At 40.7% G+C, this 134,172-nt stretch overlaps 2 protein-coding genes across 2 annotated transcripts in view; one reads left to right on the top strand and one right to left on the bottom strand.

Annotated features, from left to right (window-relative positions):
• The window catches only part of HEY1 (hes related family bHLH transcription factor with YRPW motif 1), a 3,573-nt gene extending 1,951 nt beyond the window's left edge, over positions 1 to 1,622 (top strand). Inside the window, exon 5 of the mRNA XM_039549949.1 lies at positions 1 to 1,622. This exon is cut by the window's left edge and continues 209 nt beyond it. Coding sequence (XP_039405883.1) covers positions 1 to 375 — 375 coding nt within the window. The 3' untranslated portion in view covers positions 376 to 1,622.
• A 25,575-nt stretch (positions 1,623 to 27,197) lies between these two features.
• STMN2 (stathmin 2) lies at positions 27,198 to 65,519 on the bottom strand. The gene is made up of 6 exons (XM_010405060.2): positions 65,501 to 65,519; positions 65,319 to 65,383; positions 40,553 to 40,648; positions 39,748 to 39,920; positions 29,751 to 29,942; positions 27,198 to 27,443 (listed from the first exon to the last, which is right to left on the bottom strand). The coding sequence occupies exons 2-6, from the start codon at positions 65,335 to 65,337 to the stop codon at positions 27,384 to 27,386; spliced, it is 540 nt and encodes a 179-aa protein (XP_010403362.1). The 5' UTR covers positions 65,338 to 65,383; positions 65,501 to 65,519; the 3' UTR covers positions 27,198 to 27,383.
• Between the last annotated feature and the right edge of the window lie 68,653 nt (positions 65,520 to 134,172).

Below are 134,172 nucleotides of genomic sequence, written 5' to 3'. Positions count from 1 at the left end.
GGCAGTGCCTTTGGACATCACCCTCACATACCTCACCCGTTGCTGCTGGCTCAAAATGGGCATGGTAATACCAGCACTACAGCATCTTCCACAGAACCACATCACCAGACCAGAATTGCTGCCCCACATGCTGAAACTTCCTCACTCAGAGTGCCCCCAAATGGCAGCGTTGGACCAGTGCTCCCTGTGGTCACATCAACTACCAAACTGTCTCCTCCTCTCCTCTCCTCCATGGCATCTCTGTCTGCGTTCCCCTTCTCATTTGGCTCCTTTCATCTGCTGTCTCCCAACGTGCTGAGCCCATCTGCACCAACACAGTCAGCAACGCTCAGCAAACCGTACAGACCCTGGGGGACTGAGATTGGCGCCTTCTAAGAGCTGACTCTTTAGCAAGGGTGGGAAAGCCTATAAACCTAGCTGAGCTGGGTTATGCCACCCTTAAAGTTGAAGTTCTTAGTAACTGGGACACAGGTACAGCTTCACCTTAACTAAGTTTGTCTAAAAACTGTCTCATTGGATTTTTCTTTTTGTTTTCTACATTTTTGTATTAACAGATTGGGGTTTTTTTAATAGTTGCTGAAGTTGTCCAAAAATAAAATTACAATAGTGGTTTGTTAACACTTGTGTTAGATCTCTGCTGAGCATTTAAGTCACTTTTGTAAACAGTTTGTTTCAAATGTTTCATTTTTCCTGAGTACATCAGACTGGCTTTTTATGAAAAGATACCACCTATTATTGTTAGCCATGGCCTAGTTTTGTTATTAATTTTTCCAAGACCATTCTTCTCAGCATTTACAAGCTGTGTTTTTGTTAGTATTTTGACACTGAGATGTTCTATAAAGAATTACACTTTTTGTAAACTATATTTGAGTCTTATATTTCTGAGCAAAGCGTTGACAAATCAGATGGACCTGCTTGACCAGCTTTATCTAAAAGCCCAATTTCTCTTTCTTCTGAAGCTGTTTGGTATATTTGGCAATCTTATTCTAGTCCCTAGTAGACATATACTCACTTCTCAGAACCACTACACCATTTTTTCCACCAAAAGGAGCAGTATGAGAGGGGAGGGTGCAAAAGTCAAATTGCACGCTGTATTGGTGGTGGGTTTAGGTGCTGGGGAAGTTATGGGAATTAAAGTTGTCACCTGCAGTGATCTCCCAGCCGGATCTGGTCACAGGCATCTTCATTTCATAGGGCCAGATCCTGCTTTGAGTTACACTGGAGTAATTGTTCTGCTAGCCTGAATTCTTGGGTATCTGAGGTCAGACTCTTCTCTGTGAGCTTCAAATTTTCAGCTGAAACTATTGATGCTGATATTTAACTAGCCAATGGAATGGTACAGTGGGAACCTGTTCAGTGCACAGCCTTGTTGCTTAACAGATGCATCCTAACCAGGTGATTTTTTATTGTGTTTTAGGTGCAGTTCAGTGCCACTACTCATTTTGCAAGGGTTCTGCTGTGTTCTTGTGTGCCTGAGAGTGTGTGCATGTACATATATTTTGCTTGATTTCATGAGAATCTTAATCTGAACAGGTTTATCGAGTGAGTTCCACTGGAAGGGGTTTGCTCTTGTATCTGTGTTGTGGCTAAATAAAGGAGAAAGAACAAAGTATTTTAAATTACATGCTTGTCTGATATGTATCAGTGGAGAATTTTGTGCCTGTGGGTGTCACAAGAGATGTCAAACAATTGCTACTCAGTCCTGCTGTGGGCATTTGTATTTACTCTTTTCTCAGGTATTATGGCATATGTAGCTATGCTAGCTGAGCACATGAAGAACCACAGTGCCTTGGAGTAACAGTCAAGGGAAGGAAAATGTAGGATTTCTTTTGCACATCACTTTTATGTGCCTGGCAGTGTGTAGGCAGGTAGTGAAGATACCAGGGTTTCTGCTAAAGTGGAGGTTAAAGCTACACTGCACTTGAATATTCTTAGTTATTTGTATTAAAAAGTGATCATCTTTACAAATATGAAGTCCTTTTCTGTCTAACTCACAAAATTGTTGTCTGTCCTATAGGTCTGGAATGAAGTTTTGTATGTTACAGTGAGGTTCAGATCCCATTCAGTCCATTAGTGCAGAATCTACCCCAGGTCTCCAACTGATCCTCTATTTGTTACTGACTGGTACCACCAGTGTCTAACACCTTTGCTTGAAATAAAAACCTGTCAGGGTTACAGGTAGATAGGTTTTCTTCCAATCCTGATTTTAGTCTGTCCTGCCTGCAAATCTCTACCTGCAGAATGTCTGGAAGTACTTCACCTCTTCCCTGCACATTTGAATTTATAGTACACTTGTTTTGGTAAATGGCACATCCTTGTCTGGATCTTTCTGCCAGAATAGCAGAAAGAACTCGGCCCTGTGGGAGACGAGAGCTTTGTTTAAAGAGGGGCTCTCAGGCCAATTAAGGAGTGGCATTGATGAGAGACTTTCTCGGAAGAAGGATTGCTGTGAGGCTGGAAAGAGCGGGAGAGCATTCAAGTGCATAACCTTGTTTTACCTTCCTTCTGAGGCTGTAGGAGACCACTGCTAGAAATGAAATGCAAAACACTGTGGGAGCTAGAGATACATAGGTGTTATTAAGAAGAGATTATAGAGCATAGTATTTCATGTAGAAACCTGAAATAAGAGGCTGTAAAATTCCAAATCCAGCTTCCTTTCACAGTGTGTATTGTCTCCTGTTTAATTATGCTCTGCCCTGTCCCTAACAGGTTTTTATAGCAAATTAACAACTCCTACCTAGAAGATTGCTATAGTGCATGCAACTATTCTTTAGATCTTTTAATAAATGGCAATGCTTCTCAGCCTTTTAATGGTTATTTCATTGACATTCAAATGACTTTGCCTTCCTCTAAATAGCTGGCTCTTTTGTGTAGAAAGACCCCTATAATCATTTTTGTCCCACTGTCCTACCCTTGAATGGACTTCAGAAGCAGAGTGCAATAAAAGTTTCACTGCTGGTGTTTGTCTCTATATCCACTGTCTTCTCTTTCTATTACCAATGACCACGGTATTAATGAAAAGTACTAATTTTTATTCAACTTTCACAGTAATTCTATATGAATTTTTAGGGGCTCAAAAATCTACTGATTGTTATCGTAGAAAGATATGAATGAATTATAGGAACTCACAAAAACTAGTAATTCAAATGGGAAAAGCATGGCCCAGAAGCTAAAACACCAGAGTTGTAAGTCCAGGGCTGCTGCTAACTTTGTAAATCTGTCTTGGCAATCACTTAATGTATATCTGTTTTGCCAGCAGTGAAACAGGTATGGCAGTACTTGGTCTCCTTTCCTCAAGAGGCAGTGGTAGTTGGAAATTTTCTATATGAGTGATAAATGCTGTTATTTCTCAAAAACTACAGTTCTGAGACATACTGCTATTTTTCTTTCCTGTGGGATGCTAGGTTTCTAAAGACAAACTGAGAAAGGCAAAATAAGCTTGCTTCTCTAGGCAGTAGATATCTCCGGAGTCCAAAACATTTACTTGTTTACCCTATTGCAAAAGAGCAATTCAGGAGCACAAGCTTAACCAGAGGGATGCTAGAAAAGAAAGGAAATGCATATATGTCTTGATCCCATGACCCCCCAACCACCATCAATTCCTTTGGATGAAATGTGTCCATCTGGAAATCCTCAGGCTAAAGCTTTGGGTAGGATGTAAGATGATGTGGTACTTCATATAAGCTAATATTATCTTCCTTTATTAAGGAAGCTGGATTTGAGCACAGAACAAATTTAAAAGGCTGGTAAATGCTGCACAAAACCAGATACAAACCTCTGGAAATCCATTCTGTGATTTGGCATAAAGGAATAGCTGATGGAAGTGACATTTTTTAGCTTTTGGAAAGAAGCTGTCAGTAGTTCTTAAGACACTTTCTGTTCAGCGCCCCAGTCTTAACACTAGTAGCGTGACAGAGTTTATTAGGATCATGCTGAAAACCCCATGAATCCTGCCTATTGCTCTCTTCACTCACACATCAGCATGTGAGTCCCCAGGTGACAGGAGCCTTCCTAGACTATTGCATAGTGGTGGGAAGTCTGCCAGGTTTTTTTTTTCCAAGCAATTCAAATAAGCCCAAGTGAACACAGATAAACTGAAATCCTTCTTCCTGTTTTATATTGTGTGCATACTCTCAAATGTTTATTGCCAGAAACTCTCAGTTTGGATTGCAACACACTCTAAATGGAGCTGGAATTCTCTAGTGAATAATGTAGAGGTCATGGGCTTTGTGCTGGAAGGCAACAAAAATTATGCACAAAGCCCTTTTCTGAGGCCTTACATGAAAGGATGCAGAGATGGATTGTGGTATTTGTGACTCAGTACACTAAGGCACGAATATGTTCATGTGTTAACCAGCCTACCTGACCTCGTAGGATCTGTGTGTGCTTTGCCTGTAACTGGATGACTCTCTCTCCACTTGCCCAACTTATAAATAAAAATTAGAACAGTCCCTTTCTTCTGGAGCCAGAAGATGTGGGCATTGACTCATGCTTGCAATATAGTAGCGTGTCTGCAGTCATAAATGTTGAAATGGCAATGCCTAGTAAGATACAGATACTTGAAGGTGTCTTTTGGGACTCTGAAATGTTCATTTGGTGAAGGCTTTTATTAAGGAAGTGCTTGGGTATTTTATATTGTTCTCTCTTATTCCACCTAGTCCGGTGAAATTTTTTGTCTAGCAAATTCTACTGATTATTCATGCAGCTTGAAGGAGTGGACCAAACTGCCTTGCTCTGACCTGTGCTGTGTGCAGTCTGCCCAAGCCTTCCCAGCAAAGTTCATAGACAGAGGTTCTCTTCCAGCTGATTTTTATTTTTTTCCTTAATAAATCATGTAACACAGCTTTATAATGCAGGAGAGGCTTATCTAAGTGCTCAGGACAGCTGAGCAGGGGGGGCATTCTGCCCTGCCTATAGACCCCCTAACTGCATTACATTTGGACCTTTTCAGAATCTTTTACCAGGCTGCTCATTTCAGGTGAAGCCTCCTGGCAAGGAAGGGGGGGAATAGCCGGAACCAGTTCTGCACACCTCCTGCTCGTTGGGGCAGCCTCAGTACAAGGAGGACTTTGCAGACCACGGTTTTCTCTCTGCACTGAAGAGACTTCTTGGAGTTTTCCAGGTGGCTTCTCCAAGGTAAGCTGTAAAATCTGGGCACAAACATTAGTAACAGGTTAAACAGGTATGTACATTTCTCTGTTTTACTCTGCTTTCACAGAAGAAAGGATGTTGGGAGTAGGAAAGCTGGTGAAGCAGCTCTGAGAGAGAATGGCAGGAGAAGGAAGGAAGGCTGATCTGTAGGATCAGAGGAAAATTGAGGCTGTGAACAGATGCATGAAGAGATGCATTGTTTGCATTGCCTGTGGCAAAGATACGGAAGTACCTGACGTCTGATGAAAAAATAAGCTGCATGCCAGTAGGTAGAGGATTTAGAGAGGGGAAGATAGTACTCAGTATTCATAATTTTTCTCAGTATGAGCAACTGACAAAGAGTGAGGCACATTATTTAAAACCAATAAGGTGCTGAAACAATGCATGTGCATGTCTTCATCGAATTTGATGGGTCATCCCACTGGCTAGGGAGAAACCTGGGCTAGATGGACTATCAGTGACTGTAAGAATGCATTATAGCGTGGTTTACTGACTGAATTTGTACAATCTGGTCAAGGAGGAATAATAATAAAACAATAAGGAGGAAGGAATCAAAGCATGAGAGAGGGCTTGATCCAAGTTGACAGAGAATTTGAGACATCAGAATAGCTGATAAGAGCACCTAATGACTGGCAGCCTCTTCCACAAACCCCTCAGCCTTCATCAGTGGTTACCACCTAGCTGCTAGTGCAGCCACTTAGCTCCTGGGTTTTGGTATGGTGTTTCTCACCATGGATTAGCCATCTAAGTAGGTATGAGGTCTCCTTCAACATTACTTGAGTAGGGCAGGTGCTTGTTCTGCCCAGTAGTGGAAAATGAGTGAAGGTGAGTATGGAGCCTCCTTCTGAGTCAAGGGATATCAGGTAGAGAGAGCACAGAATTTCTTTCATATTATATATCTGCTGTAGATAGTGGTGGTAATGACTGGGTAATCTTCTCATTGTCATCAAGCCTGCCTTTAAAAGCAGAGGCCATTTCAGAGGCTGGATTTCAATAGCAAAAGATGAAATGAGAAGAATGGTCATTTGTTGCTGTTCAGCGATGGTTATGTGAAAGTTTGTGGGATTGGATAGCGGTTAAAAATGCAGCAAAGGGAACTGAAGTGTGTGCTGTAGGAACTCTTTTACATGCTGCACAGCAGGTATATCTGTTTTTTACTTCATCAGGAAAACATTGATGTGATTGAACAATGTTCCCTGTATAATGTAGATGCCTAACTGTCTGTAGATTGCCCCTTTGAATTTCTCTGGGATTCATTGCGTCTTCTGTTAGGAGGAAATTATCAACAACAAGAGGAAATCCTGTACTAGTACTGAATAGTCCTTATTTTAAAGGTACTTCCCTTCTTGTGGGAATTGTATATAATCAGAACAACACTCCATAAAACAGATGAATTATTTTAGAAGGAGACAGGTCAGCCTTTTATTTAAAAGGTCTGACGTTATTGTACATAAGAAAATCAATTGTTAGAGTGGATGACATTCTTCCACTAGCTGCCTGTGCTTCCCAAAGGTGGGGCAAAGTTTAAGGCATTGGTAACAGGAAGCCTGGGCTCCTTAGAGACTTTCATGTTTTCTGGAGCACGCAATGACAGAATGACTCCTTTTCTTCCCCAAAATAGCAGCAGGAATAAGAATGATTAAATTTTACCCTGTTAAGGATTGGAATAGGTAAAGATGCGAATGGTGCAAATACCTGTGGGCCAACACCAAATATCCACTAAGTTGGTGTGGGCAGGGGAAGGTGCATTAGTCAGCATTGTGCTGTAAATGCTGTGCAAGCAGGAAAAGAAGCTCTTCTGAAGACAAACCTTTCCAATAGGTTTCCAAAATCTGACTCTCCATACTTCAGTTCAGATTACAACACAGACCTTTCCCACCACATAAACCAGTATGGGCTGAGCAAGGGGCAGGTGCAGTTCCCACATGAAGCCAGGGGCTGAACTACCACGTGGCTACAAATACGTCCTGGGATTTGGGGCACCAAATCAACCAAGCACACTGAGAGGTGTGACTGCAGATGTGAAGCTAAATGGCTGTCATTCCCTCACCTGCTAAATCCATGTTTCAAAGGAGGCAGTTGAAATCCCATGTACTCTCCTCAACCAGCCATGAAGCTGTTAGAGCCCTGAATGAGTAAAATACTCCATGAAAGAAACTAAAGCAAAATATGTTGTGGGGCTCTAGAAGTCTTTGGGTTGTTGCTGGCTTTGATAAAGTTTGTCTAATTTTTCTCTCCTCCCTGGGAGGTAAGAAGGCTTCCTGCTTCTTCATGGTGCTGACAGAGGTTTGCAGGACCCTTTACACAGCCCCCTCAGACCCGACCTCATCCTGCCAGGAAACAGACTGAAGGCTTATTTTCTGCCCCTGCAGCACAGCAACATCCCAGTCTGAAAGCACAGCCTCAATGGCAGGGCTGGCTGAGAGCCACAGCGGCCCAAGACTGGGAATTCCCATGGTCTGCCCCCAGGGACAAAGCTGAAGGAGTGACACGTCAGGTTTCCGGGTAGAAAAATCACTGTGCTTTTTTTTTTTTTTAAACTGCATCAATATCCTCATAATGTGCTAGCCAGACAGTCTGACTTTATGCATTTTTTAAATAAAGAGGGAGCAATAATGAAATTATTCTTTAGCTTTCATTTTGGCTGTATACTTTTTAATGGCAAAAAAAGGTTCAAAATCCCCATCTTATTGCCAGGTCTTCTCCTAGGAAGTGCAGCCTTCTCTCCATACTATTTTCACTGCCTTTCATGAGATAGATACTCAGTCTGTACCAAACAGTTGCTGAGAAAGCTGTGATTCAAGCTTTATATAATGCAATACTTTTTATACCAGAGTCTATTGGGAAACAGCCTGTTCGACTCAGCTATCTGCATTGCATTAACTTTTATAACCTAAAACTCCCATCAGAAAGGAGATTTTTATGAGATTGCATTTGACACATCCCCACAAATGTTCCCTTAACAACTATGTCTGACTGACTGAAAAAGGCTAGAGAAGACTTTGCCAGGGGCTAGCGCCACCTCAGATTTAATTTTTGGCGACAGTGTCTGCTCCTCACTCATTTGCACTGTTGCAACGCTGCTGTTAATCCTGTGGGACAAGGGAGATGATGAAGATAATTCTGTACACCGAACTTGTACGCAGCACCTGGCCTGACTTTGCTCCCAGATTGCCGAAGTTGCAGAATGAAGCGTAGTCCAGGGGAGTGGGTAAGGCATCGGGGAAAAGTGGAGATTTATGTTGAAGCCTGATTCTGAGGAGGAGGTTTTTATTAATAAGATCCCCATCCCTATCCCCAGGGATTTTCAGTCTCAACAGTACTCCATCTGCCTATCCCCAAAGTTAGGTGATATTTGCAGTGTACTGTGGAGGTGTAGTACTATATCCTGGGTAAGAAGTTGGGACTCAAAGCTGAAAATCAAATAGTTGAGCTGCTTGGCAGAGGTGTTTCGAACTGGATTGAGTTTTTTCTTCAGGACTTCTGCAGCAGTTCTGGATTCAAAGCTGCTCTTGATTTTCTGGAAGCCCCAGAGGGTCAATAGTTCTTCACATCAGCCTGAGTTACTTCCCATGTCAGAGTTTCAGCACAGTGAACATTTAGGAAGCCTTTTTCTAGTCTCTTACAGCACTTGAGAAAATGGAAGCAAAAAAAAAAAAAAAAAAAGAATCCAGTTCCCACTTTACCCATAACTCTAGGACTGTATTTTCCACTCCAAAGTCTCCTAACACATTCAGCTATTTCAGCAACAACCCAACCCCTTCACTACACCCTGAAGAAAGGAAATCCAGCCAATGTTTGGAATGAAACAGGTTTTGCAGGCAAAATTAATACTTCCCTTAGATGTGTTTTTGTTGTGTTTGACTTCAAACCTCAACACGGTATTTCTAACACAGTCTTTTGTGTGTAATGTACTAGGTCTTAAATAAATTATTTGAAGTCATGGCTTCACTTATGATGTCTCAAATCCTCATGTGTATGGTTTATCAGTAGGGTTGAAGGATTTGCTACTCAGACGCCTTCAACAGGGAGTGATAAGAGGTGACACATACAGGTTATCTTTATGTGGACCAGATCTAGATAGGAGTGGGTTTAAGGGGAGAAAAAGATCCACTTGAGGGCTCTGTGTGATCATAGAGCATGCATAGCTGAAGACTCTGTTGGCATGGCACAGATTGCCATTGTGGCACTGGATCATGGTAGGGACATGGCGTGGTGCAAGCTGGGATCCCAGTGGAAGATCTGCAGTAATAAAAATGTCTAGGATGTGAAAACTGGCATTTAGAGTGCAGCTTTGGGAGGAGTTAAAGGCATGAAAGGAAACTTGTTGGGACTGTGGGAAGAGGTGGGGGTTGAGAAAAGGGTTTCATGTGTGGAAGGAGAGGACAGTCTCCTCAATCCTCCTCAGTTGCCAGACGTGTCATGGCGGTTTCCAGCCCTGTGTGACGTATCAGTTGCTTGGACACGAGATAGGATCGCCATCAGATAACGCTGAACCTTTATTCTGACTGAAGTTGCCTCTGTTCATTAAATGAATGCAATTACCTGGATGAGAAGCTGACAATAAAACATCACTCCTTTTGCCTACACATGGCTCAGTTGCTTAAAATGGCCAATCTCTAACTTGGAGTGATGGCAGGGATGTATTCAAGGAATGAACAAGGAGCCCTTATAACCATTGGGCAAGTGGTCTTCACATGATGATGTCAGGGAAAAAAAAATGGCAATTAGAACTTGTTAGGACTTGTTTTGCAATCCTTTGTAAGGAGAGAAAGGCTAAATCTCCTTAGAGCGGGTAGGAAAACTCTTTTCTGGAGAACATATGAAAATAGGTCACTTGTGTCTTTTCTTAGGGAGCGTACAGAAAACACAGATTAGTGTCTCTGGAACAATTTTGGCTTATGCTCTGGTTTTCAGAAGAGGAGGAGGGCTGTGAGGCAGCAGAGTGATTGCTGTATTCAGTGGCATGGCCCATGGGCGGTGGTGTTTGGGGAGGGGGTGTCGCCTGCACAATAGCGATGGGGCTGTTCGGGAAACGCTTTCATACAATTTTATGAGAGAGAGAAAATAGATGCCTGTAGAAATAACTTTTACAACTCTGTTGATTTAAAAGAGAATGAGAGTGCAATGAGGGTGCTTTTGTCCCAGCAAAGAACTTTATAGTATGTATTGTCCTGATGTCTCTGGCTTTCTACAGGTTGGGGTGCAATGGGCTGATTCTCCTGGGTTTTCCTTCTTCTCCCTCTGAGGCCAGCAACTGTGTCAGGGCTCAGCTGTAACATTTATGGCGTAAGGGAAAGAAGATTTCTTTAAAAAACCAAAACAAACCAAAAAAACTTTGCAGAGACTTGGTACTCTGGGTAATAATTACAAGTTTCACCCTGCTGTCTTCAGGGGGATGAGATCACAGTTGCAGTCCGAGATTGCTGTTTCTTCCTGGAACATGTGGGATAAAGTCTGACGTGGTCAAAATGGACAAATAATGAATTCAGTGCCACTGAGCACTGAGATATCCCTTACAGTAAATAATCTAGTGTCAGAAAATATCTTTCTGTTCTGGAGCTGTACTGGTACCTCTATGGAGCAAAAGCATTGCACTACTGCAAATGCCTATTCCAGATGACAGGTTGTGGTTAAGCCCTGGTGAAATAGTCACTATTCATAAGTTTGAATTAAGTGTTATTAAAAAATGAGAAAATAGTGAAATGCGTTGGGCACACTGAACTGTCAGAGTCCTGCAGGCTCACAGACAAGCACACCTAAAAAATAACAGCAGTTTCAGGCAACACTGCAAATCCTCCCTCCTGGCCCCTGAACTTCCTCCTTTACTCTTGGAGATAACCCAGCCTGCACATCACATGCAAAGGATGACACAGTGTGACAACACGCATGCCTGTATGGTGTCCAGATGAGCAGGGAAGGACCAGTGTTAGCGGTTTTTCTCCTAACAGATGTTTTTTTCTGGACAAATTGTTGAAGAAGTGAGATAAGGTTCAAACCATGTACACTGCTAGTCCCAAAACCGAACCAGGTCACTTTGACTTTTAAGAGGCAGTGATGCCTTGACAAGAGAGGAAACCTGATGGCAAAGCACACTGGTGCTGGCCAGAGGGTTTGCATCTGTGATGCCTCTCATATCACTAAGACGCCAGAAAGAAACCCCAGGCTTCTGGGAGGGAATGTTTGCCATCTGCTTCCCTCTGTTGACTGAGTTATTGAAGTACACTAAACTTGGGTACACTGAAGGCAAACTTCACAGACAATAAAGTGGGGTGGAAAGGCAGACAATAGGCTGGATTCCTGGCATTCATGAGCTGCTGGAACTTTGCTCACAATACTGCAACGGCTCAGGATTGGCCCACGCTGCTCTTAGTTTAAGCAGCCCGTTTTATATAAAACCATGCTCTCAAAATGAAAAGACATTCTTTATGTGTACACACTTTCAAAGGTGCATCGCCCTCCTCATGTCTAAATAATAACACCCCCAACCTAAACTTTTCTTGTTTGACAGATCAAGTTGTCTTTCTTGTTTGACAGCTCAAGCTGTCAGTCATTGCTGGCACTTGGCCTACAGTCAGGGAGGAAAATGAAGCAGTTTTCTTGTTCTAATGCTGTTTTTAAAACAACAGCTTTGTATTAGTCACCACAGCTACCAAATGCGGGCAGCGGTTCAGGAGAGCTTTCCAAGAGTATTACTTTCTGCTACTGAAATGTTGGTAAACTCACATTGGCTGTAAGACACAGTTCCCAGTCCTTCATTGGGTGCTATGGAAATGTAGTGTGCATTATAGAGAGATACTTTTATTAAACCCTAACAGCTCATTTGCACCGGAGTCAAACTGCATAATATCTATCATCCTGTCCTGCTGTGCCTTGACCACAGAGTATACATTTCCCTCATCTGGGAAGGGAGAAATGGCAGCAGTGACTCATGGGTGACACTTATGTCATTTGACATGAATACCATTTCCACTGGAGACTTGCAAGACCCTGGCTTTCAGTTTCTTTTGTTTTCTGACTACTTCTCTGGCATCCTCCTACATGACATTGTGTTTGACAATGCTAAGAAGGGATGCTCAGTTGGTATAAGACTCACACAATTTATTTTCTGCTGACAGAAGCATGCTATTCAAAGGGGCTTCAGCTCTCCATAAAGCACCCCCGAATTTGAACAGATTTATGTTTGCACTGTTTGCCTGAGATGCAGTGCACAACAGCATATCTGTGTTCAGAAACAAACTTCACCTGTGGCAAAGACACCTTCAAGGGCTTGACACAATCCTCCTCCGGGTGTACAGGTAACTTTGAGGGCTCCCCTGAGCTGGTTGGAAGAACACTCTAAGCTCTGCATTATCTCCTGAGAAGTAAGCTGAAGTGACAAATCACCTGCTGGACACTTTTTCTCAGCTCACCCTGTGCTGAGATGCTGCTGCCTGGGACAGAGCTTAGAAATACTGTGGACCTCTTTTAAGAGATTAAATCACTGAAAGCTTTTTGGCAACAAGATGTGATCATCTGCCCATCTGCAGAATGTATTGGCTGGCCACCACCTGGTAGTTGTCAAAAATAGCCATGGGATCTCCTGAATGTGCCAAGGAATGCTGCTACTCTTTCTTGGTGGCCTGTGATCAGAGGCATGAGCTGATGCTTTGCTTGGCTCTGCCCAGCAGATAGATGTTTCAGGACTCTGGTTTTAGCTGTCGTCACCAGGCATCATTTGTTGTTGTCTTTATTTCAGGCCTGCTCTGGTACATAACAGCTATGAGTGGATTTGCTCAAAGGTCAGCCTTCTTTCAACACTAGGATGAACCAGATTCTTTCCTCATTTAGCTCCTACACTGTGCTTTGCTCACTTGGAGTATCCTGCCAGAATCTTAAATAATCCTAAATTATGTGGGATCACTGCTGACCTCTCCTACTCCTAGCAGCTTGTTGTGGTTCCCTTAAATGTTCTGGCTGATGGAACATTGGGAGCATGTAGAGTTAAATCAAGTGAGCATAAATGTTCTATGATTTACATCTTTCTCCAAAAGGGCTGATAAAGAAACTCCTCTTTGGGGTGGGTGAAAATAGATAGAAGTAATCTCTGCAATTATCTTCACAGATGCCTAACTACAACGTATACAACTTGTCCTTGACTTTATGTTTAGCATTTGACATGAAGGGAGAATTACATAGGATGCACAGGGCCGTGGCCTGCCTTGCTGCTGTGAAGATAGGTTGGTTTGTGTCTGGGAGTTATGGTAAAGCAAGCAAACTTCTCCATGCAGTTTTTTTTCACTGCCAACATGAGCCCAGTGTTGCCTGCAACCATCACACGAGGGCTTTCTCTTAACACATGCCACTGCTTAGGTACTTGGAAAGTACCTAAGCAGTGGCATGTGTTAGAGTCTGCTGCTGTTTTTATGCCTTGAACCAACCCTTCTATTCTGATAGCTTCATTAACAGCACAACAAGGATTGATAAACTCATAAAAGCTCTTCCTAGCAAACAGGAAGGTAGGAGGAAGGTAGCTCACCCAGAAAGTTCATCCATGTGAGAGAATGGAGAGATGTAGTTCCTGAGCTGAGTCACTCATGAAGTCACAGGTATTTAACCAGATCAGGTGGGTTTTTTTTTGTTTGTTTGTTTGTTTGTTTGTTTGTTTTTTTTTTTTTGTTGGCAGCCAAGGACAGTATTTCATTTACTGACACTGCTTTTTTCTTTCTCTTTGCAGTCAGATACAGGTACTGCTTGGATACATGTGATGAATGAAAGAGTGATTGCCACAGTTCCACATCAACAACAATGTACTTCCTGTTTTAGGCACAGTTATGCTGTGGTATCTAGATAAAAAGAGGATATCGTCTGAAGGGTCATGGTATGCGTATTTTTTTATTCACTCAAGTGACTCTAAATCCTTCCTTTTTGCAATGACTCACCTTTTCAACTATGGGATTTTGAGTGACCTTTTCAGTGCCTGATTCAACATTAACTGACACCCTGGAACAAATTTCTGTTTGTATTAGTGAATATTCACATCAGCCATGCAAAAATCAAATGAACAACCACATCTCTTAAGTGGTATTTTTTTTTACTATGAGGTTTACAGTTAATTTTAAACTTTGTGGTTTTTAAAGTGTGATCAAAATGCAAAAGTGCAACTTCATAACCAAAAAGATTTTACTTTGAGGATGTATTTATTGTGGCTGTTACATCACCATCCATTTTACTTTAGAATAATAAAAACTGAGATATTTTTTCACCACCACAAATCCATTCAATATTCTCTTAGGTATGAAAACACGAATGATCAAAACCGATTAAATGCTAATGTAAACAAAAAAATTTGCAGCACTTACTAGTGGTGTCCAGTTAAAGAATTCTATGTATGTTCAGAATGCCACATATATGTTCAGAATTTAAGCATAGTATAGCATAGAATAAAATAGAACGGACAATTTCAGCTGGAAAGGACCTATAGTGATCATCTAATCCTGATCACTCAGGGCTGACCAAAAGCTAAGGCATATTTTTTTAAGGGCATTGTCCAAATGCCTCTTATATGCTGAAAGGTCAGAGCATTGACCACCTCCCTATGAAATCTGTTCCAATGGCTGACCACCCTCTTGGTAAAGAAATGCTACCCAATGCCCAGTCAAAGCTACCTCTGTTATCCATTCTCTTTTAAGAATCCATAGAAGTGGTTCTGGTTTAAGTAAATTAAGTAAATCGGATTGTGATTAATGGGAAAGAAAGGGAAAGAAACTTATCCACAAGTAATTTTGCAGATCCACATCTGGTTTTGAGAGGCAAAGTTAATTCTTCACAAAGTAGAACACTTCTTCAGTTTGACAAGTACTGGATTCTGTGCAATTCCTTGTGTGTGACTTAAACAGGTTTCCATAGGTCACTGTTTCAAGAAGTGCACATGAATTGATGAGGTCCAAACACCAAAAATGATGTGTTACCTTGTGTTTGTTACTTTATTCCCTCTTTCAAATCCCAAAGAATGACCTGCATTTGCCATGAAACACTTCTACTGGCATTTGGGTTATCTTATGTCACGATGGACAAAATATATATCATGGGGTAAGCTAAAACATATTTTAGAAACTCTTTGCCTTCTCTTTTATGTTTATTTCTCTACCGTGGCCTCTGAGACCTCTTTTGCCAGAAAATATTAAGCAGTTTGTAGCAAGGGGGGAATGTCCATCCTGAAATATTCATTAGCACTCAAGAAGTTCGTGGATTCCCATTCTCTCATTCTCATATGATTGCTGTGCCAAATGAAACCCAGTGCCATACACAGGCTTACTCAGAGGACGAGTAGCTTCTAAGGGTACCCAGGGCAGTTGTCTGGGCACTTGGGTCATGAGAGAAGCCCACTTAACTAAGGTAGGTAGCATGTGAGTCATCTGCGAGTGAGAAGGCAAAATAAGAGAAGCTTTAATTTCTGCTTTGAGTTGCCTTGGATTTAATAACATTTATAGGAACATTATATGTGCTTCCAGCAACTTTCCACAGGCCGTTTAAAATCTGTTACTGGTGGTTCAGTATTTGCAGCTGCCTGAATGCAGGACATTTTCACCAGCACCATGTACTGTATCTGGCTGGCTTTTGATAAGAATGTGAAAATAATTTATGATTCCATATGGAGTTGTTGATGTGTTTTAGATTGCATTATTTTAGGGACATATCATAGCCAACACCTATGAAGAGATGTAGATAATTTTCCACTACCAAGCTGACTGGTACCCTTCCTATTGAAAGTGCCATATTTGTAATGCCAAAGTGGATTCCTCATATTTAAATGTAATAAAATATCTGCAGTTACTGACAGGGTTACCTCTGTTGATGTGAGCAGCTACCTCATGCAATGCCATAACTACCATGAATATTCGTATTTTCACCCACATACCCACCTGATTTTGTCTTCTTAAAGCCTCTTGCTTTATTTATGACCATCTCTAGGCTTTTTCTCAGAAATAGCCATCAGAATGGTAACATTCATGAGTCTTACCTAGTTCTGAGAAAACTGTGAAGTTGTTGTGACACTTCTCTAGGCATTTTAATATCTCAAATGTATAGTCTTTCTTTAAGACCAGTTGCTGAATAAAACTGCAACTCTATCTACTTGCAGCTATATTTTCAGCCAGTTCTTGTCTGGCCAAGTGTAATGGAGATAATTTTGTATTTAATTTCTATTTGCTTTCTTTTAAGACCACTGTGAACATAGTGGTCATTTGGAGACTAATACTGTCTTCACAGTGATGCAAAGATGCAAAGTCATATTTGTTGGGGAAGATGAAACAGGAAAGCCTTATAAATATGATTGCCTGACAAAAGATTTTGGGAATATGAAAACTACAGGCGACATCGAAATGAAAGCCACTTTTGAAATACCAAGTCTTAGTTACTGAATAACTGGAAAACAATGGTATGGCCGACTGAAGGTAATCCCCTCTTGATTGAACAATACCCTCTGCTTGCAAGCGGTCCAAGGGTCAGAGCAGACCCTACTAGCTCAGCAGAAGGGGTCCAAAGAGTAGTTTTTTAGAAGTTAAGATGTAACACTCTATGGTAATATAAGAACTCTTATAGGCTGTATGTAAATGCCATAGGATTTGTATCTTGTATTAGATTGGTTAGTGACAATTAGAATATTCAGTACAGAAGATGATTTATTGTATTGCAACCAGAACTTCAGTCACTCTCACTCTCACTCTTACACACTCTTACTCTCTCTTCACACACACTTCTTCACTCTCATTCCTCTCGGTCTCTCTCTCTCTTACCCGCTTACTCTCTTGCTCTCTTGGGCCTGCTCAGAGCTGCCAGCTCTAAGCACTCTAAGCAGTGCCCCTGTATCCACGCCCTTTGCAATAAACCACATGTTCCAAGATCTGACTATAGAGATCTCTCATCCCCGTCCGTCCTGATCGTCCGAACCACCCCGCTGTCCTACACATATTTTAAACCTTTTTCTTAGTGAGATAATATGCATTGTGCAAAAGCTTTTCTGTGGTTTCAGTCAACTATATCTTCTACTACAAGGCTAGCGAGAAGAAAACAAATCATTGTTAACACCAAAATAATGAATAAATCACTGAGCAGAATAAGGAGAAAGATAATTTTTTCCTATGTTACACAAACCAAGAAAGATTAAGTTTATGGGTATAGCCATGCCAGGATTCAATATCGAAGTAATTGTGTTTGATTTCCACTGCAGGGAGAGAAAGTGCAATACCCCTTTCCACAGAAATCAAGATGCTGCTTAGAAAACCGTGTGTTTCTGTTTTAATCATTCATTTTTGCTTACAACCCAGACCTGCACATCATCCTAGGCTGGACATAGGACTTTGGAGCTCCAAAATGCAGGCAGAGTTCTTCAGGAAGCTGGAATACTTGGCTGAGTTCTTGCTTTTGTCCTGCCTGTAAGTCTATTGGAAAATAGTCTGAAATGTGATGGGAAAAAGGAGATATACAGGCTAACACCTATGTGTTCCACCCCCCTGGGAAGAAATTATCTTCAGTTTAGAAACCTCTTTCCTTTCTTTGCCTGGAGAATCCACAGAAGACTGCAGCTAAAATGGTATCTGACTGCATAGTGGTCCCCCTGTGCTACAGTACAAGAGGAAGGAGCAATTCCCTTTCAGTGCAGGGAATTTTTCTCCTCTAAACTCAGAAAGATCTAATTTCTCTCAGAAAGGAGAAAAATGGGGAGATGACAAAGCAGTCCCTATTTTTTATAGGTCCAAATATAAAGAGGGGATTTTTTTTTTTTTTACAGTATTAAAACATAGAAAATATTCCAGTTTTCCATAAAATCTGTGACAGGGCTCCATGCTTGCAGCAGTAAGCAGTAGCACCTCTGGGTGAGCTGTGCTGGCAGTGAGCTGGAGCCTGTGTAGCTGTGCTTCAGCAGCCAAGTGCTTGCTCCCAGCGTGCTGGGGCTCCCAGCTTGGCTGGGGAAGATACTGTTTGCAAGCTGGCTGAGCTCAGCCGGCTCTGAGCCCGGGCCAGGAGCGTAGGGCTGTTTGAATACACCCTCGCACATGTGCTGCAAGGTGCCTGCGGCAATGCAAAGGACTCGGTGCAGCCAGGACCTCTTGCTGCATCTGGGAGCATCAAACATGGGACGGCACGGAGGCCAATCGGTGCGAGCAGCCCATGCCCAGGAAATGATCCCAGCTCCCGACAGCAGGCTGCCTGGTGGGAATGTGGGACTCCCCAGCCCTGCCTGGGATCTGCCAGGCACAGCAGCAGCTAGCGCTGGCCAAAAGAGAGCCTGTCAATACTGTAAACTCTGCATGTTCCAGAGCTCTGCAAGATGTCCAGTTTTGCCTTCAGCTTTGATGTGGAGAAAGTATACACCTTGGATAAGCATAAAAAGAATGGGAAATAATGTGGAAGAATCTCTCTAATTTCAACGTTGTAAATTCCAGCTGGGTTTGCCGATGAGCTGTATCAAAGCTGTGGAGGCACCCTCTCTAGAGAGCAGAAATACCTGCGTGCCTTCAAAAACTCATCAGGAATCCTTTCACAGGAAACAATTAATGTTTTAAAAGCTAGTCCAAGCACCTGATTATTGTGTAAAACATGAGGGTAAAAATGCACTGAGAAATGCAGAAGTAGCATAATTTCTACAGTTAGCTCCAATATGAAGCCAACAGGTGGCCGGAGGAGAAGCAGATAATGCCCAGTGCTGATGACCTGCTGTGAGTTGGGGAGCACAGGGCTGTCAGAGACTGAAAATAGTTCATGCCTCAAACATTGATATAAAGTTTTGCTCATTATAAAGAAGCTACAACCAAAGAAGCGTCCCTGAAGAGCGGGACTTTGAACTGGAAGTCAAACTGCTGGTTAGATAAAGGAAAATGCATTGTTCAGTCATCTCAGGCTGAGGGAAAGGTATGCATCCACAAACGGCCAAAGCCACCAGCTGCAGCTATCCCCGGCTGAGTTTGGGGTGGGGGGAGAGCACAGCTCACAGAAGCCAGGTTTACACAGACTCCCCCAGACGAGAGGGGAGGAGGAGGTTTTGGGTGCATGGTGCAACCTCTGGTGAGAGGCAATAAACACCCATCCTCCGTTACACAAACTGGCCCAGCTGTGGAACCCCCAGCCCCACAGGGCACATCCACGGGACTTTCCCGTGAGAGGCTTGGCCCCACAGAGCTGCACGTGGTGCAACAGACCCAGAGTCTGCTGTGAGAGACTGACCCCACCCCAGGGGGCCATGGCCGGACATGCCCACCCAGCCTGAGCATGTACACCCATGGGATTCTATGCTTTTTCAGGGGACCTACACCACCAGGAGGAGCTGCTGAAGAGCATCGTCGAGGCACCAGTGGGACCCATGGAGCGGTGATATTCTTTTTATTCTGTCTCTGTCACTCTTTGTCTCCCCAACTATTTTCCATTTTCTTCTTTCTCCTTTTCTTTTATCTTTCTCTCACATTTACTGTACAATAAAACCCATATTATTGTCACTGGCATATAGTCTCATTTTCACCTTAACTGCAAATTCATTGGAGAGGAATTTCCAAAGAACCTTAATAAAATTGTATCATAACAAGGGCACACACCCATGCAGTGGTGTCAGTGCTGGAAAGCATCTTGGATGGGTTCGGAGTGCAGTTCCCAGGATGCCCTTGGACCCTCCCTGCTGTCCTGATTTTGGCTGGGATAGAGTTAATTTTCTTCCTAGTAGCTGGTACCAAGCTGTGTTTTGGATATCGGGTGAGAACAATGTTGATGATACACTGATGTTTTGCTGAGCAGTGCTTACTCTAAGTCAAGGACTTTTCAGCTTCTCACACCACACCACTTTGAGAAGGCTGGGGGGCACAAGGAGACAGGAGGGGACACAGCTGGACCAGCCGACCCCAACTGCCCAAAGGGATATTTCATACCTTACGACATCATGCTCAGTATATTAGCTTGGGAGCTGTCTGGGGCATTGGTCAGCGGGGGGTGAGCAATTGCATTGTGCAACACTTTTTTGGTATAGCCTTATTATTATTATTATTATTATTATTATTATTATTATTATTATTATTACTACCACCTTTCCATTTCCATTTCTGTCCTATAAAACTGTCAACTGTCAATTTTACTTTTGTCCCCCCAGTTCTCTCCCCCATCCCACTGCTGGGGGGAATGAGCCAGCAGCTGTGTTGTGTTCAGCTGCCTGCTGGATTAAACCACGACACCCGTGCATGGATCGCCTTCCCACAGCACCCCTCCTGAGATTCCAGGGATGGGGGGAACTCAGAGCAGAAGCGGCACCCCCCAGCTTCACCCTTGTTCTCCCAAAGCTTGGCTGCTGCTGCCAATTTGCTGCTGTGTCCCAGTGGCAGCCGTCAGCCTCCTCCTTCTCTGTATTTCCCAGAAGTCATCCTTCCCTAGAGCTCTGCCGCAGGCTGCGCCTGCACGGGCAGGCACCCAAGGTGATGCACCAGGCTGGGTGAGTCAGGCTCCCTCCAGCATTGGCAGGGTGTCCTAGGAGCACAGCACAAGGCAGACCGAGCTGGCCCTTCATGGGGAAATCCAAGGTCTGACAGAAACTGTTAACCTGAGCACACACTGTGCTTTGTGAGCAAGCAGCTGTGCTGCCTCCAAACTTACCCCTGGAGACAGAAGATGTGCACTTAGCCAGTGCTGCTCCCCAGTAATACCTGTGTCAGGAAAACACGCAATCTGTGCAACCAGCTCAAGGAGAGCTGTTCATATGCCACTGAACCCCACCATTTTTTCATCATTTGCAAACATCTGAGTGTAAAACACAGTGCAGGAAGGGATGTTCCAGTTTCTTCTGCTGTGAGCATCACCCTTTTTCAGCCTGCTTAAAATCCATCTGAAGAGCAGTGATGTTTTCCTGCTTGCATCCAGCACTCAGGAGAGCTGTTTCAGACTTGCTAGGAGTAGGAATCAGCCTCTAAGCTCCAGACTAACAGAACAGGTAACATTAACCTGTTTATTCATGTGGCTACCTTATCCTTTGGTTTCTTTCAAATGTCTGCCCAGTGCTGTATTTTTAAGGAAATATAGCAAAACCAATGAATTTTGCCCAAGGAAAAAGTGTTATCTTTTATGTTTTATTTAAACCCAAATCCATATTTTAGGGAAAATATAGAACATCAGTCTCCACAAAGCAGGATTTCAGGATTCTGCAGAGCTTGAAAAGCTCTTCAAAATAAAATTTCCCATCTGTAGCTGCCTATTAAATAAAAAGAGATTGCCATCTTCTGGTCAGAAGCAGTTGTACATGGGGATATTTGTCAACTTTTGCAACCATGTAGAAATTATTATCTAAACAACTTCTTGGAAAACAGCATCTTTTAAGAGTGAATGTTTTTAAAATTTATTTTGATAGGGTGAACCTAATTTTCAAAGTTTGTTTAAAAATCCATTGCAACTGTAAGAAATTTAAGTTGTAGCTTGGCTGTTCTCGACATCACATTTGTCTGGGCTGTATCTGGGATAATGCCTTTCATGTCTCCATCTTCAGGAATTGCCCAGGATTTTTCTTTTCTGTGACCCATTTTACCAAAGCCAAACTCTTACAGCAGGAAGACATTTTCCAGCAGCTACTTACTGCCGTCCAAAAGAAAGGGAGCATGGCATTATACTGTAGACTTGAAGCAGGCAAATGTTTCCCTAAGTAAATCATCAATTATATTCATTTCTATGGTCTTTGAATAGAAAAAGGAATCTCCATGAATTTGCCTGGAGGAAAACTAAAAGATCAGATGGCATCAGAGCTTCAGCATAGCACTGGAATTATGAATAGCTGGAGCACAACCATTTTACTGCACATTTACCCCCTAATCCATGGGGTAATCCAAGCATACTCTGGTTTCAGTTGCTCACAGAAGTATGGATAACACACACCCACACACACACCCACATATATAATGTAGGCTGGATTTTAGGTTCCTCTGTCTTGTGCCCTAGTTCCAAGTATTGGTGTGGGGGTGGAGAAAGAGTTCAGTGTTTTTCAAGGGAGACAGCTTCAAGGGTGACCATGCTCTCTCCTTCGCTGGGAGATGAAAACTACTTTTCAAATATGAGATTTGTTTCATAGTTAGTTTAGCCCCCAATCTGCTGACGGTTTCTGATTTAACTTCTTTTGCCCTTCCCTGTACTTCAGACATTGCTTTTATCATGTTCTCGGTCTTTCTTCTGAGCTGGCTGCTGTGCACCATCTGTTGCTTTCTAGACATATTTGAAGGTTCAGTAATGCCGAAATTACCATAGTCAGGAGTACTTCTGATCGTGGTGTTGCAATAATTGTAATTCTGGCTGCTCCATGTTCCACACAAAAATATCAGTCCTTTTTTTGGTCTTAGAGCTATCTGTGGTCATGCCACTCCTGTTACATTGGAGTTAAACCTGAAAATGTCCGGACCCAGGCTTCAGATTTCAAAGCCACCATCTACCTTATCCAAAACCCAGTATAAACTGCGCAGCAGATGGAATGGATATTCTTCAAAGGAAATCCTTGCAATCAGTCCCTGGTGTATTCAGAGATGCTCCCCTTTTAAAGTCTGACCACTGCATGGCAGTATTGCACCAGCATCACTGCGGCACCAGCCCTGAGGCACGGAGAAAGCTGTCTAAAATTATCTCATGATCACCCTGGTAATATCCCTTCTGCTGAGTGAACGTCTCCTCTTCCCACCGCTGGAATATGCTCGGAACCGGGAATGTGCTGCAGGATGGGTGTGGGGCCTGTCTCTTCCTGTGCAATCCTCGCTTCTCTCCAATCAAAGCCTGATGGGAGGGCTTCATTTGACATGATGGGATCTGGCAACAGCTGGATAAGAAAGATGCTCCTGCTGCCCTAACATCTCTCTCCTTCTGGGACATGAGAGAGAAGCACCTCTCTTCTCTGCATAGTTTAGGTGCTGGGAGTAAAACTCTCTCCTGTGCTGATCACAGAGCCCATCCCTCTGGCAGGGTTGCTGGGTGGCAGGCAGGCAGACAACTGTGTGTGTGTGTACAGTGCTGCTGTGCCATCAGTCACATGTTTGGGGATTCTGGAGTGAGGGAACAGGCAGACATTGCTATTTGGCTATAGAAGGGTTAGGATTTTCTTCCAGTCGTTCAAAAAGAAAGCAACAAAAACCTCTCTGTGTGACAAGAAGCAGGATAACAAAGGGGAAAGAAAAGGCATTGTTTTCAAGTTCGAAACTGGTGGTGGATTTAAACCCCATATCCAAGCCTCCTGACTTTGGAAATACTTGGGAGGTAGTAGTGGGGTCAGTCTCTTCTCCCAGGTAACAAGTGACTGTACAAGAGGAAACAGCCTAAAGTTGTCCCAAAGAAGGCTCAGATTGGACATTAGGAAGAAATTTTTCACAGAAAGGGTGATTAGATATTGGAATGGGCTACCTAGGGCGTCACCATCCCTGGATGTGTTTAAGGAAAGATTGGACATGGACTCAGTGCCATGGGCTAGTTAACGTGGTGGTGTTTGGTCATAGGTTGGACTTGATGGCCTTTTCCTGCCTAAATGATTCTGTGAACTGTGACTCTGGGATATTAGAAAAATTTTTTTCACCAACCAGGTTGTCAAGCATTGGAACTGAAGTGGCTGAGTCGCCATCCCTGGAGGTATTTAAAAGACATGTAGACGTGACACTTAGGGACATGGTTTAGTGGTGGAGTTGGCCAGTGCCAGGTCAATGATGCCAGGACCCAATGATCTTGAAGGTCTCTTCCAACCTAAACGATTCTAGGATTCTATGACTTGGTTTGAGCATAAATTTTGTGGCTTTGGTAGGGCCACGAGAATTGTGGCAGGTTTGAGCCATTCCTGTTTGACTGCTCAGGCAGTTACCTCGTGGCAGCTTTGGCACAAGTGATGAGTTAATGAGGAGAAAATTGAACCCTACACTCTCCTGGAGTGAGTTCTTGGAGCTGGGGAGGTCACAGGCCAGAAGTGCCTCTCTAAATGTGCTGTACAGCTCTGCCCTGCTTCTGAGCCATCATATAGCCCAGTGGGAGGAGGAAACATCTGTGTGGTACAATGCCAGCACTCCAGGCTCCTTCCCATCCTGCGGGAGGTTTCAGGCAGCCTATCGAAAACGGTCTGCAGTTCAGCAGCAGCTGCTCACAGCTCATGGCATGGACTTGGGCATCTACAGTAAATCAAAGAAGAAGGCAAATTTTTTTGATCTAAAAGCCCTGAGCACTCTGCTTCCCAATGAATTAAAAAAGCCCTGTCTTACCAAAATGGTAATACTTTAAAAAGCAGGTGTTTTATACTTATTTGTTATTACTTTCCAAGGAGATGCTTTGTCTGTAGCTCCACATGAAGACACTCGTGGCAAAAATACACTTTTGGTGGCACAAGCAGGGAGAAGCTAGAAAGGCAATACTAAAGCAAAATATAAGGAAATATAAGGGAACAGGAGTAGAAGAAGGAAATATAAGGGAACAGGAGTAGAAGAAGGAAATAATCATGCTGCAGGTCTCCAGATATTTCTTCTTGCTATCAGAGATTAAATAGGCAGTGTACTTGCAAACGAACTTTCAAAGTGAACTGTAGACCCTCCACTACTCAAAGAGCCAAGTGAGAAGGAGCAGAGCATGGGCTGTGACCTGTGGCAGCAGCGCTCCCACTGTCTGGTTCTTCACTCTTTTCCCTGCTGAGAAAAGCCTTGGTACCTGTTGAGAAGCATCTCCCAGGCAAAGCTCAGGTCTGTGAGAGGGTGAGCATGTGCTGGAGACCATCCCAGCAGGCACTTCGTGTGTGGACACCCTTGTTGGTGGGGGAAGAGAGTTGAACCCCATGGAAGTCAGGCAGGATGCCTCAGCAGAGATTTGTCCTTGGCTTCTTCTCTGAGCAACCATCGCCAGGAAGACAAACAGGAAACGGGCTGGAAGTACTACCAGAATTTGTTAAGTCAATGGACAGGGAAAACTTAAGTGGCTTGCCATTAGGGAATGAAATCCACAAGCCCTCAAACTAAGATCCTGGATCTTTAATTTAATCATAATAATGTACTTTTTACTGGGGCTTAAAGCAATATACAAACTTTGCAGGCTTGGCAACACTGAAGTTCATGTCGTCCAGACTCAACGTCTGCTATCTGGCTTCTCTGCCAGGTTTACTTCTGGTAATTTCATGAGAAAGATTTAGGCAAGAAAACCCAGCTGCCATAACAAGTTGGAGTACTCATTTCATTCTGTGCTACTGAGCTCACTGCACACAGATTTGAGCTCACAGCCTTTCTCCTGGTTCAACTTTTGCTGCTTTTTGACTGCAGGCCATCTCTTGGCTCCAAAATAAAATAGTCTGCTAAAATAAAAACTGACTGTTGCAGACGTGGAGCATAAGGTCCATCTCTCTGAAACATCTCTCTGATACCACTTTCATGACTCTAAATCAGAAAACTAAGCCTAGAGATATTACTTTATCATCTGTCCAGTTCAAAATGGGGTCTGATTCAATTTTACATCTCAGCTCTTCAGCTCAGAAGCAACCCAAGTGATTTTGTTCTTCAATAAATCCTATAAATTAGTACTTTCTACCCTAAAACCCAGTGTGTTAACACCCAGAATCCTGTTGTAGTTATTGATGTAAGCATCCAGAGCTACATTACTTACTTTTCTTTTCCCGAATTCCATTTTTTTCCCCCAATATTGAGTCAGGACTAAGGAGTGCCTGTGCATGTGTATACAGCTAGCTCCTTTTAATAAACTCAGTGCTAGAGATCACATTTACAGGCTCAGTTTATATGGTAATCTTTAAAAACAACCAGCCTAAGCACTGGAAAATGCATAGCAGGGGTTAGTCCATCTGAGCAGAGAAATAGGCTTGGTTTATTAACAAGTCTTGTTTAAGTCCCATTTCCATGCTTTTATGTCTACATTAGTTTTTCCCCTTACATGGGCACATGCCAGAGACGTAATGGAGCGAGAGAAGAAACAAGCCCTTTTTCAGTTCACAGAACCCCAATTCTTTATTAATCACAGCTTGCTCACAATGACATACAGGAAAATAGCACTAATGAAGAGTAGAATATGCAGGCAGCAACCTCCAGGGGGGTAGGGACAACTTCAAAACTGCAGCTATTTTGGGGATGATGTGTTAGGTTTGGTGATACTGTACTTGGCACAAGCACCCTGTCTAGTCATTCCTCCTGCTTCAGCCCTCTTAGTCCTAGATGTCTGTCACTAGGTAGGGTTGGCTAACACTGAAGAGTAGAGGTCATGATGAATGGAAGTCAGCAGTGTCATTAAAAAAAAGGTAACAACTGGCTCATGGGTTCCAGATGAAATATTCTGTAGCCTCTTGTACGATTACACATGTAACGTGGTAGCATCAGATAAGTATCATAGATCATGGCACCTACAGATAAAGCCACTTGATGCTATCTATTAGTTGCTCCATCAATAAATTTTCAAGTGGTGAATTAAGCTCACTTTACAATTAGCATTTGTATGGCTGTTTGGCATCATCCAGAATTTGTCATAGCTTGATGGTTACAATGTGCCTCTTAAATTTGTCTCAAACTGATCTTGCCTGATTTCATTCTGTTGCACAGCTGCTTTTGTTGCCTCTCACCTCAAAAAGCAGAAGCAACAAACACTCCACATGGTGATTCAACCTCAATTATACAGCACAGTACAGAGCCCTGCAGCATAAACTGCATTTGAAAAAACATTTTAAGAGCCTTTTGTCTTGGACAGCTGAATGTGAAGTCACGATACCTGTGATCTAGTCACTGTTTCAAGAAAGCTTATTGATGGCAAAGCAGTCTAGGTTATTAGGCAATGACTGGTCTCTAGCACCATAGAACTACTACTGACCTCATGGTGGGTTGGAATGAGAAGTCGCAGGGAATGGAATTAGACGTGAGGTGCTTCAAATGAACAGACCCAGCAAATTCAACTGAGTGGAAATAGACAACATCAGAAGCCTGTTACAGGACATGTAAGATTATGAAATAAGTTGCATAATGCAATAATTGTATTTTTTAACAAAAATGTAAGTATTTACAAAATAAGATCCAAGTTTTTTAAACATCAAGCAAATCATTCTGCAAAGAGACCGCATTGTTTTTGTTTTTATTTTTTTTTGTTTCTTTTTTAAAGTTTTTTATTGAGTTCTTGATTTTTACTTTTTTTTAAACCACGTCATACATTTCCCATACTGATATCGCATGATCCATAATAATATAGGCAGGGGGAGTTTACTAATGGTGGGGATGGGTCACATCCACCATTGCTTCTTTTCAGCCAGACAGTTCCACCTGGAGCTCCTTGTTTCTACGGACCTCTGCAGCATGCCTCTCCTGGAAAACATCAAGAAGGGAAAAATCAAACCTTTTTCTCATTCCACCTGCCCAGGGAGGTTCATGCTGACAACCTGTTCAGGTCATGCATTTGATGTTTGTTCAAAACTTGTTTCACAGCACAACCATCTTTAAAGGGAGCAACTCAGGAGAGCTGTCATCAACCAGACCAGCCTGAGGCACGTTTTGTGCTATCTTCTTCTGCTTTGGAGCTCAGTTTTTTATCTGACACGGCCTTATAATCCTCAGAACCTGACAGAGTTTCATTTTAAAGGGCCACATATAGAGGTGCTGCTTGAGCAGGTGCCACATACTCACACTTGCCCTTTGAATTCCTGGATATTAAACTGAAGAACTAATTGCCTGCACATTGTACGTTAGTTACTCTGTTATCTGTAGCATTTAGGAACCGTAACAAAGACCCAAGAACTTAGTTTCAACAAGACAGGTCAATCTGAAAGTCTCAAACATCTCCTTAGTCTGAGCACTGAAGCTACCTGTCCTCTTGATTCTTTCTCTGACTATGATGAAGAATACTGCCTATTATACTGACTGAACCTGTGAATTAGTCCTTGAAAGGTCTGCAATACTGAATGCTGGATTTTATAAGGGATTTGTTCCTTGGTGTTCCTATTAACAGCAGTATACAGAAGTTACGTCTGATTGCTGCAACTTCTAGACACCAATACCTTGGGGCACCCACAGTTCTGTGTAACTTGGGAAGACTTGGAACCAGATACCTCACTTCTTTTTCTGTATATTAAGGATTCACTTTTGATGTTGGCAAATGATGTTTGTTTTTGATGTTTTGGTGTTAGCAAAACTGTATTTTTAATTACGGGTCAGTACAAATGTTTCCAAGTGAGTTACTGTCATCTTTCCTCAGAAGTCTTTCTTGGGTTTCATGCATATATGCCATCGTGGAAACAGGGTTTAACAGTCTGTTAACATTAACCTAGGACAGAGATATGTGTCAGCTGTCCTTCCACTTCCTTCTGGACCTCGAGGGTAACTAATTAGCTTTTGCCTTTGTTTTCATAAGGCCTGGGGTATGTGCCTGCAAACTAAGCTAATGCAAAAATGTCACATAATCTGGGTGTAGTTCTTAAACCAAGAACAATCCTGTTTGCGTAGTTACTTGTAACATCATCCTTTGGATTCTGATGTTTCTTTCCTACTCTCCAAGACTTTTGTCTCCACCAAAAATGTAGAGGTGCTGTGCTTAAGAAGATCTCCTTGAAAACCTCTGAGAGCTATTTTCTTTAGCCAATTTACTAATATATTAGAAAGCTAATTATTGAGAGAAACAAGTGATCCCTTATGCAGAACTACTTAATTTCTTCTTAACACTTTTCAATCTTTATTTGCATGTTTCTCTCCCTTGTGTGGAAGGGTTTTTTTGGAGAAGGGCACACTTCATCCTGCATATGGGGTTTGTGATTCTCTGTTTCCTCTGGCTGTACCAAAGACCTCCATAGGAAAATTTACTCTCTTCCTTGCAAGACTTGGGGAAGGACAGACCTCTTTTGCTGTATATGAAAGAATTTTTTCCCATAATTTTTCATCTTTATCCTCTGAGAAACCAAGAACTACAGACATAGGGCAACTGTTTGATTTGGTCAGTGACTTTTCTTAGAAGCTGAAATCTAAACACAAGTGACCTTTCATTTGTTCACAGCACTTTCTAAAAGCTAGAAAGCCAACCTTTCTCTAGAGACAGTCCAGAAAAGGGCCATGAGGGTCAACAAGCATCTCTCAGTCTCTGCTATGAGGAAAGGCTGAGAGCGCTGGGACTGTTCAGTTTGGAGGCGGCTCAGGGGGATCTTACAAATGTCTATAAATACCCGAATGAAGGGAACACAGAGCCAGGATCTTTCCAGTGGTGCCCAGTGACATGACCAGGGGCAATGGGCAAAAACTAAAACCCAGGAGGTTCCCTCTGAACAGCAGGAACACTTTTTCATTGTGAGGTGACCGAGCACTGGCACAGGTTGCCCAGAGTGGAACTGGAGTCTACATCCTTAGAGACATTAAAAAGTCACCTGGACATGGTCCTGGGAAACTGGCTCTAGGTGCCCCTGCTTGAGCCTGGGGTTGGACCAGATGGTCTCCAGAGGGCCCTTCCAACCTCAACCATCCTGTGATGTCCTTTTTCAAAGTGAGTGGTGGTTTAGACAGGCATCAGTGGCTCTGACTTAAAAATTGCTCAAGTGTAGTAACTGAGATAAGGACTACACACAACATCTCTGCAAAATGTTGACTAGATTTTCCTCTCTAGTCTAAGGTGAGGAGTGATGGTGTGGTTACCTTCTCTTGGAGGCGTTCAATAAGAGCAGCTAAATTAGCTTCGCGGTTTTCTTTGATCTGTTCCATTTTCAGTATCAGCTTTTCCTCTGCCATTTTGCTGAAGTTATTGTTCTCCTCCAAAGCTTTTTGAAGCACTTCTCGCTCATGTTCTCTCTTCTCTGCCAGATGTTTCAGCACCTGAGCCTCCTGGGACTGGAAACAGAGAGACATAGCTGAGATGAAATACTCATGGAGCAAAGCACGTTGCCATGTTGCCGTGGAGCACAGCATGTTGCTACAGGGCAACAGTTCCCTGAGCACGGAAACTGTGTAAAGCCTGCTGCTTTTTTTTGCAAAGGTCACTTTGTGACTGAACCAGATTAGCCTCAATAACATAGGTTTAGAAGCACTGGCTAAATGTGGAGTACACGCCTGAGACAGCAGCACAGAAATGTCCAAATCATTTCTGTTAACAAGAAATGCTGTTGTGTTACTGCCCTGGGTCATCTGGATTACCACAGTGCTTGCTCAACCTCTGACAGCTGCAGTCTCTTAGCTACAGGCCTTTTATCTTTGGCGACAGGGACCTGGGATTGAAGAAATGTACAGAGTTAAAAGTGAGACTACTGATGCAGGACAGGGGCAATTTTCACCCAGTCCAGGCTGGACTCTTCTTTAATGTGCTTGAATAGTTAACAACAGGCTTGGAAGTTTGTTGACATGAAAGACACGCAGCATCAATTCAGACAATGTTTTTTCCCATTACACTTCTATTCGGATTAATCTCACTGATTAAGAAAGGAAAAAAAGGGTTGCATAGAAAAATGACAAAAATTTTTTGTTAGAAGTTTGTATTTTGCAAGGAAGATGAAAACTGCAAGTAGGAATTAAACAGATGCAGTCTATGCTCAATATTGTGTTGAGCAAATTCACTGCTCAGAAGCATAAGCTTTGTTATTTATTTTAAATCAAATTGCTAACAGGAAACCACTAATCCTAGGAAAGAAGCCAAAAAACTTGCAGCATTGGGCCCATTCTCCAGGCAAGTCTAGTTGAAAAGACAGTTATTTGGAAAGAATAAGCAACATCATACACTTTTGGATAAAACAAATGAGAGGCAGCATGAGAAGAAACAGAAAAACAGAATGAAATAGGGCTCCGGGAGGCTAAACGCGTATTTCGGTGTTCATCACAAGGCACTGTTGCCATTGTTATCCATAAAAATGAGTTAGTTTAAGGCCTAAATTAAGGGCTTTAACCATTAATTATAATTAGTGGTAATGAAACCTTTTAAATTCTATCATGTGGCTTTAAATGGACTGAAGAAGGCTGCAATTCTTTTATACGAGCAAGACCCAACTAGGAGAAAACAAACATTTTAATAAAAGTAAGATATGCAAAAAGCCAAATGCACTGATGAGGCAAATTAAGCAGATTCTAGAAAAGGCTGCAAAGGCCAGACAGAACATCTTTCAGCAAGATGTTGGAGTAAAACACATCTGGCCTTGAAAGGCTGTAATGGCTTGCTTGAGATCATAGGAGAGGGCCACTTCCATCCATCCTGACCACTTAATGCGTTTTCATCTCTGGCCTGGCCGCAGGTACAGGCTCATTCCTCAGACTGATCTCTGGAGCAACTGCTAGTAGGAACGGTCTCCTGAAAAGCCTGGTACCTCCCAGAGGCTCCTCCTGGATCTTCCCTTCATCAGAGCATATGCTGAGTAATAGAGCAAGCACTTTTTGTATGTCTGACTCTGTTGGGCCAGATGAAAGATGTTGCAAATGGGAACAAAACCCCTCGGACAGATGAAGCTGAAAGCAGAGGGATTTTCACTGGTGGAGTATGGAAGAAGGATAAGCCAAAGACAAGAAGAGCCAGGCAAAGAAGGAATTTTGTAGTGCAGTTAAAAAATCATAAAAGCCCCATAAGTTTAATAAAAATATCAAAAATTTTAATAACCATATTAAAAAAGTAGTTTATTTTGAAGCAAAATATTTCATTTCAGATACTTAGCATTTAACAGTTCTTAACTGTAGGTTATTTCAAAATGTAAAAAAGTTATTTTAAAAGATTTGATGCAATGTAAAACTGAAATAATTAAACACTTTCATCTCGCTTTCCCACTTGAGGACAAACCTGAGTGGCCCAGTTTGACCAGTGCTTGCGAAGTTATTCTGCATATTCTGTTTAATTTACTACTCAATGGCAATCTCTCATCTACTTGTGGAAAAGTTATAATCATTAAATTTTGTTTGCTGATATGAATTTTTTGAACCTTTTGCTTAAATGATCTAAAAGTAATGGATAATCTGAGAACATATTTCTCTTCCTGTTGTGAGTTTGAATAGGAAAGATGCTATTAGACTAATTTTAATGTCCTTTCCCATGAAACATTTAAGAAGTGGCTTGTTAATTTGAAAGGCTAACACTTCATGGTGTTTAAATATTCATAAATGATATGTTATAAAATCAGACTTTTTCAGATTTGGAAAACAGACATTTTCAATGACATAACCATGCACTAATAAAAAGTAAGATTTGGACTATGCATGTAAGAAGCATTTTTTAAAAGAGCATTTGCTTTCAATGGAGGTAGCAAAATGCCTTTGAGACTTTGGGGCACTTGCCCATTTTTCAGGATTTGTTTTCTTCAACACAAACCCTTTGCCTTCTGGAACTACTTTTTATCATAAATCCTGGAGAACAGTGAAAAATTAGAGTTTCATATCAAAGCACACACATTTCTGGATGCTATGCCGGCAGACAGTACACTCAAAAGTAATATGCCCACTAATCCATGATAATGAAGAAAATCCTTACACTCGAATTCAGTATTTACTGGATGCGCATTGCATTGGCACCAGTAAGAGACTGCTTGAAAGCTGAACCAGGCCTCAGGAACTGACTGAAGACCCCTAATGTGATTTTCCTTTACAATATGTCTTTAATGGCATATTGTAAGGAATTTTGAGTGAGGAAAATCACGGGTACCCAGGACTGGTTCAAAATAAAGGAACCCCCCTCCATGCCACAAAACACCCACAGGGTTGAGGCTCATTTAGGCTGATTTCCTTCTCTAGTGGTGTTGTACCCCAGCTGTCAGTCTGCCTGTTTCCCTGGTGTTCAGACCATTCTGAAATCCCCTTACGACAATTCTGGAAGGCAGCTGGTGTGTGTTCGTACTGGATTGTCAAATGATTTTCTGTTTCCAACCCATCTGGCAAAAGAACTTGGCCACCCTGCCTGTTCAAAGTCTACTACACATCCAGAAATGGGTAAATGAATGACCATGGATACCCAGGGGAACTGGGATTAATAGACTCCCTTTGTTGTTTGTCTTGGCTTTTAAAAGGCTGTGTTTGGACTCACACAGTTCTACAGTGATGCAGGATTCCAACATACATAGGAGGTTTTTATTTCAAGTTTATTTTCAACACTGTTTGAAGTGCTGGAAAGGGTATTTTTAAATCACTGGTAGTCTGTGTTCTAACACAGTCGTAAACCGCTTATGGTAAGTGTTTCTTATACAGCTGTGGTGAGAAAATGAAAAAAAAAGGCTGTAAACAGGATGAAAGATAAGGAAGACTAATAAGGAGAGAAAAATATGAAATGGTGGGAAAAAAAAATCAGTATTCAAAGGGGAATATTCAGAAGGCTTCTTAAATATAACAAGGCATAATCAATGCAGCTCCAGCTGCAGCATCTGATGTTGTCTCATAGAATCAAACAATCATAGACTGTCTTGGGTTGGAAGGGACCTTAAAGATCATTGAGTTCCAACTCCCCTGCCTTGGGCAGGGACACATTCCACTAGACCAGGTTGTGCAAAGCCCCATCAAACCTGATCTTAAGCACTTTGAGGGATGGGGCACCCACAGCTTCTCCGAGCAACCTGTGTCACTGCCTCACCAACCGCACACTGAAGAACTTTCTCCTAACATCTAATCTAAATCTCGCCACTTTTAGTTCAAAATCCTTCTTCCTTGTTCTATTACTATCTGCACTTGGAAAAAAATCACTCTCCCTCAATTTTACAAGCCCCCTTAAGGTACGGAAAGGCCACAAAATAATGTGGAGAAACAAAGCTGTTCATTTGTTAATATTTAAATATAGAGGAATAAAAATATTGGAGAACATTCCCGGTACAGATACCTTTGCTCCTAGAAACACACTGCTGTGCTAAAAATGCAGGCAAACTCCTGTGATGTTCATGTCATGTTTTTAAAGGATCATGTGCGTCTTCAGTTTTCAGAGATGAGTGGTTCAAAAGGAAATCCACATCTGTTATCTAGCTGTCCAGAGATAGATACAGACTACTAAACACTCACTTCATGAGCAAAATTAGTTATGGAAACTGACTTTGGAGATAGGGTGTTTAATTATTACTCATGGGAAGAAAATTCTCCTTATCTGAGTAAGAGGTGCTTTATTTTCTCACATCTATCTATCTTTAATTGACAGATACATCCAAATATTGAAGCAATTGATACGGAGATAAAAGCAGTCCTTTATTACTCTTAAACAAGAAATGGGTTCAGACAACTGCTTTTAGTCTGGGAATTTCACCTTGAATGCATTCAACCTCAGACACCAGTACCTTTAGTTACTCAGATGTCTGAGACACACTACCAGTCATGAGAGCTCCTCTTTTGTGCATTTGTTCAGTGACTGGGGTTTTTGTTACAATGCAGTTGCTCAGAAGAAGCTGCAATAATGTTGGTTTTCGTCAATATACTTTGTATCTAAGAGACACTAATAATGGAGCAGATTGTGAAGATAGGAGGAAATGCTACTTTTCTACTACTGCAGTGTAAATGCCAAGGTGAAGCCCAGGTATGGTGACTTGAAGTACTGATGTTTTCAGGGGAAGGAACCAAGTCAGGGATTTTTCCATGTAAAAGCATAGGAATGGACTCAAATTCAGACTTCTGTCAGAAATATCAATTTGGCAGGAAAGTCAGAGATGTGAGCTGTAACTATGGGTGAAGCTCTGCTTCTAGTGAACCTAGATGAAGAATTTGCTTAAATTTAGATGAGGATCTCTTTTTTAAATTTATTTTTGTGCAGTCTGCCAGATGACCTTTGGAATGTGGAGTTAAAAAAAAAAAAATAGAGCCCATCCCTGCCATGATTCAAGAAAACTCACTTTCTCTTCCTCAACTTGCACAAAATTGCTGCTCTCATGGTTTCGACCTGTGGGGATGCACAAGGCATGTTGGGGGGATGCAAGAAGTACCACCTGAGCCCTCTGCCTTCATGGTCTGCTGCAGTTTGAGGCCTGGCATTATAAAGTTAATGAAGATCAATGTTGAATTGTTTCATATTTGTTCATAAATGGCAGAGCCCACAGCAGACTGGGGAAAGAGTGTTTACCAGCATTGAGATGTGTGCTCACGGCTCCATGTGCTCCGAAACAGATCCTGGTGCCTAATGCCAAAACCTCTCCTAGTTGGTAGAAAACATCTTCCTACAGGCACATATTCCATATGCTAACAGTTTTTTTGGGACGAGGAACTGCAAAGTTTCTTGCAGTTTTGGCTATCTTCTGTAAAACTTAGGAGTGAAGCACTGTGCACAGACACACTATGGTGTAAATCAAAATGTGACAGAAACATCTGTTTCTGGTGCTGATTACACCTCTTACTGGGACCTTTACATAGAAAAATGCTTCATGCTGCATTCCTTCTCCACAGAAACACAGATGAGGGCCAGCAGCAACAGAAAGGGAGATCAGTAGGTGGGCAAGACAGAAGACATATGTCTCAGGCACTGCCTATCCTCATTCTCATCCTTCTCACCTTAAAATTTCGTGGAAAAGGGGAACAGAAACGAGATGGAAGAAGAAAGCTCCACTTTCGACAGGGAAGGTGTGCCTCCCTTCTCTGCCCATCACCTGGAGCAGCAGTTTTGTAGGTGCCATGCCATGTCCAGGAACGTTTGTCCCCCAGCTCTGCCACCTTCCCTACCTTGGCAAAACCTTTTCCCCATCAGCCTCCTGTACGGTGCAGTAAAGCATGGATGGCCAAAGCAGAGGTGGACTAAGAGTATCAAGAACTGCCTCTGGGCAGGCTGTGAGGCTGGCTCAAAGGGGCAGGGAGTTGGATGCTGAAGCCCAACACTGAGTGTGGTCCTGATGCTGGCACAGGAACCCTCGGCTGGCTGCTGATGTGGGGAGCACAGCGAGGCCAGCCCAGCCCAGGATGCACAGCAGGATTGTCTTGTGGCATTCCATTGCAAAATGGCATTAAAAACCCATGGAGCTGTTAAGTCTATATCCAACAGCATGAAAGGTAAAAGAATACAGCTGTTTTCCTGCATTCTTTGTCACACCACGTTCTAGAGATAAGGCTGATTCAATTTCATCCCAATACAAAGCCATTAAAAAGATTTAATTACATACAGTTTCTCTCCTATAATCCAAAGTCTAGTAGAAATGCACATCCCTTTAGTGTTTCGTTTTTATGCTTGTAAGTAGATTGAATATGGGCAATAAAAATATATAATTTGACATGTGCCCCTTGAAGTCTGTACACCACAAATAATAGCAGCTGAACATTCAAGGCCAATGGGTAAAAACTGATAAATGTTAAATATTCTGTAAGAAAAACTTCTGCTGCATACAATGTCACAGTGCTCTAATTTCTTAAGTGAGAAGGATGAAAAGATCTTTCTGATTATCCACCATGGTAAGAAAATATAGCACCCACATGCCAAAAAAAAAAAAAGGGACAATAATGACATACTGTAAAGAGGATTCTATAAATGGAAAGGACAAATCTGTAACTAGCCCAAACGGGCTTTGCTGTGTAATGCAAAAAATAAAAAACGCCTCAGGTGGAACTCTCTGAGAGTATGAGGTCATGACTGTCAGGTGAGGTAGAGAAAAAGGGGTAGAAAAGGAAAGAGGAGTCCTGTAAAAGCTTACAAGGAAATAAACAAGAACGATAAACTGGAAAAAGCATAAGCAGGAGACTGCTGAAGTGCATGTATTGTCCCAGATATTCTCATGAGCTTGAAAACTTATTAATGAACACTGCCTAATTAACAGAGCAAAACCTAATTCCTAAGTGGTGTAAAACTCATTAGCGATTTTTTTTCCAAAAAGGCAATTCTCATCCATTAGTTATACTTGATTTTAATTAGAACTGTGCTGGAAGGACATGATCAAGAATGGCCATGCCTGAGAGCTTTGCACATAGATTGAAAAGTATGATAATAACAGCCAATTAGAAAAAGTCTGCCTGGTTTGTCTAGCAGCAGAAACTGGAAGAAGATGCTTAAGTAGACTCTAGATGAAGTTGGGCAGATCTCTCTAGCCTTCATCAGTCAGCAAGTTCCATATTTTCTGAGTCACAAGTTCCATTCACATAATAATTTCCTACAAGGTAGTGCTCTATCAATTTTGTTACTATCTTTTTGAACTAAATAATATTTTAATAACCTCTAAACAGTCTGTGATAACAAATATACCTTCAATAAACAATGCATGAAAAGATTATTCCTTTTTGAAATTGCTGTCTGATGATTTCCTTGAGTGATTTGTCCCCTTTGGATTGTGTGAAATAGAATATAATTATTCCTATTCATCTTCTCATTACCATTCATGACTTTGTAGACTTCTATCTTATCTTTCATCTGTTGTCTCTTTCCAAGCTGAAAAGTGGACTGTTTAATTTATCTTCTTATGGAAGATTTTCTGTTCCTCTAATTGCTTTTTTATCCTTCTCTGCACGATGCATTTTTTTAGGGCAAAAATGAAGCCAATTGTTGAGATGTGAGAACACCAGGGATTTTAACAGTGATGTAAGGAAACATTTTTCTCTGTTCTTTGTTCCTTTCCCAGCAATTTCTGCTGCAATGCTAATTTGGAGGATCTTGTCTATTAAAATAACTCAGTTATATGTTCATTCAAAATGAATATAGTACCAAGGGGAAGAAATGGCAGGTTTCTGTATTGCTATCACTGATTACCAATCTATTGCATAATGAGTTTTTCTTTAGGAAGAAATGAACAGTAATGAAATCAATGGAATTAAATCTCTGAAACATTCAATTCTTATTTTCCACCAAGTATATGCATAATATCAGGCTTTTTATTGCTGCCATTTCATTCTGTGTCTGTATCTTTACTTGAGCATTTGTATGCGACACAGAGGAACTTCACGGACTGAGTTTTTGGGGAGTATCATAACTTGGGTCTGTGAGAGCTCAACCTTCTCAGCAGGTGCTAGTGCAAATGGAAATTCCTTTGATAAACAGTCATATCCTCTTACTGAAATGAATAGTCTGGCAGAAGTATTTCTTTGAAAGAAGCGATAGTGCTTATGAGTGTGTACTAAAACCACAGAGTCTTTGTTAGCAAGCCAGCAAAAATGACAGTAGCAACACTGCAGCTCTCCTCTAGATGAGTAGTTCAAATTTGTGAGGTCCAGAAGAGTCAGGTTTCACTGCAAATCCAAACTGAGTGCCAGGTTTTAAAGACCTGTCAGTAATGCAGACCTACTGACTTCAGCAGGCACATATCAAACCATACACCAGTGTAATCATTCCCTTGGGGTTCTTGGCAGTGACCCTGATCTGGTCTGACAGGAGTGAAAGAGAATGAAGTTGCTTTTCCTGGATCTGATCCATGTGCTATCTGTGGCACAGATGCTGTCCCCAAACTTCTGTATACGTTTTTGATGACATCTGGAAAAGTTCTGTTAACAGCAGTTTTAGCAAGAAATCACATTATTTAAAAGATACATAAAAGGCTTAGAGACATAAGTTTGTTTCATTTTCAGAAACCCTCTACCAGGGACTCTGTGGGCAGGTAGAAGGGATTTCTAATGCCTATTTAACTGTGCAAGATGATTTGCCACAAAAAAACCACTGATCTCCGGGGTGAAGGACACAGAAAGTCCTAAGCTCCTAAAGCTTCCGTGGCTCTCCTTTTATGTGTCAGCAAAAAGAAACACAAATTAACCAGGAAAATATATTATCAATTTTGATTTTTTTGTGGTCATTGCAGCCAGTCATGACTTTCCTGAAATGGTCCAACACAGCAAAAATGCTGTGCCTACATAGGACACTGCTAATTTCCAGACTGGCAATTCAGGCTGGCTATGGTGAGTGTGTCATTGTCATACTTTGACTTATCTGATCTGGAGTTTTTCTCTTTGGAAAAAGAAAAAAGAAAAAGCAACCTGATTTAGCTCTGACTTAGAGAAAATGAAGACCTCTTCAACACATCAGTCATGATGAAAGCCAAATAAACAGTTAACGGGTACTTCCAGCTGCCTTTGTGCCAAGCTTTGTGAAAAACGTGAAACAACTCTTCCAAATGCTATGTGACAAACCTAGTGATTATGAAACAGAGCTTTACCATTATGGGTAGGATCATAAAGTGAGGAAGACTTAGTCTGTGGAAAACCCTACCAAGGCCAATTTCCATCACTACTGAAACTGCCAGAAATGCCTCTTAGTAGCTGTGCTATGCTAATGTCTTAATTCAGGTGTGTGTGAAAGATCCCAAACTCACTCTATTCAGGGCCGGTGTTCCTCTATACTGCATAAATAAGACATTATAGCTGCCTCATGCAGACCCTGTGAATAATTCTCATGGACACTACGAGGAGTCAAGATCTGGTAGCCCAGAGAACATCTGCTTGAATTGCAGATCTAGCTCTTAGACACAAGAATTGCACTGGTTTTGAGCAACTGATGCCCTGAATGAACCAATTAGTTACATTCATGCAGTAAGCAAGCGCATTTGAGCCCACCTGCCCCCTGTCTGAAGCTATCTCTATTTTGTGATGCATACTTCCCCAGCATTGAAACCAGTGAATCTTGTTTGGAAGCTGCTGAAAGAAAATAAACTCATTCATTTCTACAAACATATTGATGATTTTTGTCCGTGCAGGCTACCATGAGTCAGTGATGGCAATGGAAAACACATAAATGGACAGGAAACTGGATTGCTATTCTGTACACTAAATCATGTCTAATTACTAGCATTTTTTTTTTAAGGAAAGATACCTTTCTCCTCTCCTCTGCAGCCTCCAGCTTTTTCTGGATCTCCTCAAGAGAGAGTTCTTTCTTCTTTGGAGAAGCTAAAGTTCGTGGTGCTTCTGAGACTGGAGATGGCGGCTTTAGGATCAGTTCAAAGGCCTGGCCTGAGGCACGTTTGTTGATTTGTTTCACTTCCATGTCTGCACAATAAGGTGGGAAATTGTAAGTTCTTCAATACACCAGCAGTATTGAGGAGAGAAGCAGCATTGATATCAGAGTAGGATCAGAAGAACAGAAAAATGATTTAGCATCTTTGCCTTGGGCATTTTAAGTGCAATGGCAGATTATGGGCTGAAAACCATTCTTGGGAGTACATTCCATTTTATCTGTAATAGCTTAATTATACCTTAATCTCATAAAGATAAAAATTTACAGCAATTTTGCAAGCTTATTGGGGTTCTGTGCCATTTCACACCCCCTGCGAGCAGTGCCCAAGTTGATTAATTTTTTAAGCATGCTTTCATCTTTTCTTCATTATCTTGGGAATTATGTCAGCTGTGAAGGGCTGTAATTCTCAAATGGGGAGTAGGGAAAGAACAGCTCACTACGAGAGGGCTAACGTTAAAAGTTTAGTTAGTTCTATTAGGAACAATATCCAGCATCACGGTTACTGCATAATCTGTAGAAAGTAACGACCCAAACCAGCAATTAAATTGTTAAACCAGCAAAATATTCACCAACTAACACTATGGACTAAGAGGTGAATGGAGTAGTTTCCCAGCACTAGCACATTTTCTGACCAGCAGGATGATTTCCAGTAAACATCACTCACCATCATATTTATAGATGTTCATGTTGCGAGGTTCCGGGTAAAAACAGGAGCAGATCAGCGAGAGCATGGACAGCTCCTTCATCTTTTCCTTGTAAGCTGAAAGGAGAGATCTTGTTAGCATGCTTCACTTCCCCAGCTCCTCCTTAGTGAATTTCTAGCTGAGATGAGTGGCCAGGGACCAGAAAACCTACTCTATCACCCACCTGGCAGATTTCTCTAGAATATTTACTTTCAACTATTTCACCTCAACATTGAGCCTTTATCAAATCACAAATGAGATCCTCAGAAGTGCAAGACGGCTTCTGGTCCTCTACATGACCTCAGCCTTGGCCATAATGCAGACAGTCCTCTCTGGTTTATATAAAGTGAATCTGGCTACCAGGAAATGCATTTAGCATTGGAAGAGTGCCATGACTCCACTCTCCCCTGGCCGGTGGAGAGACATGAAGCTCTTACAATTTCTCTGATGTATCCAAATGCAATTGAGAACAGCTATGGAAAGCTGGCCATATATTGCCACAGGCAGATGTTAAATACATTATCTTACAAATGAAAACGTCATCCAGAAAATTAAAAATAAAACCAGAAATGAGGATACATTTATCAAAAAATTTGCTTAATGTCCTTAATATGCTTAACTACCTCAAACAAAGCTTTTCTTTCCCCACTTACTGGCCAAAATATGTTGCTTTCACACTCAGGTCTAGTCTGTATTAGCCAATGCGATTAACGCCCTTCTAATTAATAATAGCACCTTTATGGTGCTATCTTTGCTGACTTTGTAATGCCTGTAGGCCCCAGTTAGGAATATAGGTGGCACTGATCTAAAAATGGTGATACCAATACTTAATCATTATACAGTTTTCTGTGTTCACCCTTCCTAACTGCTTGTAGGTCAGAGAACAGTCTTGCACTTGGTCACTTGGCAAGCCAATGACAGAGCCCAAACTAGAGCTGGCTCTCCTGGGTCCTGGGGCAATATCCTGCCCACTGCCCACTGCCCACAGCACATCGATTTTAAGGCAGGGTGCTTCAAAATTCATCCTGGCACACACAGATCCCTGCTATTATCAACATCATCTCTACAGAGGCGGACACTCATTTGCTGCCAGCATGTGAAAACGTGGCTTAAAATATCTGTGACTGAAAGTATTGTACCTAACAGATTAGACCAAATTAACCCTTGTTGATGCTGAATGGAAATCTGATGGTCCTTTGATCTTCAAACTGTGGATACATATGAAATTCTCAATCAGCCTGTCTCACGGATGCTCTTGTGGTTCTTGATTTTGCTTTTCCTACTCAGAAAGAAACCCGAGACTCGTGAGGGCTTGAGAGTCTTTGGGTGCTGCTCAGTATGGTGATACTTGAATAATGGTCCAAGAAGAAATTTCTAGCTGCCAGTAAAGGATTAGTTAATTTAATTAAGCTTTGCACAAGGGCCTCTAATCATGTACCTTGAATAACTCACCTAAAGGAGATACAGCTTTTCAGAAACCATAGGTAAAAGACAGCTTTGAGGTTAAGAGTGTACTGAAAACTCTGCTTTCTGTGAACTTAGGCTGTCATGGAAACTTGGTCTTGACAAGATTTTGATTTGAAACTGAAGTACCGACTTGCAAAGAATAACTCAAAAATCTTTTGAAGAGAAAAATCATGTCCAACTGATGTCTGTTTAATTATGAATAATGATAAACATAATGAATTGTTCACTTAGACCTCCATGCAACAAGCACACAGGTGTAGTTTTCCAGATTTTCCTTTGAGGAGGGCTTGCCCAGCAAGCTGCTCATACCACTGGAATGGCATCCTTCCCAGCAACAAGGTTGTGGAGTGGGTGCACATCAAACCCTGGCAGGTGCTAAACACAGAGAAAATGGACACTGGGTTGTGTGTTAAAGACATGGCCATTGATGATGCAAGCAGAATCTTGTACAAGATCTGCTGAATCACTGCTAAAATGTATACCTTGAAATATCTTTTTAGAGAAAAGCATACAAAGCAGCACCCTAGGAATCGCGCCTTTTGGGGCCTTTATTAATATTTTTTATCTTTGCTTGACATTGAATATGTTTTGCTTCCTAACAGCATTTAAAATGACTACAGAAAGGTGTTTTCCCAGCTTGCCATCTGTTTCCCAGCTTGCTTTGCCTGTTGCAAAGCACAGCAGGAGAAAGATCAGAACATGCTCAGCTCTCTTTCCTTCAGTGCAATAGCTGCAATGAAATCATGCTGGAAAAATCATTGTCTCAGTTCATTCTGGCCACTTGCAAAATTAGTATGGCTGTCCATCCTTTACAAGAACTACATTTTTTTTTATTTTGTGGTATTGATTATTGATTTAGTCTCCACTTGCCCTAGAGAGTCCTTCAGCCATAGCTGGAATTTGGCTTGAATACTTAAAGAAGTTCTGGAGGCTTCTGCAGCTCTGGGAACCAAACAACCTGCCATGGTGGCAAACACTGGTTTTCCTTTTGCAGACTTAAGGGCTGAGGGTGTCAAAGGACCTGAAGAGGCACACACCTCCTCTGGTGTCCATCATCAACAACATGATGACGTCACCCTTGATCAGGCTCAGCTCTGAGTAGCGGGAGCCCTGCATTGCTCAGCTCTCCTTTCCATAAACATTTCCTTAAAACACATTAAAAAAGCTGAAAGCAGTTATGTTAGCCCAGTTGATGGTCTGATTAAAGTGGCTGGCTCATGTCTCACAGGTTAGACAGGGAGGTAACTATACTTTTCCAAATCCCAAGGATTAGTGTTTTAGCCATGGAAGCCTGTTATCCCAAAAATAAAGTTCTTCTGTGAAGAAAGCAGCACACATAGACCAGAAAAATTACCTGCCTCATAGTGGAGCTTTTCAAAACCCTTGAAGACAATGAAGACAAGCAGTGATTGCAATGAAGTTTATTTTCCAAATGTGTTTCCACTGGCTTGCTAATTATATCCCTCCTTGTGCAGTCATGTAGGCTACATATCATTCCATTAACTGTGCAAGTTAAATGAAGGAGAGTAAATGATGGCAATCCTAATAGTACAAAAGCTTTGATAGGGAAATTGCTAGGAAAGAACAACGTTGACAAAAGATGGCAACAGAATCTTTTTAGTTATATGCAGCAAGATCTAAATGTTTATATGCACAAAGAACACTGATTTGTGTTAAAACCAGAAGAGAATTCAGTATTAGCATTTCTTGTAGTTTTGCTGTGAATATACTAGTATTCATAGGTCTTCTTAAATTCTGAAACTCTGTGATTATTCCAGAACCTCATCTACTTCTTAAGAATAAACTCCTCATATTCAGAGTTGCAGAGAAAGCATTAGAAATACTATCAAATGCCCCTAGATCTTTGATAGCCTCAGAAAAGAATGAACTCAGATGGCATTGAGACTCAAGAATGCATGATTTTTTTTCTGATAAAGTCCCAAGTGTACCTTAATATTATTGCTTTAAGCCAACCTCACCCTTTTCTCAAACTTCCTCCATTATTTTCAACAGCTGTATTTAGAAACTGTGAAACGACTCCCTCTGTTGGGTGAACATCCATCCTCTCCCTTTGTGGGCTCTACTTGATGGTCCAGGTAAGATCTTCATGGGTCTTTTAAGAGGTCCAGTTCTACAACTGCATGAACAAGAAGGGAAGGACAGCAGGACTGGATCTCTGGAGGGAAACAGTTCTAAGGATTTCATGCCCATGTTGTATAATTTTGGGGATCTCTTCTTTAGTCCAGTCTGGTCCCATGGTCTGAACAACCATTAGAGTCTGGGGCACTGCTAACACACTTCTTCCAGTTTCAATACCTATCAACTAAACCAGTTTGTGCTCCAAAATTGCTCTGATGTGTGAAGCAAAGCGTGGTCAGCTGGGGTGTTTTGATGATCCTCTTTGAAAATGCTCTACTGGTCTCAAATAATATGTTTATTCAGATACATCCTCTATTCCTCTGCAGAAAAGTAGTCCATTGCCAGTCCTGCAGCTCACTTGCCCAATGAATGAAGCTACTATAGCAGAGTGCTATGGCTGCCATTAGAAGTCAGCAACCACTTATTTACTGCTGGGAGAAATAGCAGGGTTAAGGAAAGCACTGCTAAACCCTTCCTGTCTGTTCTCATCTGTTATCCAATAGCTATAAGGAATTTTTTACAGTTTACACTGTAAAATGAAAATCTGTCCTGACTGACAGGCCACGGGCAATTTGGGTCACATTTTGTTCCTTGGCAAAGCACAGCTCAGACAGATTGCTGTGTCACAGCAGAGACCATTATTCATAAGCAAGACTATTTTTAACACATGAACAGTGAGAGAAAAGTGTAAATGTTACTTATAATTAACATCTGATGAAAGCAAATGTGTTGATTCTTTTTGCCTTACTGAATCCAGTCCACATATAAGAAATGTATTTTATACATACATTAATATGCATAGATATTAACCACATACATTAATATATACACATTACATATATTAATGTATAATGTTACTGTATTTTGACATTTCAAGTACCACTTGCCAACTATTTCTTGAAGTTCTGCACACCTGGAAGGAAAAGGAAGCTGGCACATTGCCCATAGTCAGAATGTGCAACCCATAACACAGCTCAGCCCCGTGCTCCCTTGCCAGGAACCTATGCGACAGTTGCCTTTCTGAGACTGAACTGAAATCCTGCTTAGTTTTCTCCTCTGGCAGAGATTGAAGCATTAAGATGTATGATGAAGCATGAAACGCAGGTAGAGAAGACCTACCACACCTGTCCTTCGTATGGATTTCTGATGGATGTTATTGACAATGTGCTTTGTTACAAATGTCATTTTGTTAATGCTCCCTCTGGGGTACTAGAGCTTTTGGTTTGTCAAGACAATGTTTTAAGTCATGTAATTTTGTGAATACCAACAGCCACACTCTGTTGGCCAGTAATTAAAAAAATTTTTTTTTACTAATCCATATTAGTAATGTGCTACATCCTTTTCTGCCAGACAAGATGACATAATATAATCCCAACTGTGTTCTTTCCCCATAGGTGGTGAGGTATTTGAAGAAAGTTACATGATGAGTACTGCTGAAGTGGTGGGCTAGTACTGGGACAAGCACATGGGACTGGGAGAATTAAAACTCAAGATGGGGCAAGCGTAATATGGAGTCTAGGTATCAATTAGTTTTTGGCATGTCTGAGCTCTATCAGCCTGGGATTCACTTTAATTAATTCTGGCCATTATTTAAAACAGCTACTTTGCAGAAATAATGAAAGCTTACTTTTTAATCACGGGAGAGCTCTACCAGAGAATGATGGTTCCATTCAGATGTCTTAAGTTAAATGAATTAGGTTGTCTTAGGACCAGCAAATCTATCTTCACTGTCAGGAAGCCTAAGGATGTTTATAGACTTATGGAGTCACCAGTGATGGAGGGAATGAAAGCAAAAGCCCCTGCAGTAAATATATCTTATCCATCCCTTATGCTCAGCCACGAGTGACATCTCATTTTGGTGGTTCACATCAGTGGGACTTATTTTGTTACTCTCTGAATGCAAAACACTGCTCACCAGAGCATGAGGTTGAGCCCATCTCACAACCAATGCATATGTGTGCTCTTCCAGTTTCCCCAACAAAAATGAAGTTGCTTTATAGCTTAGAGACTCTTCAATGCCCTACAGTGCTCACCTGCTTCACTGTAGGGAAAGGTGGCACAGGGCTCCCACTCACCTGGGGCCATTCTTTGGTGGCCAAGTCTTTAAAATTGCACTCTTAATATACTGCAATGCAGTTTAAGATAGAGATGAGAACAGAGTTTTGGGCATGTCCCCTGTCCCTGAATTTTTTGGTATTTTTATATCTAGGCAATAGAGTAAGCAGGTACTATGAAAAAGTAACAAGAAACAGAAAACACAGAAAAAAAGGAGTGATCGGTGAGTTTCCTCTGTCAACCGTGACTCTAGAATTTCCTACAATATGCCCAGAAAACAAGAAAGGAAGAACTTGGGACAGCTCTAATCTGCTTTTGTGGGAACTGGGAGTTTGAAAAAATAGTGTTAGGCATTAATTTCTGCAACCCTCATGAATGTTCCTGGAAGAAGTATCATCAATTTTATTCTCTCCAACATGAGACTCTTTTAACAAAAATCTTAAAATGGTTTGAGATGGAATCAAGCATTAGTGTCACCCATAAAAGCACAGAGTGGCCGTGAAATCAGGGATCACTGTAGCATCAGTTCTTCAAAATACACCAAAAAACCAATACAAGCAACAGATCTGACCTTCAGCTTCTTATTAAGACTGTGTCAGATTGTCCCAATGAACCCTCTCCTCGAGTGCAAGGCCTTGCATACCACTTCCACAGCATAATTCAGGTGACAGCACAGGATCTGGCTGGAAAACCAAACCCATGGAACACACAAGAACCTGTATGCTTATGGAAAGACTGTCCTGTGATGGTGTCCTGGGTTGCAGTGTATTCTATTACCAGCCTCAGGAGCTGTTGAAATCAGGTGGGGCAGTGTTTCCTTGCCTCCTCCCCCCAGACTATCTTTCTGTTAATGGCCCATCATTGTCCTGCTGCATGACTCAGAGATAACTCCCTCTGGACTATCTCCTGTTAATGAGCCTAATCAACACTTGGCCTCATGACTCATTACCCCATTGTGAGATGCTCCACCCAGAGGGAGGAACCAAGCATCCCATCATGGATATAAGCTGGGATTCTGAACACCAGAGACAACCCTTCCTACTGGATTTCCAGGGGACAGGAGCTACATGGCCACCACTGGACTTTCTGAGGAAGAGCAGACCCTTTTTCTACAGGATCACTGCTTCAGAGGACTGCAGCCACCATTCTACCAGACTGCTACCACCACCCTGCCTAACAGGGACTCAGGTTGTACCTTGACTGTCAGTTTGAAACAGTGTTTTCTTTTTTTTTTCCTTTTCTTTAATTTCCATTAAATTGTTATTCTGACTTGGTGCCTCCCACTGGTTTGTTTTCAAACTAGTACAAATGGTTTTCTTGAACCTATAGTGCAGAGATACAAATGCACACAAACACGCAGATTAGAGAGTGGCACAAGTCTCACTAAAAATTGCCCCTAATTTTACAACCTAATCTATCACTGATCATGACTATGGCTTTTTGGACTAATTCAGGTACCATGTCTGTGGTTTTACTTACTGTGTGTGGTTAGAGTCAAATGTCTTTGTTCACTTTATGATGCCAGAATGTTCAGATGTAAAGTTACTATTTTGTATTATTTTGATGTATGTAATTTTCACCACTGAAACAATGAGAAGACCCATTTACTGAACCCTGAATATTACAGTCATCTGTGACATGAATTAATGGGACTTCTTTGTTGAGCTGCTGCAAACCCATTTCCAAAATGAGATTTTGATGTGAGGGGTCTTTTGAATTTGAGAAAACAACAACTTTGCCATGGTTACTCAAAACAAACACTGATGCAGATGCTTTGTCATATTGTGCTTTCTATTTGCTGAAATGAAAACACATACATTTCCTTCTAGTGTGGAACGAATACAGCAGACATGTGCCTGTTCAGAGCCTGTTGGTACACTCAGAGCCCCACAGACTCACCACACTGCTTGCTGATGGAAACAAGGGAAGACAAGACAAGAAAGCCATGGGCTAGCTCCTCCTTCTTCAGCTCTGCAGAAATTGGTCTGCAGCAGTGGCAGAGCCAGATGCTGCACTCTCTTCTGAGCCACCCCTTTGCAGAGCCCATGCGTTATGCTGGCATGAAGCCCTTGGCTGTTAAGCTCCAAAAGTCCTCTGGGACTGAGGGGAAGGAAAAGGAGCCAGTACTAATACAGAGGACTGTGGCCCTCCTGAAATTCACTTGTACTTAAGAGAACTTCAACCCAGGTGAAAACAAAAATTCCAGAGAATTTTTTTCCACAATGGGGAAAAGAGAATCTTCTTTACAGTCTGCTGCTTTGCCTTTACCAGGCATCCCTTCCCCATATCTCCCTCTGTACCTCTGCATCCCATCTGCCTTCCCCCGGTTTTCTTCCCACAGAGCTTACTGTGTAGGAAAGGATGTAAGTTACTGAAACAGACTTTGAAAACAGTGGGGAGGATGAAGAGTGAAGAATAAACTTAAAGGCTACAGTAGTCCTAAGCTTTACTTCTGGCTGGTTAACTGAACATAACTGTCTAATTTTTGTGCAGGCAGAAGTTCAAACCCTGTTATTCAGATGATTTGGCTGGATACTGATGTTTAAGATGCTGAACTTACAGCTACCTTCATAAGAGGCCACTGGAGACACGGATAGTTTCTGATTATCACCTAAGTGTGGGAGTCATGCAAACATCAAAAGTTCTAAAATTTTTAAGGCAGCGCCACGCCAGGAACCATTCTGCTATCCGCTCTCTCCTGTACTCACTGGAAGCAAAAAAGACTGGAAACTCAGCTATGGATGATCTGAACCAAAGTAATTTTCCTGAATGTGGACTGGATGGAAAATGCAAATAGGCTTTCAGCAAACACCAGGAAGAAAGCAGCAAGACCAGGAAGAAATAACCTTCGTTATTTGGCTCACCTTACCTGCTTGAGAACTTTTGTTGGTTTTGTTACATACCTGCACCTGGGGCAAACAATTTCTTGTGATTGGCATTGCAGCAAGCTTAGCTCTGTTATCTCTCACAGAAAAATCTGTTTTAGCTTAGGACTCCTGTTAGAGTAGTAGTAAGGATTCTTCATGTATCATTCTGGGTCTGATTCTATCACTAATTTTCCTGTTCTCAAGAAAAACCCCTATCCCCTGATCTATCAACTTAGACTCTTATATGAATGATTTAAGAAACAAAACCTTGAGCTCTGGAGTTTTTGAATGGGTGGATTTGCCTCCCATGACTTTGTGCTCACAGTGTGTAATGTATTTCCTTGGCGCTCCATGCCTGAAGGGTTGTGATACACCCTTTCACCAGGACACAAAGCCATTAAACTCTTTTACACTTCTGAGGCAGGTTACATATAAAATGGGTTAAAAAGACAGATATTTCACTCCAAAGCTTCCATTAACGTGGCTTTGAAGATCCCTCCTGGAAAGCACCACTGAACCAGGATCTCAATCTCCATGCAGGCTACAAAAGCAGTGTTTTCAGGAATCTGGATGCACATACCTGAAGGCCAGGGAAGCAGAAGGCTTTTGAGAGACTCTCTTCAACACAAACACCCTAGCCTTGCTATATGTAGGTTATCTTGTCTCAGCATTCCTGGGACTGGGGCTATGAGCCTTCCATAACATCAGCCTAGTGGAATTTGCTTCAGGACTTCCCTGCAATAGGACAAGCCCAGATTGCTGATCTTTCTCTCAGAAGTGGACATGTAGTGTTCAGGAGCTCCCTGAGCCCAGCTGTTTCCTGGGTACAAAGCTGTGGTGCTTGCCTTGGTTCTGGAGTCACTCTGGTGACTGAAGCACCAGGGAAGGACTTGTAAAGGAGCTGGAACTTCTTCAGTATCTTTCTAAGTGTGGGGTGGGGAGAACTGAACTACAGGTTGGAAGCTGCCAAGCCTGCAAGCAGCCCACTTTTTCTCAGCAGCACGCAGGCTTCAGCCACCACAGCAGCAGCGTGTCTGCAGCCTAGTGCTGAACTGAGCACTGGGGGGAAGTGAAATTTCAAGTCCTTGTGTTGAGCACTCCAACCTTCTCTGATGCCTCAAGCAGAGAACCTAGCAGAACACCTAGGACTAGGCCATCAGGGGTGGCTGCTGCCTCCCAGTATGCTCTCAAGGTCATCTCATCCTCGCATTGTGGGAGTATGCAGGGGCCCAGCTGAGATCTGTGCTACTTTCTGCAAAAATGTGTCAAATGCAAACAACCTACGCCACAGAGCTTATGGTGTGAGAAAGAGAGGCAAGGGATACTGCGGAAAAAATGACCCAGAGGTAAAGAAAAAAGCCTCAGGTCACAGACCTGTTCTGTAGGAAAGATTCCTGGGGAATAGAGCTCTCCTGAATTCTGTATAAGTGACACCTCTGTCGGCACAGGCTGTCTCTTTTTGAGTGCTGCAGGGAATACAGGTGCTGGCTGGTGAAACAGCCCCTTGAGGGAGGATGCAAATCAAATGTGATGAAATAGAACGGCAACGGTTTAGTCATGCAGCCTACTATGATCAAACAGCATCTTCCCAAGGTATGAATCATGCTACGGGTTCTGTTCCAGCACAGCAAGACTGGGTTACTAGAGCAGCGTGTGAGAGAGCGGGCTGCCTGTATCACTTTTATTTATCTGAATCTCACCGTCAGCCATGTGTGTTTGGAACAGTGGCATTTGTTCAGTTTTTCCTGGTGACGTCTTCAGTGGCTTCCACTGACTTAAATTTGCATCACCCTTATACCTTTATGTAGGCTTGACAAACTCTTCCTGGTTGTGCATCACCTGGCCATGCATTACCCACTGACACTTGACACTGAGTGTCATTTTATTCCAAGCCCTCCATTTTTTATCCTGCTTGGAGACTAATGACACAACCTTGCATATTGCCAGTCTTCATGGCTGAAATAGGAGTTCTGCTAGTGTTTTTTTGCATCTGGACACAGCAGATCCTTTCTGGACTTGTAGCTGATCTTACATTATGAAATCCATCCCCTCATCTCTGTGCTGAGATTACAGTCAAATCGTTCATACTGAGCTTCTCCAGAAAGCAAATTCTAGCAGAACTACCCACATGTTTTGAAAGCAAGTCATTGATACAGCATCAAGGAAAGGAATGGCCCAAAATTGTTTAGGAAAAGCAAGCAGTTAAGAAAGAATGGGTAAGGAATCCAACTTTTTCTGTTTCCATCATTCAGCTGTTGTGGAGTACCTTGATCAAAGGAACAGAGATAGATTGCTACAGTGAGAGCTTCCATTAACAGACAGGCTGGTCCTTGCCATTTTTCTGGCTCAGAAATGCAGATATGTGGTTTTAGCAGGACTGTAAGTCTGATATAAAAGATGACATTTTTATAACTCATATAAGGGTTGTAAACACAACCTTCATTAACCTGTGCCATTCCAAAGTACAGATACCTTTCACATCTTACAGTATTTTCAAAATTGTGCTTTGACCTGATGAAGGCCAAAATATTATTTAGTTGTAACTAGAGGCTCAGAACAGTAAGCAAAATAAATTGCAAGGTGCCTTTTATTTTTTTCTCTTTCTCTAGACAAAAAGAAAAAAAAAAAAAAGCAGGGCCATCAGCTAAGTAGAAATTTGTGTTTGTATGATATGATATAAATGCAATTATGATTTCTTGCAGGGTTGGACTCTCAGTCTTTGCATTACAATAATTAAATGCATTCCTTGCTTGTTGAGCCATCGCACTGAGTGCAAAACCTACTGCAATTGTTTTCACACCATAAATATCAGGAGAATCCATTAAGAGAAAATATGCTGCTGTGAAGGCTGTAGATAGTATCTTTCAAAACTAATCATTTCATATAGACTAGAAACCCCATTTTATAGGGTCTGAAAAATCAAATACATAGAAACATTCATTACTCAGTTTATATATATTTCTATACATAAAAAAGTATATGTGTATATATATATATATATATACTTTATTTTTTTAAGTTTAATGGCTGATTCTGAGCAATTCCCATGTATTTAATGTACTGAACCCAAAGCCAAATATGTGTAACTGCATCTTTCTGCTACACAATCATTCTTACTGGCTGCCATGACTACCGACTAAATGTCAAAATGCAAAAGACAATGAAAGGAGACAGTCTGGAAAATCCAATTTACTTCTGGGTTCTGAATGGAATTTAAATTTTGTGGGACATGCCAAAATAAGAATGTCTCATCAGTCTGAATAAAGGCATTTTCTTTAAAAAGTTTGCTTTCTGTACACAATTGCAAATGACACATGTAAGTAGATTACTTACAAAGGAAGAATTCCAATCCTTGCAATAATACAATGGGACACACATTATAATGGTGTTAATTAACAATAGTATCTTAAATTTGAATGCCTGAACAAAACAAGCTCCTAGTAAGTAACTTCTGAGTTTTCATATAAAACTGTTTGATATTGGAGTTTGCCTGCCGACATAACTCATAATTGTGGAAGATTTTGCTTTAAACCCAAGGAGGTGTGATAATGGAAACTGTGTTATTCTGATGCTTTATGTTGTAAGGCTTAATTCCCCTTTTTTATAACAAAGACTATAGAGATGAAAATGTTTTTATGCAATTTTAAGTCTAGTCAGTGGGGTATATGTGGGAGCAAGGGGCTGTATTTAATTATGAGATATTACAAAGGACTATATTTCTGGGTTTAGAGAAATGTAATCCCTAATTTAAGATAGTCTCCTTATTTAGGAAGCCTATCAAAGGCATGTTTATCTTTGGAGGAATCCTTTGATTCAAAAATAATGTCTTCAGGTTTTGAAGGACTTTGAAAGCACTGCACAGAGTAAGAAAAAATGACAGCAACTCCCTCATCAGCCATGTCGATACAAAGCAGATTCTGTAAAACTCATCTTTTCACTTGGTGGTATTCTGCTAACAAGTGGGCAGCAGGATGACTACAAGAAGTATCTTTTGGCAGGTCACCAAATCTAGAAACTGGGGCTAGTGTGAAAATCTATTTTTACAGCATTGAAAGACATAGGATAATTTTCTGTTAGTCTTCTCCACAGTCCAAAAAAAGTACAAATGCCCAAGTGAGGTTTTGGATGATGGGTTCCCAAACCCATTACTGTCAGTGCTCAAGGATGAATAAGAACCAAAATAGGAATGGATACTGGAGAAGTGACTGTTTTAAAAAAATAAATAAATTTGCAGAAATAAGTTCAGCATGTGTAGGTTGGCTCCAAAAGTCTCACAAGGAAGAGTTTGGGTTTGGGGTGGGGTTTTTTTTTTTGCTATTTCTTCAATGTTTCTTTTAAATGGTCCAGGTTTGGAAGACAGAGAAAGGAAGCAGAGGTGTGCATGAATCAGCAGGAGGGGTTGGGTTCACAATCGATGGAAGGTGTTTGGTGCTGTGGAGCTGCACCTGAGGTACTGCATTCAGTCTTGGGTCCCCCAATTTAAGAGGGACATGGAGGAGCAGAGGAAGGTCTAGTGGAGGGCTATCAGGAAGGTGAGGGATTATTGCGCAAAGAGGTGGCTTAAGGGACAACATATCAGGTACTCAAGATTAATGAAATGACAGAATCAAACCCTTCTGGATGACATGCATCTGACACTCTGTGGCTTTCAGATCTTTCTATGGGATCTTTACCTAAACAATCTATGCAGTTCTTACTACTAATTATCAGATTTATACATCTACTATCATATCCTGCCATGACTTTATGCATATATGCAAACATTTGATTGCCTCCATAACAAAAATAATGACACCTCTCAACAGCATATTGCTAAAATCTATCATGGTTGGGCATAGATTATAAATATTATTGAGTATGCTAACCAGAAGATGTATAAAATTAGCAAGAAAAATAAAGGAAGATAAAGAATGACAGCCTCTTCTTGGAAACCATGCTGATGGCGCCAAGAAATTAGTAAATTATTCAGAATTGATTAAATTGGCGGAGAGGGAACATTTGCTGGTGGGATACTTTTATTACAATTGATGCTACAATAAAACTAAAACAAGAACCACTGATCGCAGCGAAGTGACCTGTGTTTTAAGTAGCTTTGCTCAGATTTGCATAATAGAAGCACTTTGATTTTTGAAGACATAAAATTAATGCATAAATGTCTGCCCTGTAACAATTTATATGGACTTTCAGGAATGTGACTGCTCCCAATTACGTCTTTCATGACCCACCTCTCTTTTTCATCTTTCTCTTCTCCTTCCCTCTTTTTTACTGTTTTTCAATTTAGTGGTATTTTTTCTATCCCAAAATATTACTGAATATGTCTAGAGTACATTTGCCCTGGCAGTCTATCTCTCTCTTTGCAGCTGTCTCTGTCTGTGTCTATTTTTTCTGCAATACTGGCCTCCACTTAGAAGAAAATCTTGATGAATTCAGAGATGCTGCTCTGCTACTAAATTAACCACATGAGGAGCTGATCCCTGCAGAGATGCTCCACTGATTGTTGGTGTAAGGGTGTTTGTCTCATTTAGAATTAAAAAAAATGATCTTGCAATAGCAAGATTTTCAGGGCACTGTGCACCAGCATCAAAAATCTGTCATGGCAATGGCAAATCAGAAATTCTTTGTTGTTCAGCCTGTCCTTTATAACAGACTTATCAAACTTCCAGAACTGGATTGTCCATCGGATTTTTAATATGTTCTAAAAGTAGCAGGAGTTAGATATACCCAAATATCAATTTGTTACAGCCTATTCTGTCTCTTTCATTATATGATCAAGTTCTTTTTCCAGTATAAAAAAAAAGTTCATTTTTCTGCATAATTAAATTCTCCTTTTTTTTTAGTGTAGCTGGCTCTCACATGATTTTTTAAAATAATAAAGAAGATATTTCCTTCTAAGTTGATGCTTTGGGAGATTTAAAGGGGGAAAACCAGGTTCATCAGATGTAAATCAACATGAGTCTATCACACCCATAGTTCCACTGGTTTAGGATCTAATTCTAGCAAGATGAGTGTTCCTGGCCTTTGCACATCTTAACCATTTACACGGGAAACCACAGCCAGCCATTGCTATTTCCCATCTTGTGCTGCTTTGTTTCTTCTACTGCGTTAGAAAATACGTCCTTCCACTGAACACCACATTGTTACACTTCAGTTTGGTCTACAGTTTTCTTGGCTGCCTCTTGATGAATTTTGGAGAAGCTTTTAACTAAAAACATTTCACTATTTCTGTGAAGATGACTAGGGAAAAATACATCCATGTGGTAAACTAAACGAGTGCTTATTGCACTTCTTTGAAAGGTTCTAGTCCTTTGTGCTAGGGAATCATTCTTCATTTGAAGAATCTGTCCAGGCCTGGCCATGGAATAAGTCAGTGAAATACTGGATTTCAGCCTTCAGCCGTGTCTGAAATACACAAATCCAAGCTTTACAGCCAGTTTCTCTTAAGCCACTTTGTGCTGGATTGTGATTCCATGTGGGCTGAGAGTGATGCTGTGGACCAGAGGAGCACTGGAAACGAGAAAAAAAACTATCCTGTGGTCTCAATTCCTCCCCTTCTGGCCTCAGAGAAGTGTGAAGGATTACAAGAATGAAGCAGTTGTGTGAAGAGATGAGAGATGAATCTGCGTTGTGGAAGTAATTGCCAAGAGCAGACAAATTAAAAAAAAAAAAAAAAATAAGGAAAGCCAAGCAGGTAAAGTCAGTCAGGGAATAGATGATCCAAACTGGGGTCCATCCCATATAATACTCTGTTTCCACCATACTTTTTCTTAATTTTGTTTTAATCTTGGAAATTCTATTTGTATAACTACACAGAAATGTACTAAATATAATTTTGCAACCTTCATATTGTAGATTACCTGCTTGCTTATCTAAATGCCTTGATTTTGCTGCATGGGTTCAATATTTGTTCCTATTGCAATTTTTTACCCTTGACAGACCCGTGCACATCTTTGTGCAGAAACCAGGATGCCAGCAGACATGAGACCTCTTGAACAGCACTGGCAAACTGTGCAAACTGGTAATTAGAATTTTGCAGAGGACTTGAAAATACCTCTATCATGTTTAATACTGTTTTTCAGGCCCCTCACAACAAGGGGATTTACACTGTTAATCAAATGCAGTATGATTCTCTAAGTAAGGTATTTCTCTTAATGTTTCACTGCAAAAAAAGTGAATGCACTTCAAAATGGAGTAACTTGAATCATCAATGCAATTTAAGATAAATATCTTCCTGTTACTTTTCTTAAGAAGTCATTATTGATATTTTACCTGGAAAATGATGATATTTAGACTTAGAACATCGTTTCCCAGCAAGAAGGTATTTGCCTTGAGAACATTATTGTTGACAAATATTAAACACTTAGGTTTTTAAATCAGGAATCAGGGCTTCATTCCTACCTACAGCATATAATATTGAAAGCTCTCTAACTTCAGTCTGGAGAGCATCAAAAAATATCTGAGCACATAGAAAAGATATTATCTTAGAAATAGCTTTTTGTATTACATCTACATAATACATTTAATAAACACCAGTACCTGGAGACAAAGAAGGTATATTCAAGTGATATAAATATGACTTGAGCGACAAGTGAGTGAGCCCTTTCCTTTCACATGAATAAAGTAAGCAAAAAATATATTAAAGCAGTTAACAGACTAATAAAATGGGTTACAGAAGTGAATTTCACTTCCAAAAATGTCTTTGAAAAATTATGGAGATTGATTCATGCATTTGTTTTAAGATTTCCTAGGTACATGCAACATTTCTTACAGCTCCATTCGGGTAACTGGATGATTTGCAGTGCAAAAATAGTAGTAAACCAAAAAATGTAGATTTTGCTACACTTATATGTAGCAGCGTCGCTAAAAAAAAATTAGTGCATCTTTGACATGTCTGTGGTCTCCACAGTCTTTCGAAAAAGAAAAAAGAATACCCGTGATAATATTATCACTCCAGGGAGCTCTGCCAATGAAATGGCATCAAGAGTTATCCTAGTGGAAACCAGAGGAAGAAGTTGAACATGTATTTTATCAGAAATCTTAGTTCAAAAGGACAATTTGTGCTTTCAATAATTTTGAAAGCATCAAAAATAGCATCAAGATGAAAAATTACAGCTACTTAGTGACTAGTGAATATATTTAAATGTAAAAGCCTTAAGCATTAAAAGGCACTTCATCTACCTTCAGGTAGAGTGTACCTTAGCTTAGGGTAAATTCTCAGTTTGTAGAACCCTATGCCAGTCAGTAGTATAAAATACACGTATCATTATTTTTTCTTTACCTGAGAAGCTCCCTAAGGATTATAAAAAAGTCCCTCAATAGCACAGAATGTTAATACAGCTTCAGTAGGTAAGTTGCTCTGTTTCCTAATCTGATCAGTATGGATTCTGGCAACTTCTGTAACATCAGAGCATGGTTACATATTTCCATGCAGTATGGAACATAACCTCACATCCCAGCTCTGAGGTAAGTACCCAAGATTATCCCTGTCTTAATGCAGAGAAAGTCAGGTCATAAAATGATTAACCTACAAATCCAATAAAGGAACTAGGAGCCTAAAATGATGCTTAAGAAAACTCAGGTTTCTAAATCGAAAACTTGGATCCTAGAAATTCCTGCACAGATGAGGAGAGGTCATGAGAATACAGAAAAACACAATTTGTGCTCTTCAAATTGGTGTGCACTGAAGGGTGCTAGACTTTGGACAAGCAAGGATGCCTCAGACTTGAAATGTTTAATCCACTAACATTGGGAATTGCGTGTTCTTCCACCTCACAGTCAGTCTTCTGAAGAAACCTGTGTACCCTGTTTCCTGGAAGGATTCTTCATAAACAGAGGAGCAGCCACAGTTTTCTTTTAAAATGCATCTGAGGAGAAACGCTGCTGGCTGTCTTACTCCTGTCCTTTGGAACAACTGCCTACAGTGACATCTTTCACTGGGAAATGCCAGAGCTGGGGTCAAACTCTCAGAATGAGGAAATTCAAGCCAAAGGGTCCTAACCACCACCCAAAGAAACTCATGCTGTGTTTTCTGCTCCCACAACTGTTTCTATTTTGCCATATCATGCAAAATCTAGCGATGCTCCTGGGGTCCCCAGTTCCTAGGGGTAGGTCATCCTCCCTTCTCTGTGCACTCTTTTCCTCTCTCTAGCATGATATTCTTCCCATGGGAGAGTGGAAAGAAGACACAGCCCGGTGGTCTGGTGGTCTGTGGGGAGGGAGGACACACAGGGACAAGGGCCACAACATTCCAGCACCACACCTGGAGACCAATCACCAGCTGTTTGGCTCAGGGGCAGGAGTGCACACATTACCACCTCTTCTTCTCCAGCCACCACAATGGAAGAGACAAAACCAGGGCTTCTCTGTGGCTGTGGGTGAAGTGCCCAAGGGACAGCTGAAGTCTCACCATTCCTCTCTGCATTTTCCTCTGGGTCACTGAATTAGGAGTACATTCAGTCTGGGCAGACCTTGACCACAGGCAGAGGTGCTGACCTCTCCCTGCATGCTGTGGAGGTACAGTCATGCTTGTATCTCACCACAGGTGCTTTAGAGTTTACTAACCCTATCCTCAGCCACCTCTCTAAACTAAATTACCTGCTTGGGCAAAATTGGTGAAAAACTCCTAACGATCCTGTTTTGTGATTGTGTGTGTGAAGGATCACAACCTCTCCACACAATAACTGCTACAACAGTGACAGGTTTTGTGTACTGGAATGAATGGATAAATCGTAATTTATTTATGAACTGCTTGGATTTGACACCTATACCTTAAAAAGATTAACATTTCTAAATATATTCTTCAAAGCCTAATGTTTTCTGCAGATGCTGCGCACCAGTTTAACCCCACATCCTGGCAAAAATAGCTTAAATTCACTTCATTGGTTAAATTATGTATTAGCAGACAGGAAAAAGAAAAACATAAGTGGAAGAGAAAATGAAATAATTTCAGATCAGCTTTGTATGCTGGTATTTCTCAGACACATGATGTCGTAAGTATTCAGTTCCCAGGAGCCAGCATTTCTGCATCAGTCCATTTTTTTTTTATGACTCAGGATGCAGGTCCATGTGGATTGAGGTCTCCAAAGGAATTTTTGTCTGTTTTTGAAAACGTTTGCTGAGCAACTAGAGGAATAGGTACTTTCTGCACTGCTGTCATGGGTACACAGCACCTTGCAGGACTGAGATACCTGTCCCAGGTAGAATTGCTGGCTGATTCACTGTGGGGACCCACGCTTCCAAGTGGGATCAACAGTACTTTTAAACCCAATGAAAATCAACAACACCTCAGACTGTATCCACAGAAAAGTGTGAGGGAAGAATTGTGAATAGCAGCCATTCCCCCAAATCAGCTGCCAGTTTCTGTGTCCCCATAGGCTAAAGACCAGCTGATGGTGCTGAGGCCAGTGGCTGTACTCCATTGGCTCCAGTGAGGCAAGACTCATTTGCAAAGTTGGTTCATCTGTCATCCATTTTATGGATAAATGCTGAAGAAGACATGTTCTCTACAAGGCACCCGAGGATGGCAACAGTTTTTGTTTATAAAGGTGACTTTATGGAGAACAGACAGCGGATTTTTTGAAGGTAGTTACTGCAGAGGTAAGCAAGCACTGCTGCTTCATGATACAACATTTGCTCCTCCTCTTGGGCAGAACTATTGAGAGTGCTAGGATAAAGGCTTTTGAAGACTGATAACCTAAGCTGAAAGGCAAACTTACACTCCCTCTCACCAGCCTGTGAGAAGGCTTGCTGGAGGACTTCACTTCCAGTGGTGGTGTTGCCCACTGGTCACAGGGCCAGATGCCACCCTCAGTCCCTTATGTTCAGCTTTTTTGCTGTACTACCTTTAGCAAAGCTTTTAGTGAGTTAATTTTCCAACTATATCAATTATGTGGTGTGACACCATTTTTGGATGCCTGCTTTAGGACTCCTAAGGCTTGTTATTTTTCAGGAGTGCTGAGCATCTCTTTGTTTCTTTTGTTTGTGAACTAAGAAGGTAGTTAAATTAGACCTACATGAAAATGCTGCACAGGTCAAGTATTGCCCAGACCAATCTGTCATGGGAACCTTCTGCTCCCTGTGTTTTACATTACAAAGTAATGCTGACTTCTCACTGTCAGCAATAGGGAGAATCAGTTAATATTGTATAGTCTTTGAAGGCTAAAACACTATCTAAATATACTGCTGGATATGAGTGCCCCATCTCTCCTTTGTCATGTTGTTTTGGTTTTTTTCAGATTAATGCTATTAATTTGAAAATGGAGAATTATTTTCTAACGAAATTAATACAAATGTCACCTGAGATAAATCTAACCGTAAGGGTAGATTACACAGTATATATAATAAAAAAAATAGGTGTGCAAAAGCTGATCTGGAGAAATGTACTATTGTAGTACAAATACCAATTCAAAAAAAGAAAAAAATTCTAGGCTTAAATAATCAATTAAAGAAAATTCAAATTCTCAAAATCAGTGTGAATTAATTACAGGAATACATTATTAAACAGGGAAGTTTTTAGTCTAACTAGAACTTATATTGGGACAAAGAGGTGATGGTAATGGAGGTGGAGGTGAGAGAACATTTTGGAAGTGTTCAAGATGCTGAATTTTATTTTTATTTCCTCAGTATGTTATGGGATATCTTCCATAAGAAAATGGAACAGATGACATTCCATCCTCCTGCCTGTACACCTCACAGGGTAAGTAAGAACTCCTATGAGGCAATATAATTCCTTAGCCATATGGACTGTTTTTAAAATTATTCCTGCCTTAATAGCAGAAAGAGTAATCTAGTCTTTCAAAATCAGGAAAAGAATGTGAATAGGTGTTAACCTTGGTTCTTTAGCGAATTTTACTTACCAACATTTTTATATTAGCTCAGTAATAAAAGTTCTCAGAAAAAAAATAAACTAACGGAAATGTTATCACTTCAGTTTCCTTATCATATCAAAATGATATCAGGAAAAGGTTTTTTCACCCATTGGGTGTTTGGGCACTGGAACAGGTGCTCCAGGGCAGTGGTCACAGCACCAAGCCTGACAGAGTTCAGTAAGTGTTTGGACAATGCTCTCAGGCACATGGTGTGACTCTTGGGGATGTTCTGTGCAGGGCCAGGAGTTGGACTCAATGATCCTTGTGGGTCCCTTCCAACTCAGCACAGTCTGTGATTTCTTCTCCTAGTGAAAGAATTTGGAATAGTCGTATCTCAGTCAAATCACATTTCTGCTAACATTATGATACAATAAATTTGTTTCGGATTCTTGCCTATATCCATTCTTCTCTTAAAGTAATTTCCTATTTACAGATATGTAATTTTCTGACAGTTGGAAATAATTCAGAGCTGACGTGTGTTCATTTATTTATAAAAGGGGAAGGTTAAAACCTTCAGCTAAAAACTGAAGACTGTGGAAAGAAGTGTGCTCAGTCCAAATTCAGCCTGGCATTTAGCCATATGTTCTTTAACTTGATGCTTGTCATTGCCATTAATATTCAGATAGCCACTCATGAGCAATTGTTGATGATCAAACAATTGTTTAAGTGTAGTGGCAGATCAGAAGAATTCTTACCCCTTTGCAGTAAAAAAAGCCTACTTATTAAAAGAATTGAACCAGTTAAGAACCATACACTTATTTATGACTTCATACGAATGTTACACACCAGATAAAACAATAATGTAGTACTCAGTTAATAGAAAAACTTAGCAGTGGCCTTGTATCCATCAAGCTAAGTATCGAGGTCTGAGCTTGTAACTGAAATGCAAATGACAAAGTAGAAGAGCAACTCTGAAGCACTTTTACAATGGTTTAATCCATCTTACTGAGATACGTGAAAGAGGGAGCATGGGCCTGCCTGAATTCCTGTATCCTCATAATCCTTACAGTGTTCCTGACTGTCTCAAAAGGAGTTGACATTAAAATACTTCCTTAATACACTATTAACACATACCCCATGTATTTCTGTTAAACAACTTCCTATAAAATAAATTGGAACCATAATTGGGACTGAGATCTTCTGTATGATGGTTATCTGAAGATGTTCAAATAATAAGTATTCCTTAAATAAAACACCACAATGAAACAATGACATAATGGTTTCAAACACTTTTTTAGTTCCAGTGGCATCACAGACTGCTTCACCCTCACATTGCCATCCATGGACCTTACACTAAGTAAGTTTATCAAACCAGGTATGTGGCCTGATTGGTCTGTAGTGACCCTACCTGCAAAGGCACTGATTTATGTAACACACATCCAATTTGCTTGGGAGCTTAAGGTATGAAGGAGTCCCTGTATCCAATACAAAATTCATGTGGAAGATGGTGTCAGGGGAAGGATGAAGTTTAAAAGCCCCCATAATTTCTGTACAGTCGTGTTACATGGAATTTCAAAAAAGACACACTCAAAAAAAAAACCCCAACTAAACAAAGATGGTTGTGTGACATGCGTCATTCATATACTATGTAAACTAAACAGAAAGGAAAATCTCAGGGGCATTCAGAGCGTAATGATCTCCAGAACTTCTTGCAGCTGTTGAAATTCCTATGTAAGTAAAAGAACCTTTCCTTGAAAACCTTTTATTTTACACAGTCTCACAGAAAATGAGGCTTAATTTTGCTTTCTGTGGCAGAATACAAACACAGGCTTGTTCAAGATACTTAGCATCTGCCTACCCTGAGTTATGTGAACAGTTCTGTCCAAAGCCAGTAGGACTATTCTCATGCTCAGACACCTGATTAAGTGCCTTGCTGGACCAGGGCCAGAAATATAATAGTGGGCTGGCTTAAGCTGATTAGAAATGTTTTGCTGGCTCCAGTGGTAGCAGGACCTAGCCTTTATTGCTACTTTGCAAAATATGGTGCTCAACAGGGGAAAAAATCGGCACTCTGTAGTTCTTTCAGTGTTCTACTGGGTAAAGTTTGAGCATAGAACAAATGTAGCTCACTTAGCCCTAGCTGGAAATTACTGAGAATGCATCTAGTTTTCCACATGAAAATAAAATTTGTTGCCTTGTAGTAACTCTTGAAATAAGGTGGTTTATTCTAATAGCTGCTTAGATCCAAATTTTGTCTATTAATAACTATAACAAGGAAGATACAGTTTAAAGAAATTATGAGAATACTTTAAGCTTTGTCAGTTTAAAGATGGAAGATGCTTTTAATAAAGTAACTTTAATTTTTTAATTGAATGTTGTTGTAATTAGTATTTTTTGAAACTTGATCTAGGTAGCTACACAGCCTTTTATTGCTGGTATAGGTGGCTCATTAACCAGGGATTAACAGACAAACCGGCGTCACACAGTCCCTCTGTCTCTGGGTGCATCTAATGATTCCTGGCATCACTCCTGCTGCAGAAATCTTTATACTTGTGTGCTGCGAGATCATTAACACCAGGCTGAACAGCCCTTCCTTCCCTTGCGACAGAATTCCTAACAGGCCTTCTGCAGGGCTAAGTCCCCGACCGACTACAAATTATCAATACTGATTACAGGATTGCTGCAGTGGGGAGGGGACGGCGTGCTCGGCACTGCAGGGCTGGCCAGGCTCCCACAGCCCTCACTTCCCTCCTCTATTTGCATCTACAGCTGTCTCATTCCTTGTTCCCAAGGGTGCCACAGCCAGGCTAGAATGCTTTCAATCCACACCAATTGTTCCTTGGGAGCGGAACATCAGCAGTCAGATAAATGCATTGGTGTAATGCATCGGTTTCAGCCGGTGCCAGGAGGGTTTGGTGTAACTTCGTGCAATGTGATCAAGAGTGGTAACAAGAACCTGCACAAATGGAAATTTGAACGGGATTTGCTTCTTGGGGAGGACAGTTAATTGTGTTGGGAGTGCTTCAACCTTATTTGTGGGATCTGCGTGTGCACGACAGTAATGGTGAATGATTGTGAAAACTTGAATTTGAATGCGTCAAACGCAGGTCCAGCCTCATTCCTCTTCAAAAAACCAAAAAACCAACAAAAACCAACCCCAAGGAGCGTTAGGGTCTGCACGCTTTCAGCAGCCCGACCCCACGACTGTTCTCCCTCTCCTTCTTCCACACCCTCACTGGGATTTTTTCACCCACCCTCCCCAGCAGCCTCCCTCGAACAAAGGGGCCAGTGCCGGGCTACCGCCCTCCGCTCCTGCCAGGACCAGCAGGACCAACAGGGACGCGACGGGACGGGCTCCCCAAGACCCGGGAGTCCCCCGGGGCCGGGCTGGCGGGGAGGGCGGAGGAGCCGCGCCCCGCCCGGCCGCTCCCGGGCCCGGCGGGTGGGCTGGGGGCGGCGCGCCGCGGCGGCAGGGCGCGGCTCCTGCGGGGGAGGGGGAGATGCTCTCCCTGCCGCTGGAAAACGCAAGGTAACAACAGCCCCGGCAGCTGCCCCCCGGGAGAGAGAGCGGGGCGGGCACTGCTAGCGCACACCAGCTCTCCGTGATGCAGTGACCTACTTCAGCCGGCCCCCCGGCCCCCCCGGCAGACTGCAGGTGCGGGCAGCGCCGGGGCAACGCCGAGCGCAGGCTCCTTCTCGCCCCCTCCCGCAGCCCCGCGCCGTGCCGGGCCGGGCTGGGCTGGGCTGGGCTGGGCGCGGCCGGCCGCAGTGCGCGCCTGGCAGGGTCCGCCCCGCCGCAGCCCCCCCCGCCCGGCACCGCGGAGCCCCCGCCGGCCCGGCCGGCCCCGCCCGCAGCCCCCCCAGCCGCGCCGTGCCCCTTTCGGGCGGCGGTGCCTCTCCCCGGTGCCTCTTTTCTTCTCCCCACGCGGTTTCAGAGGCAGAGGGGAGCGCTGACTCCAGCCGGCGGGGACGGGTGGAGGCACACTGACAACAGGGATAACTTTACCGTTCGTTTTTGTTTTAATTTTCTTTCTTTCTTTTATATGTATATATCTATACACACACACACATCTATATATAAAAATATATCTATATAATATATATCTATATATAAAAATATCTATTCATCTTTAAAATAATGAAAACCGTTTCAAAATTATGCCGTGCTCATGTGCCGACCTCACCCACCGGTATATAATTAATCCGATCTCTGGTTACGATGCTAAAACAGCCCCGCGTCCCACCCACCCTGCTTTTTTTCCTCTGATCAATTAAATTAAAAATATGTTCAGTGTTCTCGATTTTTTTTTTTCCCTAAACTTTTGGGATAGCGAGAAGAACACATAGTGTAGGTAGCAGACCTAGGAGAGAGCGGTCGTAGTACTGGCTGAAGGAAAAGAGAGGCGTTTTCTTACCCATTGCTGTTTTAGCCATGCTGGGATCTGCAGCTCTCAGAGGCGGTGAAGGCAAAGGGGTCCAGCTACAGCAGTGGAGAGAGAGAGAGAGAAGACTGAATAAGGCACTGAGTCAGCAGAGTGGGGCTGTGCAAGAGAAGGAGCAAGAGGCAGGAGCCCATGAATAATTATCACTCCTCTACCCAAGCAGATTGGCTCGAGAGGTCCCCTGACATGACTCCTGCAGAGCCAGAATCTCCGGGCATTAAATATTGATCCACCAATGGTGCTGGAGTACAAAGTGCCAGAATGCAGTTTGAAATGGAAATCAGTCCTTGGATGCTTCTCCCCCCTCGGTCTGGCGTTAATAGTACATTCCATGTCAAATGTTTTATGTCTTACATGAAAAAAGCCTATTGGTGTTGAAGGCTCTGCTGTTGCTACCTGTAAAACATGCACAAACTCATTTTAATGTATTTCATTCCAAAGATACAACAAGAAGAGGGACCATTGCAAGGGATTTCCTAGACCATTTCAGTAAAACAGCTGTTCAGATTATTTTTGCCTCCTGCAAGGGTACACAGATATCCTATACAATTGTTTTATACTGAATATTTCTGTATTTTAATACCTGTTTTAGTGTCCCCAGACCTAACCTTGGTCTTGCAGAACTTTTCTTAACCTTGGGAAACGGCACCTGGACCTGCTTACGCTCTCAAAGGGCTCTGGAAATCCCAGACCAGGATAAATTTGGACAGAAGTCAGTAAATACTTCCCTGATGCACTATGGTAAGAGCCACTGGGAAGATGAGAGCTTGATTTCCTTGATAAAGTGTGAAGAATGAGATCTGATGTGGGCATTACATGAAAAGGGATGGACACGTTCTAAGGATTCCCTACACTAATTTCAAGGATTCTCTATCCCTGGCAAGAGGAAAGCCAGTGCCATAACTGGCAGCCACTAAACAAATGTGGTGGAGGTTAATTGAACTCCTTGCTAGAAACATGGCAGTGATGGGACCTGTTTGTACACCTCCTAGGCCTGGAAGCAGTTGCTGGCCTAGAGGAGCCAAGACCTTGGCACAAAGAGAAGGATGCTCCACCTTTACCTTCTCATCTTTACACTGTCCAGCTGGAGCTCATTTTCCTCTTCCAGGGGATAACCAGCCTTATTGTTAAGAGCTTTCAGGGATAACAGACTCCCACACTGCTTGCAGACAGACAGGGCACAGGGCTTGCAATTTGGAGGACACTACTTATAGATCTGTTTCATGGTGTGTGTATGGGTGGGTGGGAAAAGCAGGGTATTGGCACCATTCTTCTTCCTTGTGTGGGGCTGTTTGCAGCTGCACAGGCCACGCTGTGTGCCATCACTAACTGCAATGGTCTCACTCTGTGTGTGCTTCCCTAGAACAGGTGACCCACGATTATGCTTCTCAAGCTTCCTTGAAGTCAGTGAAGAGCATCTTTGAGTGAAGCATCACCATGAGCATGAGGCTAGCTTTCTCTTTTGAGACACTAATGACGATTTCTGAATTGCAGAAACTACGTTTTTTTCTTTAAATGAGAATAGTAAAGTCTAGAAGTGCGTCTGGGGAGAGAAACATCCCCGTGCACAGACACCAGCATGTGAGCTGAGGCGGGGCAGACGCCGTGATGGCTCCCTGCCGAGGCACAGGCAGAGGGGATGAGACCAGGTATCGGGATGCAGGGCCGGTCCACCTTCCTGAGAGGCTCTGCCCGCGCGGAAAGCGGGACGGCCCCGGGACCCGGCGGCGTTCTAGGGTGTTTCACTTCTGGGCCCTTGGTTCTGTGGGGCGTTGGGTGAGCAGGGGACAGGATTGTGCCTGGATGTCCGTCAGAGGAGCTTATTCCCGAGAGGAAACGGTGAGCAACGACGCAGTGCTGCGCATACAAGGGCGGCGTCGCCCCAGCCGCTGGCGCCCGCAGGCCCCATCCCGGGCAGGGGTGGTCCGTCCCCGGGCGGGGCGGGCCGAGGGTACCCGGGCGCTCTCCGTGGTGCTGGAGGCGGCGGCGCTCCCGGGGCAGCTGCAGCCCGACCGGGCGGGTGGGCGGGATGGGGGACGGGCAGGCAAGGAGGGGCCGGAAGGGAGTCGGACGCGGGGGGGGAGACAAGCAGGGCGGCAGGGAGGGACGAGGAGGGGGCCGGCAGGGATAGGTGCGGCTGACCCCGGCACCCGCGGAGCGGGTGAGGGTCTCGGTGCCGGCCCCGCCCGGTTCCGCCGCTCCCTGTCGCCCTGATGCCTTCCTGGCACGGGGTGGCACCGCGGCTCGGCTTGGCTCGGCGGGGCTCAGCTGCCCGGGGAGGGACGTGACACCGGGGTGCGCTGACACAGAGCATCTCTGCTCGGGTCCCCATCCCCCGCCTGTAGGCAGCGCCCAGTAGGAAGCGAACCCGCCCCGGCGTCTGTCTCTTCTCTTTAGTTCTGATTTTCCTATTCTCCGAGCTAAAGCAGCGGCACGGGACGGCCGGCACAGTGGGAAGGCTCCCCCGCCCTTGCGGGAGGGCGCTGGCTTCCCGCTTCCCTGCAGCCGCCGCAGTGGCAGCAGCGCTTCCCCGCTCCCTCCGCCACCGGGAACGGCGCCTCGGCCCGATCCCCGGGTGCCCCAGGCCGGGGCCGGGACTCCCCGCAGTCCTTTCCGAGGATTGTGAGGCCTGGGGGGCGTGGGACGGCGAGGATGACAGTTCGGGTCTCCCCCAGGAGCAGTTCCCGGGCTCGTAGGGCGGGGAGTGCCGAGAAAGTGGTGCAAGAAATTGCTTGGCAATCACTGTCATGTCAAATCTTGGCGTGTGCAGGAGCAGTTACCAGACACCTCATACATCATTTCTGTTCCACGGACTGCCACTTTTTGATGTTGTGTTTCACATAAATTTCATAGGAGCATGAATTAAGCTCCACCATGTCCTAGCAAGGCTAGGACTTGTTTTCTTTCACAGTCTGGGCCTTTTCTTGATTGACATTAAAATGTGTTTGCAGGCCAGACTACCTCCAGGTCTGTGGCTGTATGGGTTGTAAGGATGTGCTACTGAGCAAAACACCTCTGAATTGCTTCTAAATAGCAGTGGGGCATAACTGTGGCTTTCATCCCATTTTTGTTGGACATTTCTCTAGCCATGGCCAGATCACTGAAAACCCCTTGTTCATTTTTCCCATTTGTTCTTTTCTCCATTTGTTAGAAAATATTTTACATTTTACCCCATTGCAGACAAGGGAGAAGGGGAGGTGGTACTGGAAAGAAAAACGTTTGTGCAGCACTTTGAAGGCAATTGCTGCTAAGTAAATGAACTGCATTGGCACTGAAATGTGAATCACAGAGATGGGAATAGGTCATGAATCTCTTATTCTGTGCGTGTGCTATGCGTTTCCACTGCATAGGCTGGGAGGCTTTGCCACCTTGTTTAGTTTTCTTTAATAACCTGAAAAGTCAGTTTTTTTTCCCACTGAATTTTGGGAGAATTGTTTACACTTAACCTTTGTCATTAGGAAATGTAATGGACCTTATTCATAGGAGCTGATTTTTTTTTCTATTTGTTCAATTCTACTCCTTCTTTAGGCCTTCCAGAGTGATTTCTCTTTGTGTCTATGAAATTTTAGAAAATTACTTAGTAATTATTTCATTATTTGTTTACATCCCTGTTACTTTCAAGTCCTTGCCAAAACTTATGATAAAAGATATTGTTCAGACTGTACAATGATGTCTTCAAAACTCAAAGAAGAATGGTGACTATACAACCTTAATTACTGTTCCTATGCATTTATATAATGATAGAGTTTTAAATTTTATACTCACATGCTATTTTTTTCTCTCTACATACGTAGCAAGATGGATGGTACTCCCTTTTTGAGCACTATTTGATGTTTTATTTTCATTTTGTTCTCATAAAAAAGAACCTTGACACAGTCCTCTGTGTCCTTGAAAGCATGGGTACAATAAAGATTTTCTTGCAGGAATGTTTGCCAGAATATTTTCCTAACATAGGTGAAAAAATCTTTTGTCTTGCCTTACTTTTCACAGCAGGTTAACCACAGATCAGAAGATGTTAGTATAGTTTGTGTTTCAATAAGCAGATAAGCCCTGCATATTTTAATGTGAAATTTAGAGAGAGAAGACTCCAAATATATGCATGTGTGATTTTCATAATCTTTGTAACATTTGGAATTGTTTGCTAACTTTTTCTGAAATTTTCTGTAGAATTGTATAAATATACCAAGCAGATGAAAAGATTAGCTGTGTGCTGAAAACATTGGGAGAAAGAAAGAGCAGAGATATATATGTGTGTATGACTGTGCCTTGTATCTGAAGCATGGTCACCATTTTCTTCTCGAATTTTATCTTTCTTATCCTTTCATTTCCCTATGTAACATTCGTGCTATAAAGCAGTAGGGTGCTGTTACATTCCCATTAGCATTTCTCCACTTCTGAAGTTGTGCTGTTTTTGCTGAGCATAGCCTATCTAAAAATCATCTTGTAAAGAAGCTTGGTAGCAGCTTGATAAGGCAGCTGCAAACAATGTCACCATTAGTGATTCCGGTTGCTGCTTGTTCCACATCCATGTTGGAGTAAGGCAGCTGTAGCGCTCGCCTGGTTTCATGCAGGCTTTCATACTTGCATGGCTGCACATGGTGCTTCCTTCAGCAGCATTCAGGATCACCGTGGGGAAGCTGAATAATGGTATTATGGCATTTGTGGATTTATTTTTTTTAAATTTTCATAGAAATCTGTAAGCAGTGGCTTAGTGCTAGCATGGGGATTGTACATAATGAGATCTCCCTCAACAACCTTGTCCATGAGATGTGAGCTTGAGCTGTGCAAGGCCACATGATGGGAGGGACTTGGTTGCAGCTTGATCTGTGCTGTGCCAAAAATATATAAACTGCCATAGGCCTGGTGGAGGAAGACTGGGAAAATTGAGATGAAAACCAATTACATCATTCTGAATGATGACAACATGTGCATGAGACCATGAGGCCTAGTTGGAAAGTGTTCTCCAAGTGCTCTATCCAAATGAGATGCCAAAATGAGGCCCTATCCTGACGTGGCTCTGATTTGCTTTCCCGACTGTAATTTTCTGAACAGCAAAATGCCTCATGTTACATGAAGTCAGCAATAAAATCATGCTGTAAAGTGCCTAATTCACTTTGCTTTGTCTGCCTTACTGCTTGCTGTGAGAAAGTACTGAGCTATTTTAACTTTCTTTTGCTCTTCTTTGAATTGACTAAATTTCTTGTCACTGTTGGCTGGTTATCACCTGTTTCATCATGTCTTTTTCTCACATGCCTTGGAGAAGACCAACAGGCCATTTGATGTTCCAAGTGTATTCTAGACCATTTTTCTCTGTGTAGACAGGCATATCCATAGATATATTTGTTTTAGGACAAGAATTGTTATATTATTGTTGACTGTCAAATAAAGATGTGGTTCTTGATACCAGGCACATAATCTATTCTTTGTGCAACTAAAATTTATTTTGCCTTAGTGATTTAGCACACAAAACAACAGATGATGATAAAGTAAAAATATGCTGAGGTTAGATAAAACAGACTTTGAAGATATTAGCTGAAATCTTAGTGTGAAATTCACACTTAGAAGGAAACAGTGTCAGAAAATCACTTTGAGAATGAAGTGTAAGAGAACTTTTTAGTTCTAGTCTTGCTCTTAGTACATTAAAATGTTTACAGGAAATTTAATTTAACAACTGTTTTTTCTTATGGCTTTTCCAGACTTCATTATTTTAATCTGACATTTTTAGTGGTGCTTGCCCCTTATTTTTTTAGCTGTGTCAGTGGACTGAGAGCTGGTCAGGGAAATAGGAAAATGGGATGAACTAAATGCTAATTATGAAGAACAGAAAGACAGCGTAACAACTGGAATAATGAGAGAAAATGGGTACTGGCTGGACAAAGAAACTGCAATGAAGAAGCCTTTGGGAGAATGGGTAATTAGGGTCACAGAAGCAGACAAGGGAGAGTCGGGTTGTGAGACAGGGCCTGGCATGTGTTTGCTGAAGAGATGAAGAACAGGGATTTGTGGCATAATGTGGGGAGGTGGTTGCTTGGCAACCTTAATTTGGTCCCCTTATGATACATGGGTGATCACATATTGTCTTTATGCAGGATTTCTGTCTCTGTGCAGGATGGACCTGCTCTGGGGATGTACTAGGGCTGTGCGGGAGAGACGAGTGATGCCCATGTGGCTCCTGCCTCATTTATTGCTTCTGCTGGGAAGTCAATAATGAACAATAGGAGGGGAAAGAAAGGCCATGTGACTGTAATAATGCACTGTTGCATGAAAGATACTTTTCCTGTGTAGTGCTAATATAGATGCTTAAACCAGTTCTGTGTGGAACCTCTAATGGTCTAATAGCTTCTAATTATCTAAGTTTTAATGACCCCTTTTAGAGCCCTAAATCCAATTTTCTCAGCAATCACACCTGCAAGTGATATTGCAATGTCTGTGTTTGAAATATTTTTAAATACTTTTAAATTACATTTGTAATGCCTCAGACGTAAGATCTAAATTCAGTGAATACCTCTGCCTGTAATTTTCCTGCACCTCCTTGGCCTGTATTTTAAACAGCAGTAGTACCTTTTATTTGCTGCTGTGGATTTTTGTGAATTAATTTGAATTTGTGCAGCACTCAGATGTTGAAGTGATGAGCAGAATTGAGAAGCTCTGGAGGAAATTAATATTTCTGGCATCATAAGGCAATTGAATAATGTGAACAAAGCACAGGCCACACAGTGTTATGAGGTGAAAGCAAAGTATTGATTAACTGTTTGGTGAATATAGCATAGTGGTCATATGCAAAAATAGCAATTAAAGACTGTGACATAGATACAGGAAGTTATTAGCACCCTTGTACTGGATAGATTTCCAGGTGGGGGATTAAAAGGTGTACTGATGACCCATGTGTTTCTTTCTGTCTCTAGGCAGGGTCGCTTGTTTGGGTAGTATGGAGCTGCAGGTTTTTGATGAGTACTTTAATGGCTATACTATTTTAAATGTGTAGGGTTCATGAGTGCTCTTTGTGCTGAGGGAATAAGGTAGTGGAGTTTTTGAAGGTTCCTGTCTCTCATGGAAATTTACTCCAAACTATTTCCCATACAGCCACCGCCTCTGAGTAGTGTGGTTAGGTGCACTAAGAATGAATAGTACTTAGGTAGATATTTAATTTGTGTCATGGAAAATAGTCCAATGCATTAACAGCTTGTGACTGGTTGGAGATTAACTAAACATCTTTAATGCTGCTGTTTGCAAGGAGAATGGTGTTTTAGTAAGAGTTTATCCAGGTAGAGAGTTACAGGCTTAGTAACTCATGACGGAGAATAAAGAATGGTTTCCTTTTGTATTGACCCTTTTGATTATTGTTGTACACAAGGTGGCTTTTTGTTAGTGTCTGCTTGTAGGCACTGTAGGTATGGGGCTCAGTAGGAATTCAGGTTTTGAATGGCATAAAATTTCTCCTCATGTTTGTTAGTTCAGCTCTGAACTTACAAAAGCCAATGTACAACCTGAGTTCCAGCTCTGTGACATGGGTGATGGTTCTGCTCTGTTCTGTCCCCTTTTGTCTTTTCTTATTTTTATATGCAGCCCTGCAAAGCCTGTCTGGTGCAATCCCATGTCCCAGTGTGCCCCGCCAGTTTTTGTCCTGTAGCAGACATACAGAAGGTGGTAAAAAACCTGTGTTCCCAGCAGCTTATGCTACTTATGCTTTTTGCTTTGCATAGCTATTTCTTTTTTCATGTCTGAAGTTTGAATGTAATCACTATGTTCAGAAGAAATGAATATTTTCCAGTAAATCTTCAGACAAAGAAGTAAAAGGAAGTCTTATTAAGCCACAGAACTTGAAAAGACCGTGAGCTATTATTCTTATGAGCTAATTCAATGGCCAATTGAAGCTGTAACTCACTTTTATCTTTTCTAGGGCTGAAAAATTCCTGACTTACCTCTGATTTCCTATTCAGTCAAATGTTATTAGATTCAAGTAATGTAAGAATTTTAGACAGAAAAAGGAAAAAAAAAAGAGGAAAAAGCTGTCCATCTTTGTCAATGGCTCCATGGTACCATAGCCATTGTAATAACCAAACATGGAAAAACACATTAGATGAAAACTTCCAGTTCAGCATCTGAATTTCTCTGCCTTCTGTCTTCTGATTTTATTTGTGTCTTTTTCTGTTTGAATTTTCAGTCTATTTTCAGTTGTTTTCCTGAAAAACCAAGACCATTTGGTCCCTGAAATTTCTTGCTTAAAGGCATTATCTTAAGTCTTAGCTTTCTGACACTTCTTATTCCATTTCTGTCCTTGTTTTTTAACATCTTTTAAAAAAAATGTAGTAGAAACATATTATTCTAGAATGACCTCATCAACAGACAAAAACTGCCTCTCTGCTTTTGCTTATTTCTTTTAACATGTTTAAAAATTGTATTAGCTTACCTTGTCATAATATAGCTGCTTTTAAGAGTTCATGCCATTTCTCCACTGGGATCTGCAGATCACTTTAAGACTGCTTTCCAGGATGTTGTTCTCTGCTATGTTAGACTGCCTATTGCTGGAACTATACTTGCGCATTGGAACATATTAAAATCCAAATTTATATTATTTGAAAAAGTAACAAATTTATTTTTCCACATATTCCATGCTATAGTAATGATTTAAAGTTAACTGATAGAAGAAGCAAACCAAGTCTTCTTTTACATCTGATTTTTAGCAGTATTGTTTCATCAAGGATCAGATCCTGCAAGTTACATGTTTTCTAGGTAGCTTTATATTCATATGTAGGTAAGCATAAGATAATTGAAGTTAATGAGGAACACTCATTAACTCAGCTCCTCCTTAGGCCACTCCATGAGGATGAAAGTGTTTGACTGTGGAGATGTTTACAGAGGACTGGGCCATGGTGTCATCCTGCTAAGTATTATGTTTAATTTTGTGAGCACTTTTGTTAATTAAACCTATTGAAAGTGCAGTAAATGCTCCAATCAATAGAGTGTAATCAGTTCATAAATTTTTAAATCTGGAAAGGACTATTACTTTCTCTGAGTCATTCTGCAAATAATTATTTATGAAATCACAAATTTTGTTAGTAATTTCATATCTACTAGCATCAATTTAATAGTCCCATTTAGATTACTAAGAAATGCTCCTTCAATCTGATTTAAAGTAGATTCTGCCTAAAAATACCTCTTTGGATAAAGTTGCTAAAGCTACTATTGCTTTCTTCAGTCTCTCTGGTTAATCAGCCTTTAGACATTAAATGTGGTTGTATTTATTTAGTGCAATTCCAAAAATTAAAGCATCAAATTGGTTCAAATTAAAGTGTATTGTACAGAAATCTTTTGTATGAATATAATGAATTCTTATCCCTTGTGAGTTTTTTCATGGTATTGCTCAAATTCTAATTCCTAAGTCTCTAAGTAAATACTATTTTATTTTTTTTTTTTTAATGGGATTCCTGGGTATTACTATGGCTCAGTGAAGTATTCCTCTATTGCCAAACCGGTTCTGATTCCAGTCATTGGTTTTTACTTGCAGTCCTTCTGCTGGTAATATATTTTACAAATGGAAGAAATTCAATTGTCTGAAAGGATGATAAGAATCCTGAACAGCAAAAGGAATGCAGCATCCATCATTTCTGAGAAACCATGTATCTCTATCGCTAAAAAGGAATAATTTCTAAAGTAAATAATGCACATTTAGAGAGCTCTTTTTTTCAATTCAGTAACGCATTTAAATTGGCATTATTAAACATCTATTATGGCAGCAACGATTCTAAAATGAGAATTGTCAGCTTAAAGTTTGCAAAATTCAGTAGGTTTGAACTAATACTGTACAGCCCGTGCCCTTTTTTTTTACCTCAGTAGTCATCTATCTCACCATTGTAGCACTAGGATAAAAGCTTTTCTTACAGATATGGGGGCTTTACAGCCTAAGAAGTTGCTTTGAATAGCCCATGGAGAAGAAAGAACTGTTGCATAAAATTATTTTTTCATTGAATGATAGAATGGTTTGGGCGGAAACGGACCTGAAAGATGATCTGGTTCCACCCTCCCTGTTCTGGACATAGATGTCCCACCCCTGGAAGTGTCCAAGGCCCGGCTGGATGGAGCTCTGAGCAACCTGTTCCGGTGCCTCAGAACCCTCACAGTAAAGAATTTCTTCCTAATACCTAATCTAAGTCTACCTTCCTTCATTTTAAAGCCATTCCTCCTTGTACTATCATGTCATGCCCTTTTAAAAAGTCCCTCTCCTGTTGTCTTGTAGTCCCCTTTAGGTACTGGAAGGCTGCTCCCTGCAGCTGTTTCCCTGCAGCTCTCTTTTCTCCAGGTTGAACAATCCCATTGATGTGGCATAATTCTGTGAAAATTTCAGTAGTGGTGAGGAACAGAATTGCTATGACAGTATTACAGCAAACATTTCTTTTTCCTGGTGTGCCAGGGTTAACAAGATTTTGTTCCAATTCTATAGTTATGGAAACTGAGATCAGGGGTAATCTGACTTTTAAAAGGCCACAGTTTGATAGTCAGCAAGCTTCACTAAGAAATTTGCTATCTTTACTCAGGAATTTGGGTGCTCAACTAAAGCTTTTCATATAAGAAAATTCACTCATATAGTAACTGTCAGTCTTCTAATATGACTTTATTTCAGCCAAACAAATCCAGTTTGTATATTCCAGTCAATGGTAGGATGTCCATTAAAAAACAGATTCCTGATAGGAGTGGGGAGATGTCTTACTTCTCTGCACAGAAATGGAATATTGTATCCAGTTCATATTAATATTTTTAAATGGTTCAAAGATTTAAAAGAGCAAGGGAAAGAACTACTGAAATGATTCATGAGCTGTAAGAAATAGCTCATCCCAGGAGAAATAAAGGAATTGGCATGTTAGTGAATGAAAACCAAGACTCAGAGGTGACCTCATTAAAATGCTTGCGTATATTCACAGTAAGAAAATTCCAAGTACTACAGAAGCAATGGCTGGAAGCTGTCACCAGCCAAATTAAAATTAGAAATTCTGTGCCCGTTTTTAACAGGAAGAGTGATTAATCATTGAAGTACATGATGAAGGGAAGAGATGGATTCCCCATCTCTCATTTTCAGATTAAGACAGGATGTCATGCTGGAAGATGTATTTAAGTCAAACACGAAGTTACTGAGCTCGGTACAAAGGTAATGGCTTGTGAAAAGTAGATCAGATTAGGTGATCGTGAGTGGCAACTCTGGATTTAAACTCTGTGACTCCATGAGATCAGGTCTCTGCCAAGAGCTGGGTGAGCAGCTGGTGGTTCTTGTGTGGATCAGAAATTGTATCAACTGTAAAATGCAGGTTGCCCAGACCCTATGCAAATATTATTCATCTGTGTAGAGTATGCTCAATGAATTTATTAATGATAATCCTGGCAAAATCAACTAGACCAGTTCAATGACCAGAGAAGCTACTGAAGACTGCTGATTTTAATATGTCTCGGATCAGGTGACACAATTTTGTTTATTAACACAGCTTAAAGTCTTCCATACCAGTTCAAATCAAACGTCCGTGTAGCCCTCTAACTTTTTTTCTGATGCCAGCCAGGATGTTAACAGTGTAAGACAAGGGCATGGATAGAGTGATGTACCATAATTCCAGTTGGAAGACATCCTCAGGAGGTCTGCGGTCCAACCTGTTTCCCATAGTGAGGCCAGATTCTGAAGGCAGGATAGTCCATGCTGCTCAGGGTTTCCCAGCTTCCAGTGATCACTGGTCAAGAGATTTCTTAGGCAGCACCTGGAATGCTGTATGGAATGTCCTGTTCGCCAAATTTGTCTAGTGCCGTTTATGTGTTGGCTGTCCTGAGGTTCAATGATAATGAGTTCCATAGTGGTACATTGTAGAAAAAATGCTGCTTCACTTTGCCTTGAACCTGCTCTTTACGCACAGTTTATCCTCTGAGAAATAATGCATAATCGTTTTCCTTCTCCAACAGCCCACATTTTACTAAAGATCTAGCATAGTACCCTTCTTTTACCCTGGTAATAAAATGCAAATACATCTTTGAGCTCTTCCCACTTTAACACGTGAGATTAAAATGTGATGTTGATGACATTAGAAATAATGGAGCAAACACACGCTGTTCCTAATGGTCTAAGCTATAATGAGTTTTGGCTTCACTCAGTAAAAATTTTTTTACAAAGCAGTGCCTATTCAAGACTGTGTAAGCTGTGGAAAATCAATTTTCCAGGACTGCTTTTGGCCTTGTGCAAAAGCTTAGTGGTTTTTTTTTAGTGAACCAAGCCTTTTGTTTTATTATTTGTTCTGCTTATAAATTGTGAGGGTTGAGTTACTAATTTATAAAGGACAAACAAATCTTGTGTGACAGTTTAATCACCTAATTAATATCTTAAGTCAGAAGTTTTATTGTATTTTGTTGCATTTATGAGATTTTGCACATTAACACCTGAGTAGGAACATGTAATAAAAAGTATCATGAATTTATCAAATGTCAAAACCCATGACACAGCTTAAATCTGTAATTTTCACAATGAAATGATATTTGAATAATTGTCACATTGTAAAACTGCCGCCCTGTGGAGGCTAATGGAAAATTACATTTCAGCATAGTTCTGAGGACTGTTCCTAATGCATTAATTACGAAAATTACCACTAGCTTTGCTGGGATGAGATTGGTCCAATTCCTTGAAATAGCAGTCTGATTCTGCTATGCACACTCACATGTGCCAGAAATCCTCTGCACATTAGGGTGCCAACTTTCAAGCCAAAGTATTGCACACCATGAGCAAGCTTGGGCTCAGTCCTGCCGGCTGTAGATGTTGGTGCAAAGAGCCAAGGCCTGGGCAGGGAATGTGGATTATTTGCTTAGCTGGAGGAAAGCTGCTTTCTGGGCTCTCCTGAAGAACTGGAAACAGACCTGGCCCCAACAGGAGTCCCTGAGCAGGGAGTAACAGGGGCCAGGGAGGAGGGGAGGCCTGGCTACACCACAGTTCTTTCACTGCAGTTGATGAGAACAGTTGCCAACCCTCAGGACTTGATCTGATTCCCAGCAGGAGGTGGAGGTAGCAACCTCCTTGCCCAAGGCTTTCAGAGCTGATCTCTGAAGAGTTTTGTGTTAGAAGGGTTTTGGCAGCAGCATTCCAAAAAACTATCGGCTGAACTTCCCAATATGGATGCTAGGCTAAGCTTCCATGGGTCTCCAGTGTTTGTTTCCTTCATCTGATTGAACTGGAAACAATTAATTGTCATGCTCAGCAGCTCCACTGCTTTCTCAGTAGATTTTTAAAAGCAGTTTGTTGCCTCACCAAATGTCGTAAAGCCATGTATAACAGCTCTGACCAGCTGCAGTTAGTAGGCATATTTCCATGGGTTTAGTCTGGATTTATATGAAAGATTACATTTTACAGTGCTGTTTTACTTTTATGTTAGAGCATTGTCATACCGCTGTTTTGAACTGCTTACAGTGGTTTCTGAAAGCTTCACTCAGGCTTAGGAAACTCTGGGGTTCATGCCTGAAGGTCTTTGCTTCAAAGCAAACCCTAATGAATTCAGTGCAATACCCCCTGGATATCACTTTGAAATTTGAAGTTAATTTGAAACCTTCTGCAGATACTTCAGAAATTCTGTAATGTGGAAGCGTTGGGAATGACATACACGCAAGTAATAGCAATAGGAACCATCCAGGATCCTCGTAGCCTTGGGCAGGGAGTTATTACACCTTTCAGAAATGTTGAGAGACATCCATATTTTTCAAAACAAGGCTTTCAGGTGGCATTTCCACTCCCACTACCACAATGGTGCATTGATTCACTCTGTAGCATGTCTCTGAGCAGCATTTGTGCATGACTGAGACAAGTAAAGAAAAATGAGTGCTGTTTAAGAGTGAAGATGTCTGCTTTTACACTGCTGTAGCCCATGACTTGTATTGCATCACTCTTTTTATGGCATAAAACCAGATTACTTCTTTATGTATGTGTATAACCACAACAGTGAAGACAACAGCAAATAGTTCAGTTAGTGCTTTGAATGGTTTTGGATTTGGGATGGAAGACCATGATGTGTGTCTGTACAATCATTTGCAGGTTTCTCCCTGGGATTGTCAGTAAGTGTGTTCATCCCGTTCATATAGCAGGGGCTGTTGGCAGCGCTGTCCGAGATGGCAGAGGTAATTGTGGGCCAGTTACCATGGTGTGCCCTGCTTCAGCTGCTGGAGAAACAAGCACAGTTTGAGTGAACTGTTACGTAAATGTCCTTGAGAAAACATGGAGTGGTGAAAACATAACAGCTGTAAGGACAGGACCCACATTAAAAAAATAAGGTCAACTAATCCACTGAGCTCCCTGAGGAGGAAGAAAAGTGGCTTCAGGGTAGTTTTACATGAAGAACAAAAGCTTGATAATGGGACCATCATTTTAGCTGATCCAGGTGTAAAAAAATATTGGAACTGGAAGCTGAAAGATTATTTCAGCCTGTAAAAGGGTTTGCTTTTTTAACAATGGAGGTTAATAATCATCTCAATTATTTCTTAAAGGTTGTAATGGTTTTAGTCAGTGGCATTTTTACAATTCAGTGTTTTCTCTTGGTTCTTATCCAAACAGAAATTAATTTAGGAAGCATCTATAGTTATAGACTTACAGAAATAGTTACAGTCATAGAAAAAGTGTGCGTTACTTAATCCCAGCACTCTTGGCTTGCTTGGCAGCTGCTGAATCACTCACAGTTTTTTGACAAGAGGCACAATGGCATTTTGTGCATTGACTTGTGTAGTGTTGCCCTAAGTACTGCCGTGATTTGGGCATGGGTACTTCGCTTAGTTAAAACCAGAGAGAAGGGCATTTCTATGTGCTGCTTGTACCCACAAGAATTACTGGTTGCTGTATAGCACTTCCTCATGCTGGGGCTGTCTCTGCCCTGTCATCCATTTGGTTGTCCACCAGTGGCATCTGGCTCTGAGACCCTCACAGCGCTAGGTGGGGTGGCAGGGGAGAAGGAGGGCAAGGTGATTGCAGTGTAGGCGTGTTCAGGGACTTCTTTCTCTCTGTGCTGCTGCGATGTGGCATGAGGAGAAACACCACACTGCAGCCTTCATTCCCCCTGCAGAAGGTCTCTAGCCAGTGCATCTGGGACTGTGATTTGGATAGACCGAAGCCAGGACAGAATTCAGGAAGTGAGGATCCAAGGTCCTCTTACCTACTCTCTTCCTTCTTTACCAGTCCATGTTTATGAGAGTTCTGTATTATTGTTTAAATTTAACAAAAAACCTTGTGCCGTTCTGTGCTGCATAGCCCATAGCAGAACTGTGTCTTTTACAGTTTACTTTTAGGATACATATAAAAGTAACTATAACTTTAATAATGTCTAATACATTACCTGAGTCTACTACAGTTTGGTGAGTGCTGATGAAGTGTGGTGTGTGTCCTATGTGTACTAGTGTGTACTATGTGGAGATAGAGCTGCAACAGGGTGCATCAAAGTCCTCCTCTTGGAAGGATCTAAAGAAAATGTTTTGTGGGTTGGTTTTTTTTTTATTTATTTAGTTTAAAAAGGAGAATAGAAAGCTATGCTGTCTCATATCTCTTCCCATTTTTCAATTTGAGAGAATAATAACTCAGAAATCCCAAGTCCTTGAATTTTTTGCCCTTTTTTTTTTTTGCAAGGCATATGCTATTAAAAATTTATTATTGTATTTCAGGTTACACTGAAAGTTCTAGTAATGAGCTGGGCATTTGTTTGTTTAGTTATCTTTATTTGGCATGCTGAAAAGACCAGAGTTAGCAATTTTTACTTTCAATACAGAAACATTAAATCTTTCCAATGGATAGGAAGAAAATAGTTGTGCACAATGAGGATGTGAAACACTGGAATATTTATCTAGAAAAGTTGATGAGTTGCTATTTTTCTACATACTTGAAACTTTCTTGGACACAGCTTTGAGCAACTTCATTAAACTGGAAGCTAGCCCTGGTCTTGGAGGTCCACATAGATGACCTAAATTCCTTCCAACCCAAATTATTGTATGATTCTTTAAGAAACTTAGAGGACAGAGACAGCTCTTGTTTTGGAGACACAGAATTATGACTTAGTTTCCTACTAATAACTCTGCTTTGTTATTTTTTTTTTCTTCAATATTTGCATCACGGACTGCATAAATAAAGGAGAAGCCCTGTAAAGACATGTTTTTCACATACAGTTTTATGAGAAATAATCATAGCATCCACAATAACAATAACTGCTCCCTGGTGACCACAGCCCTGGCACAGCATCCCAAATATGTATGTCCATACTGGGGAGGTCTGTGAGAGGGAGCATGCCTTTCCTTACCTTGCTGATCTGTGTCCCTACTCATTGGATAGGGATTGCCACCAAAGCAATTGTTGTTTCTCAGATATGTCCTTCGGTTCTATTTACAAATAAACATTCTAGCTACAAAGGGCAATGTTACATACCAAATGTAGGCACAGAGACTTTTTCCATGTACAGGAGAAATTGTAAGGTTTCAATGCCCACGTGTTCGACCTTCAGCTGAAAAGATAATAATAGTGATTGAATGTTCAGCCTGTTTAAATTAGTGACAGCAATGAGAGATGTGCATTAGTCCACAATTGCCTTGACGGTACACAGCAGAATATTCTCCCCTTACAAATTCTCTTTCATCTGACATGATTGCTTTCCCTTTCTATTCTGCAAGGCCTCAGCTCCTGACCTGCTGGGTTTAGAATTAGTTCCCATTAGTCTATTATTTTTCTTTTCAGCAATGGCAACCTCTTTAAAACAGGCCCCTTTTATAAAGATTTTAAAGGTTTTCTGTGGGTTTCACTGGAGGCTGACAATTACTAAACCATCAGTAAATTAGCCCTCTTCCTCTTAAAGTTGTGGCATTTTCAGGATATTGCCTTCCATCCAAGGTCTTTCAGGAATGTTTTCTATCGCTCCTTTCCTCCCCAGACCCCCTGCCCAAACCCCTTCAGCCATACCAAGCATTCCTCTCCACTCTCAACATGATAATATTTTCACTGCAAATGCTTCCCAGGCCTTCATACACATACCAGGATGTCTCCTCTCACCTCTGAGACCATTGTGGCAAGGGATCTTTAGCTGTAAGTCACAAAGTGCAATGTAGATATATACTGTTACGCGGGGTTTTATAGCAATAAGCCCATAAATACCAAATAAAGCGCTATTGGTAAGGCAGGAATTGAGTAAAAGCTGAGTTCTCATCATGTGAGCTGGCTGTTTTTAGCTTGGTTTCTGCTGCGCTTTCCTGTTTATTAAATTTTTTCTTTATTCTGCTTGTGTTCTTACTATTTTTCATTATTTTACATGTATTTTGGGAATATTTTCCCAGTGTAATGTATGCAAATGGCTTTCAGGATTACTTTCAAGCTTCTTAGGAAACATTTTCAAGGGCTTATCAATACTTCTGATTTTCTGTTTTCTTTTTTCTCCCCATTTGATGTACATAACATTATAATTTCGTATGTCTTATCTCTTTACAGGTTCAGCTTCCATCTGTGTTCAGGTTTTCTCTTAATGTTGCAACTGGATCCTGATTTTCAAAGTTCTATAGAACAACCCAGGTTCTTCTGCCTTCTTCATTTCCCTTTGTAGGGGAAGTGCTGTTCTTCTGCTTCCAGGAGGTTGTTGAATCATTTTGCAGAATGGGAACGTGTGGTGCTGCCAGAAAGTAGGAGGTCAGGAAGCTTCTTGCTGACATGAAATTAATTTCCCTTCTTGATTCATATCCATGTAATTTAGGAAAAAATGTGTCTGTAGAAGGACTTCGGGAGTTGGTCTTCATTCATTGTAGAGCAATGAGTGCAGTTAATCTTCCATAGCTAGGCAGGAAAACAGACGGAAAAATGCTTATTTCTTCCAAAACAACATGGAAAATTTCTGATTTTGTAGGTCCCCCTTGGGTTTCCATGGGGCATTTGACAAGAAGGGAGGTAATAGCTCTTGGCCCTCTCTTGGGCATCGGGAGAAATGTATATGGTGAGCGTCAGGAAGGTGCAGCTTACAACTGAAGCTTTACTAATGAATGTGTTGAAATCTTGATCCATTCATTCCCTTTTTTCTATCTTGGATTAAATTTTGATGATAAGATGAAATAAACAAAACCTCAGAGAAATGTTGTGAATATTAATTAGGGAGGGACTGCTGAGTGAACACTGGCTATTTACCATGTGGACTGATACATGGGCGGGCACTTTTTTCACATTAACAGTAGAAGTAAATGAACAACCCAGAGGAGAAATCTGTGGTAATTGCCATGTATCAGTAAATAGAAACAGTGAATTACCAGAAAATCTTGAATGCATTTCTCCAGAACTGCTAATAAGAAAGCAAAGACTTTATCTGGAGTGAAAGTCTTTAATTTTAGAAAGTTTAATTTTCTATTTTAGAATCAATAACTCTTGTTACTGCTGGTGGGCTGAGAGATGTTATTCAGTTTTTTTATTCACTATCACTGATGGAGAAAGCGAGGACAGATGAAAAAATAGTCTTCTTTATCATAACCAATGTGAATTTTTCCAATGAATCTGTAGATAGGATTGGATTTTGTAGAAAATTCTGTCTTAGCATTTCCAGGGAACCAATTCCTTATTCAAGGGGAGAGAGGGGAAATACACAGCTGCTTTAATTTTACTACCAAAAAAAAAAAAATCGATTGTATCAGTTAAAACAAAGAGAAATTTCTTTTTCTGCCAGTTAAAATGACATTTTTATGGTTTATTTGTTTCCACTGAGGATGGTGACCCTTTGTTAAAATATAGTGTGATAGGCTATTATCTTTTTGTCCTGTAAAGCATATTTATACCTTTTCTGCAGACTGTCTCCTGATTCAGAAAAATTTGTACTGAATCATCATTTGAACTCCAATTTCATGCCAGTGCAAGGTACAAGGTGCATCTTGTAAGCATTGGTGCATCTCTGGAACACTGCCACAGCAGAACCACATGTTTTTTGATTTTGGCATGTGCTTGAAAAGCATTCTCATTTGGAGGGACAAAATGTTTCATTATTTAGATCACAGGCATCAGATCAGTGAAAGCTCCAGAATTACTCTGCTTAATCAACTAATTATATTGCCAGCTGTAGCCTAAACTAGCACCCTTCATGAGTGACATTAGAAAGCAAAAGGACATTGTCAGGAATTCCTTTAAAAATTATGTTTCTGGGAGCAGAACAACTATTAATTTGATCATTAGATAGATAACAGTATATTTTCAATCGAAGTTTGATGGAGAGTTGTATAGAGAAAACTTTGGATACCTCTCTTTGGTGTCTCTTGAAGTTCTACAGAAACTTATGGAAAAATAACTCTTCTCTGTAATTAAATTTTATGTATTACTTTTTATGATGTTTTAAGTCTTAACTCTAAGGAGAAAAAAAGTGGATGAATCTCATTAGAAGTAATTCATCTTCCTCCGCATCCTCTTTGTAAAATAATCTTGTTACCCCTTTCTCCTAATTTTTAACACAGCAACTGTTTGGTAATAGGATCCAATTTCTAAATAATTTTATATGGCTCATCCCATCTGTGCTATGCTGTCCTCAGTACTTCAAGACAGAAAACATACTTCATGATAACAGCTCAAGTGGGAGACTGCTATGAAAAGATTAAGAACAAGTTTCTATTTGCAGTTGCATTGGAAACTGCAATAAAAATTGCTTACAGAAATTGCCTGTAGAATACTTTGCAGTTGCACTTCTGTATACCATTGATTGATTGAATTCATTGTGATGAATATTTAGTGCTTTGAAATCCAATTGCAAGATGGCTCAGACACTTAGGTGAAGCACCTGAGGGATTCCAAGGCTTTTTGTTTCTCCTGATGTGCTTGCTAACGTGTCTACACCAGCCACTACAGTGGTCCAGAGGGAGCAAGGTCTGCATGGGGAAATGCCATCTGATGTCCACACTGAATGCATTCCATGAGTTTTTACTTTGGACTAATTCTTGTCTGGCTCTGAAATGCCCAGGACTGGGCAGCGTGTGTTAGAGAGGGTGCAGTAGTGGTGAATTTGCTGTTTTGCATACAGCCTGAGCTGCCTTCCACACTGCCATGTAATCCAGGAAAACAGTAGCAGAAAATAGGTGTAGCAGTATTAGTAAGGCTCATCCTTACAGTATCTATGTCTCTTTTAATATTTTTTTCTAAGTCTGATGAATGTCAAGATGTCAAATCATATACAGTACAGTTCACACTATTGGCATGTTTCTTGGCCAAGCCAACTGGGCTGAAATTCCAATCTCAATGAGAATTTTGCACTCTGGTCCGGGCAAAAAGTTAATTTCTGGCATTTTATCCTCCTTTTTCTGCTTATATTTTCATTTAAACTAAGATACAAAATAGGAGTGCAAACTGCTATAGATCTTGTACAGTGATTTTCTTACCGGATTTCAGATCATCTCTAACTGACAGCATTTTAGGGTGTTTTGTTTGGTTTTAAATAAACATAAAGGTCAAATAAATCAGACAGAATACTTCAGCAAGGGATTTAGTTTTTAGCTTAGCTCTTTTCAACAGAAGAAGTCTAAATTATTCCTTTTGGAAAGATTGAGCAAAATACATTTGGGAAGGTAAAAATTATTTATCAAATAAATTATTAATGTGTAAATAATTTAAATGTCTCATAAAAATCTGTATTAGTTTTCTCTTTCTTTAGTCTCCAGTTGTTGTTATAATTGGCAGCTGTCATAATTGTGTTAGCCTTTGTTGGAGGCTGTCATAACTACAGGCTTAAAGCTCAATTAAAATAAATTAGTCACATTTGGCTAATACAGCTTGTTCAGCAGTTCACAGCATTGGTATCTAAATGTATTGAGAATTAAATAAGAGAATAAATTTGCAAAGACTAAGACGGCTTCTAAAAGACACTGAAAATCTCCCAGTAAGGCTGTATTTAAACAGTTTTGGTCTAACTCAAAATATTTGAATGTTTCTCTTTATCTGCTCACATCTGCTCCAGTAGGTAAATACCAAAGGAAATGTATTGGGAAGAGCTCAAAAGGTGGGACTGAGCACTAAGTGTCTGAATTATGCTAAGAGATAAGCAGGTATAAAGGTTGGGTATTAAATAATTCAGTATTACTGACACATAGGCGTTCCTAGTCAGAGACAGTCAGACAACAAGAGGATTTTTCTGTTAGGAAAATAATCACCCAAAGTACCCTGGGGAATCCCTGCATTATACTCAGGATCTTAAAGCAAGTTGACAGTGGCCAAGTCACACAGTCATTCTTATGACATTCACTGAGAAATGTCTCGGGCTCCACAAAAACAAAACATGAAATACCTTGCTGAAGCAGATTTGGATGCCTCTCTGGTTAGGTGATGGCTACACACAGTTGAGGTCTCCCTTTGCCTGCAGGAGTTAATGGGAGAATGTAAAATTTTGTCCAAAAGCAAGGCAGGCAGCTGTGTCCTATTCTGAGGCTTTATTACACCAATCTTAATTTGTAAAACAAAGATAATAATCTCCAGTATAAATCTTGATTTTGTTTGCTTTGAAATGAAAGGTGAACATTATCTTTGGATTCCGAGTGGAAGGATCAGACTTAGTAGCACTTCTGCTAGCACTCAGCAACTACAGGATCAGGTTGTCCCAAGGATTGACCATCTGCCTGGTAAGAGCTAAAATACAAATTACCACCATTCCCTAAAGAGAACAACTTTCCAAGACCTTGACCAAATAGCACCATAAATTTTTTTGCTATCTATTTTGACATGTGTGAGTTTTCTTTGGGGGGAGCAAAATAGTGGAAAAAAAGACAAAACAAGAGGTTTTTTAAACAGTGATATGAGCTTAGTAGTCCTCCCTAGAGATTACTCTTTTTGCTTTACATATGAATGACTCTAACCACCTCTGGGATAGCTTCTTAATGCATATTTCTATTTTCCATCAGGAAGGGAAAAATGTATAAATAAAACTCCCAGAGGTGGAGACTTATAATTTGAACTAAATAATGAAGGAAGGAGCACTGAACAAGGAAGAAAAAAATGCACTAAAAAGAATATTAAATCAGAGATGGTGACATGATAAAAACATAAAACTTGTAGGTTTTATTATTCATCAGTTACTGTTATGAAAATGTATGCAGTGGCTCCAGTATGATGCATGCAAATCCTTGACCCATTCTTCTGACATTCACTGTTGGCATGATTTTCATTAACCCCACCTTTTTAGGTCAGCTTCAAGTGTTCCTATAGTCATATTTAAACTAAAAAACAAAGAGACACTATGAGGCAGAAGTGCTCCTACTGTAATGCAGCATGATGGTAGCTACTACCAGAAACCATGGATGCAGGAACTGAGATCGCCTGATGTGTGCCCAAGTCTCCTGGTGATAAGGTGAGAAGATACAAAACTGGTGCCATGTGTAATCAGCTTGTAATTAATTTCTTTGGTATATTGTCTCCCAGTTCCCATGTCACATAGCTCCTTATTCTTGGAGGACTGTAGTGGAAAGGTAGCTGGGAAGTGCTATCAGTTTCCATCTGCACAAATTTTCTGTATGTCTCTGTTAGAAGGACAGACCTCCCTCCACTGCCTTATTTAGTGAAGTGGGGAGTTTAACTGATCAGCTCCAGGGGCATTACCCTGAAGCAGGATTCATAGCCATTTCTGTTGAGGTCCTAGCAATATGTTTTTTTTCCTGAATTCAGGCATTTTTGATTCCTATATGGTTAAAGCTTATGGTTGATTTTGAACAGAGTTCACATTCATGCCTTTGTGCTGAAATGCATTATTGACTCAGTACAATGGAAAGGGTCACTGCATCAATGTGAATCACAGTACCACAATGATGAACCTCCCTAAAAGAATTTATCCTAGAGCTTATTCTATGATTTTGTTACTAATCTGTTATTCCCACTCTTAGATAGAAGATCACACATACTGTCATTCTCTCTAGCCTCTAATACACAGTGTCACATGCCTGCTTGTAGAAATACTTCATTTTGACAAAAACATTCTGAACATATCCTAGAGAAGGAATGGCATTTCCCAAATACTTTTCAAATGTTTATGGCCTTTAGTCTCAATGCATACTGAAATACAGTGGTGGAGCTGTAGTTTCTGAGAAATGTCAAGTCAATAGCATGGTCAAAGCACTGAAATCTTGTCCTATAGGAGATGCTGAAATTTCAGAAATTTGCTCCCACCCTGAATTAGGATGAAAGCCATTTTGAGACTCCACAAATCTGAAAATTCTGCAAATGTTGCTCTGATTAACCAGATCCTTTTGATGATCTATAGATTACTGAAAGGTTGTATTGATAAAGTTGATAGCCATTTCATGACAAATGCCTTGATTTTGCACAGGTTCCTACAGACTGCTTCATCTGAGAACCAGAAACTTGTTGTAAATGTTAAAATTGGTGCTAAAAAGGTGGTTTAGTTAAAACTGATTTTTTTTTTGTACATTACATGCTAATTTTTGATGCTAAAGAGTGACATACTACTAGTGCTAGAAAGCTCAGCAGTCTGATGTGTGCCTGAATATTTACTATTAATTTATGAATACAGAAATTATATAGACATTTGTTTCTGTAAAAATGCCTGTGAGAATATAATATACCTGTATTTCTTATCTTTTCCACCAGTGAAAAAGAAGACAGAATGTGGAAGAATTGAATAATACAATCAGAAAAAAAAGGAATCAAAATGTATTGTGGTGTGTGGAAACAGAGGTTTGGTACCTTACAGCTATCCATGTGTGGCTGTAAAGCCAGGGAAAAGTGAGAGAAGTTGAAGAATCTGTGGTGTCCTCCATAGGCTGCAATGTGAATATCTGCTCCACCATGGTCCTCTGTGGGCTGCAGGAGAATCCCTGCTCTGGTGCTTGGGGCACCTCCTCCCCTTCCATTTCTCAGCCTGCATTCAGCAGGACTGATTCTCTTTCATTTAAATGTGCATATACAAAATGAAACTGAGACAGGGATGCTCCACTTTACTGTCAACATCTCCCAGAAACAGCTTTAGGAGCCTGTGAATACCAGCTAATGCCTCAGTCCCTGTGAGAAACATTATATATAACTTAACATTTAGAATGCTGGATGAGTGGAGTGGAAAAATTGTAATTTTCATTTGGAAGAAAAAAAAAATCAAAAAGCCAGAATGCTTTCAAGAATGTTTCTGGTTGTCTGCACATATGATTAGCTAATGAGTCAGTGTCTATGGAGCAATATATTAAAACAGGCAATGCACTGCATAACACTGTGCATCTGTAAGTGGCATGAGCAAGAAAATAGTACAGTTAGCACTGACACAGCAACACAAACATAGAGTGTAGGTCACTAGACCCATTTAGAGATTAATAAGCTTTTAACTAGCTATGTGGACTTTGCCTTTATTCTTTTTTTTATTTCTTATTTTCCTCAAAGAGTCAGAATATGGTTCGTAAATTCAGCACCTACATCCAAAGTCCTTGGTGTTCCTCATAAAACCACTGGACTGTTTCTGAGTTTCTAGAACAAATCAGTTTCTTTGGCCATCATTAGGACCCTGGTCTGGTTAAAAGCAGACTGGAATTTCAGTGCTAGCTCCATTGATGACTTTTGCATTTTATGTAATGGCTATTTAACTTGAAATCCAGAAATGATGATTTTTTCCTTGATCTTGGAGCAAAACTACCTGGAGACGATGCAGGTCTGAGAACCTTGAATGAAAGGATTCATCTCTTCATACCACTTCACATAATTTGGAGTCCCTGGGGAGTAGTAGAATTTGGAAGTCAGTCAACACTGCCTGCTGGTTAGGCTTTTGTAGCTCTTGCCAGCCTTCACAGATACCAACATTTAGCTGTCATCACCCTTCACACAGAACAGGTGACTGCTGAGGGTTGCCAATGCCCCTGCAGGGAGTGAGTCCCTGTCACACTGCACAAAAAGCCTGACTAAAGCTGCATTTGAAAGAATCACCAAGATGTGTACAAGAAGGTGGGATCACTGATGTGGCTTTTCTTTGTCTCAAATACACAAGCTTTTTACTTCTTTAAAAAAAAAAAAAATTCTTAATGTCTTTGCTTTGCTTTAGGTATAAATAATTAAGAGATATTTTACCTCTTACCTCCAGTTGTTTTCTGATACATGAAATCATTCCAAAGGTCATGACAAATTGTTGCAAGAACAACATTTAGATCACAGAAAATTTTGAAACAATTAGGACCTAACAATTAACCATTTTTATTTCCTAATCTAGGAAAATACATTTTAACTAGGAAATCTATTTTAATGAGAACAGTCTTTCCAAATGCCTGTGAAATTGAGCAAGACAAAATTTTGGTTTTGCCATGCACCATGTGGGACTGACTTCATGCAGTCCTGTGTGCAGGTGCAAAAATATGAGTCATGAAGTCAGTTCACTGACAGCCACAGTCAGACTCTCACACTGGCAGTGTAAGAATAAAGGGAATGAAATTTGAATTGTAAGGCAAAGCAAGCCCAAGATAGCTATTATGACCAAAGCATATAAACATCTTGGTTAGAACAAAACTGGTTCTGTGAGTTTGGGAATATAACAGCAATATAACTGTGAGACCATCTGCCATTTTGGCTTCATGCATTGAATCATACGTTCATACATTGGCAGGCCATTATAAAAATGGAAATATGTCTCCTGAAAAAGCCAATTTGTTGAACAATATAGCAAGGTGTTCTTTAAAATTGGTAGTATGACTGATATTCCCATTAAGAGTCTTGAAGAAAGAGAATGAATTTGAATAAAACTGGACAGTGACTTCCTGACCACCTGTATTGCTCCAACGTGTCATAATGCTAAAGACTCTATTTCTGCATCATGTATATTTAGCAAAACAAGACGGGTCAAAGTACATAGTATTTCATAGGAATATTAAATATGCCTCTAGTCTCCACTCTAAAATGGATTATGACATCTATGCTGGTAGGGGTGTTGTCAGTCTTGTTGGTTTTGTCAGACTAAAGGGCAAATCTCCTTTTGTTCCCTGGCAAAGCCTTTTAGAAACTCAGCTTTTCAGTACCAGTGAGAGTTTTCCAGCTACTTTTAGAATCTTGTGATATTTTCAGGTGGATTGTCTGAATCTGCCTATCTGTGAAACTGAGAAGTGATGTGATTTGCTTACAGTTTTCATCAGATTTAAGGAGAAAGTTATGCCCTTACTCCTTCTTGGAATCTCTTCTGGGCTCCAGTCTTAGAGGCTTTGGCTTTTTACTCTGAGATTATTTAAAGAGAACTATTTTTGCCTCTGAAGCTGATCCTTGGCAAAGTTTAATGGTGTCTCAATACCTGTGTAACTTCTGCTGCTACCAGAAAAAATGTTCTTGCAGATGGAGACTGCTGTTACAAAAAGATCCACTGCATTTGTGCTTGAAGTGTCCATAGATATTCATGAAATCTTAGAATGGTTTTGGTTGGAAGGGACACTGAAGATCATCTAGTTCCAACCCTGCTCCAGCAGGTTCCAACCTTCCACCAGACTGGGTTGCTCAGAGCCCCATCCAGCCCAGCCTCGGACACTTCCAGGGGTGGAATGCTCTTTTGTAGAGCATAACCACTGACATGTTAGGCTAGTGGGTTTGGTCATCAAATACTCCGAGTTTTGAAAAATTTGTCTTTGTTAGTTACTCAAAAATGGCTTCTTAGCAAAAGGAAATAAAACACAATGGGGTCTTTAAGTCTTAAATTCAGCTAATAGTTGCAAGGTGACAGTTTACACCTGTCTGGACATGAATGACGTTTTTCACCATATGCTTTGTGCTGAGTACAGTGACTGTATCAGGGACATTAGCATCCTAGTGAAGAGTTATGGTTAGAGTCTCTCTACACAGGATATCATAAATATTACACAGGATTAAATTTCCTTCTACCAGTAGCCTTATTGCTGTGCTGTGCAGGTGAAGGGCACTATAGGTATGTGTGAAAGACACTTAGCTGCAAATATTTGTTGGCTACTATACACAGCCAAATCAGGTCCCCAGACATGAATGTTACACACCAGCAGGATCTCAGCTCTGTATTCTGATGGGTACTATTGATAAAGATACTATAGATCAAAGTATGCCTAATTCTGCATACTTATGTACTCACTACTCTGTCTTCTTGTGTCATGGTTGGTTTCTCAATCAATTGAATTTATCTTTGCTGTGATACATAGACTTGTAACTGATTTTGTAGAATGATGAAATATTTTGTACTCTGGTTGTAAATAGATTAATTTCCATCTGATTTACTGGTTAAAAGAGAGGAAATAATTGTACTTTAGATATGAAATCACTAAGCTAATATTGATTGAGTAGATACAAGACTTGTCTCTTAAACTGTCTCAACATTTTTTCACTGTTACATCTTCTGAAAAAAATTACATATTGAAGTGCATAAATTAATTTTGTTCTTCCTTCTTTCCTTCTACCTATGAGAGAGACAAAGGTTAAAGATGCAATGTGAACCTAAATGTATGGTTGGAGGATTGCATCAGTCTCCCTGGCATCTCAGGATTTAAGGTGCTTCTACTGTGACCAGTTCCAGCGCTGCATTAGGCGTCCTGTATTTATAAAAATGATGGAATGTAAAACCTCACAAGAGTAGTAATGGCATTCTAATGTGAAATGACTGTACTGGCTCTGCTCCCTGATGTAAGAGCAAGGAGCAGGAGAAGATTAGCAGCTTCAGCTTTTGACTGCAGTGAAGTAAAAGTGAGAAACTGTGAAACAGATTGTGGCATGAAGCTAATGGTAAGTTTGTTGAAAGGGTGAAAGCATAGATGAGGACTGGAGGGCCAAAGAGCTGAAGTTATACAGATGCGTTTGAAATACCAAAGTCATGAAGCATGGCACAAAAATAGGGTCCCAGAGAGCTGCTCTTCCATAGCGATGTGATGGCTTTTTGTCTCCAGCACATAAAATCAATGACAGCTCTAGACAGTGACTTTAGTTTTGATCAAAGCTCAGTGATAATGGGTGGCAATACAAATGATTATTCTGTAATGACAGTGGGAAATATAGGTGAAGATACAGACTCAGATCTAGGGACTTGAGAGCAGGACCAAAGTGATGGGAAGACAGCCAGAGGCCCATGAATAAACATCCTTGACATGCAAGGGAACAATAACAAGACAGGTACTGCTGATTATCTTTAGGTGTGTATTGAGGGTTCAGAGCTGCAAATCAGTTGTCATATACGCAACCATGAATGCAAATCTAATAAATTATGCTGTGTGCTATCCCAAAATATGAATAGCAAAACTAAGCTCTTTTCTGAGTTTGATTGCACAAAGAAATATTTACTGATTGGTGCACTAACATCTTTATATGCCAAGGATGCCAAGCTATCAAGTAAACTGGTAAGAGGATAGAGTGTTTCAGCCATATAACAGAGGATGTGATAGACCACTCCTTAAACCACAACCACTGTGTGATTTATTGACACCCTTCTCCTTGTGTAGGAGGCAGCAGCAAGGTTGTAACATCTGCCACCAATAAGAATATTTGGGTTTGTATTAGGCTTGTGTGGCCAGCTTTTGGTAGCAAGGGGGTTACAGGGGTGGATTCTGTGAGAAGCTGCCAGAAGCTTCCCCATGTTTGGTAAAGCCACTGCCAGCTGGCTCCAAGACCTGCCACTGACCACGGCCAAGCCAACTGAGAATCATAGTAATGCCTCTGTGATAACAGATTTAAGAAAGAAAAAAAAGCTATTGTGCAGCTGTAATTGTGCTCAGAGAAGAGAGGATTTACAGTATTTGAGAGGAACGGCTCTGAAGAAACCAAGGTCAGTGGAGAGGAGGTGCTCCAGGCACCTGTGCTGAAATTCTCCTGTAGCCCGTGCTATGTGGTGCAGACCATGCTGAAGCAGCTGTGTCGCTGCACCCGTGGAGGTCAACAGGGATAAAGAGATCCACCTGCCATGGAGCAGATCCATGCTGGAGCCAGTGGAAAGAAGGCTGTGGCACCGTGAGAAGCTCACGCTGGAAAAGGCTCCTGCCACGGACCTGGAGAGAGAGGGACCCACTCCAGACCAGCTTTCCTGGCAGCACTTGCAACCCTATGGGGGACCCAGCCTGGAGCAGTCTGTTCTGGAAGAACTGCACCTCATGGAAAGGAACTGTGGCAGCGCAAGCAGCAGTAGCCACTGCAGCACAGCATTCACAGGATCCCTAGGCAGACCTCCAGATCACAGAGGTCTGATGCTGACCCCGTGGTCACAGCGAGTTTCCATGTTCCTAGTGGTTCTTAGTTTACATGTTTTAAGTTTATTGGTTCAGGAGTTCTCCACCCAGTTTTTATGTATAAATTCATGTTTATGTATTTCCCCTAGTTGCTTATGTATTAGTTCTGGGAAGGTCTCCTGTTGGGGTCCCTCCCCTGCCGTGTAGCCCTGGGAGAGGGGCCCTGAGGGCACAGACACGGGGTTTCCCTGCCCCTGCTCAGCCTCGTTCCCATGGGTTGGTTTGTGTTCCCTGCGCGGGCAGAAGGACCCTTGGGCCCGTGACTGGAACAGTTCCTGGGCAGAGCCCCGGCCATGCGGCTGGAGAAATAAACATCTCTGAAACAGCTAGCAAGAATCTGTCTGTCCATATATATTTCCTTTCCACGGGACTCCTGGTTTGATATATGCGTGTTGCAGTATCCCCACTGCAACAGTCTCCCTTCTTCGATGCCCCATTGGTCTACTCATATAATTCCCTCCCCTAAGTTATCCCCATTGGTTATTTTCCTGTTATCTCCTCCTCCTCAGTCGATCCCCATTGGTTATTTCCCTTTGTTCCACCCCCGTATAAACTGCTGTGCTTTGTCTTTGCCCCTGGATTTTCCGCAGGCAATAAACGAGGTGGGCCTCCGCTGAGAGTCCTCTCTCATCCTTTACCTCTGCCGACGCTTTTACACCACCTTTGTTTGGGGCTCCCTCCTTGCGAAGGAGCCAGCTCTCCCTGCAAGCTGCAGCTGACAGCTTTCCCTGCTTGCTGCAGCCAGCCCCTGCCTGCAGCAGCAGAAGCCAAGGATGTCTGCAGCTGGACGCTGTGCTGCCTCGGGCAGCCCCAACAGTGTCAAGGGACCCCCTCTGGATCCGTTTGTGAAGGACTATAATCCATAGGAATAGAGAGTTCATGGAGAACTATCGCCCATGGGAAGGACCTCATGTTGGAGCAGGGGAAGGACTCCTCTCCCTGGGGAACAGTGTGTGATGAACAGACCATAACCCCATCCCCATCTTCCTCTGCCTCCTACAAGGCACAGGAAGGGGGGTGGGGTGGGGGAAAGGTGGTTTTAAGATTTTATTCTACTTTTCATTATCTTGCTTTGATTTTGGTTGGTTATAAATTCAGTTGATTTCTGAAAGTCAACCCTGTAATGCCCATGACAGTAATTGGTGAGGGATCTCTCCCTGCCTTCATCCCAGTTAATGAACCTTTTGTTATGCTTTCTCTTTCCTGTCTCATTGTGGAGGAGAGTGACAGAGTAGAGTATCTCTGGTGGGTATCTGGCATCCAGCCAGGGTCAAACCACCGCAGTCTTTTCCAGTGTAGGACTGGGGTAGAAGGAAGAAGGAAACTTCTTGAGAGTATAGACAGAGGCAGGGAACAGAATTCCAGTAAAGTTCAAGTATCACAGGGAGGCTTGGAGTACAAGCTGTTTGAAAAATGGCAATGATCCATCTGAAATACTTTGAAACAGAGGCCACAGGTGAAAGAAATACTTTTGCATTGAGGGGGAAGAAAATCAAGGCTTTTGTGTAGCACCTTATATCTCTAAACCCAAGCTGAGCCTAATCACACAAGCTATCAGGGGAAGTGCAAATAGGAAATCAAAGGATAGTACAACACTATAAACCTTTAGATTATGTGATGCAGAAGTTAAGGGTGTATTCGCTCAAGGATGAAGCAAATGTATCTGTTCTCACATCTAGACACTTCCATAAAGAACCCAAAGATGTCCTTGAATTAAGGTCAAATCCCAGAGAAGCAGCTAGTCAAAAACAAGAGCTGAGGGAGATGTAAAAATAGGAAATGACAAAGTAATCCCATGTCCTGAGGGGAAGACAGGTAGTGATGTTTTAACCCAGATAGCTTTCTGGCAGGTAAATGTGAATCCAATTCTAAGACATATTTGATGAAGTGTTAAATCTTCTAATTTTCCATGTCTGTATCCACAGTTTTTACTCAGTGGACCTTAGTGCATCCCTCTGATCAGAAGGGTGAAGGTAAGGCATGGGGAAATTCAGCCTTTTCACACCTGGAGTCCAGAATAATGCCAACTGGTCAGTGGATAGAGTTGTTTTTCAGCAGTCTGTTTTTTTGACCCCATTAGGGGTGTATAGAGACACATCCAAATGACACTGTGATTTTCAGTGGACAGTGGGAAGACCAGATACATGTGATCAGGATGTTTTTTCTGATTTTAGAATTTGGTTAGGATGACAGATTGAGAGCAGTCCCTGAGTAGTGTGTGCAGAATATAAGTGAGTTTTGTCATCTGCGTTTCTAGGAAAAAAGCATAGAAAATACATGATGGAATAATGTCCAGAGGCTATGGAGACTTTATGACTTTATTTCAAATGGAGAAAGAAGAGACACTTTTTTTTTTTTTTTTTTTTTTTTGCTTGGCTGGCTATGTTGGGTGGCTTGTATACAGGTTCTTGGAAGTGGTATCACCACTTCCGGAATAAAGAAAAACAACATCATCACTGCTGATGGTGCCAGATTTTCCAGACTATATATACTCTGGACAGATGTCTCCAGTAAGGTGAAGAGACTGAACTATATTGATATAATGCAAAGTATACTTTTAAATATAATATTAGCCTTAAGCACAAAGCTATCAGCATGGGAGAAAGCATATTCAGCCATTGTGAAGGGTGTCCTTGCCAGCTGGTTGGGAAATTACAAGCCTGACTCAGTATCTACTAAGCACTTACTTGTCTTTGATGGATACTGTGTACCCCATCATCCTGGGTAAAAGGTTGTAATTATAAATTAATGCCATTATCCTTCACTCCACAGCTCTTTTCATTGCAATGTGGCCTTGAGAAGGTATAAATACAGATTTATTTCACAGATTTAGTGAAAGTGGGATGAAGTATCATCTGATTTCCACAGAGATGGTCCCAGAGATACAAACCCAGGTGTTCTCAGAGCTTCCTTTAATGAGCAATCTACAGTGCTGATGTTTTTGAGGTGAAAGAGAGCAACAATCTCTCTGTCCACTCTGTGTTTGCTCTAAAGCAGATGCCCAAATATTGTCACAGAGAATTTGTATGAGCCTGGGTGGGCCTGATTTTCAAACAAACTTGTTCATCCACAGTTGAGACTAAGATGAGAGGAAAGACCAACTGAAAATTTGGCCTCAGTGTGTATTATATTTACAAAGATAAAAATAAATTTCTGCCTTGAGTAGAGAATAACCAAGCATTTTTCATAGCTGATATCAGTGTCTGAGAGAAAGGTAAAAGTGTAGATGGAAAGAGAATGTCTAGTGCCTTGAGAAATGATAATGGAACAAATTGGACATTGAGAAAATGTCACATTTTCCCTTGAATTTGGTGGATGGTGAGAAGAGGTCATAAAATGACAGGTAACAGCAAAGGGCAGTAAGATGCTGATACAAAGCAACTCATCTATTATACCATTAAAAATATTCTGCTGTCTTATCTCCTGGACTCCATGAATGTCTGGGGGCAATATTTACAAGGTAGAATTTGCAGTGGATGCCCATGATTCAATATTTCTAGCCTTAATATTAACAAAACTATGTGGCACAACTCTGGAGTGCCCTGTCTCTGTAATGCTCCTGAAAACAACAGGTACAGGTGTTGGTCACTGCAGAGTTAAAGCTGCTTTGGCATCTACCCATGCTCTTTTGCTAATGAACCATCTGGCTCTGTAAGAGAAGTTGCTCAGCCACAAATCAGCAGTTTTCTTGCAGATGTTTGCTATTCACTCCTTCTTAATTCCCTTACTTTCAGTTCTTCCTCCTGCCTCACACAGCTCTCACTTTGCCATTTATCTCAATTCTTTCTTCAGACATAGCTTTGATTGGAAATATACTGGTGTCTGGGACTGTCTTTATTTCTTTCTATATTCAAAACACTAAGTTTCAGGATCTTGGAAGTAAAGATTTTCCCTCTTAAAGGAAGGAATGACATCTTCTGCAGACTGTGCTGGGATACATTTCTGTACTGGATGTACCAAGTTGAAAAAGATAAGTATCACAACCTACTTTTGTCCTCTTTGAATTTCACTTCAACGGCTAAGTATTTAAGGCCACAGTCAGCATGGTTTTACTTACAATTTTGCTGTAGAAGAAACAGAAAATGTGCTGCATTCTACTGCACTTTCATAAGTTATATAGCAACCCATTCACAAATATGTACAAAGGAATCAAAATACGCTTAGGAAGTGGGGCTTTCCTCTTGGAAGAAGGTAAATGAGGGGGACTGAAATCTGGACCTTGATGCTGGTGTAGAAGAGGAATTCTGCAAGGGAGAGATAAGTCTTGTGATCTCTCCCGCATTTTTATGAACTACAACGTCCTACTTCAATTCTGCCCTTTATTTTCTTGCAGATGATTCCATTCAAGTACATTTTCTTTTACTTACCTCTTCCTTAGCTCTGGGGGTGACATTCCATTTCCTGTGCAATTTATATGAAAATTAACCTTTCACATTGGTGCAAATCCATGTGGGTGGAAATAATGTCATCTGTGAATTGCCCAGTAACCAGAGGCTTTTGAGCAGACCCTGGAAGGCATTCAGTAAAAACTAATTTACCACGCTTTCTGTAATAGCAGATCCTTTCCTAAAGCTGTTCTCCTGCAAGGTATTGCTGTACTGACTCAGTATGGATTTTAAGATTTTAAAAAACATTACCTATTTAGCTAGAAAACTTTATGTGAAACAAAAATAATAAGAATTTAAAAAACCTGTTAGAAAAGCAAGAAAATGTGGTAGAAAACCTAGGGCCTTTATCAATATCTGAGTGGGAGACAATAATGCCTGCAGAAGGTAGCAGCTTCATGAGGGGTTGCTTTTACCTATTCACTTTCTTCTAGTGAGTAGTGAGTTTAATGGATAGAGTCCCTCCAGGTGGGCAATCACAAAACTAGCATTTTTATTCTCCTGACAGAAAGTTGCATGTCTTTTTCCTAGCAAAAAATGGTATTTCCCCTAGAAAATTCTGATGTTTTTGCATAAGTGGTTTTCCTTGTCAGAATATTTCTCTGAAGAAGCATTTCCCACTGGTTTTAACAGTCTAGGAAAATTCTTGAGCAAATTCTCTTTTTTTACTCACTTATTTTTAGTTATCACGCTGCTCTGTGACAGCACGGTCTCTCCCTAGGTAGCTTGGGGAACAGGTGGAGACCATAGTTCCTCTGTCTTCAGTGCTGCAGGGTTAATCTGAGGATAAGAGAGATGTTTTAAAGATACTTTTGATCTGGTTTTGACTTTGAAAAATTTTCCAACAATTCATTAGGAAGAATAAATGCTTTCTTTGCTCACAGTAATGGCTGAAGGTGCTGGAGGTGGGGAAGCTGTAAAGGTCTGGCCCTCATTTCTACAGGTACAACTACCTGTTCTGACTGGTGCAAAAAGACCTCAACTGAACAAATTGAGATCATAATGTTCTGTCTTTTCACACCACAACTACAAGAGCTTTGGACCTCTTTTCTTTTGACTTGTGCTGTCCAGTGAGTAAAGTCCATCCATCTTCTCTAAAATGTTCTCTATCTCTTGTTAGCAACTTTCCTCTCTTAAAATGTGTGTATCACCAGCATTTACCCAGTGCATTTTAAGACTCCATTTCAATTTGTTATATTGGACATTTCAGAGATGCCTGTTTCTGGATATTTCTTTACAAAGAGCTGTTAAAAGAAGGTTTCTCTCCTTCTTAGAGTGCTGCAGCCTTGTTATTAACAATGATGTGCTGGCCGCTACTCCTCCTCATTCTTGTGGAGAGTAATTCATCCTCTGAGCAGAGGCTGACAGATGGCCATAATCTCTGTAACTAGAGGGAAGCTTTGAAAAAAGACAGTGTGTTTGAACCTGAAAACTACAATGAAATAAAACATGAGTATTGGTTTATGCCACTGAAAATGATGAAAGTCATAAGTATACCTAAAATCTTAAATTCTTCTCTGTTCTCAGAGAAGTTCTCAGAATTTTTGCTTTTAAATTCCCAGTGATAAACCACAGGAAAACTGAATGTGGATGTCAGAAAGGAAGAGAACCAAGATCCTAACTTTGATATTATTTATTTTTCACGTGTATGTTTGTATCACACTCTTGGTAGTACTTAAGTAGGTATTTTAAAATTATAGTTTAAAATTATAGTCTTACGCATGGGTTTTGTATTTAACAGGCCTATACTCAAAGGACCTTGAACTTAATTAAAGAACATTATTCACATAAATTGTCAGACAATCTCTTTTGCTACTTACTGTCTTTGAAACTTTAAATTTTATCCTTATGTCAAGACAAGATGTTGTGAAGTCTGAATTCATTAATGAGGAAGAGCCCATCAGCCATCTGTGAAATACTTGAAGGTAAATATTTGTTGAGGTTTAGGAACGGTGTTCCCCAATTTAGTGTTCCCACTCAAACACTTCAAACCATGTGCTGCTTGCTCTTTCCCCCTGTGGAAGGCTGGAGAACAGAATTGGAGGCACAAAAGGTAAAATCATGGGTTGAGATAAGAACAATCTACTGGGCACAGCAATGAAATATGAAATGAACAGTAGCAGCAACAATATTAATAAAAGGGTGTAAAAGAAAGTCAAACAATTCACATGTGAAATGCTCACCATGTGGAAACTGGCAATGCACAAACCACCCCACGATACCCCAACCCAGAAGGGACATCCTCCCCTGTCCCTGGAAAACGAGGTGAGGTGGTACAGAATAACCTCTGGGTCTACAAAAATTAACCATCTCCTGGTTGCAACCAGGACAGTATTTCAGTATCCTCTAGAAAATCTGAACTGTGTGATGCTTTGGGGTACACAGGTGTTCCCAATGCCCTGTCACACAATCCCATCAGGTTGTAGCTGGTAGGTGACCCCATTTGCTCTCACAAATTGAATTGCTCTTGGATTTCCCCTGGGTTTAACAGGGAAAGCATCTCTGATAGGGATTCCTGGGAAGAATAAAGCTTACATGCTGGTATCAGCTCTTTTGCTAGAACAGAGACAGAGAAAGAGGAATTTCCTGCATAGGTCCTGAACTCAGAATTAGGCAGTGAAGACATGAGTGTTACTATGTATGGCCCTGGTTAAAGTGATAGATGGTATTCTACAGAACTTTGTTTTCTGTACCCGAACTGAAATCCAACTCAGGCTTCCCTGACATCCTTCTTTCTATAAATTAGTCTTTCTGTGGGGACTAAAACCCCTCTTTTTCTCCATGCATAGCACACCTACTCTCTCAGATGAGGGGGGCTGAGTGGCCTCTATTAAAAATACACAGGCCAGTGTCCCTTTGTAGATTGTGACAGGAAAGTTTAATGTAGGGTTTCACAGGATTTGTGCAAAATCCTGAATTTGAACTGGAAACAGAGCCTTGAGCCAGTCAGGGTGTGCAGTGCTAGGAGTATTGTCATCAAGAATGCTGCTAGTGATTCAGTTAAATACTTGTGGCTGCTATGAAACCAGAGCACAGACTTGCATTGTCTAGCTTTGGTTTCTGGGATATTCATTTTAGGAATAAAGCCATCCCTTTCTAATCACAATGAGAGAGATGGACTTGCAGAGGCTGATTCTGCACCACTCTCTAATCACTGCCTGTGGCAACAACTTAATGCTACCAAAATCCTAATTAAATTTAAAGTGAGCCTGGGATGAACTTGGACTGCATTTGAAAGCATGGTTAGGAGTAAAGCTGACTTGCCAGACATTTCCAAACTAACAAACACAAATACAGACTTAATACCCTCTAGTTTCCCAGAAAGCAAAACTTGCTACAGCAAGAGCATCAGCTACTGGGAACACATCCACAGTTCTCCTGCAGCACTAGATTTAGATCAATACACCATTACTGATTCCCTGTGACAGCCATTCAGTAGGTCTCAGATACTGTCTCTTACCACAGATTTCAGTTTTCCCATAACCTATGTTCCTCAGGAGTTACAAAATTGCTACTAAAAGGCAATTTCAGTAGAAAGGGAGATTTACTACTGACTGGCTCAGGATTGTGGACACTAAGGTGGAGTAATTTGCTGGCACTTCCAATGAAAGGGAGGTAAAATTCACATTTTTATTGTTTTTCACATAATTTCAACCCAATAAACAACATCTGAGAAAAAGGAGTCAGAAGGATTAAATATCAACTTGTTTCAGTTGACAAAGGGAAGGCAGGATCACAGATAAAAACTGGTATTCTCATACTCTACTGTCTACTATAAAGTGGAGTTAAAGATTTTTAGACTTTAGGAAATCTCAAAGCAGTTTCTTCATATGCATTGAGCAAAATATGTGTTTAACTGTTATGCTTAACATTGTTTTTACACATTTTCATTTTTTCTTTGACTACTCTGTCTCATTTACCTCCTGCTATTGCAATCGTTCTACAGACTGAGGAAGCAAAGATTGCTGGTGACTGTAAGGTTGAACACGAGTAACACAGGTGTGCTCTCTGTACAGATAGGTTAGTGAAAACGGAAATATATTTGCTGTTGCTGACATTTTGTCAAAGGCTAAAGGCAGCTGCAAATATTTTTTATAAGAATATAGAATTTTTCAAAGCTTTAAAAATCTTTAGTTCCTTTAAAATCTTTAGTTGCATTCCTGAGTTTTGGAAACAGAGATAAGAGTTCTCCATCTTTGCACTGAGTTTCTTCTCCCTGTTATGCCAGTTCTTGCACAAGAATATGCTGCAACAAAGATCTGTCATTTAGAAAAATCTGATGTTGGTTGCTTGCTGAGTTTATCAGTTGTCTTGTGTCAAGTCAGACAAACTGTTTAAATGTTTTTCCTCTGGTATGGTTTGATCAATCAAGTGGAGTCTTGCTTCAGCTGCTGCTGGTGAGGTTTAGGCAGCTCCCTGAGGTGGTGGATGTGTCTGTTGAGGTTGGTCTTGCACTGTCCGTGACTAGTTCTGCTATTGAAACAGACTCACCACTTCTGCACACTCAGACCTGCCTTCTTTCTGACTTTAGTTAGTCTATACCTGCTCTCAGGACCTGGACGTACCTCAGCTAAGATTATACCAAAGAGAAATGAAAAAACTCCCAACCAAAAAGACTCTATCTTGTCCATTTGTTTTGTGGTTGGTTTCTAGGAGAGGTTTGCATGTGCTCACAATGAAATGCTCATCAAGCTGACGTAGTTTCCCTTTTATGCTACTGAAAGAGGCACAGCCTCTTTCACACACGTGTTCAGCCAAAACGTTTGGGGCTTGCACGTTTTTACTTTTACCCAACGCAGAGGTAACGAACTGGATACCAATAGATGGCACTTATCAAGGATCTCAAAGTACGGTTCAGCCATTGCATGTAATGATAAATAGAATCCCAGAGAGGAAAAATGGGATGTGGAGTAGACAAGAGAGGCATGGCTGGCCTCACATGCACACCGACACACAGATGGATACACATACATATGCATAATCCAATTTGAATTTTGAATTAATTTTCCCTAGATTATGAAGGGTATGAAGTTTGTCTTGGTTTTGCTGAATACACATATTTTTGATTATTCCTTCTTTGCATGATGCTCATCTTTTAATCCTGTAAATCTTTGTTTTATCCTTCCTGGTTTAGTAACTGGCTTCTCAGAAGAGGTGGAAAATTGTTTCCTGCATTACTGGCAACTGCTTATTGCATTATTTCTTCTGATGCTCTGTGAGGTTTTAGGCAAATAAGTATGCTTGAAGGAACTGGGATACCTCTGTCCCATAGATATGACTGCGTTTTAAATAAACACTCTACATTTTAAGATTTTCTCACTAGCAGTATTTGATTTTTAAATATTGCAGAAAGTGGGATTGATGAAAGACCTGCTTAGAATTTGCTGGGAAGTCAGAGAGTCAAAACTACCAAGCACTGGAAATTTGGAGAGATGTAAGAATTAGAGGCTTTTATTGCTAGAACAAGTGGCACTTAATCTCATAGCAATCTTTCCTTTTTTTCTGGCAAATATTTCCAGTGAAAATAATATACTGGAGAGAAGTCTTCAATGCTTCTGAGCACAGTGCACAATTACAATGATCAAGGGGAATAGAGCTGCTGATTTTGTGAAAAACTGGTTTGGAGTTTCATTTCAAGGTACAAATGACAGTGCAGCCTTTTCTGGGTTCCAGAAGATACGCAGAAGTTCAACTTTTTTATACCCCTTTGTCATACTGAAAGTCACCACTGAACAGAGGAGAGTTAATCTTATGGGTAATTTTACAAATTTTTTTACATCAGCCCAACAGCTCAGAATTACGACTCCTTTCAGATTGGGGGACAGGAATTCTTCTAATCTTATATTTAATGCCATCTGTTAACCCACTGGCACATGCTTAAGGTCAACTTTAGACATTCAAACAACCTCAAAGAACACATTTCTTTTCACAGGTTTAAACACATTAATGAGAGATTAGGCAAAGTATATTCTGTACTTTCCTCTTGGAAGTGTATTCCCACCATTTGTCCATGTTTTAAATGACTGCATGCAATGACTGGGTCCTGTTTTGAGGCTGAAGGTTTGCTGGAGAGACTTTGGGGTTCTTTATTCTATGGTCTTTCTGTCTTTTCCTGCTATGCAACCCCATATTTTCTTTTATCAAGCTAAACTTTAAAGAAGACACTTCCCCTCTTGTTGCATTACATTCTCCCAATGTATTTTGGACTTCTTTAAGTGTCCTTACATTTCTCTGATCCAGGCTGGAAGATTCTTTAAAAATTTATCTTAAATTTCATGCTTTGCATCCATGGATCTTTCTTCCAGTCCAACTGTCTTTACAGTTCTGGTTTCCAAAACCATGTCAATAAAATCACAGACATGGAAAGCTTTCAGGAAATCCATGCCAAAAGTCACCTTTACTGAAGGACTAAGTATAAGATTTAGTAAGGTGCTATAGACCTGCTGTATTTTTTCCATCATTAGCCAATAATATTAGTTCTTTTGAATGAACCAGACATGACTGGTTATTAGTTATACGTAATTATTTCAAATTAATGGTTTTTTAATTCTTATGGAGTGACAGTCTGATAATACCCCTAAAATTAATTAGTTTGCATATAGCAGATGAGCCTTTGGTGTCTAGAACCTCTTATTTAAATGTACCAACATCACTAGACCTAGGAAAAGAGAAGTCAGATATGAAAGAATTCCTACCAGTGAAGTCTGTGGGACAGTGGGAAACAACCATTCTTTTTGGGTGACTCTACTTCTTTATCAACCAAGTAAGATATATAGACTAAAATAACACAGAAAATAGCAGTTGTAAGCTACGTGTGAAATCTCTTGAGAAGACATGTAGATCCATTTGAGAAGACTTAGGTCAATTCAGGCTTTGAGAATAAACATTTAAGGGCAAAGAGTAATGTCTGCAAGTGGTGTAACTCATGCATTTTCATTAGTGTAAGTGCAAATATGGAAATATACACCAGAGTAGATCACACCTCAGTGTTGCCCAGAGCATACTCCTTGTTCATATAATGCCCTCTAAAGGACAAATGTAATGCATAATCTTATTTGATAAAGTATGTTCACATCTCCGAAGATGCTGGGGAATTATTAGCCTTTGACAGACTTCCTTTTGGCTTTAGCAATTAACAGAAATGAAACTCCTTAAGATTAAATTTCTCCTTTGGACCATGTATAGTTTTAAGACTTTTTCTATAACCCCATAAAGTAACAAAAAAAGACAAGCACTGAATTTTCAAATAATTGTGCAGTGATTTAGCCAACTCCTATTGATGCTGTTTGGACTTTGAAAATTACTTACATGAAAACTACATTCTTGGCCTTCAGAACTACTTTGAGAAGCATGTCCTCTTAGCATGTGACCATAGGGAGTTGTTGAAGATGGAGCTGGGGAGCAGGGTTTTTGGCATTGTTTAAACTATTGGGCACAGATGTTTTAAGTTAGATTGAACATATCCTCAGCATGAAGAAAATAGGATTCTTTCAGTGTTGGGGAAGTGAAATTGCTGTATAAAGCAGTGCTGAAGCCTTTCAGAGGCATGGCAGGGGTCTGTGCCTTAATAACCAAACTTATTGATGCAGGAAAATGAAATGAAAGTCAGTAAATTGCTGATGAAATGGAGTTCAGTGGGTTGTTTAGTCCATTCCATGCTGAATTGGTCTCTACCATACATTATCCTCCACCTTGCCCAACTCAGGTGCAAATAATGGAACTGACACTTTTCTTGTTACATTTACAAAAGTAATGGCTTCCTCTTTCTGTTCACTTGACAGGCTAAAACATATTTAAGTGGATAAAAATGATGGTAGGCCAGAATTTGTCTGAATTGCACATAGAGTTCATTAAAGCAGCAGCCTCTGGTGAAAGTTAATTCATGTGTAAAAGTACCTGCAGGTTGGTCTGGATCCCTGCTGGAGGCTGAGCAGAAGTAGCTGCTATGGGAGGAATTTGATGAAGCTGCAACATGTCACAATTACAGCACTGGATGTAGCAGGCATAGAAAAATACATGTCCTTACTTGTGGACTTGTTTCCATCACAGAGGAGGAGGAGATTTCAAAAAAATTAAGCAGAACAGAAAGTTCTGTATTGGAAATGATTAGCTAAAATCAACTGAGTCTAGGAAATCCTTATGGAAAAGTCAGCTGACCACAGTAATTTGTATACAGATACATACACTGTAAGACTTTTTAAGTTGATTAAAGGAGATCAGAGGTGGAATTTCTGTTCCATAAAAATGTCTTGAGTAAGTAATCAAAATTCCTGTTGCTATTGAATACCAACAGTTCTTTCAAAAATCTGTTTCTGTGGCTGGGCAAGGTTGTAGGACCTGGAGCCTGGCCCTGTTGCAGCATCACTGGGACAGGGACTGATGTTTTGCTGTCTCACTGGGTTGAATGGGGCATATGGGCTGTGCCTGCCCTAACCACCACAGTCCTGATCTGCTCCATCTCAGCAAGAAGTGCAGCAGCTGGGAGGCTGTAGAAGTCTGTTAAAATAGTGCATCCCTATGTTTTCAATCCTGACCTGATGAATTACCACAAATGGGGCTCTAACCCACCTGGTAGCTGCATAATATTAGAAATGAAGGCCTGGGTGTATTATTGCTTTGGAGAGTGCTGGCAGTGTTTAGGATATCCTTTTGTCCTAAGGAAGTCTAGCCACTCACTAACTCATGGGAAGGCATTGGAAGGATGAGGTGACTGGTACGGTCTCAGATTAGCTACTAATTTTATGGTAATCAGAAGGTATAAAGTATTTAAAATACCTCTGACTATTTATTATTTCTATGAGGGGCTATCAAAGCCTAAGTAGCAGGGGTGACAGGCTTTTAAGCACGAAGTAGCAAGCTACCTAGAGAGAGGCATATTTCCCTCTCCAAGGGTAGGTTTGGAGTATTCTTGTTCCAGTCCAGCTGGCAAAGCATTTAAAGATGCTGTAACATCTGGAGGACTGTCTAAATTCTTAAATGTTCTGGGACAGGGCCAGAGGATACAGAACCTTATAGAAGGAAAGGCTCTTGGGCTTTGCACATTCTGGCCACTGGGTCACCAGTAAAGGCTGGACTTCTTCCATCTGTGGATGGAAGCTCAGCACAATCCAGCAGTTATTTCCTAGCTTTTGTAATGTATCCGGGGAGCAGACTCCACCTTGCCAGACCCATTCCCAGCACTGTGTTTTGGCAGCCCTTCCTCTGGCCTGAGAAATGCTCTCTGAGTCAGTGTGTCAGAAGCATGGTTAGTCAAATAAAGCCATTCCTCCTTTTCTGCATTCCCGTGTTCTGTCTGGGATTCCCAGCACTGGGACCTTTTCCTGCCAGAGACAGAAGGGACGGAGTGTATGAGCAAGCAGGCCTGCCTGTGGGACATGCTGAGGCGTGTTTGTGCTGAAGACAAGCAATGTAAGAGCTCTGGAAGGTGCATCATCTGCTGCCTCATCTCAGGGAGCCAGGGAGACCATGGGTACTTAGACATTGAAGCAAAGGAGGCCAGGGAATTTGGGTTACCATTTTTCTAATTTATCTTTTCATCACTTTTTGGTTTTTTTTTTCTGTTCAGAGTAAATCTATTTAAGGTTCCCCACTGGTTTCAAAGAGGGAAAGAAAAAGGTTTTTAATTAGAGCTGTACAGTTCATGTACCTAATGAATCAATAGCAATTGAATATAACGGAAGCTTCTTCAAAGCACACCCATGGAGTATAGTAAAACCTCCTTTAACAGGTTTAGTTCCATGCCAGTGACCTTTTAAGAGGATTCTCCACCATATATTGGCTCTAGTGTATAGGTTTTCCCCATGTATTCTCTGGAGTTCATCCAGGTGCTATAGGCTTGGATATACAGTGGTGTAAATTGTAGCCGTGGGTATTAGGTACGGTCACAGACATACTTGTTAATTAATACACTTCCTAAAATTCTGTTATTCTCTGTATGTGGTTTTGTGAAAGGCTAAATGGATTGTTTTATCCCTACAGACTACAAAAATAGCCAATATATTTTAATTTCAATTGTTTTAACCACTAATTCGATCTAAAAGTTAAGGCTACAAAATATCTTCAATCAAGAGACTGGAGAAAGAAAATTCATGAGATGAGAAGCCTTTCTGAATTAGTGGTGTATTAGCATTACATTAATCATATCTCCTTAGTGAAAAAGAGAGATCCATAATGGAACACACTTCTCCAGATCAAGAAATCATTGTACCAGACAAAGTTTCTGGAGAGGATCCTTCTCTAAGGAAATCCCCCCAGCTACTCTTTCAAAGAAAAGCCCTCAGATATGGATGCAGAGTTGAACCTTCAGAACTTTCTACACATTTTTGAGGATGTAACCCTAGCAGGTTTAGGATACAATAGTTGAATTGATATTGCCTTACTGATGAGGATGACTTCTGAATCTCACCCAAAGGTGCCTTTACAGTGTCCAGCCCATTTGGGTATGGTCACAGATATAATCTGTGCTGGCTTAGCCCTTTCTTATCCTGCTGTGACTTCATCTGCACTGGCAGCTTGCAGTGATGTACCTGCAGGGTTCACAGGGCAAAGCACTTGAAGAGATCTCGGCTGGTCCTGCTCAGCCCCTCTCCTGCACATGTTGGAGGGGACTGGGCAGGAAGAGCCCAGCAGATAATGAGATACTGCTTTGATTTCCTCAGTAGTTCAGTTTCTTCAAGAATTTCACTGATGCCCAAAGGGTTTCTGCCTTGTGCAAACCAAGGGATTGTTCAGTCTTGTTGTATGTGGGGTCTTTTTGTTATAGAGGAAGGTACAAGCCTTTCAGCTGAAAAGCAAAGACACTTGACTGTGACAGAGGGAAGGAAGCTCGAATACACACATGCTAAAACCACCGTGCTTTAGACCTGCACACCTCAATGTTTGTCATCCACGCTGCGCTGGGTCTGCTTTCATCACCCAGGGTAAAAAATCCTTACTCTGAGAAAAGCCAAGCACAAGGGCATTTGCCTCAAACGGCTGCTTTGCAAGACCTAAATCAGAGTTTAGGAAAATATAAGCTTTCATTTTCAAAAAGCCCTCCAGCTTTCATTTTCATGAAGAATATGCAACCTGAGGGAATGCCAACACTATAAAGCCAGAAGGCATCAATGTGATGCATATATAAAAAATATATTTAAATTATACAATACGTATGTTTTATATAATAGAATGCATTAAGTATATTTAATCTCATGATTTTCAGATTATTATTGTCCTTCTCAAGTGTCTCTGTTCTGATTCTGGAACATTCAGATCTCTCAATCTTTCCTTAAGAGAGAAAATAAAAAAACTAAAATGCAAGTTTTTGGACCAAGTAATTGAAAATCTGAAATTAAAATGTGAGGGTTTTTTTAGTTAAGTTGTTCCCATAAAAAGTCTGATGTATTGGCTGACTAAGATCTCTGTTATGTCCTGCCAGAATTTAGATCTGAGCTACAATGTCTCTTTAATATATATTTTTTTCTGTTTTCAAAAATTCTCTTTCTAGAGCTCATCATCTGGTGTTATGCATTAAAATTCTTAAAATCCATCAGCTTTGTATTAAATTTAGAAACTTTTAATATCTCAGTGTGAAGAAGAGGGAGCTTAGCTGTGCTTATTTGAACTTGAGTTACTATTATCAGAGAATGCTGCTGCCTGGAGCACTTGAATGGCCTTCCGAAGGTAGCTCCTGGCAAGTGGTGAGGAACAGCCAAGCAATCCAAAAGCATAATTAACTTTTGGATGCTCTTTTCTGACATGATAACCCAAGGTTATAATGTGTTATTTAGGTGATACTAGTGGTCCCAAATTGCATATTAGCTGGAAGGATCTGTGCTGGAATTAGGTCTACCAGAAGGTGTTTTCCAGGATTCCTTTCTAGTTGTGGCAAGTTTTTAATCTACTAAAAGGGGGAGAAGTGTAGGGGAAATTCATTGCTCCACTGATGAAAAGCTCCCCCCTTGTTTGAGTTTGCTTGTCCAACTGGATTTATCTCTTGAAAAATTGATATAACAGTGTTTAAGTGGGCATGATAGTGCTTACATACCTCAAAAGAACACCATAGGACATAACAGGCTGATTAATTTACTTTTGTGCTAGGCAAGATGTTTCTATCAATTCTTAGATATCACATGTGTGTCAAAAATGAGATACACTGATACATACAGGGAAAAACATGACTTCACATATAAAATGTTGTGTTTTGAGAGACCATTACCACTAGAAATAAGACATTGAGGATATTATAGATAGTACCATGATATTGTCAGCTTAGTGTTCAGCAGCAGTATGAAAAGCAAACAAATAGTTAGAAATATTAGGAAAGGAATAAAGGAGAAAACAGAAGACATCATTATGAAAACAAATACATGAATGGTTTTCCCCACCTTGATGGCTTTGTGCAGTTCTGGTCCTCCCATCTTCAAAGAGTATGTCCTTAAAGGGGAAAGGGTTCAGTGCATAGTGACAAGGACAATTCAGAGGTACGGAGCAGCTTCTGTGTAAGGAAAACCAAGGTACATCTGCCAGTTTCAGTTCTGATCAGGCATGTGGTTTTGAAATAAACCTTCAAATCATCCTCACTTACTGCACTTTGGTTCAAACAGAGGACAATCTTGGAGCACCTGAACCGAATTCCATTTGGATGAAACAAAACCAGCCCGTGTCGTGGAACATGCCTAGTGCAATTCTGGAACATGCCCAGTGCAATCTAACTGCTAATGAGTGTACATTTTATACTAATTGGAAGAAAAAAGCCTGCTGAGGGTGCTGGACACTCTAAATTTTATTTTACAAGTGCACTCCTATTATTTACCGTACAGTGTGACATAGCTGAGGTGAATGCTTCAACCTGAAAAAGAAATGATTTATTGGAAATTTGAGAGAGGTCCACACAATTCTGAGTGGCATGGAGAGGAATGCTAGAGATCAACTAATCATTGTATTTTTCAGATACAGGTCACATAGAATTAGGTACTGGATTCATTTGGATCAGGTTTAAAACAAAGGAAAGGATATGGTTCTTTGTGTGGCTTGCAGTGAACCTGTGGAGCTCCTTGCCAGAGGATGTTTCATATGGGTGAAGTTCAGGCGGGTGTGAAAGCAGACTGGACAAATGCTTGGAAGAGAGATCTGTTGACATTTACTAACTGGGTTACCAGTTGTGTCAGGATTGGAAAATCTCTGTGGCTGAAAGTGGGTAGATGACCTGTGTTCTGTTTCTTTCTCTTCCCTGCATGTCCCCTCATGACCATTGCTGGAGGCATAACATTGCCTTGCTTTGAGGCAGTGTTATGTTCTTTCTTGTATTATATGTTGTTTATGTATACTTAAAAAAAGAATTAATATACATAAGAAGTGCTACAAAAATCATCTTTTAATAGACAGTTAGATCTGAATTTTACCTTTGAGGCTGGTGCTGGTGGTTTCTGTACTAGAAATGCTTCTCAAAAACCTGTGCATGTTAAATTAAAGTATGTTTTTCTAAGGAAGTTTTAAATGAGTCATTTAGATGATTTTCAGCATCACAGACTACCTGAACTCTAAATGACTGCAATAATAAAGGGTATTCATTTGAAGCAGCCACAATTTCCTATTGATATTTTATGTTCATTTTGATTTACGCTTTATTGCTGCAACACTGCATAATTTCACAGGTATAAAAAAAATCTGGGTGTGTTAAATGTGCAGTTGGAAAAAAGGAAGAGAGCTGAGGGGCATCTCAAGTTTCTTAGTCTTGGTGTTTATGTCATTTTTTGACATGAAGAACAGGTTTTTTTCTTACATATATGAATGCTTTTGTATAGTAGTGAAATAAATCTATCTTTGGGTTGAACATGATGATTTTTAGCAATAAACAGTAACACTATATTTGACATTGATGGCGTGAGGAATGCAATGTCTGATTGCAATAGTAGGAGATTTGAAACATCCTCCTTAGAGAGGTGGTAGAGTCAGGTGATGCTGTGCCAAAGCCATAAGAGGATTGTCAAACTCAGAGTCAAAGGAAGATCAGTTGGTTTAGAGTGATGAATTAAAGCTCTCTGCTTTGGGAGAAAGCATCTTGCTTGATCTAAAAGTCAGAAATGGCCCGAATGCTTTTTTAGTTTTACCCTGCGTGCAGCGCTTTCAGCTATGCCTTTTCCCAACTGCTCCTTCTGGATGAGGTGTTGGCCACGGAGTGACAGCTGTTCCCAGTTTTGGACACCTGTCCTTGCCACACTGCTTTGGAGATGGCAGGAGATGGTGTTTGCTGTCTGGCTGACATTACCTTGGGTGTGGAGCATGGTTGGATCACAGCCTGGGGTGGCATGGCTGCAGGGAATACTTTTTATTACAGCGGAATCATTAAAGTAACGAATAACAGTAAATATTTAATGTGAGCCAGACAAACCTTGTGAGTCAACACTTCTCACAGTACTATAAGACGTTGTTGCTTACCGGTTGAATTCCTTGAATTCCTGTAACTGCACTTTGCTGGCAATGACCTCAGACTATGGGATGGCAAGGTGTGAGCACATAGCTCTGTCATGCACCAGGTCATTTGCATGCTGGGCAGTACTCTGACTCCCCAGTGCTTGTGTGGTGTGAGAGACAGAAAAGTTGCCAAAAAAGTACGTACCTCTACTCTGGCCTCTGGCTTAGTGCAGTGGAAAGTCTTGTAATTTAAAATAAATGTAATCATTAAGAGATATGTAATATGCTTTTTAAAGATAGATGATCTGTAACTTATTTTTAGCTGCAATTTAACATTTAGTGGAAAAAGCATTTATACAGATATTGGTTATCAGCACCATGCAGTTGTCAGTTTTAAAAGTTGCAGAGGGGAGAAAAATTCATAGAACCTACTGGTAGTGATTTAGAGAGAGCTGAACCTCAAGAGACTGATATATTCCTAATGTTCAAGTTACCTTTTGATTGTGATAAGACCGACTTCATCACCAGAATTCTGCTGTGTAAATACTTGCTTTGCTCTAGAAAAAAGCTGTGCCAGAGTTATTATCAATGCATATGATACTGCGCACCAGCTGTTTTCAGGATAAAAAATGTCTTCACAATAAATCAGTAGGAACATAATTTCAGAAGTTATTTGATTTGTTCTCGCTGTACCTTAAGTATATCAAGAGGGAGTGCACACGAACTTTCATGTATGCAACTAGAAATTAGACAACTGCTAAAACACAAGAAATGCCATGGTACAGCACCTGAGGAAAGATAGGTCAGAGAAATCAAGATTAGGGAACATACTTCCATCTCCTCCAGGGGTTTTTAGGTTGAGTGATGGTATAAAAATGAAGAAACCTAACATTTGACTCCACTTTCATTCAGAAGTTTGATATTTATTTGACTTACCCTTCTAATCAGATTTTTATTTGATTGTGGGATTTTTCCATCTCTGAGGGTAGAGGAAAGGGTTAAGGCTCTGCCAATATGTCACCAATTCCTCCTCTCAAAGGCTGTGTTAATGTATGGAAAGGTCTGTAAGCATGGCATTTTTGTATTTTAATCCTCTTCCATTAAGTTCTAATGACTGGTTGCTAAACGATGTCATGCATTTCCTGCTCCTTTTATGGAGAGCTGTTTTATAAAGCAGCAGCTTGGAAGCATGCAGGAACCAGTCATCTCTGGAATTGATTGCATTTCTGATAGAGCACTTTCGTACTGTATCCCTGGAGAAATGCTGCAGGTCATAATGGCTTATGTTCTCCTTGTAGCTGCAGCATAATAATTTACAGAAGTAGAGCAAAGGCAGAAACCAGCTCTACCATCTTTAAACCTCTCACTAGACTAAGTTCACTCTGTTTCTATTTATTTATTACTTATTTAAAGAGAGCAGATCATTATTATTACTGGAGGGGAGTAAAGGGCTATGTATTAGACAGAGAAAAGCTCTCGGTCTGAAACAGCTGATGTTTATAAATTGGTTGGGCGTATGATCCACAAGAAACGTGTCCAATTTGATCAAGTGATGTGGAAAGGGCAGTTGAACAAAAGCAATGTTTGCATATATTGGGATGGCTGTAATGATCATGTCCCTTCTGTCTGTCACACTGATTCATTAAAAATGTGCGTCAGCCATTAAGCTTTGATTTTCAGCACAGATAAGTAATGAACAAGCATATAAAGGAAACAAAGGCTGGCCACACTGCAGAGCAGTCTGATGATCTGATTGTGCTGAGAGACTGCCACTTTCTTGGCAGGGTGGGAAGTATAAGGGGATGATTCCCATTGTTTCTCTTTCCTCAGCTCAGTCCTCAGTCAAATATTGGTAAGAAATGTGTGGGTTTTTCATGCATCTTCTCTGGAATATGCTTTCCCTAGTTCCTGATAGAAATCAACAAGACAGTCCCTCGAGTGAATTCTTCCTGATGTGCCAGATTTAGTGAGTGTCTGGGTGTGCAGAAAGCGTGTGGAAAAAAGCTTTTGAGGTTTGTAAAACACATGACATTTGCTGTGGTTTCTTTTTTTTTCCCATTTGCAAGTGTGCTGATCTGAAGAATATATAGAAGTAGAGATGGTTTTTACTCTTTCTTTCTGCAGATGCCTAAATTATAGCATGGAACTAAAGACCTCTGCCAAATATAACTGGCACTGGATATCAATCTTTCTACTAGTACCAGGCTGTCATGAGCAATTTTCTATGACTGGACTGGTGTTAGTCTGAGCAGGTTTCCCATGATAGACTTAAGCAGTATCTCAGGCCTTTTTTTCTTTAATACTCTGGTAATTTGGATGTTCATTGAACCATGACCAATCTTAGCACCAAAACTGCAGGTGGGTTAAGAAAATGTACGGCTCTTATCAGAGAGCAGCAAGGATATTTAAAATACACCTCTGGCTTCTACTATAACTTTAGGAAGGTCACTTACCTTCTCCTTATTTCAACCTGCCTGTTTCTCAGATGGTGATAATGTCACTGAGTGCAATGGAATTTAGTGAATACAGATTTGCAAGGCATTTGGGCATTTCACGTAAAAGTTTTGCAGTAATTCTTGAGAAGACTCTGAATTCTTGCTAGTGGAGTCTGTAAGAGTCACCCTGAGATGAGACTGCTCTCAAAAACTATGAGAGAAGGAGGAGGAGGGACCCTGAGGCTATGAAGGGTGAAATAATGTGGAGGCAGCACCCTTGGTGACAGAGTTAAGGCCTTTTCCTCTTCCCTTTTTTTTTGGGTGCTGAGGAACACTTACCATTGTGTGTAAATCCACTGGGTTCAAAGCTTCACATGTAGGACAATCCAGCATGTTCTTTCTCCTGGAATTACAGAAATAAGCACATAATAGGGTCAGCAGAAGGGAATGTGCAGTAGAGGACTAATGGAAACTTGATATAATTGGTATGATTTTCCCTAATTATGACACTGCCTCCTAATATACCATCATCTTTACATTAAGAAGAAAAGTTAAACCCCCGAATATGGTGACTTTAAGCTGTGATTCATCCTTTGTTCTATCTGCTCTCCTAAGCCCTGGATCTGTGCAGCAGTAAAAAAGGTACAAAGGGATCAAGCAGAAAAGCACTTGGGCACTTTTAGCAAGCTGATTTGAAAATTCACATATGTATTTTGTGGTGTTCTGTCAGCTGTCTTGCTTCTTTCAGTGGCCACTGGGCTAAGAAGATGAGGGCTTGAAAAAAGGAAAGCTTGAAATTCCTGCCAGAGGTGAATGGTAAGGACCTCCTGGTGTTCCTTTTTTTTTTGTATGATTTTAGGCATGTTGAGTTTGATAACTGATTCTGTACAGGTAATCCAACAATAGTCCAGGAGTAAGTGGCAACACAAGGACCAGGCAGAAAGAGTGAGAAAATGGTAGAAACCTCAGGAGCATGGCTGAATGTAAACACTGAAAGAACAGTGCTGACTGTGCAAGGAATATGAGTAATGGGTTAGTGATATCCATTCTCTCTGCCTTTTCTCTATACTGAAAAAGTAATTTTGTGAGAACTTATTATGATTGTCTGTTAATGTTTGTATTTGAGAAGGGAATGATATTGGATTGAATGATACATGCATCATTAATTTCGGTCATAAGACAGTCTGAGATTTTGGCAGCAAAACAATTAGAAAAGGGCTATCTTTATTTTTGAACTTTACTCATAGAAATTTTTTTAATGTGATGAACATGTAGTCCTGAAGACACACATCCCTGTTTGATTCTCTTCCTGCTTGGGTCTCTGGGCTATTAGGAAATCAAACTTTATCACGTTCCCTTACATTGGAATGAAGCCTCAAGTTTTCACTATTAATATATTTATTTTCCAGAGGTCATTTAGATGGGTCTTTTATCATCTTTATAGCAGCAAATGACAATGTGATATTGTGAGGACTCTGAAATAGAATAACAAGACTTTTCTTATTAACTAAGACTTTTCTTAACCCAAGAAAAGCCTGGTCTATAGAACTAGGATTTCCCATGAGCCCATGAAGCTCAGAGAGGTGACTGCTTTTCCCAGGATCTTTCCTTTCCTTGGGCCTCTAAGAAACCTGGTCTAGTGGAAGGTGTCCCTACCCATAGGGGTGGGGTTGGAACTACATGATCTTTAAGTCCCATGCAACCCAAACCATTTGTCCTGGTTGGGGAAAGGACTTTATTTGTAAATTCAGGAGAGGTGTTAAGAAGGAATAGCTGCATTAGGAGTAGATTAATTAATGCTCCCTTATTTCCAAGCATAGTCTTTGGTGGAATGATAATTATTTGCTTATCTTGCCTCCATCAGTAGCAGACCTTATCCTGCTGCCTCCCCTTTTATTTTAAAATATTTTCCCTATAATTTGTGTTCCAAAGCACTTTTTTTTTTTTAAACATATGCCCAATCCTTTTAGTTTAGTGTGAATTTTGGATTTATTTTCTGGTTGTAAATAATGTATCCATTAAGCTGTATGTTTAACATTGCTCAGTTTCCTGTTAGTATTTACCCTGCAGTAATCTTCAGCAATAGAACAGTGAAAGGTTCTGTTTATCATTTGGTGTTCATTTATTATTAATCTAAGATTTGACAGACTCCAAGAATTTATTGTTGTTTCTTGTGGCACATAAGTGAGCTGGAGGAACTGATAGATTTTTCATGTTTGATGGAAATAATAATATGCATTTTTCTGGAGTACTGTTGTTTTTCCAAATACACTACCTGCTAAAGGAGATAATTGTTCTGATCCTTTCTGCTAGTTTTGATTTTAAAATCTATTGTATTAAGATCAATTGAAATTGTATTCCAAATTTAAAAAGGACAGGGCAATACAAAAAAAAAGCACATGATAAAATTTTACGGGCACAAACTTATTTAACAAAATTGTTCTAAAATATACACGAGAGCATTCAATCAATTTTTCACGAGCTCTTACTCTGAGGGTAGTAAATCACATAAAAATGTGGACTTTTGGTGCATTTATAAATTCCCATGTTTTTCTTGCATCAGAATTAATATTAAATAGATTATATTTCTAACACTAATCCACAGTCTTTTTTTTCAAAAGTAAGTTGAGCCCCTAAATTTGAGTCCAGCTACCATTGCTACTCTACTTTAAAACGAATGAAAATGCCAACTAACAAATGATAACATTTAGCTGCTACTGGGAGTGGGTACTCCAGATCTGGAGTGCTACCAGATACAATTACTTTATCTACACTGTGCCTTCCCTCAGTTTATTGCCTCTGGTATAAGACCAGTATGTCAGACTTCTGTTATCGTCCTGCTGTTGCATTCTGAATGTGTCTTATTCATGCAAATAATACCTGTTTACCAATCATTCCTGAATATGCTTAGATTCTTTCGGACTTTTGTCAAAGCTGCTTCACTTCCTTCTTTCTAACTTACTTGTATTTAGGTTTATTTGACTTTTGGAGGTAGCAATGTCAGCTCTGAAATCTTTTTTGTCTATTTAGTGACTATTATCTGGCAATATACATGGAATGAAAATCTATAATTTGACAGATGGCACGGAAAGTCAAAGTAGTAAATTTAGATCAATTCATGGTCTACATTCTTGAAAGTGGTTTTAGCCTTTAGTGGGCTTTAAATTGACGTAAAGCAGCTACTGAAATAAAACTAAAGATTTATCAAAGTTCTTTTAATAGTTAAACATGGTAGCAGTACTCTGGAAGGTGTGTATCGGCATGACATTTTGTTACTCCGTTTTATACTGAAGCAATTGTGGAATTGCTAGCTCTGAATTATGAATATTGCAAAAATCAAAAGATTCCTGAGAAGCTGAGTAGACAGAGTAGGGACTCAGTAGACAACTGAGACTCTTGGAGACTATGGAAGTCCTATGCCAATAGGAATCCACTAATTCAGACTTCTTCCCTGTGCATACCAGCTAAACTAAAACCTGACAAACAGAAATGTGGTCAGACAAGTAATTTCTGTAGGTGAAAAATACACAATATGGCTTGTGTCTATCCCTCTGTGACTGAGGCAGTAAGAGTTGTGTGTTCATTCTCCCCTACTGGTGGAAACCTGCAAAAGCACCAACTCTTGTTCTTTCGCAAGCACCCGAAAGCTGAGAAAGTTGTACTTCTGTATCGTAAGGTATAACGCAGTGGAAGAAGTAGGGGGATTAGAATAGTGATGCAGAAATCAATAGAAAGGCCCAAGAAAACAAAAGGGAAAACAATTCTTTAAATTTTTCTTAAAATTTCTTGTATAGTCACAGGCAGGTGGGTGGACAGGCAGGAACATACAGGAATGTGCCCCCCCAATCCCCCTGTAGCTGTGCAGGCTGTGTGCCTGCACACACAGTTTTGTTCCCGTTCTAACTCCAGCCCGGAATCTGAAATGGGATGACCATCTTGCACTGTGGGAAGAGCCTCTCTATGTGCTTGCTGTCAATAGTGGCAGGAGAGAGGAGGAGAATGACACTGGCATTTGAAAAAAGCAGACTGCATCCCAAAATTCTCATAATCCTAACAATGATAGCCCATCTCCATAACAAAATTTGATAATGGGAGACCCAAGATTTCCTTGGGGATGATTACAGTCTTCTTAACCTTCAAATAAAGTAGTGAAGAAAACAGAACATTAAAGGCCTAAATAATTTCCTACGTAAGTTTTGAGTAGTGGACATATATGAAGAGCACATTACTCTGCGGTGACAAGGAATTGGCTTTCATGTCCCTTGTTATCATTTCGAAGGTTAAATTTGGTCCCTGGGTTAGAAGCACTTAAGCAAGTGTTGTGTCCGGAGTAGAATGGTTTGGCACTCAGATTCCTCAGGGAATCTCATCTGAATCCCTCCACCAGCTGGGGAGGCAATAGCTCTACTGCAGGACAAACCAATTCTTCCATCTTCCTTTGGTTGCCCTGGATACTGAATTTCAGCCTGGCACTGAAGACATCCTTTCTTTACTGCCACTGTTGGACACTCATGTGGGCATCAGTAGCCAAATTATTATCTAATGTTTGAAAATATTTCCTACATTTATAATCGTGTGTCTCAGAAGAAATCCATGACCACTGTGAAATGGCATTTAATGGGATCCATCTGAGAACACTGGTAGGTAGGAAGATACCACTTGTATATGGTAAATTATGAATGACTTAGCTATGTATGCTGTAACACTATTAGATCATATCATTCCAACAGATTCACATCATGTCTTATAAGGAATTGGACACTTTATTCTCTGTAAATCCCAGTGTTAGTAGTAAACAACTAAATAGTTACTGAGTCTTTAATCTGATTGTCTACTTCTACTGTAGAAAGTGATGATTTGACAGCATATTTTTTTTCTTTTGGAAAAGCAAGAGTGCAGTCAGATGTCTTCTCTGATGTGTATTGAGTTACAGCTGTGACATGGGTCAGTTTTGCCTGGCTTGAACACAAGCTAGTTGGCTTCCTATGGCATGTCTACATTGAGACTTCACAGTAATTAAATCACTAAACATATAAAATATAGCTTAGTTATTTGAAATAAACCATGAGACTGAATGGAATGGGTAGTACTGAAAAAATTCACTAAATGCACATCTGTGCTCCTAATTCTTGCAGACTTTATAAATCCACCATCTGACACTTCCTGGAAATGCTTGTGTATGCAATGTGGAGATCAATACCTCGTTGGTAGGAAATTAACGTTCTGTTAGTCTGGGAGATCAGTGTATTCAGAATACAGCAGGCAGGGCTCACTCTGTGTTTTATGTCCAGATTACTGTATTTTTCTGGTATAGTCAGTTGTTTCTGTTTTACATTTTGTTTGGCATGCACCTTAAACAGAACACCCAAAACTAGAAATAATAATGGTTTGGTTTCCTGCCTGCATTGATTTCTTCTCTGTCTGCTAAGAAAGGATAAAAATTGCGCTTTTTAGATTTGCAGTGAATCTGCAAGTGCCTTATAGGGAAACAAACAGCAATCTCCTAAAAAATGGCAGTAATAGACATCTTTGATATATTTTAATACTGTGAAACTGTGAAATATGAGAGTATGTTTGTGTAGTGAAGACAACCAGCAGCAAGGGTTAGAGATAACAGAGCTGGTGTTATTAGTGCACTGCTGGATTTAGCCAGGAGATTTAGGCTGCAGGGGTCTGCCCTTGCCTGATATGTAATAAAGAGTAAGGCTTTATCCTTTCTATGCTTCTGTTTGCCCATCTTTAAAACAAACAAAGGTGCTGACTTCCTTGGTGGGGAGAGAGAGTGATTGAGAGAGAGGGAGGGATTTTTACTCCTCAGGGGTGCATATTTTTATTCCTCACTCTGATGCGTATGAGGGTATTATAGGCCTTTAAAGGGAGGGCAGAAAGCAGTATTGTTTCACTATTTATATCAAGATGAGAGCCAGCTTATGAACCAAAAATTATAGAGTAGGAATGCAAGGTGCAATGCTCTTTGCTTGACAAGTGGTAACATCAGATGGTTTATCAAATGGAATATCAAGAAGGGACTTGATCAGAATGTCTAAATGTTCTCCTGCTTTCCAAGCTATCCAACAATAAGAAGATGAAGAGGAAGAACCAGTGGCTAAAAGTCAAAATGTCAGAAACTGAAATGAAAAAGAGCATGCACGTTCAAATTGAATATGGATAGATTTTGGGGAGATATGCTTTTGCTAAATTCAAATTATTGCACTCAGAATGGGTGTAATTGAATGAAAATCTTTGGTCACTGGTAGAAAGATACTCTAGTGGTTTCTCTGGCTTTAACATGGGAAGCTATGGCAACAAATGACTCCGGCAATAAGACTCCCTTCATTAAATGAAGCAGCTGCTATTGAAGGATCTGCCACTGTTGTCTTCCCTGAAAATCTCTGACACAGAAATTTAGCTCCAGAAGCAAGGCAGTTGCCAGGAGTTGAGCCGAATCAATGGCCTCTTACTTGCTGCAAGGGAAGGAGGCTGTAATCAGCTGATAGAAAAAAGACTTTAAATATGTCAGTAATCAAGGGCAGAGTTGACATTATTTGTACATCTTCTTTAAAATGTCCAAGTTTTCAGTGTATTAAAATACTACTGATATGTTCTGATTCCTCAACATTTTTAAACAAAACAAAAATGAGACCCTGCTTTCTCTTCTGGGTGTATTTTTTTTTCATTTGTTTATTTTTTTGTTGGTTTTTTTTACAAAATTTACAAAAATTCATTTGTTTCAGGTTTTTATTAGTGTGCAGATAGCACAAAATATAGACAATGTGCAGTGGATAAAAAGACTTTCAGTGCAAAAAGGTTACTTACATATCAGTCATGTTGTATTTTCTGATTTCTGGTTAATGAGATACAATATTGCACTAGCTACAATAACATTTCCTGCAAACATATAATAAAAAATCATGCACTTAGATTTCTGCATGTATAATTGCATCTGCTTGTAGGTGAAAGGCATCCTATGACAAAGCCAAAGGCATCCAAAATTTGTGCCAAGATCCCTAGATTCTACCTCACTGCTGGGAATGTGGGCATTTCTGTAGGAGCTTCAAATACGTCTAAATGGAGATTCAGATTCAAAACTGGACATATAATCTGTTGCTATTGCTATATTATTTTATGATGTTGCCACACTTCTTGCTGATCATTTCCTACTTTCAGAGCTTTGGAGTTAGCAGCTCTTTAAGCTAAATTGTGTTGCTGAAGTCTGTGTCCTATTGTTTCAGGGTGCTTGCTAGTGCAGGAAGACATGGCTGTTGCAGTTGATATTCTGCTCACATTCTCAGGCTTTTCCTTGCACCACAAAGGCTTTGCTAGAGCTGCCTTTGTGCACAAGGAAAGCTGAGTACCTGGAACATATTTTGCAGCAAGCGATAAACTGCAGAGTCACCAAATCATGTAACATAAATGACCCTGCCTGTAGCAGCACCAGTGTCTCAGTCAGGGGGGCTTAAGTATCCATGTGGACGTAATGAATACAAATAAATTAATTGTGCATAATTGTATGCTTTCTAACACAGGGGGAAGCAAGTTAAAATTTCATTTGTCATGCTGAGCCATACATATTTGCAATCCAAAGGCACAAGGCTTGGATTCTGCTGTTTCTCCTAGAAAGTCGGTAATTTAAAAAATTTTTTTAAATTTATTTTTTAAAATCATATCATCATTCACACTATAATGAGTCAGACAGATCGTATTTTCAGAATATTTTGACTCATTGTATTGGGTCTGGGATGGAATCAGCTTTCCCCACGGCAGCCCTCCCAGTGCTGTGCTTTATATCTGTAGCTAGAAAGTCATTGATAACACACCAGCATGCTGGCTGAGCACTGCTCCCACAGCACCAGTGCTGTCTCTACAACATTCCCTCCCCCACTAGTAGGCTGTGAGTGGGAAAGACACACCCAGTGTGAGAGGACACAGCCAGGACAGCTGACCCAAACTGACCTAAGGGGTAATCCATATGATATAACAGGGGCTCAGCAATAAAAGTTAAGAGAAAGGAAGAGAGGGTGGTCATTAATTGCTTACGAAGTTTGTGTTCTGGAGCAACCACTACATGTACTGAAGCCCTGTTCCTGTGAAAGAGCTGGACATCACCTAGTGATGGGAAGAGGAGATAAAATCCTTTGTTTTCCTTTGCTTTTGTGTATGGTCTTTGCTTTTGCTTTATTGAGCAGTCTTTATCTATGAACTTTTTCCAATTTATTTTCTTCCCCCCTCTCCTGCTATCCTGCTGAGGCGGGGGGTGACTGCAGCTTGGTGGGCAGGTGGTGTCCAGCCCACCACACCCATTGACAATTTACATTGTGAATAATGGATACCAAACAAACCTACTGTCACAAATTACAGGGTCATCCACAGCTGGCAAGGAAATTTGTGTCAGTTATATGCTGTAACTACAGAAAGAGAGAAACCAAAATGCACAGGAAAATGATGAATCATTGTTCTGTTACAAACGGTACTTTTCCTCAGCTGAATGCAAAGACTCTGAATCCCTGTGCCTGAGAGAACAATTGGAAGCATTAATTACAAGCATGGGGCAGAAGGTTCCATCTTCATTTGAATTTTGCCTCAGGGTAACAGGGCAATATCAAACCCTTGTCCCTGGCTTCTGGGCATCTTTAATTACCTGCCTCCAAGTTTCTAACTACCCTGTCTCCCTCTCTGTCACCATGACAACATCCCTGCTGTCAGCATCCTGAACTTTCTGCCTATGTTGCAGTCACTTGGAAACCCATCCAAGTAGTTTAAATAATATGGAAATAATACAGATGTATAGAAAGACAAATGCAGAAAGGGAACTCATTTTCTCCCATCTCCTGGCAGCTCCTGGGAGGCAGGTGACCGTGGGGAATCAGGAGTGTCCATGGGGACTGTGTATGAAAAACTGAAAGCTTGGCTTTTTTTCTTCCTGGATGAAAAAACCCTTTTCTCTGTGACTTGTTAAATCCGTCAGGTTTCTAGTCAAGTGTTGCATGGGGTAGGAGTGAAAAAAAACCAGAGAGTGGAAGGGTGGGAGGCAGTAAGGAGGAGCACAGTGAAATGCATGTCTATCTGCTGCCAGCTGAGACCTGCCTGGAGCACCCTGCGCTCCCAGTTCCCTGCTGCTGCAGGTCACTCTCTTTCCTGCCTCACAGAGTGCACTGGCCCTTTGCTGTTGTGCCACTCTGGCTGCCTCAGCTGGCCACAGCACACTTTGGGCTTCTCACTTCTCAATGGGTTAATGAAATTCCTCAGACCCATCTTCCTGTGTGCATAATTGCAGTTACACTGCAGAATTTGCACTGTGGTTTTACTGACCCCTTAGAAACAGATGTTGTAAGACTGAGACTCATCTGTTGTTGCTCCTATTATAATCCCCAAAGCAGAAGCTGTTCTTGAGAGTCACCTTGCACTGTCACCCAAAGTGTTTCTCTCTCCCATCTTTTTGCCAGTGCAGGTATGACGTATGTCTGTATCAGTAATGGACTTGGCACAGGATGTAATTTGTCTGCAGAGTATGCTAGAAAGTAAACCAACAGATTGATGGGTATTCAGCTGACCATTAAAGGGCATACTAAATCTTACAGAAGATGACCTTAGAAATAAGTGGGGAGTAAACAGACTATTTACCCATTGCGAGTCATGTTTATTACTCTCTGCAATAGGGATTCTCCCTGTCTTCCAGCTGGAGATGAAGGCCATCTGGGCTGAGAGAAAGTTTGCAGACTGATGCAAAGAAAGATTTAGGTAAATAGAAATATATGTTTAGAGCCCAATATTGACTTTTTTTTTTGGACACGTGGTATATTTTGAGGTGCATGAAAAATTTGTTTTGAAGAAGCTGTTTGGAAGTAATTTTATTCTCTCAGGTGTTAAGTCCTTTGGGCTTCCAAACATAATTTGTTTGATTAAAATGGAGGGAAGTTTAGGGACAGAAACAAAGATTTAATTTTGAAGGGACAGTACTGCATGGTTTTGCTAGGCTGAAAGCAGAGAGATAAGAAGTCTTTCATGAGACATCTGTGATGGAAGGGCAAATAGTTACCCCTCAACAGCTGGCACTGTAGCACTGAACTGAGTACTGAGCCCTAAAAAAGTTCTTAAGGATCATCTCATGCACAATGGATACATCATAAATATGATTATGTCATATCCCACATGATTATGTCTCTAGTGGGTTTCTGCTTAGTGATTCCAGATCTGTCATTTGCAAAAGTTGTTCCTCTGTTAATCTCTCTACTTTCTGGCAGCAAATTAGTACACAAATAGGCACATATACATGCAAAAACAAACAATCATCTTTTTTAGGCAAATCTAGGAAAGCACTGAGAAAAATCTGCCACCAACCATTTATTTTTATAGTTGTGTACATTATACCGTTATAAACAGTCAAACCCATGTAATTAATAATTTCTGCATACTCATGCTTTTTTAATATGTGAGATTTCACTCCCAATACCTGCCTGAGTTTCTTGAACCCAGTCATGCATTTACTATTAATTCAGGGTTTTATTAAACTGTCTGAAGATGAACAAAGAACACCTGAGGAAGGAGCTGCTGTTGAGCTCTTAGGGCAATATTTACATGATACACCTTATTTACACGATAGCTAGAACAAAAGGCTGAGATTCCTCCTACAAATGGGTGGGGACTAAAGCCATGACTCTGTACACCCTTGGACTTCGTGTCTGCTTACCAAATTTAGATCCTGAACCAAGTTTTGCAAAGTTCTCTTGCAGGATCTGAAGGAATAACCTGCTCTGAACTCTAAATCTAAGTATTAAAAAAAAATAAAAGCTGTAGCTACTCTTCTATATTTAGGTACTTGAACAAGTGACCTGATTTCTAAAGCACTGAAGTTAAACTTTGAATTAAGGTTTTTGCTGACATCTGTGGGAGTTGTTATGTGTAAGAACTTCAGAAAATCAGGTCATTCATTTTGCAATTCTGATTTGGAGAAGGAATCTAATTCTGTGCTCCAAATTTTTGAAATTTGATTGTGTTTGTAGTCTAAACTCAGGTCTGACTTTGTTTGGAGATTAGATCCAAGTTTAAAAAATAGCTTGTGGAAAGCTGAAAGAAACCCCCGCAACACTACCTTTGCTATCTTTTTAAGAGAAAGAGACTTTATAAGTGTAATATAAGTGCAGTGATGATAAGAACTTAGATTATGTGTTGGCTAAGGTTAAGAATTGAAGGACACCTCACAGTCAGCCTCTTTCTCTGCCTATCCAAGGTACAGATCTTAGGATTTGTCATTTCCTTTCTTCTTGGCGTTTTCTCATGTGTTTCTCATCTCCAGTGTTACTTTCCACAAGGCAAAAGCAGAGAGGAGATCGTGTAGGCCAGTGAAGCCCTGTGAGATGTTGACTTACTTCACAAACCCGAATCCAGTATCAGCATCCTGGCCATGGTGTGTCACTGCCCCATCAGGGACAAATCCCGCTCTCATGGCTTGCTGGCTCATCGGTCTGTGTCTGTCCTGCCATAGCTCAGGACTGTGGCTTCAGTCCCAAATCTGCCTTGTGTCTCCTGCCTGCTGGTCCTACCTATTGCCCCACTTCACCTCAGACTCCTACCAGAACAGCAACACTCAGACTTTCTGCACTGTAACCTCAGGTGCTGAACAGGAGGGCAGCAGGTCTGTGTCCTGGTCACACTAGTGCTAGGTGTCATCTCTGATGTGTGTGACCAGCGTGTCCTTGGTCAGAAGGGATGGGATATATAGACAGGTAAGGAAGGAAAACAGAGAGTGAGGATTCTGTCAAAAAAATCTGTGCTTTGCATTGTGTTTAAGTTAGTACTTTTGTACTCATTTATGTGAGAAAGCTGTGAAGAGCTATTTGGAACAGAAAGAGTTACTGCAGCTTAGCAAGTCAGGTCTGTTTACGTGCAACTGTCAAGGCAAATGTAATGGTGGTTTAAAACAAATGCATTTTACTTAACAAGTATGGTGCTCAAGGTTCAATCATCAAGGTGCATCCCATGAACTAAGACAACATTTTAGTCCATTTTTCTTCTTAGTGCTCAATATCAATACATTCTTTGCCTGCTCATCTGTTGCTGATACATGACAGGTTAAGCCAAGAAACTTCTCTAATTAATAATGTGACTTACAAGAGCTTGTACTAACAGAGAGCAGGAATTCAGATGTATCAACTCATCCTCTGTGGATTAAGGCAGCCAGGGGACATTAACACATGTTCACAGGTTACTGATTTCCTATCTGCATCAGTTAATATGAACTTGACAACATTGATGAAACTTATTACCTTTTTCACCTCTTTTAGTACCTTATTTATTTGGGTTGTAAGTGCTTTGGCCCATGGAAAGTCTCTTGTCTTCAATTAATGCTGTTTGCACTGGCCTCAGCTGCATCTTTAGATAATGTTTCCATAGGACATTATAAAGCAATGATTACCTGTTCCATATAAGTAGCTGCATAAAACTGTTTGCTGCCAGACAGAAAGTGGGCAAGGCCTTGCCAAGAGTGCACCTGGACTTCACTTGGGACTTATGATGGTTCTGCTTTGGGGATTTACAGGAATTTAGTCAGGGCATGAGAAATTTCATCCTAGAAACCCCAATAAATCTTTCTGCTTGGTCTCCACTGAGACCTCTCCAGTTATTGCAAAGGTGCATGGCAGTCTCCAGTGGGCCTTCAGTGGGAGGAAGCTACCACTCTTCAGCTTCAATAAATGCTCAAAACAGCTGAAATGAGAGAATGCCATGTAAAAATCTGCTTTGAGGTCTTCCTTGGTTATCAAAAAAGTAACTTCTCTAGTGTAAGCATTGTAATTCTTCATCATTTGTGTGTGCTGCCACATCTAATAAACACTGGAGTAGAGGCAATAGCCTTGTCTGTTGTACTAGTTTGAAAACAAACCAGTGGGAGGCACCAAGTCAGAATAACAATTTAATAGGGAAATTAAAGAAAAGAAAAAAAAAATAAAAGAAAACACTGGTTCAAACTGTCAGAGTCAGGATACAACCTGACACCCTGTTAGTCAGGGTGGTGGTAGCAGTCCTCCTGAAGTGGTGGATGTGGTTCTGTCAAAGCAGTGATCCTGTAGAAGGGGCTGCTCTTCCTCAGAAGGTTCAGTGGTGGCTGTGTAGCTCCTGTCCTCTGGGAATCCAGTAGAAAGGGTGTCTATGGTGTTCCGAATCTCAGATTATATCCAGGATGGAATGCTTGGTTCCTCCCTCTGGGTGGAGCATCTCACAACAGGATGATGAGTCATGAGGCCAAGTGTTGATTAGGCTCATTAACAGAAGATAGTCCGGAGGGAGGAGGCAAGGAAACGCTGCCCCACCCAGTTTCAGCGGCTCGTGAGGATGGTAATAGAATACACTGCAACCCAGGACATCTGTCGTCTTTATTTTCTTCGTATCATACTGCTATCCCAGTGCAAGTGAACTACTTCACCCTTAGTGATGGTGCACTGGTCAAATTCCAGTACAAATATATTGAACAGTGAAATCAAAATAATCAAAATGGACAGTATTAGCATCTCCAGTACTTTAAGTATGTGCTTGTTAAAACTGACAAAACCATATTGCAACATGCGGGCTGATAACATTTGAAGAACTGAGGCTTGGAGAACTGTCTCTCCCCTCGTCCCAGGGGAGGCGACCAGCTGATGCAAACACTTGGAGCCCTGGATCCAAATGCATTTATTCATGACAGGCTGTTCTTCTGGTTGCCCATCCTTTCCAAGATGGGGATTATATCATTTGCTTTGCATACCGAAACACAGTGACCTAGTTAAAGGTACATATAATTTAAGTATTGAATAGAATAGATGCTCTAGCTAGTACATTATGTGAGCTAGCCTTACAGGTGATTGATATGTATGAAATTGATCTCTATAAGCAGGAAAAAAAGTAAGAAAAGGTTTTGTCTTGTCAATAAAATGAACAGATTTTGTTCTCTACTCTGTGATACCTGAGGACAAGAACCACAGTAGAATTTATATCCACATGAACAAAATTTCTGGATGTTGTTAGGAAAAGTCTGTCTTGACTGTCTCACCTCTCTCTACTTTAAGATATATTTCTTCCACCAATTGATAGATAACCCTTTGCTATTTGGTACTAGTCTTTCCTGTGAGTAACTGTAGCTAAGTCCTTCTCTGAAGATGAGGACAGATTTTCCATATACTTTTCTTACACTAAGAGCAGTCAAAAAGCCCCCCTTCTGGCATCAAGGAACCTACATTTTCATAAACTGTAATAATTATGTTTCTCTTATTTTTAAATAAACTTCCTCCTCCCACACATTTTTTTACTGTCAAAAGCAATGAAGTAAATAGTCAGCCCTGGAAAAAGGTCAGTACTGTCACTGTTATGTATTCATCAATTCTTTGAAATTAAAAGTGTCTTTGTATCTGGCTCGGGAGTAGGATTGTGATTTCATTCCAGTGCAGATTGATTCCAGAATTTTTTTCATAATTATTTTGCCTGGTAAATGACATTAATTTTTATGGCTGATGGACAAGGATGCTAAAAAATGGTATATCAAAGCTGTGTTTAATGGATTGGTTTGCTTTCAACAAAGGAAACATTTCTGAGGGGAAATATTCAGAGATTTCCAAAATAATTTTAGACCATAATTTGAAAGCAACAACAAACTCCATTTATATTTCCAATACTAGAAGTGCCATTATTCTTTCTCTTAGGCAATGTGAAATCACTTGTTTGACAGCTGCATTGTCTTCCATAGTTGTCTTGTCCCTTACTGCATTTCAGTGGTATTTTTTTTTCTCAGTAACAAATTATAGAATTTCAGTAAGAGGAAAAACAAATTTGCATCTAAGAGGTGTTTTTCAGTAATGGAATCAATCTTAGAAATAAAAGTTGGAAGATTTAGTTTGATAATTTTAATAGTCAAGAGATTCTGTGGCAACATCTCTGCATGATCTTTTCAGTTTTCAGTGAAGAATTTAAGTGTTTTGTTTAAGGGCAAAATGATTTTGGTTTGAGTTTTTTAAAAAGTTGTTGAGTTCTGTGGGACATGCATGGAAGAACATGTTCTACTGCTCTGGAATTTAATTCCTACTTGGAGTCGACACAGTTCCCAGATCTCAGTGGAAGAATAGGAAATCAAAGTTGTTTTAATTTCTGGTTTTAGTATCTCTTTTTGGTCTGGCAAAACTGGGTATGTCATATTTCATACCTAAAATTGTTTTTCACCACTGTATTTACATGCACAAATATGTAAATATACAACACATTTGTATAATATGCCTCCTCTAGGTCATCTGTGTTCCTACAGAGAGGAGGATGAGAGCTTAAAGATTTTAAAAATTGTTATTCACAGAAAAGGCCTCATCAAATGCCTTAGTCATTCACAAATTAATAATGAATTCAGATACTAGTGTCCACATAAGAAAGAAGACAGAAAAAAACCCCCAAACCCTTTAAATTTTAAAATACTTTGGTTTACAACAAAGAGATACTTTTCAAAGACCAGACAGATTTAAATACAAGAGCAATGAAATGTTTCATTTCTGTTCCAGTAAATATTCCAGTCTGTCTAGCCTTAAATTTAAAAAAAATATTCTCCAGTAAAGGGAGAATTCATTCCTAGAAAATCAAACACTTTTTTTTCTTGGACTGTCAGTGAGACAAGAATCAGGATTTTTTAAAATATTAACTATATAGCTAGAAAGATAGAAATGAAATTTATTAATGTAGATGAATGTGTAGTTACTTATTAATGTAGATGAATGTATAACTAATATTTCTGATAATTTATTAAAATATTATTTAACACATTCCATTAGTGGAATCAAAACTTTTTTTTTTTTTTTTTTGCAAAACATATTTTTCAAGAAACGTAAGTGAACTTTATTTGGATCAGTGAAGGTTGAAGGATGTTTCTAACCTTTTCTAACCTTTGCATCTTATGCTGTTTGTGCTCCTGGGCTGGAGCAGAGGAGGGCCCAGGCTGGAGCGTGGCTCTGCACTCCAGGGGCAGCACTGCCACTGCCTCGCTCCTCCTCCAGAGTGCTGTGCCAGACAACTGGGGCCTCTCCGCAGCTGCTCTTTGTTGGGCTTCCTTCAGTTTTAGTGGCTGATTTCTTTTTTGCTCCTAGAGAATTCTCTCTGCAGGAGGGGCTAGACCATTTTTGTGAAAAGATTATCTTTCTTTTATGATACATCCTTTTTGATATTTTCTCAGGCACACAGCTGACTGGACATTAAATCACATTATTTTGATGTGGCAGGAATAGGGCTGTTTGGTCCCAGACACCATTCATACCTGACCAGTCTTGAATTTTTCTCACCTGGAAACAGAAAAAGACTGAGTGAGTGATGTGAGTTAAACTTTCCACACCTGATTATAGACTTACTAATGATTTGTTATTTCTCAGTCATCTTTTTGGGGCTAATGTTGCTCTTTGATGTTTGTTTTAATCTTCCAGTATAAACAACCACACTGAAATCCCATAAACCACACCCCAGAACAGCTAGCATGACATTTTCTCTTCTTAGATAAGGACAGCAGGAATGTGTTTGGTTTTATTTATATTTGTATAATTTAAAACCTCTAAGAGATAATTAAACTTCTGTGTTTCATTTGTTTCTGTTAGAATCACAAAAAGAGGATATTTATCCAAAATTTAAAATACCTTACTCCAGATTGTGGAACATTGCATTGTAGCTTGTGTTGTGTGTTGCTTAATCAAACTGGATCCAAAGACTGAAAAAATGTCTTCAAGAACTTGAAAGGACTTCAACTTTTAGGTTTAGAACACTTCCTGTTTTCATTCTGGGCTAGATAACTCAATAAATGAGTACATAGTTCAAGTCACAGTTTCAAGAAAAATGTTTTAAATATTTCTTAGAGCTCAGATTTAGAAAAAAATAATGATAAGACAAAAAAAGTCTTGTGTCTTGGGATAGAAGTATAGGTTGCCAAATTGTACAATAAAATTTAAATTAATTAAATTAAATTAAATTTGGACCCTTAATCCTCATTCTTTCTTTATCTAAATGTCTGTCTTTCCTCCACTGTCAATAGTGCATTTCCAAAAAAATCAATTATGCTTTTTTTTGGAAGCCTTGTTATTTTCTCTGCATTTGACTGAGTTTCACTGGGACTTCTAAATCATAGAATCAAGAATTAATACTGGATGTGAAGCCTTTCTTGTAGAATGTGAATTTTTCTAGAATGTAACCAGAACTTTTATCTCAAAGGGCTATCACTGGGATGAAAGTGAAAAGTAAAAACACAGGAGACATCAAAGTCCACAGAAAAAGGAGGGAGACAATAAGAGGCAGGAAAACCAAAAGGACCCTTAAACTTGCACCTGAAAATTGCAAAGGAGGTATTTTCCTGTGCTGTGATGCATTTCAGCTACATCCACAACTATTTAAGCAGTTAAGGTGGAGTTGTAGTAATTCTGTCCCATGCCCTGCTCAGAACTTCTCATAATATTTGTTTCTGTGGTTTTTCTGAGTTTTTTTGTTGGTTTGGTTTTTTTTAGTAATGTTTTCAGCACTTGATTAATATGAAAATGTTCTCTTGTAACTGTGAGGCCTTACCAGGACACTGCTTGCTTTTAAGAGCTGTGCATGTGTTTCTTCTCTTTTGGTTTTGATGTTAGGAGCACACATGGGTGAAGCTAGGTTAAAGAGGCATGAACTTGACAAGAAAGCAAAACTATGGGCTTGGGAAAGAAAATGTTTTGTTTCAACAGTTATTTTACTACTTTAAAAATATCAGTGAACTTACACATGTAAACAATGCAGTGGTTTTGCACACATGTATGCAATTATTTAAAGGCTTATCAGGGAAAGCTTTTCTACAGCTGGAAATGCTCCAGTGAGCTGAGTAACTGCTGAGTGGTGGGGACTGTTTCCAGAAATATGGTGTCCCAGAGGTGGTCGGACAACAGAGCAGATGAAGTGTGCTTTCAGGAAGGTCTGTAACATGGTACACTTAAGGACATCTGTAGAAGGCTAAATCATCACCTTTTCATTACACAGGAAGCAGCTGAAAAAGAGGAATGCCTTCTTTTTCCATCTGGTGGGGAGTGAGTCAGTGAGTCTTTTTTCACCATTTCTGTTTTAACCAAGGCAAATGTATTCATCACTGTTGAATGCAGGACTCTGTCTGTAGAGTAGGAACTCTGTACTACAAGAAGGAGCCCTGTTCACAGGAGGAAGAAGCCTCTGTGCTGTGTGCACCGTTAGCTACTTGAAGGTCAGAAGCCTCATCTAAGCAGATGCAAAAAGAGGGTTGGACAAATCAATAAATAGCCAGAGATAGCCACTTCTCTTCACAGACTAAAGGGACAGTCAAAATCAATGGCTAAGATGCAATGCCTTTCAGATGGCTAAAATTAAGGGAGGTGAATCCTGGTCAAATCCTACTGTCCGTGTTTAAATGTGCAAGGATGCTGGGGGTTTTTCCCACACAGGTGCACCAAGGCTTTTTTGGTTGGT

This window comes from Corvus cornix, chromosome 2 (genome assembly GCF_000738735.6).
Source record: "Corvus cornix cornix isolate S_Up_H32 chromosome 2, ASM73873v5, whole genome shotgun sequence".
Taxonomy (NCBI): Eukaryota; Metazoa; Chordata; class Aves; order Passeriformes; family Corvidae; genus Corvus; species Corvus cornix.
The sequence above is the reverse complement of the archived record's forward strand: the minus strand, read 5'-3'. Positions and strand labels throughout refer to the sequence as shown.

Excerpts from the sequence above, each read along its gene's own strand:
- STMN2 (XM_010405060.2), bottom strand. Across the intron at positions 39,921-40,552 it reads GAACATCTATAAATATGATG|ACATGGAAGTGAAACAAATC; the intron begins GTGAGTGATGTT and ends CTTATTGTGCAG. Across the intron at positions 29,943-39,747 it reads CTGCAGAGGAGAGGAGAAAG|TCCCAGGAGGCTCAGGTGCT; the intron begins GTATCTTTCCTT and ends CTCTGTTTCCAG.